General features: G+C 41.1%; 1 protein-coding gene and 1 pseudogene across 1 annotated transcript; both read left to right on the forward strand.

The window, feature by feature from the left end:
• Positions 1–51,774: 51,774 nt before the first annotated feature.
• LHX4 (LIM homeobox 4) lies at positions 51,775–114,967 on the forward strand. Its single transcript, XM_074220381.1, has 6 exons — positions 51,775–51,850; positions 74,057–74,228; positions 99,467–99,669; positions 105,988–106,142; positions 111,296–111,467; positions 114,573–114,967. The coding sequence occupies exons 1-6, from the start codon at positions 51,775–51,777 to the stop codon at positions 114,965–114,967; spliced, it is 1,173 nt and encodes a 390-aa protein (XP_074076482.1).
• LOC141511059 (HIG1 domain family member 1A, mitochondrial pseudogene) lies at positions 109,840–110,109 on the forward strand (annotated as a pseudogene).
• Positions 114,968–144,179: the final 29,212 nt, after the last annotated feature.

Genomic DNA, 144,179 nt, shown 5'->3' on the forward strand with positions numbered 1-144,179 from the left:
TCAGCCCCTAGAGGCTCATAACGTTATAGATTAAGAGCTAAAGGTGACTTTAAAAAAAAAATCATGTTTTACAATCCCTTCATTTTACAGATTAGGAAATTGAAACAGGGCGTCTAAATGACTTTCTCAGTGGCAAAGGCAGGATTTGAACCTGGGTTCCATTATTCCAATACCAATATTCTTTCAACTGCCTCATAGTCCAGTCCACTTCATTCTTGTTAATAAAATGGCCTCTGGATTTCATCATTTCTTACACTTCAATTTATTCTTTCCTATTGTCCCTGCAATGCCTGCCCTTTATTTCCATTTCTACTTGAGAACTAATTGTTCCTATATGCTTTTCCTCTCTTCTTCTCCTCCCCTCCTCTTTCCCCAACTCTCTTAGCCTCCTTGCTGATCATTAGGGAAAGACAGTGTTTTTGAGATCCATCCTGAGCCATCTGCTGTAGCCCTGGATGAATCAGCCTGGAACAGATTCTTTGGGACTAAGCAGCCTTTCTCTAATCCAGTCCTCCTCCAGCTTGGAGAGGATTTAAAGGGATCAGAGGCTGACTGATAATAAACTTTATTAAGGGGGAGGGAGTAGAGGCTGTCAATCGGATCAGGAGCCCCTTTTCTTGACATCTTCACTGGACTCATGGACCCATGGGATAGAGGTGGCAGTAGGGTCCAGGGCAGGACTGAACAGTATTGTCCTGAGTGATAGGGACCAGGAGAGGGAAAGAACCTCAAATTCCTGTTTGCCTAGGGAGGGGAGGGGAGGGTTAGGCATACACCTCTCTCACCATCATCAAAAAGACTAGCTTACCTTTCTTTGGCATCTTACAATATATAAAATACTTTCCTCGCAACTATCCAGTGATAGAAAGTAGGGCAATTATTATTATTTTGGATTAGATGAAGTTATGAAGGCTTAGGGAAAGAAGCGATCTGTCCACACTTAAAAAGTTATTAAGGGGACAACTAGATGACATAGTGGATTCTAGTGTTGGAATCAGGAAGACTCATCTTCCGAAATTCAAATCCACCTCAAACACTAGCAGTATGACCCTAGACAAGTCACTGTTTACCTCAGTTCTTCATCTGTGAAATGAGCTGGAGAAAAAAAAATGTCAAGTCAGTCCAGTATCTTTGTCATGAAAATCTCAGTGGGGACTCAAAGGATTGGAAATGATTGAAAAAGGACTTAACAGCACAAAGGTAGGAAATGTAAAAACGGGACTAGAGTCTAGGAATTAGAACTCAGGACTTGAACTCTATATTGCCTCTTGATAAATAAGCAGAAGTGGTTAAATCCCACTTCTGTGCCAGACAGTGTGCTGGACCTTTGGGGTTACACAAAGAATATATAGACAAGAGTGATATAGTCCCTGCCTTCAAGGAACTTTTGATCCGGGGACTCGCCATGTATATATTGAGTCCCTCATTCAACAAACCTTAATTAAGGGCTGATTTTGTGCTAAGCACTGGGGAGAAAGCAAAAACACTCCTTTCCCTCCAAGAGTTTATATTCTGAAGGGAGAGGGAGCCCATAAATAAATACAAAATAGACTTATTTGTAGAGACATAGCAGCTTGGGTAATCCGTAATTATTATGCTAAACAGAACTAGGAAATCCAGACAGGTGGAGGTGAGAAGGGAGTGTATTTTAGGTGTGGAGGACTGACTTTATGTGTGTGTGTGTATATGTTTGTATGCTCTGTTAGCATTATTTGTTTTTTTTTGTCGTTTTCATTCCTTACCTCAGCCTCTCTAGTGTAATTTGTCTTAAGTCTTCCCCCTACTGATCTGTCTCTCTCTCTGTTTCTCTCTGTCTCTGTCTCTGTCTCTGTCTGTCTCTCTGTCTCTCTCTCTCTCTCCCTCCTCTTTTTTCTCTGCCTCCTCCCTCCTCCCTCTTCCCCTCTCTTTCCTCTCTGTGCCTAGATCCTCTCTATTTATGGAATGGCACTGGGTTTCCTTCACTTAATCTTTGAAAAGGATTTGCAAACCCCAAGGTGTTTCCTTCAAGGTCACATTGTTTTTAGAGCATTTTGGTTCCTTTTTTGTGACCTCATCCCATCTTTCTCAGGGGTTTTTAACCTGAAATTTTTAAACTTGTTATGCATACATTGATAGATGGATGGATAGATAAATGATACATAGATAGATGGATAGATAATGGGTGAATAAATATGAATTGATAGATGATATGGAGATAGATTGGTGAATAGATAAATAAGAGATGTAAAGATAGATGATAGATGCATAGATGAATGGCTGGATAGAAAGATAGGTGAACGGATATATAGATGATAGACCAATGAATGGATAGTTGATAGATTGATGATGAATAGATTGATATTTGATTGAAAGATTAATGAATGAATGGATAGGTGATGGATGGATAGATTATGGATAGCTGGATAGATAAATAGATATTAGATGATGGATGGATAGATGGAAAGATAAGTGGATGTATAGATAGGTGATAGATGGATGAACAGATAATAGATAAATGAATAAATGATAGATGGATAGATGATGGATATTAGATGGATAGATGATGGATAGACAGATGAATGAATGGATGATAGGTGGATGGATAGATAGATGATAAATGGATAGATGGATAAGCTGTATTTCAATATAATTGATTTCCTTTGTAATCCTATATATTTATTTTATACATTTAAAACCATTATTCAGAGAAGGGGTCCCTGGGCTTCACCAGGATGCCAAAGAGGTCTGTGACACAAAAAATTGCAGCTCTTTTGGTCTGCTTTTTATCCTTTACCTGTGTTCATGGCGGTATCTGCCTCCTTCCCCTCCACACTCAATAGAACATTAACTTTGTAAGGACAGAAACTGTGTCATTTGGAAAAATCTTTGTGATGCTAGGATTTGAACCCTAGTTTCCCACACTTATTAGTTAATGTGGTAAAGCACTTTGCAAACCTTTAACATGTATAAATGCCAGTTATTAGTATTATTATTCTCATTGCCTTGAAAAGAATGAGGGCTTTAATGTTAAATGAATTGGGGGAGGGAGGCTAGATGGAGGGGAGGAGAAAACCTGCTTGGTGTGAAGGAGAATTCTGGATGGGAGGCGGGGCATGGGACCCTGGAAGCATGCCTTGGACTCCCCCCCACAATTGTCTCTACTCCCGCATCTTTCTTTGCTCCCTTGGCCCTCTGATTGATAAACAGGGGGTGGTTTCTCCTTGTTAGCCGGACTGCTGCCTTTCACCTTGATTTCCCCAGGGCTCTCCTGAACAATATCAATAAACACTAGGCTTCACCCCTACCAGCTGTTCCCTTCCCCCACGCAGTCTGCCAGTCCGGGGAGCTGGGAAGGGGGGGAGACAGGTTCTGATCTGGGAGCAGTTCCCAGGTGGTCCAACAGGCCCTCCCCCTCACCCCACTTACACACCAGGCTTGTCTTATTGTCTTGGGGAGTGTGGGAGAGCCAGGAATTCTGCTCTCTGGGAGCAGTTGGGTTTGGGTCAATGTGGGGGGGGGGGGAGATGGAGAGAGGAACCCTTCCCTCGGCTTGTCTAACTGGTTAGTATGTAGAGGACAGACCCCAGCCGTTCAGAAGATTCTGGGTCAGGAGGAGAAGTGGGGCAGAGCTGGGGAGGGAGGAGGTGAGCAAGGCCATAAGGGGGAGGCTTTTAATTTGCAAAGTCCACACACTAGTTGATGAGTCTGGGTTTGAGTCAGTGGGAATGGTGACTACCCTCTCCAACAATAGTTAAAAATTATTAAAACTAGGGCTCTCTCATAAACTTTGTCCTAATAATAATAGCTTGCATTTATCTAGCACTCATGTGTTAGGTGGTGCAGTGGATAGAGCACAGCTTTGAAGTAAGGAGGACGTGAGTTCAAATCTGACCTCAGATACTGACTAGCTCTGTGACTCTAGGAAAGTCACTTAATCCTGATTGCCTCCAAAAATAAATTATTGCAATTATTATCTCATTTGTTCCTCACAACAACCCTAGGAGATAGGTGCCCATTTTACAATTGAGAAAACTGAGGTATACGGGGTTGTGGCTTGCCCAGGATCACACAACTAATCAGTTTTTGAGGCTGGATTTGAACTCAACTCTTCCTGAGTCTGTGCCCAGCATTCTAGCCATGCAACACCCAACTGCCACAAGCACAGCTTGGGTTCCCACACTCAGCGTGTCATTCATTCATTCATTCATTCATTTTTGGGATCAATTGTACAGCATGGGAGACACTGGCACAGGACCCTCATCAGAGAAGGTGTTGTGCATTTTGAGTTAGGTAAAATTGAACAGCTCAAAGGAAACATGAGATGCTTAAGTTTAGAATATCCACCCCAGGTGTTCATATGGACTATTTGTGTCCAATTTGTGGTAGAGCCTTCTGTGCTCATATTGATCTGATCAGCCACAGTCGACCCAGTAACTTAGTGATACCACTTTGGTCTTCTTTGATAACAAAGGACAAGAAATCAACCAACCAACCAACCATCCATTCATTCATTCTTCCAAGCTTAAATTCCACCAGGGAAAAATTAATGGACTAAAGCTTACAATCACTCAAAAATGGAATACCCTGTTTAAGTGTATCCAAAATAAACACCAAGTTATTTTAAAGAGAAGTCAGCGGCAAGTGAGGGGCACCATATAAAAAACAAGTTTAACTTTGAAGGAAATGAGGCAGAGGTGAGGAGGGAGTGCATTCTAGATATGGGGGACAGATTATGCAAAGGTGTGGAGGTGGGAGATGGGATATCATATATGAGGAAAAAGAGGAATGCTACTCTATCAATTATCCATCCAACAAGCCTTAAAGTACCTACTCTACACCAGACATTATGCTAAGCATTGGGCATGGGAAGGACAAAAAAGGGAACATTTCTTGCTTAGGAGAATCTTACATTCTCATCAGAGTATATTCCTTAGGATGATAATAGAAGACAGAAAAGGAAGGAGAGGAGAGGGCAAGGGAGACTGAAGGATTGAAAGCTGAAATGAATCAAAGAATTCTTGTACTTTGGAGGGACCGGGAAAATAAGTTATCAGTCAGCTAAGTGACTCATTGAATAATGCACTGGGCTTGGATTCATTTTTATGAGTTAAAATCTGACCTTAGACCCTTACTAGCTGTGTGACCCTGAGCATGTAACCCCTTCTATTTCTACAAAATGAGCTGGAGAAGGTATTGGCAACTCCAGTAATCCTTACCAAGAAAACCCCAAATGAAGTCACAGAGTCACTGAAATGGCTGAACAACAAAGAAAGTAAGTTAGATCTCATGAAAATGATCTGGGGATTCTGGTGGGCTATCCCTAAAACAGTACCTATCCTTTTTTTTAGATGGTTGAGATCAAGGGATATTTCAAAGAAGAGCCTTAGTTTTCCTAATCTGTAAAATGGGAATCATATTTGCCTCCCTGATGTAGGGATCCAAGTGAAGCAGCAGTGTGATGTGGCATCCCTAAAACAGTTAATACAATCTTGGGCTGCTGTACGGAGAGTCAGGGATAATCCCCCCTGTACTCTGCCCTATCTGGATAGAAATAGTCTGGCTATTCTATCTGTGCATAATAGTCAGTTCTGGGCATCACAGTTTAAGAAGGTAAACTGGACTCTGTCCAGAAGAGGATAACGAGAATGGTAAAGATGTCCATGACATCTGAGGATCAATGGAAGGAAGAAGGCATATTTGGCATAGAGAAAAGAAGACTAAGGGGAAAAGGGGACAATGGTCTTTGTATTTGAAGAGCTGTCATGCCAAAAAGGGATCAGATTTGTTCTGTTTTAGCCTCATAGCTTATCACCAGGGCTTAAAATAGTTTTTGGCACACATAGTAAGCACTTAATAAAGACTTGTAACCTATCTACCCAGATGGCAGAATGAGGAGCAATGCATAGAAACTTCAAAGAAGCAAATTAGACTTGATATTAGGAAAAATTTCCCAACGTTTTGTCCAAAAGTAGAATGAGTCACTTGCAGAATTGTTGCAACTCCCCTTCCTTGAGAGTCTTCAAGCAAAAATTGGATGTATCACATCTTGGGTGAGTTATGGTAGGGATTCCCTTAATTCTATTCCATGATTTTGAGATAATACACCCCCCATCTCCCATGTAAATCTACACCAAAACCATTCTTTTAAAAATGCAGATCAACCTTACCTTTTAAGATTCTATCATATATACCTTGCCTCTGTAACTTAATTGCTTATTAAAAGCCACTCTGCTTCAGCCCTTTGAGTTTCTAAAATTTTGCACTTAGTGAAATCATCAAAGGAAACAGTCAGATGAGGATTAGGGTGGAGGACCTTCCAATGAGATTAGAGTCTAAAATAGCACCTTAGGCCTGTACAACCCCAAGAGCCCAGCCAGCAGACAGGATTGATCCACCTGAGGAAAGTTTGATAGATAATTAATTATACCCGTCCCTCTTTGTACCGAGGTGCTGTCCATGGTAGCCTTTCAGTTTTCATAGCAATATATTCTACTTGGCTTAACACAAAGTAAAAACCTACTCACCTATCTGGCAGTAGCATTTGCTAACATTATACATAGATATTCATAAATATAATATTTTAAAGTGTTCTTTTAACCTCTCCTTCCTATTTGTTTCCTAGACACCTCATGAATTGACCTATCCCTGATCCCAGCTCCACCTGCTGTGGGGTCTCTAAGTGAACTATGGAGGATGTAAAATTCTTGAATTGTAAAAGGGATAAGGAAGAACCCAAGCATCCCCTTATCTCCTTTATTTTTTTTCTCTTGCCAACCTGAAGTAAAAATTGTCCCTAAAACAGTGCCTTTAGTTATTTTAGGTGGGTGAGATCAAGAGAGGTTTTAAAAAAGATCTGAACCTTAGTTTCCGAATCTGTAAAATGGGAATTATATTTGCACTACTACCTTCAGAAGGCTGCTATAAAGATCAAAATGAAATTACCTCTATAAAAAAAAGTTCTTAGAAACTGAGATGGCAGAAAAGGGCCCATGCAGACTCATAACCTTCATTATGTAGATGAAACGTGAAGGTTGATTTTATGAGAATAAGAAGTTAGGTGGCCCAATGATTAGATCACTGGTCCAGAGTTAAGAAAGATCTAAGTTCAAATCCAACCTCAGACACTTACCAGTTGTGAGATCCTGGACAAGTCATTTTAACCTCTGTCTCAGTTTGCTCATCTGTAAAATGGGCATCATAATAGCACCTACCTCCCAGGTTTTTTGTGAGGATCAAATGAGATTATCATTGTGAAGTCCTTAACAGTGTTCACTGGGACACAGTAAACCTACATAAATGTTAGACATTACATCTTTTTTATTAATTTATTTTTTATTTTTGAATTTTACAATTTCCCCCCTAATTTTGCTTCCTTCCCCTAACCTCCCCACAGAAGGCAATCTGTTAGTCTTTACATTGTTTGCATGCTATACATTGATCTAAGTTGAATGTGTTGAGAGAGATATCATATCCTTAAGGGAAAAAATAAAATATAAGAGAGTAAAATTACCATAATAAGATAACTTTTTAAAATTAAAGGTAATAGTCATTGGTCTTTGTTCAAACTCCACAGTTGTTTCTTTGGATACAGATGGTATTCTCCATTGCAGATGCCCCAAATTGTCCCTGATTGTTGCACTGATGGAATGAGCAAGTCCATTGAGGTTGATCATTATCCCCATGTTGCTGTTAGGGTGTACAGTGTTTTTTCTGGTTCTGCTCATCTCAATTTATGCAAATCCTTCCAGGTTTCCAACCTTCCTGGTTTCTAATAGAACAATAGTGTTCCATGACATACATATACCACAGTTTATTAAGTCATTCCCCAATTGATGTACATTCAATCAGGTTCCAATTCCTTGCCACCACAAACAGGGCTGCTATGAATATTTTTGTACAAGTGATGTTTTTTACCCTTTTTCATGATCTCTTCAGGGTGTAGACCCAGTAGTAGTAGTATTGTTGGATCAAAGGGTATGCACATTTTTATTGCTGTTTGGGCATAATTCCAAATTGCTCTCCAGAAAGGTTGACTGAGTTGACAGCTCAACCAACAATGTTTCAGTGTCCTAGATTTCCCACATCACTTCTAACATTGATTATTGTCAGGGGCAGCTAGGTGGTGCAGTGGATGGAGCACCGGCCCTGGAGTCAGGAGTACCTGAGTTCAAATCCGGCCTCAGACACTTAATAATTACCTAGCTGTGTGGCCTTGGGCAAGTCACTTAACCCCATTGCTTTGAAAAAACTAAAAAACAAAAACAAAAACATTGATTATTGTCCTTTCTGGTCATATTGGCCAATCTGAGAGGTGTGAGGTGGTACCTCAGAGATGTTTTAATTTGCATTTCTCTAATAAGTAATGATTTAGAGCTTGATTTCCTCATCTGTAAATTGCCTTTGCTTATCCTTTCACCATTTGTCAATTGGGGAATGGCTTGTTTTTTAAAAAATTTGACTCAGATCATTGCATCTTTTAAAAAAAATCTGAATGCAGAGCCTTATTCTTTTGTGACCTCAATGTCTCCCTGAGCCAATTCCTGAGCCTCATATCCACCTGAGGCTCCCTACTCCCTAACCTAATCCAAGAGTGTGAGCCCTGTATTCAAACCCTATGGATATCATGGATTGTAAAGACAACTAGTGTATGGAGGACTGCATGTTGATCCAGGAAGACTTAAATTCATTATCCTGTCTCACACCCTTAATTGGCTGTGTAATCCTGGGTAAGTCACCTAACCTGCCTCAAACAACTCCCTATTTTATGACGAGAATGATAATGATAAAAATACCTACCTTACCAGGATGGCAGTCAGGATCAAAAGAGAAAACAGATTTAAAAGCTTTGGAAACTGTAAAATTAAATACTATCCTAGGTAACACTTTTTAGACTTTGTCTTCCTGCCGATACCTGGACAGAAGCCCTTCTTTGGAGCAGCATGACCTCCCCTCCTAGAGGCCATTCTAGATCTACTTTCTAACCCCCTTTGGGGCTGGATCAGAATCAGCCTTGGTTGGACTTTGTAGTGATCTCCTGCTCCCCCTTCCAATACCACCAGCCTTACTAACTGCAGGAGTCAGTTACTTAAGACTTGCACCAAGATCTTGTCAAGCCTGAAAATCTCATTTTCACACATCCCATCCCCTTCTTGCCTGAGGAGATGACTCTTAGGCTCTTGTCTTCCCAAAGCTTTATTCCCTCTCCCCCACCTCCCCACCCCCTTTTTCCCACCAGGTGCAAGCCATACAAGCTTCTTCCTTTATGTCTGAGATTGTTTTATGTCTGAGATAGAATATCCTCCATCTCAGACACCTGCTCTCTCCCCAGCCTCCTTTCTCCCTGGGGGACATTCCTGTCATCGTCCACACCCACTAGAGCCTAGCTGCCACCTGCCTTCTTCCCTCTTCAGCCCTGTCCCTCCCAACCCAGACTCCTTTACCTTTCTCCGCTCCCCTCTCTTCCTTTCTCTCCCTGCTTCTCAGCTACTCCTTGGAAAGCCAGGGAAGAGAGCCCAATTCCTCTTCCTTTCATCCCCAGTTCCCCAGAGTCTTAAATCTATCACAGTTATTTGGCTCTGAGGAATACATCTCCATTTCAAGCCCTGGATTCTGCCTTCAGCAAATCTGGAGAAGAGGGCCAGCCAGTGCCAAGATGGCTGAAGGCTGTTTCCAAGGGAAAGGGCAGGATTTCATCTCCCAGGTCTCCATCTCCATCTGACCCAGCCTCCAGTGAATGTTCTTCATTGGAAAGGTAGTGATGAAGATTTGATATGGGATCACAGCAGAGGTGGGAGCAGAATGCTCTGGCATCTTGGCAAAAATGGGACAAATAATCCAATTGCATTCCATAAAAATGTATTACTTATGAACTACCTTCAAGGGGGAAAAAGCACTATTGAAGCTGAAGGACATGAGTTCAAATCCCAGTTTGGTTACTTTTCTGTATGTCCTTGGTCAAATCAATTAAACTCTATGACTCAGCTTCCTCATCTGTTAAAAAAATGAGACTTGAACTATAAATGACCTCCCTTCTAGCTCTATCAAGATGTAGGACTACAATGGAAGTGATCCTGTGATTTCACTGGCAAGAGAAGCTTAGGACCACACTCCCTCTCTCCAGGCCTCTGAAGGGATTTGCACAGGGTCACTAAATGAGTATGCAGAACTTGGATCAGGCTTTCCTGACTCTTAGGCAAGTTTTCTACAATGCTTCTAAGCACTGCAGACAAAAAGATCCCCCCTCCCCACTCTGAAAAAACAGGGACCAAATGAACACTAGTGGAGGGCATTTCCCCTGATAGATTATATTCAATAAACATATATTAAGTCTTTAAGACTGGAAACTGGATACTTATTAACTTGTGACCTTGGGCAAGTCACTTAACCCTGATTGCCTGGCATCCAGAAACATCTCCAGTTGTGCTGATTCATATCTGGTCACTGGACTAAGATGGCTCTGGAGGAGAAAGTGAGGCTGGTGACTTAGCACAGCTTCCCCTAACTCAAATTCAATTCATGTGCTGTCATGGCATTACCTCTCTGATGTCATGGTCTTCTTTGAGAATGAAGGACAAAAACATCATCAAGGCTTTACTATTACATACAAGACCCTAGTGGGGTGTAGAAGATAAAAAGAGAAGGAAAATAGATAGTCCTTGCCCTCAAGAAGGTGCCATTCCATTATGTAGGAGTGATGAGCATAGCGGATACTGCACGTTCACAAATTAAAAGATAGGATGAGATGAGGACAAAGGTGAAATTCAAAGTATAGGAAAATTGGAGGAGTTGGGGGAAACATTTTAGGTAGGGGTGAATTAGGGAAGACTTTCCAGAGGAGGTCAAATATGATATGAGCCCTGAGGAAAGATGAGGGAGTGAATTCCAGAAATGGCGGATGACTTGCAGGAATGCACAGAGGCAAGAAACAGCATGCTGAGTCAGAGGGGGTAGCTTGTAATCTAGTTTGTCTGGAAGGAATAGGGCAGGAAAGGCAGTGATGTGAAATAAGGCTCAAAAGGTAGATTGTAGTCAGATTGAAAAGGATGTGAAATATCAAGCTGAGGATAGTGGAGAGGAAAACCTCGAGGTCACATCTGTTGGGCAGGTCCACTTAAATTTGCCTCCTTTCCTAGGAAGTTTGGGGAAGACTTGGCAAAGAAAGAGACTCATAGATACTTTCAAATGTGTCTCTCACTTTCTGCTCTTGGTTAGAGTCAATTTATCCTCATTGAAAAGTGATGGCCTGGGACAAGGTCAGAAATTTTCTAAGACTAAGAGGGGGCCACTATTAGTTGATAACTAATATCTACTTTTAATTTGTCTCTAAACCCTCCTTTTCCCTCTCATTGGCATTCCCCAAGAAGCAGCCTGGTTTGATGGAGAAATTGATGGAGAGGTGAAATACTTGGTTTTGAGAAATTATTAACCATGTGGTTTTGTCCAAGTCTATTAATCTCTTAAAATTAATCACAGTTTCTTCATCATAAAATAGGAATAACATTTGTGTGAGGCAGCACGATATAGCATATAAAGTCCATATTTGGAATCAGGAAGAAATGGACTCAAGAATTGCCTCAAACAACTATTGCTGGGGAGCAGTAATAATCCTGTTGTTGGTGGGACCCCATTTGGAGTTTTCTTGGCAGAGACACTGGAGTGGTTTACCATTTCTTTCCCCAGCTCATTTTATAGATGAAGAACACCCCGGGGTCACATGGCCAGTAAGTGTTGATTTGAACTTACATCCTTTCCGCTTACCACCTAGCTGCCTACTAGAATATCACAGGGAGCTAGTGGTGGGTGTTGTGTGACCATGGACAAAACCACTGATCTTCTGAAGTGTGAGCAACTTTCTAAGATGGTAATAAACTACTGATCTGAACTGGTAAAAGATGTTTCCTAGAATTAATAAAATCACAGATCTGAAACTGCAACAACAACAAAAGAAACTCCTTACTTCATAGAGTTGTTATGCAGGTGAAATAAAGTCATACACATCCAGGGGCTTTGTAAGTATATAAGCTTGGATCCCTCCCATCACCTACTGATCACTCTCCTATTGTATGATACTGAACAAAGTTGGAGATTATCACAAAACTGTTCTGAGTCCAGTACATATTTATGCCATGTAATTTCAACTGGTCACTTACTGCAACAAATCAATCTTTTTAACACTTCTCCCATCCATTCAGGATCCTTACCAGCACAGCAGTGTTTCCCAATGTCATCATCCTTCCTCAAGCCTTCCTCTCAGGAGAGAACTTTGCCTCATATTTCACTGAAAAAAAAATGGAGGTCATTCACTAAGAGCTCATCCTTCTCTCTTCATTTCACATCTCAGAAGCCTTCTTCCACTATCTCCTCCTTCACCCCGCCTCACATAAAGAAACAGACCACTCGTTTCCAAGCTCAAGACTTCTATACACATAAGTGATCCCATTCCATGCTGTCTTCTTCAGGCTACTGCCCCATCTATCATCTCCAATCTCCAACTAATCTTCATCATTTCCCTATGGCCTATACTCATGCCCATATCTCTTCCAGCCACAGAAACTTCTTCTTTCATCCAACCACACTTGATAGTTTCTCCAATATTTCTCCTCCCTTTTGTGACCATATCTAATGAATGCCTCCTCATACTTTTCCCTCACTCTTGTCTCTCTTCAATCTGACATTTGCCTGCATCTTTCAGTTTAAACTTCACTCTTCAAAGTTACTAATGCTATCTTAATTGGTAAACCCAGTGGCCTTTTCTCAATGTTAATTTTTCTTGACCTCTCTGTAGCCTTTGAGACTCTTGATAACCCTATTTTTCTTGATACACTCTCAACTCCTTAGGTTTTTCAGCCACTACTAACCTGGTTCTCCTCCTATACTCCTCATTTTCGAGCTGGATCTTTTTTTTGGGCATCCATTTTTTATCCCTAGGTATCCTCTGTTCTCAACCCTCTTCTCTTCTCCCTTTATTCTATTTCACTTGGTGATCACATTAGCTTGTAGAGATTCAATTATCATTTCTATGCAGATGATTTTCAGATTGACTTATCCTATCCTTATCTTTCTTTCTGATCTCCAGTCTTGCATTTCCAAGTATCTATTAGACATCTCAAACATTAAAAAAATTTTTTTAGTCCAGTGGCTAGATATAAATCTGGACAACTGGAAATGGCCCTGGATGCCAGGCAATTTATTTTATTTAATTTTATTAAGGGTTAAGTAACTTGCCCAAGGTCACCCAGCTAAAGTGTCTGAGCTGGATTTAAACTCAGGTCTTCCTGATTCCAGGGCTGGCGCTCTATCCATTGTGCAACCTAGCTGCCCCCATCTCAAACATTTTAAATTCCACATGTTCAAGACTGAATTCATTATATTTCTCCATAAACTGTTTTTTCTTCCTAACTTCTCTATTATTGTTAAGTATACCATCATCCCTCATTCACCCAGGCTACCAACATAGGTGTCATATTCAACTCAGAAGGGAAGTAATAGTCATATTCAAGTATATTAAATGATCTCACATAGACAGGTTAGACTGGGTTTGCAAAACACCAGAGGATAGGGCAAGGATCAGTGGATGAGCATTGAAAAAAGGAATTTGGGCTGATGTAAGGAAAGACTTTCTAACAATTAGAACTATTCATAAGTGCAATAGATTGCCTTGGGAGTTAGTAGGTTCTTCTTCATTAATAGGTTATCTTTTAGCAAATTTTAGAGGATCATTGGTTAAGTATTTTGTAGCCAGGATGCTTATTTGAGTATATGTTGGGCCAGGTAATTTTTGGGGGCCTCAAAAATGTAGTGACTTGATGAGAAGAAGGGATGTGTCTCCTAAGAACAATAGAAAACAGCTCCCAAAGCTGTCATATTTACGATCTGACCCATCTTCCTGTCCTTGACCATTATTTCATCAGCTGTTTGGGGGATCCTAGATTTCAGCTTTAGGATTTAAGGATTTCTTTTTTCTTTTTCAATTTTTTTTTGACCCAAGGATTTCTATTGTTGATTCAGACAGCTCTTCCCCTCAAAGCTCACAGCAGCTTTTGTTTTGTGCATCCTTACAACAGACACACCGCTGAAATAGGAATAGACTGGTTAATAGAGCGGGTTTTCCCAGCAACTCTATTTGTTAATAATGACGATATTAGCAGTAACAACTACTTAAGCCTCTTGATAAATATTCATGCTTGCAAGGGAAAACTTGGCAGCCCAGGATGGCTTCCCCCCAAATCTATACTTAGTGCAGAGACCCTATTGGATACCCATGTACTTGCTGTCTTTAGCAAAAGCAGTAGTGTGGAAGGAAATGACCTAGGACCTTCAGTTTAGAGGTCAGTAATAAGGTACCCCTGGCTGAGTAATGAGAAGAAGAGGGTGGTAAAGGTTGAAAATAGACCTTTTTTATTTATAAGTATTATAAATAAACAAAACCCTGCAGAACACTTGATCTTTGGAATCTTCTATCCAAAGGGAAGGGACCAAACCTAAGTCAATAAGTCATCATCTTGAGGTAGATAGAACCAAACGATGAGAGAGATGTCCTGTATCCCTGTTTCTCAGCCATTCCTGTCAGCTCAGCTTTGACAATGAATGGTAAGTTAGGAGTGAGACTAATGGAGAGCACAGGTCCATGATGCAAGGGAAGACTGATCTGAGGAGGAGCTGTACTGGAAGCCACACTGAGCCCAGAGAAAGGCGAGGATTTATGCCAAGAAAGTCACTTTGAAAACCAGTGAAAAGTAAATCTGGATTGATTCAGGCAGAGCAGCCAATATCACAAAGGTTGGAGAGACAGACAGACAGAGAAACAAAAACAGAGTCGAGGGACAGAGAGAAATGAAGAAAGCCTTACTCTCAAGGGGTTTGCACTCCATATCATTGAAATAGTGATGTAAAATGAAGGAAACAACAGGACTTGACAGCTGATTGGATTTGGGGAATGAGTGCAAATGAGAAATCAAGAATGACAAGAAGATTGTTAGCCTGGCTGACTAGGAGAATTGTGTAGGGAAGTTTTGGATTGGAGAAATAACTAATTCAATTTTGGACAAGTAGAGATTAAGATATCTATGGGATATCTAGTTCGAACTGCCGAATAGACAGGGAGGTAAGAAGAATGGTTCAGACTGGATAAATAGATCTAAGAATTATTAGCAGAGTCATTGAATTCATAATTGTTGATGATATCGCTAAGAGAAATGTTAAGAGGGAATAGAATAGAAGACACAGGACTTGAGGGACTTCCACAATTATTAGATACAACCTCCAACTAAGGTGACCAAGAAAAAACAGTCAGACAGATGGGAGGGGAACTAGGGGAGAACTATGAGAGATGTTAGGATTGAATAACAGCAGAACTAAGACTTATATGTAGAGAGATGATCTTTGAATTCAGAGAAGCTGATGGCGCTATTAGTGAAATGTTCTTGTTCTTGTTTGTCCTTTGTTTTTGAAGAGAACTAATGGTATGGAGATGCTTTCTTGACTACAGCATGAATTGGATTTAAGTGAGGCAAAGTTGCACAAAATCATCAACCTCACTCTCTTTTCCAGAGTTATCAAAGTCTAGTGGCAGCCTGAAATACAGTGCATGACTTTGATACCTAACCAAGCTCTAAGATTTCTACAGCACCTGTTTCAGCCACTTTTGTGCCATTGGAATAAATTGTTCTCATCTATCCAGTGTTCTGGGAGAAATCTTCACCTGCTTGGAGTAGACATCCCCTTAACTCACAGTACCCTCAACATAGTTTAGCTGGTCTGTTGAGATGGTTTTAACACTAAAAGTCATAGGTGAGAGTTGGTTGACCTCAGAGGTCATCTAAACCACTTTCCTTTTCCTTTTTTTTTTTTTTTGGTCAATTTAGCCAGTCTGGTAGCTGTGAGTTTGTACCCAAAATGCTACACTTTCCTGAATACCCAATACACCCATGAAATAGTATGGTCTTGGAGCATGAAAGTAAGGGAAGAAAAAAACTGGAAAGCCATTGAAGTGAGTGGAATAATAGATTAATTTGTTATTGATCAAGTCATTCAGTCATGTTTGGCTTTATCTGATCCAATGGACTTTTTGTCCATTGGATTTTCTTGGCAAAGATACTTCAGTTTGCCATTTCCTTCTCTAGTTCATTTTATTGATGAGAAACTGAGGCAAACTGGGATTAAGTGACTTGCCCAGGGTCATAAAGCTAGTAAGTATTTGAGGTGAGATTTGAATTAGGAAGGTGTAGAAGGTGAAAGAGAGAGTTGAGATTATGTAACATTAAAGTTGTAGTGAACTAACCAGCACAGTTGTATGATGTTCTCCAGCCTTATGATGTTCAGTAAAGCAGCAGCATGTGAATAAGAGTGAAGTTAATGAATGATGGAGACAATCCAAGGTTGGGACTTGGCAAAACTTGACCTTTGAAAGGATAAGGAGATAAGAGACTCAACTAGATAGAAAAGTATGTAGTCAATTTGCCAATTCAAGGGGTTAAGTTAGAGAAGGGAGGAAAGTGTAACAAGAGTGATAGCCTAAGAAAGAACTGAAAAGGTAGAGATTCAGTGGAGGTGCTAAAGAAGAAAAAGAATAAGTTTATGGAGTCATGAGGTAGAGGGGAACACAGAATGATATATGATTATGATTCGGAGGCATGAGCATGGAAGTAGTACACCACTGAATGATGATAAGATCAAGGGCATATCCATGTCTGTGTGCTGCTGAGGTGGAGAAGAAATGTAGGTCACAAGAGAAAGTGGTTCAGATTGTTTTCAGATGAAAAAATTGAAGTTCTGTAGAGATATATGAAAAAAGTGCTCCAAATCATTATTTTTTTTACTTTTCTGTGCATGTTATTTTTCTTTTTAAATTTTTACCCCAATTACATGTAAAAGCAAGTTTCACCATTTACTTCTAAAACCTTGAGTTTCAAATTTTCTTCCTTCCTTTCATCCCATTCCCCCTATTGAGGAAGCAAGTTACATAGTGTCGATTAAAAGTGTGTAATCATGAAACACATTACTACAATTGTTATGTTATAAAGTGGACATAATTCTCTCCCCTCACAAAGAAAGAGAAACATTAAGAAAAACAAAGTGAGGGGGAAAAAAACTGTGCTTTAGTCTGTATTCAGATACCATCAATTCTTTATTGTAAGTCCATCAGAGAAATTGCTTTAATATTTTTCCCTATTGCTAGCTGTATTTTCCTCCATCCTGTTCCCCTAACCCCCATTTACTCTTTTCTCTCTCTCTTTTCACCCTGTCCCTCCTCAAAAGTGTGTTGTATCTGACTACCCTTTCCCATGATCTTCCCTCTCTTCTATCACCTTCACCCTCTCTCCCAAACATTTTCCTCTCCTATTTTCCTTTAAGAGATTTTTAGACACAATTGAGTGTATATATATATTACTTCCTCTCTGAGCCACTTCCAATGAGAGTAAAGACTTACACACTCCCCCCTCACCTTTCCTCCTTACATGCCATTATAAAAGTTTTCCTTGCCTCTTTTTTGTGAAATAACCTATCTCATTCTACCTCTCCTTTCTTTCTCCCAGTACATTCCCTTCTCACCTATTAACTCTATCTTTTTAATATATTATACCTTTGTATTCAGCTCCCTCCTATGCCTTGTCTATATGTGCTCCTCTAATTGCTCCTGTAAATTAGAAAGTTCATATGAGTTATGAGTATCATCTTCTCATGCAGGGATACAAGCAATTCAACATCATTAAATAATTAGTCCTTCCCATCAACCTTCTCTATGCTTAACCTGAGTCCTGTACTTGAAGATCAAACTTGAAGATCAGCTTTGGTCATTTGATGAGAAAAAGTTTGAAAGTCCCCTATTTCACTCAATGTGCACCTTTTCCCCCGAAAGAGCATGTTAAGTTTTCTTGGGTTGTTGGTTTTTGGTTGTAATCCAAGTTTTTTTGCCTTCCAGAATAGCCTATTCCAAGCACAACAAGCCTTTAATATAGAAGCTGCTAAATTTTATGTAATCCTGACTATAACTTCATGCTGTTTGAATTTTTTTCTTTCTGGCTACTCGTAATATTTTATCCTTGACTTGGGAGTTCTGGAATTTGGTTATAATATTCCTGGCTGTTTTCATTTTGGGATCTCTTTCAGGAGGTGATAAATGATTCCCTCAATTTCTATTTTACCCTCTGCTTCTAGAATATCAGGGAAATTTTTCCTGGAAAATTTCTTGAAAAATGAAGTCTACGGTCTTTCTGTTCAAGACTTTCAGGAAGTTCAATAATTTTTAAATTATCTCTTCTGGATCTGTTTTCTAGGTTGGTTGTTTATCTAATGAGATATTTCACATTTTTTTCTAGTTTTTCATTCTTTTAGTTTTGGTTTATTGTTTCCCTATTTCTCACAAAATCATCCACTTCTCTTAACTTCTTTCTACATTTTAAGGAATTATTTTCTTCAGAGAGCTTTTGTATCTCTTTTACCATCTGGTCAGTTCTGCTTTTTAGGGCATTCTTCTTCTCATTGACTTTTTGGACTCTTTTCCCATTTGACCCAAAATGGTTTTATTTTTTGGTTTTTTTTTTAGGTTTTTGCAATGCAAATGGGGTTGAGTGGCTTGCCCAAGGCCACACAGCTAGGTAATTATTAGGTGTCTGAGACCGGATTTGAACCCAGGTACTCCTGACTCCAGGGCCGGTGCTTTATCCACTGTGCCACCTAGCTGTCCCTTGAAATGGTTTTTAAGATGTTATTTTCTTCAGGATTTTTTTGTAATTCCTTCACCAAGCTGCTGACTTGGTTTTTGTGATTTTCCCGCTTGCTCTCATTTCTCTTCCCAGTTTTTCCTCTACCTCCCTTACTTGATTCTCGAAATCTTTTTTGAGTTCTTTCATAGGTTGAGACCAATTCATGTTTTTCTTGGAGGCTTTGGATACAGAAACTTTGACCTTGTTATCTTCTGAGTATGTATTTTGATCTTCCATAGGACCAAAGTAATAGTCTATGGTCAGATTTTTTTCTTCTATTGTTTATTCATTTCCCAAGCCTAAGACAATTTTAACTCTTTGTTAAGGTGGGGCTCTGCTTCCAGGGTTGAGGGTGCTTTCTCTTTGAGGGTTTTTGCAGCTGTTTTCAGGGACACCCCCCCAGGGACCTCAAGTCTTCCAAGGCTCTGTCTGCTCTTCTGTCCTGTGCTCTGGTCTATGGATGACCACAAGCACCACCACCCCCTCTGCCCTAGAACTGTGAGGAGGGTCCCTGCTCTGCTATGGTAGTATGGGACCCCTAACTGTGACCTGGTTCTGAGTACTGGCAAAGCAACAGAGTCCTACCTCAGAGAGAGCATGGAGACCTCTGCAGTCTCCCTGATCCCCTTACCATTTGTGAGCTGAGTGCTCTGGAAGCAGTTCCCAGGGACTCTAGGCCAGGTGGCTCCCCAGGTCCACTCCTGGTTCCTAGGGCCAGGTCTGCGTTGAGGCCTGTGCTGGACAAACTCCACTCAGCTTTGTAATCCCTGGGTTGAGAGGTCTGGAAAGCAGTTCTCTCCAATGAGTACTGGCTGCTCCGCTGGCCCTTTCTAACCTATGTTTAACAGACTTTTCCTGTGGATCTTCCAAGTTGTCTAGGGCTGGAAAATTGTGAAATTCAGTCTTTTTGTGGGTTTTGCCCCTCTAGTTTGGCTAGGGTCATTATTTAAAGGTATTTGGAGTGATCTGGGAGAGAACTGGTGGGAATTCCTGTCTTTGCCATCTTGGCTCCTCCTCCCTCCAAATCACTATTGATTAGAGAAATGCAAATTAAAACAACTCTGAGGAACCATCTCACATTTATCAGATTGTCTAAAATAACAAAAAAAAGAAAAGGGAAGCAGTCTAGATGGCTTCTGGGGTGCCCTTTTAATTCTGAGGTTCTGTAGTAAAAATAGTAGGAGTAATAGTGGTAATACCAACACCCAGTCTTTGTTTAATGTTCTTTACAAAGGTCATTCAGATTCATTCCCTCATGTGACAGACAGGAATGTTGTTATTGTTGTTGTTGAATTGTCTCAACTTTACAAAGGAAGGTGAAAATGTAAAGAGATTAAATGAATTGCCCAAAGTCACAAAACAAGTGAATGTCAGAGCCATTCTAGTAATTTCATGAGGTTTTTTTCCTGCCAAAAGGCTATCTTGTCTAGGATAAGAGAATGATGATCTGATACCTGCTCCCTCCCTTCATCTCTCTCTCTCTCTCTCTCTCTCTCTCTCTCTCTCTCTCTCTCTCTCTCCCCCCCCCCCACCCACCCATAACCAGTTCTGAGACCTCGCTAGGATCTCTGACCTTGTCTTGGGGATGGAAAAACCACCAATTACCCTGAAGTGTTCCAATTTTCACGCTCTGGCTTCCAGAGCTGAAGACTGTGAAATGCATTCTCCATGGTAGATTACCAGTTCCCTGGAAGCTTTCTATTCAAGGCCTGGGGGTGGTACTATAAGGCTAATCCTACAACTTCTATTTTTCTCTGGAGGAATTCCTTTCTGTGTTCCCAATGCAACCTAAGCAACAACATCCTGGGAGTATTGTTCAGTTTTGGTGGTTTACTATTCTCATTAGTTCCTGTAAATTGCTGTAGATGTAGTCATATTCTGTGGAGGTTTTTCTGAAGTTTTAGGGTGGATTAATGGTGATTGAGGGCTCAAGAAGGGACAGGTTGGGGATTCTCTAAGTGATATTAGGAGGGAGAGACTGACCTAACAAAGGAGTGAGGATTTCCTGCTCATTTTTCTTGTGTGAGATTAGCCCTCAACCCCCAAACTTCCTAACTGAGAAGGATCAAGGAAAATGTATCATTCCATTCATCAATCAATCCACATACTTTTATTAAGGCCCTACCATGTGCCAGACACCAGGCTGATATCCTGAGATTAATGAGTCAAACTATATAATTGATTATTATTATTATTATTCTCTTTTTTTAAAAAAAGTCAAATCAAGTCAACAAATATTTCTCAAGAATTGAGCCTGGACAAGAAGTGTACAAGATAGGCAACTAGCTGTCAGGACAACCATATTAAGAGAGGTATGACAAAGTACACTCTTTAATGTTGTTTTTTTTTATAAAAACATTCACTCAATACCCGGATTCTTTGCTCTCCATGGCACAAGCATTTATTTGTACTAAATCAAGTGATATACCTTCCTTTGAAGAATATCATCATCATCATCATCATCATCATCATCAATTATTAGTATTACTCACAAATTTCTATTTTATATGACCATCAGACTCTGTCCTGAGAAAATTATTGAAATCTCCCCTTTAGAATCTGTCTTTGAGGATGCTATCAAGTTATTATCAGAAATAGAAAAGGCGGGGGCAGCTAGGTGGCGCAGTGGATGGAGCACCAGCCCTGGCGTCAGGAGGACCTGAGTTCACATCCAGTCTCAGACACTTAATAATTACCTAGCTGTGTGGCCTTGGGCAAGCCACTTAACCCCATTGCCTTGCAAAAACAGAAAAAAGAAAAAAGAAATAGAAAAGGCACTGATTGAACTTAGGAGTTAGGAAAGATGGATTCGAATGCCATCTGTGAACTTAATCTATCAGACCCTAGGCAAAAGCCTCCATTTCTGCATCTATAAAATGGGGTAGTTGATCTTACAGGGTTGATATGACAGAAGCTTAAAGTACTGTCAAGATGTGAGTCATTGCTTTGTCTAATTGTGGCCAAAATTCTAGGAAGAGGAGTCCTCACCTCCTTTTAACTTTTTCACTACTTTGCCCATACTTCCCAGGGCTGTTGTGAGAAACTTGAGAGTAGGTTTGAACTTGAGAGTGAAGTCAGAATGTACATATGTTAAAATGGCGATATGGGATGATTTATTTGAACCGATGCAAAATGAAATAGGCAGAATTAGAACAACCTGAATAATTACTGCAACAATTTAAATGAAAAGAGCTCTAAAAAAAGACTGAATGTAAGTGATTTAAAAAATCAGTAATGATTCTGGAAGACAGATAATAAAGCACAGTTCATTCTGGGTAACATTTTGCTAGCCTTCTCATTGATTTTGAGAAGGGCTGGAGGTAGGGAGACAATTTGGAACTCCAAATTTTAAAAACTGAATGTTGAAAATAAATAAACAACTAGATGAATAAATGAATAAATGGACAGGTAAGTGAATGAATAAATAAATGGACAAATAAATAAAGGAATAAATAACAGATACTTAAACAAATTAATGAAAGAAGAAATTTATCTTATTCTGACATAAATTATTCCTTATGTCGGAATACTAAATTGATGTACCAGTTTTCTTTTCCTTAATTTCTCTATTCAACCTAGAGTTGGGAAGGTACTATTCTAGAGTAGTGGTAGGGACTTGTGACATATAAAAAAAGATCATTTTTAAAACTTATTTTCAACAGACATGAACAGAAGATGGAAAAATATATATCAGTTGCATAGGAGCAGTAAATTAGTCAATCAACAAGCATTTGTTAGCTGCATACTATATCCCTAAGTTCTGTGAATACATAAACAAAAATGAAAAGTTCCTGCCCTCAAGAAACTTTTGTGGGATAAATGCAAAAATATGAGAGAGTTCTGTAAGACTAGTCTCAGGCATGCCAATGCTGGAAATGAGATGAGACTGGTTACTTTTTGGTCTTGTCTGACTCTTCATGACTCTATTTGGGTTTTCTTGGTAAAATTACAGAAGAAGTTTTGCCATTTCCTTAGTTTATCTTATAGATGAGGAAGAGAGGAAACAGGACTGACTTATGCAGAGTCACACAGCTAAATAAACATCAGAGGCCAGATTTGAATTCAGGAAGATGTATCTTCCTAATTTCAGATTGAGCCTAGCTGCCCATGAAGTTAATAAAAGAACCTAAAGGACAATAGCATTTGTTTTGCTTTAGTTGGGGAAAAGAGAAAGATCAAAGGAGAAATAAGAGGGCTATTTGGTTTATTATGAGACAATAATAATTGATAACAGAAGGAAGTTAGAGCCGAACAATTTTAATTTTTTTGGTTTTTTGTTCAGGAAATGATAGAAGAAAAATTGCTAAGAGGGAATCGATGTCCAAGAAGAGAAAGAAAGCACAAAGTTACCCTTAATGAGTTAAAATCAGAGGACCCAAATGAACACATTTTCTGGTATCAATACAGTTCTGACATCACTGGCAGGTAGGACTTATTGTAATAACTGGTGGATGTTACCAATGAGTCACAGTCAGTGACTTCTAAAAGACTACAGAGAAGAGGAAAAGTGGATCAGGTCTGGAAAAAGGCATTATCTCTCACGGTCATAAAAGGGGGGAGAATGGAGTCTGCCAACTTTAGGTTGAAAAACTTCAATTCCTAGAAAAAGTTCTAAAACACAGTATTAGAGTGATAGTTAATAAACATTCAGAAAAGAAAGTGATCACAAAGAACAGCCATGGTTTCATCAACAGTAGGTCCAGTCAGAGCAACCTTATTTCTTTTGTTGATAGGATTAATAATCATAGATGCTATAGGTATATATTTTAGACTAGACCTATAATTTTTAGATTGATAGTATAGATAAAAAAAATTTTAGACTAGATCTATAATTTCTTTAATATACAGGACTCTTGATGAGGATCTCCCTACCTCTACCAATGCAGATTGTTATCTGACTTGTAACTTAATATTGCCTAAGGACATTGAGGAATTAATTGACTTGCCCAGTCCTAATTTAGAATTAGAATTAGATGTTTGGGAGTCTTCCTGACTCCCAAGTCACCTCTACCATATAGACATGCTATGCTTCTTGTACAGTGTTTGGGATGTAGTAGGTGCTTAATAAATTTAGTGTTTTGATTGATTATGAATAACAACAATTAAATGAATATTGAAGATGTACTAAAGATTTTGTGGTTCTTAGTATATTTTTAGCCACTGGTTTTTTTTTGCAAGGCAAATGGGGTTAAGTGACTTGCCCAAGGCCACACAGCTAGGTAGTTATTAAGTGTCTGAGACCAGATTTGAACCCAGGTACTCCTGACTCCAGGGCTGGTGCTTTATCCACTGCGCCACCTAGCCATCCCTTTAGCCACTGTTACAGAAGAAATGGAAGGGAGTCCTATGAGGATTATTATTGCTCATCCTTCATTCTTGAAGAGGTTCAATAGCATCACTTTCATGTATTGGATTGTGAATGGATAGGATTTAAGAGAGTCAGAGCTTTTAAAAACAATCCAATTCTTACAGAGTCATTTGAGTCCAGTGGCAAGACATAAGTCCAGATGACTGGTAATCAAGCAGCCCCATGGGGCTGGGGACAGTTTGGCATACTTATTTATTTTATAGATCATCATGGATAAACTTCATCACCTAGTGGCCAATCTTTTATTAATATGCCTCTCTGTCTTTATCCTGTTTGATCTTCTAAGATGGAAACAGTTATCAGGACCATAGTTGGAGTGAAAGCCCTTTCCATGATGACAAAATGTTCCAAGGCTTATACTCCATGATCTCAACGTTCAAGAATCAGGTCATGTCCATGTCATGATATGGTATTCAAATATAACTTTTGTGAAGGCGTCTATATAGGTCATGGTATCTGAAAATATTTGTTGCCATCCCTGCTATTTCCTAGTCAACCCAAATTGCTTTGCTGCCAATCATGACCATGAGTTGGAAGCTCAAACTTGGCCATGTACTGCCAATGGCCATAGGCATATATATATATATATATATATATATATATATATATATATATATACTATAAATGTAGCACCAAGAATGTGTAACACTTATGTGTTCTATATACACATGTAATATGAATGTTTTGATGAGTGATTGATATTTCTTTGGCCAGTGATCATCTGTCTCTATCTGTCAAAGTTTTGTGGCATGTCTATCTTTATTGTAAAGCTTACTAAATTGATTCATTCAGTTACTATTTGCTGAAATATTGGCATTTCCGGGACATTTCAATAGTTTGTGGCAGGGGTTGGCAACCAGCCTTCGGGAGCTGTGAGCAGCTCTTAAAATCTATCCAGGATGCTCTTTTAGCTAAAATAAAAGAATAAGTCTATACCTGTATGATGACTCATCTCATTAACAGGCAAGCATGAATCCTTGGCCTCAGAGAAATATTGGAGAATTGTTGATTGTCTTTCATAAAAAAGCAGTTCAAGAAGTCTTTGGAAGGATGAAAGTCTTAAGTCATGCCTGGTAATGGATACTACCATGCATTCACTTAACTTTGAGAAACTCATCAAAGAGACTCAAGGACAGAAGCTGCACTAATTGAACAAATATCATATGATACTTGAATGGGTCAGAGATCTCGCCTATGATGGTTCTCTCATGGCAGTTTGATAAAGTCAAAAGCAAACTAGTTTGGGAACCAGAGAACCTGGACTCAAATCTTGCTTGGTTATTTATCTGTTCCTTAGCACTTCCATGAAGGAGTAAATTACTTGATTTCTAGTTTTTCCATCTGTAAAATGATGGGATGGACAATGTCCCTGCTTGCTATGAATGTGTGATCCTATGATTCTTCTAGCAGTACAAATGGCAACCTATCCATAACCTCTCTGCCTAGAGGGTGCTAGGTGACATAGTGACTAGAATACTAAACCTGGAGTCAGAAATACCTGAGTTCAAATTTAACTTTAGGTACTTACTAGCTGTGTAAGTCTGGGAAAGTCACTTAACCCTGTTTGCATCAGTTTCTTTCATCTCTATAATGGGAATTCTAGAAAATTCTAGAAAATTAACCAAGACCTCATAACCTGGATATGAGAATTAAATGGTAGAATATTTGTAAAGTGCTTAGCACATAGTTGTTTGTTGTTTGTTCTTGAAGAAGACCATGACACCTGGGAGGTGATAACATGACATGTACCCGGGGGTGGGGGGGTGGGGAATGCTGTGCTAAGTCACCAGCCTCACTTTCTCCTCCAGAACCATTGGGATCTAGTGACCAGACATGACTCAGGATGACTGGAGATGGTTCTGGGTATGAGATATTTGGAGTTAAATAATTTGCCCAATATCACACAGCTAGTAAGTGTCAAATGTCTGAGGTCACATTTGAACTCAGGTCCTCCTGGCTCCAGGGCTGGTGCTTTATTGATCGTCCTCTAGTGCACAATAGATTTTTTTTAAATAAATGTTTGTTTGTTTCCTTCCTTTTTAAGGATAATCAATGTTATGTTATGGAATTGCTTTGTTCCAGACCCTGGGAAAGATATTGGGGATACAGAGACAATAATAATAATAATAATAATAATAATAATAATAATAATAATAATAATAATAATAATTGCTAGTTTTAAAGTGCCTAAAACTTCTTATACATCTCATTGATTCTTTTTTTTAGGTTTTTGCAAGGCAATGGGGTTAAGTGACTTGCCCAAGGCCACACAACTAGGTAATTATTAAGTGTCTGAGACCGGATTTGAACTCAGGTCCTCTTGTCTCCAGGGCAGGTGCTTTATCCATTGAACCACCTAGTTGCCCCCATCTCACTGATTCTTACAACAGGCTTGAGACAGGCTTGAGAAAGTAATTAAGAGAAATGGGGCAATGGAAACACACCCAACCTCCACTCCAGAAGGGTCAATTCTTTAAGATAAAAACTATATAGCAGTTACTGCTAGAAGAAGTTTCCTATGGGAATTCCCTATGGCATAGTGGCACAGTAGATAGTCTGGAGTCAGGAAGACTTGGAGCTCATGTCAGCCTCACACTCTTCCTCTGTGATTCTGAGCAAGTCATATAACCTTGTTTGCCTCAGTTTCTTCACCTGCAAAATGAATAGGAGAAGGGAATGGACAACCACTCCAGTATCTTTGCTAAGAAAACTGCCAAATGGGGTCACACAGAGACAGCTACAACTGAACAAAAACAATGCCCCAAGGAAATCATAAGTCTGAGCTGACGTAAGGCAGTGTCCTAGGAATAGGGTAGGGCTTAGGCCTCAGTTTCCCTGGGGTTACTTGACCTGTTTCAACCTCTTTATCTGTAAATTGAAAATAATAATAATACCATTGGGTTTACAACATAGAGTTGTGAAGATCAGGATAGATAAATTTATGGGAAACTCCTTGAAAACTTTAGAACAAGAACATCGTGGATGGAAAGAAGGGCGAGTAGAGGGGAGTACAGTGGAAGAAGACAGAAAGACAAATTCTTGTTGAATTGTAAAGCCCACCTGCCCACTTCATCAATAGCTTACTTTAGGAATGTGAGACAAGTAGCCTTGTTAGGCATACTATCGTTAGATATTGCTTCATACTCATTGGTTGTCAGGTTTCTGGAGAGGATACAGCCATTGTTCCAAATTCCAGAATCACAGAATTTAGAACTTGAGAAGATCAGAGAAATCGCCTAATTAACCTCTCATTTTACAGATGAGGAATCTAAGTTCAGAATCTCATCCAAGGTTAAACACAAATATCAAGCACAACATCTATACCGTATCTTTCCTGACCGAATATCAGCTTTTTGAGGGCAGAGAACATTTCATTTTTGTGAAATTTTATTCTAGGCAACTAGGTAGCCCAGGACATAGAGTGCTAGACTTGAAACCTGCAAGACTTGCATTGGAATCTTAGACATTTACTAGCTGTGCGACCCTAAGTCACTTAAATCTATCTGTCTTAATTTCCTTATCTTGAAAATGGAGACAAGAATAATAGCACCTCCCCCCACTCCCTTACGTCAACTCAGACTTATGATTTCCTTGGGGCATTGTTTTTGTTCAGTTGTAGGTGTCTCTGTGTGACCCCATTTGGCAGTTTTCTTAGCAAAGATACTGGAGTGGTTGTCCATTCCCTTCTCCTGTTCATTTTGCAGGTGAAGAAACTGAGGCAAACAAGGTTATATGACTTGCTCAGAATCACAGAGGAAGAGTGTGAGGCTGACATGAGCTCCAAGTCTTCCTGACTCTAGACTATCTACTGTGCCACTATGCCATAGGAAATTCCCATAGGAAACTTCTTCTAGCAGTAACTGCTATATAGTTTTTATCTTAAAGAATTGACCCTTCTGGAGTGGAGGTTGGGCGTGTTTCCATTGCCCCATTTCTCTTAATTACTTTCTCAAGCCTGTCTCAAACCTCCCTAGCTTGCAGAGAGTCCTCCAGCAGGCTCATACTATAATGTTTGTAAAGGGCTTTGAGCTACCGAGAAAAGAGACACTACATTAAAAGCTTGGGATTATTATGGATATGAAATCAGCAGGGACACTGACAGACTTCATTATTATTAGAATCTAACCAGCTGACCGCACCAATAACATGTCAAGCAAGGTAACTAAGTCTGCCATAACGACGTTTGGCAGCATCACTGTCTCTGGAGAGCAGATGCTCACACAGTAAAACTGCTTCCTCCTTTTCCATTGGCAAGTGGTGAAATTTGCTTCCTTTCCTCTTTATTTATTTATTTACTTTTGACACTGGATCTTCCTATTTTGCTCAGACTAGAAATGCATCGGTCACTCACAGATTCAATCATTGGGCCCCGAAGTTTTAACCTGCTCCAGGGTTGGTTTCCCCTCCTCTTAGGCTGTTGGTGCCTCCCATTCTCAAGGGTTCACAAAATTGGTGCCCTGGAATTAATTTGGACATTCAATCATCTTCAGCCCTACAGTCAGCTCAAGACTCAAGTAGAACAAGCCACTGGCTTTAGCCTCCCCCAGTAGCAAGACTAACAAGTCCTGCCCTTCTGCTTTTTGATTGGAGGCAATGGACTTTACCTTGTTCATTCTCTGTCACAGTTTTCTCCAAAGAACTCCCTAGGATCTGCACTTTCAGTAAATGAACTTGGACTTTAAGCTACTTTAAGCTACTGCTTGGGCTTGGTCTGGCCCAAAGGATGAAGGGACATTTATTCACCAAGCATCTGGGTATCCTGGTGGCCAATGAGCTCTGAGGAAGATTCGCATCCATTACAGATGGATATTAGGATGTCAGAGGCAGGAGGGGATCTTTTTTGGTGGGATGCCCTACTCATCAGAGAACCTGGACCTTCAGGTTCTGGGGCTAGTACTCTACTACAAAGGAGATTCTCTTCTATAAAAGGTCTCTATAGAAAACCAAGGAATGAACAGTATCACCTGTAGTCCAAGGGATGTCTTACAAAGGGGCTCAAGTGGATTAGGTCAAGCTAAAAATAAAGGGCTCAGACTTGATCTTCACCCTTTCTGGTCTTTTATGTATGCTCTAGTACCTCCAGGGCTTTATATAAAGCTTAGGTTTGACTCAAGTTGGGTGTCCTCCAAAGGGTCCCTGCTAGAAAAGTTCCTTAATATACAAAGGAAGGGACAGTTATTAATTCTCTCCTCCTCAAAAGAACTGCTGAAAGCAAAGATTCAAAAATACATGTGATTTTATACATAAAAGGTAAATTATCTAGCATATCTATTATACTCTCTTAGGAGATAGGGTAGAGTCTATGAGACATGTGACTTTATTGATGAGGCCTTCTACTTGCCTCAAGGCTCTGCACTGTCCTACAACTCAAAGACCAAAGTTTCAGTATTCTGGCCAAAGCATGACTCATTCTCCCTCCGTGTGATGGTCATTTCCTCCGAGAAGGCTATATGTAGATGCAAGGAGCACCTCCCACTGGACAACTCCCAATTCAAGGATTCCAGTACTCTCAAACTCATGAGATTCCAGAACTTTTAGTGCTGCTTGATCCATCCACTAAAATTGCTAATTATAGATCTGAAGGGGATAGTGGGAAGGACTGTGTTTCTAGATACCAAATACTTGTGAAAGCAATGGAGTACATTCTGAGTAAACCTCATCTCCTATTACCTTAGGATGAAGCTGGAGGACTGGTGGCAAATACATGACTTTAGAACCCACTGAAAGACTAGAACCCAGATGCTTAGACAACTCCCTGCTGCCTCCCCATGTCAACAAAACCCCAAGTTCCCTAATATTGGGAATGCCCCAAAATGATCACTCACCAGAGTCCAGGAGGGCAGAGGCTCCAATGATTGACTCTTTTCCAAATAATAATGGACACCAAATTCATCATTGGAATCACTGAGTATGTTGTTTTCCTGGTTCTGTTTACTTGCATCAATTCACAAATATGCTGTTTTGAATTGGTCACGTTTATTGTCTGTTGCAGAACGGTAATGCTGTTACTGTCAGTAACATGATTTGATTCCCTAATCATCAAACTATCTACTTTGCTTGATAATGTGCAGTCATGAAAATTTTAAAAAATATATATATATATATATGTAACTTTTCTTTCTATCTTTGACCTCCTTGGGGTGCATTTCCACAAGTGAAGTATTTAGGTAAAAGGGTATGGATATTGTCTTATCTTCCACCCCCTTTTAAAAGCATAATTCCAAGTTGCTTCCCAGAATGGTTAGACCAATGGTTACTTATATTTCCCCAGCTTCTCCAATATTTTCATCTTGAGGATTTTTGTGAAAAACAAATGAGAAGGGGAAGCTACGTGGCATAGTGGATAGAGCACTGGCCCTGGAGTCAGGAGGACCTGAGGTCAAATGTGACCTCAGACACTTAATAATTACCTAGCTGTGTGACCACTGCCTTGCAAAAAACAAAACAAAAAAAATGAGACCATGTATATGGACTACTTTGTAAAGCATAAGTGCTAAAGAAGTGTAAGTTGTTAGAGGTTTTAGCTTCATCTTCTAGTTCCTTTTTCCTCCTACCTCAACATGCTCATGAATTTCACTGTAGCAGCAGCAACAACAACATATAGCAAAAACATTTCCAAAACCTAGATGTGTACTGTACAAACTGGACATGGAGGCAGGAAAGACTAAGTTCAAATCCTGCTTGTGACATTTGCCGTTACTAAACTTCTCTTTTTCTTTACGTATAAAACAGGTCTAGAAATCTGTAATTGGTATGTGCAGTACTTAGCCCACATAACTGTGAAGGCCAAGTGATCTAATGAATGTAAAGGGCTTAGCAAATCTTAAAGCATTATATACAGATCACTTATTATTATAAATAAAGTCAATATTTTATGAGTCCAAATTTTATTACAAACCAAGAGTTTGGCAAGTGCCATGAATACGACTCATAATAGTAAGGGAATACGTTCCATCAAAGCATAACTCACAGAGCCATGGTTGCTAAGAAACTTAGAGGTAAGATAGGGAAGCCACAGGAAGCCACAGCCTGAAACATTAATTTCAATGAAGAACAAATTCAAAAATCTTCCCGGAACCAAGCTCTTTAGCTGGATGCAGTGTGGCAAATTAGGAGGAGCCCCGAGCTACCGGGTAGGCATGAGATGCAATTAGGATAACACTCTAGTCATTGCCTATGAAGCGCTGCTGAATCCTTCCCCCTCTCCCCTCTACTTCACTGCTCCATGTTCCAAATGAGCTTTCAGGGTCTACCAGGAGAGAGTTTTAAGGACCCACATACTGACACTGTGACTACCTCATCCTGAGCCCTTATCCTCTGTACCAATTCAATATTCTAATCTAGTTTGTTTTTAAAGTAAAATTCTGAGATGAGCTAGTAATGTACTTTTCTCCCTCCCTTCTTTTATAGAGGTATAAGATCATGGAGGTACAACATTGTATTTATTGAGAGATTTGGTTGATTAGTTTTACTCAGCTGCTTTCTCCACCCCCCCCCCACCATTCTCTTTTGTTCTATGCTAACAACAGATGGTTTATGGGATTGGGAAGAGGGAGAAGATTCTAGCATCATAGATTTAGATCCAACAGGACCTTAGAAGTAAGCTAGTCAAACCTCCTCATTTTACAGACGAAAAAGGTGGGACCCAGGCAAAGGACTTCTAGAACTTTCCCAAGATCATCCATGAAATCAGTATTTGAATGGTTTTGAGATCCAGTATTCTTATATTTAGAAATAAAGGCAATATAAACATCAATTAGCTTAGTTAAAAACTAAGGGGATCAGACTGGGATCCCTAAGATGCTCTCCTGCTGTAGTTATATAATGGAAATGTGTCATGCTATGATGTTATTATTATAATACTCATCTTACAGATGGGGAAACTGAGGCAAGCAGAGGTTCAGTGACTTCCCTGAGGGTCACACAACTAGTATATGTCTAAGGTTGAATATGAACTCAAGTCTTTCTGACTCCAGGTCCAGGTCTGTATTTACTGTACCAGTTACCTGCCTGTGCTATAAAAACAAAAGACAATAATACGACTTTTAAAAAGAATTAACATTGCAGGTGATCTAAAAATTAAGGAAAAGGCAAATGTGCTTCACTGGATTGCATTATATTATCTATGGTGGCTTACCTCAGAAGCTCTACCTAGTTTAAACAAGTCATTTGACAGATGAGTTATCTGAGGCTCAGACAGGTTAAGCACTTGCCAAAACTCACACAGCCATCTCCAGTCATCCTGATTCCTATCTAACCACTGGACCCAGATGCTCTGGAGGAGAAAGTGAGGCTGGTGACTTAGCACAGCCCCCCCCCCCCCCATCCAATTCACATGCATGTCATGATATCATCTCCCTGATGTTATGGTCTTCTTTGAGAATGAAGGACAAACATAAATATCAACACCATCATCATTCTCCTCATCATGTTGACTTACCATTTTTATAAAAGACATAATTAAGGGACTATATGATCAGGATAGAAAGTGCTAACAACCTGTAACGAGAGAGAGGAGTGGCAGATGGCCAACTTGTCTGAGTAGATCTGGGGTATCCAAAAGTTTGGGGAATTCCAAAAGTCTTAGTAAAAATTTAATAATAATGATAATGAAAAATTCTAATAGCTTAAAGCTCCAGCTTGGGGGTAGATATCAGGCATATTCACATGTATATGAATTGGATTTGAGTGAAGGGAGTGCTGTGCTAAGTCATCAGCCACACTGTCTCCTCCAGAGCATCTGAGTTCAGTGGTCAGTCCTCTAAGAAGGATTTATGGAAGGACATGCACAAGATTTGTAAAAGATGAAGGGGTTTGTATGGGTAGGGATCTTCTCTGGTGAAGGACATACCTGGATAGATCAAAGGTAACCTCTTCTCTAAATGTTCAAGTCATGGAGTCTTGGGGAGAAGAAATGTTTTTGGTGTCAGGAGAGCATGGCATTCTATGGTATTTTCCTCCCCAAGACTCGATGACTTGTATCTCTACTTGCCTAAATTCATGTTTCATAGCCCTTCAATTAGAGCATGAACTTCTGAATTCAACTTACAAGCTGTGTGAGTTTTGGCAAGAACCTAATCTCTCTGGGTCTCATCTGTTAAAAGAAGTGTTTAGACTACAGAGAGCTTCTGAGGTCTCTAGCAGCTCGGAATCTATCATAATGGGATTCTTGGGGGGAGGGGCTGGTGTCCTATTTTATGTCCCTTTACTCCCCCTTCTGCCCTCCCCAGCGCCTAGACAATACACAGCACAGACAGTCCTCAATAAATATATTCCCATGACTTGCCTTTCCCTGGGCCAGAAGAGAACAGAGATGAGTCCAATAAGAAAGAAGGAGAAGACCTAAAGTCAATCGTGTCCAGAACTGAGAGTGAGATGGGAAGGAGGCAGAGTTGGCATCCAGGTCCACAAAGGTCAGCTCGGACTCTGACTTCCCTGCTCCCAGGCCCGGCTTAGGCCTCATTCAGCTCCTGGATGGAGATTCCTGTCCTGTAACTAATTACCTAAATGGACACAGGCTGTTGAGAGACAGTCACTATTCCCTAATAGAATTTGCCCTCAAGTGCAATTTAATTTTCTCTGAGGTTGTTTTCCAGCCCCTACCCCTCCCCTCCCCCTAGACACCAGTGTTTCCCCAGCTTCAGAGTGGGATCAAAGCACCTTCTCTTCAGGGGAACCTGCCACCCTCCTCTCCCCTTTCCCCTGCTCTCCTTCCTGCCTTTGTCCTCTCCCTGAGTGACCCCTTCTCCCTATGGCCCAGGCACTTGCCCTTGCCCCCCTTTCTCTTTTAGGTGACTCTCTGGCATCTTTCCTTGGAGGGAACTCAGTGTGGCCTGGATGCTGTTCCCTTATGAACATTTTGGCTTTATAACTAACTAAAGCTAGGCACAGTGTAAAGTAAAGCTTCCCAACCTCCAAATCTTCAAAATGAAGGTGAATTTGTCCTCCTGACCTCTGGTAAGTAGAGATCCTTCTGCATTTCCTTTATGCTGAATGTCCTGGACCACGGTGGGGGTGTGGGGAGGTGGGGGGTGATGGAAGGGGGGGGCGAGAAACTCCATAGTAGAATCTGGAGTGGGTGGGGGTGGAGGATTGTCTCCTGCACGTCTTGTTTAGTGGAGCTCCATAATGTCTTTTATGCTCTGTGAGCACAAATGGGGTCAGGGCAAAGCTCTGCGATTTTTAAGGAATAATCAGAATTCTTAGTAGTTCTGGCTCCCTTCTTTGTCAGAGGCCTTCAGATCCTGCTCTGATCCCCCCCCCCCCCAAAGTGTGGTTTGTGAAGCTTCTGAACTTGACTCTGGTGGATGGGAGGGACCAAGTTAACACTGGGGGCTTTATCCTTTTCTGATAGGGGGGTTGAAAAGGGCATGGATGGGGATGCTGGTGCTTTGAATCGTCTTTCTTCCTCCTCCTCCATGGATCCCCATGGGGATCTCCTGAGGAAGATGCTTTTTATTCCTTTCTCTGAGAATCCCCTAGGGCTGCCTGGTAGTAACCTTCTGACTAGCTACTGAATTCTAGGTGACTGGGACTATGGGAGTTCTGGATATGATCAAGTCTGGGGCTTGGGATACTTGCTTCATAGCATAAGGGGTGGAGCAAGGAAGAGAGGGTGTTAGGGTGGAGGCCAGACAGACAGAGAAGGGGGGGGACAGATAGAGAGACCGACAGACAGAACTAAGACAGAGACAGCGAGAGAGGCAGACAGAGAGACAAAGAGAGAGAGACACAGAGACAGAATCAGAGAGAGAGAGAGAGAGAGAGAGAGAGAGGGAGGGAGGGAGGAGAGATAGGGACAGGGGAGAAGAGAGATACAGAGGGAATATTAAATCTAAAGAATGAAAAGAGGAGTAAGACTTGGAAATAGCAAGACTTTAAGAGATTCAAGTGAGGTGAAGTGAGAGCAGGAAAGCTGCTGAAAGGTTGGGTATCATTCCCTCATGTATGGAGTGATTTGGTGCTAGGAAATGACCTGGCTTTCATACATCTCATACATCTGGGGCTCTCTTCTCTGGTGAGCACAGGGAAAGGGATTTTGGAAAGGGATTTTCTTTGTTCTCAAAGTCTTGAGATGGGAGGAAGCTCTAGAGGACCAGAGATAGATGTCAGAGGATGGACTGGTATCAAGTTGGTCAGATACAAAAAAGTTAAAGATGTCCATTCAGGACACCAGAGCCACTTTCTAGCCCTTTAGTGTATGAGTCAGTTTGCTTGTTGGATATGTAATGTTTGTCCTTCATTTTCAAAGAAAAGTACAACATCAGGGAGGTGATGCCATGACAAGCACATGAATTGGATTTGAGTGAGGGGGGCTGTGCTAAGTCACCAGCCTCATTTTCTCCTCCAGAGCTATCTGACTTTAGTGGCCAGATATGAATCAGGATGACTGGAGATGGCCCTGGATGCAAGGCAATCAGGGTTAAGTGACTTGTCCAAGGTCACACAGTTAATAAATGTCCGGTGTCTGAGGCTGGATTCAAACTCCCATCCTGACTCCAGGGCCAGTGCTCTGTCCACCTCACCACCTAACTACCCATTTGTTGGGTATGTGCGTTTGTATGGGTGTGGGCTTATCTAGGTCTCTCTATCAAAGCAGAACAATATAATGGAAGGAAGACTAGATTTAGAGTCAAGAGAGACTTGGATTCAAATCTTGTCTCTGCTACTTCTCAACTCTAAATGGAGGCTGATCACCTACCTAACTGATCCTTAGCTTCCATCTAAAAAATGGGGGTGATAATAATACTCACAAGGCTGTTAGGGATAGGGTATGGACCTGGGATTTTATCAGTATGGGAAATTCTCAGGATGAGGAAGCCAGGTTACCATTTTCTCTGCAGATTAAGTGATTTATCCAGTCACTTTTTGTCACAAAAGACGCTTGAATTCAGAAGTTTCCCACTCTGAGACCAGCTCTTGCATCATTACACCAAACTACCACTCTGTTATTATTAAGGCAACATGCAGATTATTATGTGATCCTTAGGGTACCACATGAAAACCAGTTGCTATTATTACTACTGTTCATTCATTCTCTTGTAGGATCATCAATCTTGGGCTGGAAGGGACCTCAAAGACCAGTTTGTCCACCCTTCCTCATTTTACAGCTGAGGCCCCAGGTAGTTAAGTGACTTGCCCAAGGTCAAATAAATAGTAAGCATCAGAATGGGATTTGAACCTATCAATAGATCTTTATTTTTTCACATTATTTTATTTTATTTTAAATATATGGAATGCAACATGAATTTCTATAACAGTATAATTAAAAGATGATTGTACATGAAATTATAAATTTTATTTGCAAGAATTGTATAGGAGAGGGAAATTAATAAGATACTATGCCCTCAAATGACTTCTACTCCATGTGTCTATTCTTGGTTGTATGGATATGGACTTAAATATATTCAGATACTTATGACTCAGGGAACTACTTCTCAAGAATATCTAATAGATGAGATAAAGAGACAGGCAGGGTAAAACTTAGAAGAGTCTTTACACTAAATAGTTTCCTTGGTGATGACTAGGATGTCCTCAGACCTAAGGACTGAGAATTTTTTCTCTACAGAAAAGTATCTTGAAGAGAAGACTTTTTATGCCCAAGTGCAAATACTCCTATGGTGACTCAAGACTGGAATGTAGAGGAAGGGAATTTTAAATTACAAATGGACTAGACTCTCTGGTCCCCTTAACCTAGCTGTTAAAAAACTTCCCACTGTCTACTTTTTAAAATATAAAATATAAATACTAGTCACTTTGTTTTGGGTTTTTTTTTGCAAGGCAATAGAGTTAAGTGACTTGCCCAAGGTCACACAGCTAGGTAATTATTAAGTGACTGAGGTCACATTTGAACTCAGTTCCTCCTGACCCCAGGGCCAGTGCTCTATCCACTGTGCCACCTAGGTGCCCCCTCATATTAGTCACTTTGTACAAGGAGACTTGAATAAAAGAAAAAGAATGAAAGAAAGAATGAAAAATAGCATTCTTCTATCTGCATTTGGACAATATCAATTCTTTCTCTGGAGGTGACTAGTATCCTTCATCATTAGAGCTCTGTCATTGTCTTGGATATTGATGAGAATAGCTGTCATTCACAGTTCTTCATTAAACAATATTGCTGTTACTGTGTACAACATTCTTCTGGGTCTATTCACTTCACTATGCATCAGTTCATATAAGTCTTTGCAGGTTTTTCTGAAATCATCCTGTTTGTTGTTTCTTTTAGAACAATAATATCTCATTACAATCCACAGCTTATTTAACCATTCCCCAATTGATGGACTTCCCTTTGAATTATGATCCTTAGCCACCACAAAATAACTTATATTATATATATATATATATATATATATATATATATATATATATATATGTGTGTGTGTGTGTGTGTGTGTGTGTGTGTGTCAAATAGGTCCTTTTCCTTTAGTTTTTTATATCTTTGGGATACCAGCAGTGTTACTGCTGGATCAAAAGGTACGTATGGTTTTATATTCCTTTGGGTTTCCATTCTCTACTTTTGATTCATATTTTCCCAATATTTAACTTTCATAAAAATTTTTATTCCTAGTGCCTGACATGAGTTCTTATGAGATTTAGTTTACCTCACTCAATACTCCAAAAGCCTCGAGATTTCATGATATGATTACTCTCTACCTTTTCCCCTCCTCCCCTAGTGGCTCAAACCCTCTAGTAACATAGTCTTGATCCTACTCCTAAAAGAGTAGACCCCCACCCTCCCCCCACCACTCTTTATGGCGGGTCCATATGGGGGAACCTGCTCGAGTTTATACTCCATTGATGTAATCTTCAAAAACACGGGGACACAAAAGAAGGACTTTAGAGGATCTAATTTAAGCTCTCCTCAAAGGGACTTGGCAAGAGGGTGATTGAATTCTGGTCTAGATTCAATTTGCCAAGTATTTATTAATCTCGTGATATAATAGCAACAGCATTTTAAATAGAGGTTTAAGATTTGCTAAGCACTTTTACATACATATTCTTATTTGATCCTTACTTAGTATCTTTACTGGGCATATTATCTCTATTAAAAAAACAAACAAACAACCCAACCCAAACAGGAGAGTCTGGCCTCAGATGCTTATTAGCTTGGACAAGTCACTTAACCCTAAATGTCTCCAAAAGAAGAGGAGGGGCAGTTCAGTGGTCCAGTAGATAGAGCACTGGTGCTGAAGTCAGGAGGAACTGAATGCAAACCCAGCCTCAGATACTTACTATGTGAGAATTAACCTCAAGATTATTAGATATTAAATAACCTCAAACACAACCTCAAATGCCTCCAGAAATAAAAATCTGGAGACTAAGACTTAACTGGAGTTAAGTGACTTGCCTAGGGTCACATAACAAGGAAGTATCAGAGACAGGATTTGAATATGAACCTCACCTGACTCCAAGTCCAATGTTTTTCACATTATATCCTACTGTCCAGATGTATTAGACTGGAGAAATAAAAAGATAGTTTGAAGAAGTCATGATTTCTGTGGCCCAGAGACAAAAAGCATAGAAGGCTTGACCTGGAGTCAAGAAGACCAGAGTTTACAACTGACTTTACTGTATGACCTGGCCAGGTAATTGTGCCTCAATTTTATCATCTGTAAAATGCAGATAATAATAGCATCTACCTCCAAGGTTATTTCGAAGATCAAATAAAAAACATATTTTGCAAATCTAAAAGTATTATATAAAAGGGAATGATGATGATGATAATGATGTTTGAAACTTAGTGGGTCACATACACACGGGTAATTATTATGGTTGACTCTTTATTTAGTCTGATGCTGATGATGTTTGTCCTTCATTTTTGAAGAAGACTATGATATCAGGGAGGTGATGCCATGACAAGCACATGAATTGGATTTGAGTGAGGGGTTGCTATGCTAAGTCTCACTTTCTCCTCCAGAGCCATCTGGGTATGGATCAGGTATGATCAGGATGATGGAGATGGGTGGTAATCAGGGTTAAGTGACTTGCCCAAGGTCATGCAGCTAGTAAGTGGTAAGTGTCTGAGGCTGGATTTGAACTCCCTTTCTCCTGACTTCGTGGTCAATGCTTTACCACTGCACCATCTAACTGCTCTAGTTTTAATCTGATTTTCATTCATCCCTTTATTTTTGTCTGTTTAATTTTTTTCTTAGGATATTAGCAGGTTAACAGAATAGCCCCTGGGTTGGAGCAAAGGCCTGAGTCAGGTATGAAAGATGAAGGAGGTTGCAGGGAGACAGGGTATTGGAGTTATAGAAAGGCTGGACAGGATCTTAGAGATTATAGAACAGAAGCTGGGATGAGGGAGGGGAGGCAGGGGAACAAAAGCAAGTCAAGATTTTGCTTGAACAGAAATATTCTCAGACATTAAAAACCATAGGCAGGGCATGTCCCTAGCCATGTGATAGGTCTTCCACAGATGTTTAACAGGAAAGGTCACTGTCTTCTAGGAACTCTACAACCTAAAACAAGACAACTTTTCCAAAACTTACTTCATATCCCATTTTGGATGTGGATACTATTCTCTGAGGACTAGACAAAGTCCAGAGAGTAGATCAGGGAAGGGCGATGTGATTCACTCTTTCCAATTAGTTGCTACAGTCACAAAATGTTTTCAGTGCTGATGTTTTGGTGCATTAACTTTCTGTGATCCCTTTTTAAGGTGTAATTGTGAGAAGGAGCAACAATTGATTGAGCAGAAAGCTAGCCATGATTCTGAAGGTCATCAAAAAGCTGAGTTCCTAACTCTGCAGAGTCCAAAACCTGGAGGGAGTTGTGGTGTCCATTCTGCAGGCAGCAAGGGGAAGGGAATGTTCTCATCTCATTTTCTGTACCCCAGACTCAGTCCCATGGCCTTGAATTGGAGCTCCTTAAACAGCGAGGGCACAGACACACATTATAGAAACTCATATACAAAGGAAAAGTAGTTTCAAGGTGTATGACCCCTGGCAGTGGAGAAGAGAGTCAACTGTGGACTCGAGAGACCCCACCTTAGCAACCTGCTGTTGTACCCAAGGGAAAACTTAAAGAAGATTTCATAAGGGGAGGAAGGACTCCCAGGCGCTTCAGGAACAGAGATGTGAATGACCTGGGCACGCTTTCATTTCATACATTTGTGCCTCATTGCCACTATTCTAATTTAAACTTGTGCCCACTTTTTCCAGAGGTGCTGTAGAGTAGGACACCAGGATTATGGAAAGGAATGTTTTACGGCTTCTGTTCTTTCATTGTTGTTCAGTTGTATCTGACCTTCAATGTCCCATTTGGGGTTTTGTTGGCAAAGACTCTAGAGTGGTTTGCCATTTCTTTCTCCTGCCCTTTTTACAGATGAAGAAATTGAGGCAAATAAAGTTAAGTGACTTGCCCAGTGTCACACAGCCACCAAGTGTCTGAGGTCAGATTTGAACTCAGGAAAAGGAGTCTCTCTGACTCCAGGCCCAGCACTCTATCTCCTATTGCACCACCTAGCTACCCTTACCTTTGTTATTATCTGATTCATCTGGGAGAGGCTTCGGAATGATTATTTTTAGGAGCAGTGACCCATAGTAAGAGAACTATGGGGATTATAGTTTTGTTCTCCTATTCAGCAAAGAAGTACTCAAATGGGCAGAAAACCTTAGGAATCTTATTTATTACATCATTTTCCTTTTGTCATACTATATTTTTCTTTGTTTTTGATCATAAAGTTTAAGAGAAGTTAAGAAACTCATTCAGGGGCGGCTAGGTGGCTCAGTGGATAGAGCACTGGCCCTGGAGTCAGGGAGTACCTGGGTTCAAATCTGGTCTAAGACACTTAATAATTACCTAGCCGTGTGGCCTTGGGCAAGCCACTTAACCCCATTGCCTTGCAAAAAATCTAAAAACAAAAAACAAAAAAAACCCCATGGGCATTTGAAAGGTAGCTTTTGTCAGAAGGTGAGTTTTGCCTCAGGGGACCCAAAGAAGAAAAACCAATGTCTTCCACAGTGATCCAAATTATGTTCTTCACCTCTTGCCTTAAGGCATTCATGCTTAGTTCCAGCTGAATATCCAGGGATCAAACATTTCCAAGTTTAAATTTCAGCTTTAAAAGAAAAAAAACTTCTTTCCCTTTGAATTGAATGAGTTTCTTTTTTTCCTTTTCCTTTTAGTTTTTATATGCAAGGCAATGGGGTTAAGTGGCTTGCCCAAGGCCATACAGCTAGTTCAAATCCAGTCTGAGACTGGATTTGAACTCAGGTACTCCCTGACTCCAGGGCCGGTGCTCTATCCACTGAGCCACCTAGCCGCCCCTGAATGAGTTTCTTAACTTCTCTTAAACTTTATGATCAAAAACAAAGAAATAATATAGTATGACAAAAGGAAAATGATGTAATAAATAAGATTCCTAAGGTTTTCTGCCCATTTGAGTACTTCTTTGCTGAATAGGAGAACAAAACTATAATCCCCATAGTTCTCTTACTATGGGTCACTGCTCCTAAAAATAATCATTCCGAAGCCTCTCCCAGATGAATCAGATAATAACAAAGGTAAGGGTAGCTAGGTGGTGCAATAGGAGATAGAGTGCTGGGCCTGGAGTCAGAGAGACTCCTTTTCCTGAGTTCAAATCTGACCTCAGACACTTGGTGGCTGTGTGACACTGGGCAAGTCACTTAACTTTATTTGCCTCAATTTCTTCATCTGTAAAAAGGGCAGGAGAAAGAAATGGCAAACCACTCTAGAGTCTTTGCCAACAAAACCCCAAATGGGACATTGAAGGTCAGATACAACTGAACAACAATGAAAGAACAGAAGCCGTAAAACATTCCTTTCCATAATCCTGGTGTCCTACTCTACAGCACCTCTGGAAAAAGTGGGCACAAGTTTAAATTAGAATAGTGGCAATGAGGCACAAATGTATGAAATGAAAGCGTGCCCAGGTCATTCACATCTCTGTTCCTGAAGCGCCTGGGAGTCCTTCCTCCCCTTATGAAATCTTCTTTAAGTTTTCCCTTGGGTACAACAGCAGGTTGCTAAGGTGGGGTCTCTCGAGTCCACAGTTGACTCTCTTCTCCACTGCCAGGGGTCATACACCTTGAAACTACTTTTCCTTTGTATATGAGTTTCTATAATGTGTGTCTGTGCCCTCGCTGTTTAAGGAGCTCCAATTCAAGGCCATGGGACTGAGTCTGGGGTACAGAAAATGAGATGAGAACATTCCCTTCCCCTTGCTGCCTGCAGAATGGACACCACAACTCCCTCCAGGTTTTGGACTCTGCAGAGTTAGGAACTCAGCTTTTTGATGACCTTCAGAATCATGGCTAGCTTTCTGCTCAATCAATTGTTGCTCCTTCTCACAATTACACCTTAAAAAGGGATCACAGAAAGTTAATGCACCAAAACATCAGCACTGAAAACATTTTGTGACTGTAGCAACTAATTGGAAAGAGTGAATCACATCGCCCTTCCCTGATCTACTCTCTGGACTTTGTCTAGTCCTCAGAGAATAGTATCCACATCCAAAATGGGATATGAAGTAAGTTTTGGAAAAGTTGTCTTGTTTTAGGTTGTAGAGTTCCTAGAAGACAGTGACCTTTCCTGTTAAACATCTGTGGAAGACCTATCACATGGCTAGGGACAGATGAGTTCCTAATAAGTGCTTTTCAAGGATAAAGTTGACAATGGTGTCTTCAAAACAGCAGTTTTAGATAAATTGATTAAATAAATTGACTAAAACAACCCTCTCCCTAATCAGAACCCATAAGTGATGTTCTCATGACTTATGTTTGTCCTTCATTCTTGAAGAAGACCATGAGACCAGGGAGGTGATACCATGACAAGTCCATAAATTAATTGGATTTGAGTGTGTGTGTGTGTGTGTGGGGGGGGTGCTAATGCTAAGCCACTACCAGCTTCACCTTCTCCTTCAGAGTCATCTGGGTCCAGGGGCCAGATATAATCAGGACAGCTGGAGATGGTCCTGGATGCAAGGCAATCAGGGTTAAATAATTTTGTCCAAGGTCACACAGCTACTGTCAGAGGCTGGATTAGAATTCTTATCCTCCTGAGTTATCCAGTAAGTCTATGCTGTCCTGAGAGACTTATGCCCAAGTCCATCACCATCTCTTTTCCATGCCTTCTCTGGATTCTTTTGCTAAGACAGAAAACTACGAGTTGTCATATGTCCCTGGGAACCCAGGCTGTAAATAGCCCTAGAACTGGGTCTTGGAAACACTATATAGCTCCTAATGCTTGACAAATTGTACCCTGGAAGGGAGAGAGGGCAAGTACCATTTTTACCCCTGTTTTATAGATGAAGGAAAAGTCTCCAAGAGGTTAGGAGATGTGCCCATGGTCATCGGGCTAACAGTGTTAGAGTCGAGAAGTCCAGTTCAGGTCTCCTGACTCTGAGTTCACCATGCTTTCCATTTCCCTCTGAAAACAGCCCCAGCAGCTACCCTCCCTTGATAAGCAGCCTAGGGAGAAGATTTCTCCTAGGAGGCTAGAGGAAGGAATGGAGACAAAAGACAGAGCTGGGAGGAGAGGAAGCCTATGACAGATTACTGGAAAGGCCTGGGTGGACAGATGGAAAAGAGCAAAGGATACTGTTCTTTTATTGGAAAACTCCTTGTGGCTCCCTGAAGCAAGACAGTGGCTCCCTAGGGGCTGTGCTGGGGATTGGTCTCCTTGGTTCTCTTTGCTGGGATGAGTAATATGGACCAGGGCAGAGGGTCTATATCAATCTAGCCCCACAGAAAAATGAATGAAAATTGAATTCCCCAAGGAGAGTGGGGGGGAGCTGTTATCCAGACAGAGATAAATCAAAGGATGCCTCAGAGGCAATAGCAGCAGAATAATTAAGGAAACAGTTTCAAAATGCAAATGCTGGAATAGGGTGGGGTGGGGTGAGCTGGACGGGTAGGGATGGAAGGATGATTAGAGCTGAGAAGGAGATGGGATGAGAAAAGCAGCGAGGGGGATGTATCCGCTGCTTCAGAGATGCGGTGTGGTTTAGCTCTCCCTGGGAACTCTGAGATCCTCCACTCCAGGAAGCTGATCGCTCCTAGAATTTATGGATTTGAACACACGAGTTTTTCCTAGATTGGGTTTCTGGAGATCTGCCCTCAGAATTCGATCTCTAGGCTTCTGGGGACTCTGGTTGGATTCCCAGGTGTGTGATTATTCATTGAAGTCTCCAGAGAGTGTTCGGCAGGGTGCCTGCTATAGAAAAGATGTGATCACTGCCCTCAATGAACTTTCTGGAGTATTAGACCAGTTCACAATGGAGGTCAGCCGTCAGGAAGATTGAAGCAAGAAATTTACACCCACATACACCTCAGTTAAGTCATCAGACAGGCAGAAAGAAGGCAGCTCTTCTTTTCCTTCCACACACACACACACTAAATGCAACACAAGACATGGTTCATAGAAATATTGGCTTGACCAAAGAACTCAATATTACTTTCCACTTCCCTGTTGTTTGCCCCTCCAATGTATAGCTTTACATGCAGTTCTTCTTCCCAAATAAGATCAAAACAGCCTGGAGAATGGGACTTTCCAGTATTCAACATACAGGTACTTGTGAATATTTTGAAATTTTATTTTTGAAAAACCAAAGAAAAAAAATTAAGTTAATGGAACCTTGTGTGATTAGAATGCTTAGTCTAAAAGAACTGGACAGGTGCACCTCCTTCCCTTCTTTGCAGATGTGTGGGACTATGGGTGTGGAATAGTTCTTTAATTAGTTTTGCTAAACCACTCCCCAATCCCACTTTTCTTTTTAAGCCTTCATTATAAGGCATAATTCTTTGGATAAGGCAGAGAGAAGGAGGCAGTATGGAAATGAACTGACATAAAAATAAAATTCTCAATTAAAATAAGATTAAAATAAAATGACATTTTACTTTACACTTTACTTTTACTTTATCCCTACCTTTAGCATCTCCTTTGACGGAAGGTCACTCACCAGATGCCACACCCTACAAGTCTCAATTCAACTCAACATAGATGTAATAAATGCTCTCTCTCTCTCTCTCTCTCTCTCTCTCTCTCTCTCTCTCTCTCTCTCTCTCGTGTGTGTGTGTGTGTGTGTGTGTGTGTGTGTGTGTGTGTGTGTGTGTCTGTGCTGTATCCAGGCAGTAGGCTCATAATGACAAGAAAGGAAAGGAAAGGAAAAAGGAGAGGAAATGAAAGGAAGGAAAAGGAAAGGGAAAAGGAAAGGAGAGGGAAGAGAGGAGAGGAGAGGAGAGAAGTAATCCCTGTCTAAAAAGAATTTACATTTTATTGAGAGAAAACAATTTAGGCACAGATAAATAAATTCCAAATATACATACAAAATACAGGTGTAACCTGGGGTCCTGGGACCTCCTGTGTTTATTTGAACCTCCTTCAAACATGGGGATGAGCCAAACTGCTACTTTTTTCTTGACTCCTGTCCTGTGAAATTTCTGAATAAAGCTTACATCTAGGATTCAAAAATATGAATATTGGGATTCCTAGCTAAGGAACAAGCATTCAGGTAACAACTGTACCTATTGTCTACTGAACAGCTTTTATTCACTCCACAGAAAAAGGAGATTCACCAGAAACCATAAACAAATGTTGATGATAAGGCACTCACATTAGCCTATAAATAGTCATTGCAATTTTCCTCCCTTTTACATGGGTCCCATTTTTCTATAAGGTTCTAAAGTCCCCTATATATAGCACAATTCATTCTTTGTCCTTCCCTTTGAAGGGAATTAAATTTGGGGGTCCATTTGACCTCACCATTCCATTTTTGTTCCTCTCCTACTCTACAGATACTCTATGAGACTTTGGATTTCCCAAGAAGGGAAGCATACTTGGGATAGGCTTATGCTGTCACTCTTTTCCAAAGTGGACAATGGATAATTCACTATTAATTGCAGAATGGAAAGTCTAGGTTCCTTGCTTCCCCTATATGTTGGTTTTGGCTTCCTCACTACTACATTGCCTTCATTGGGAACCATCTACACAATCAGATTCTCTCTAGAAGAGTTATAACATTAAGGAAATTTTCTTTTCCTGGGCAGAGCATCCTTGATCTTTTGCATATGAGGCTAATCATGAGACAATTTCCAAGACAAGGGTTTTCTAAGAAATCTTCCTTTTCTGACTAGAAGGCAACATTTTTCCATCCTGCTATTAACAGTTGTGTGAAGGAGTTGGGGGGGGGGGCGAGGGTGAACCAGCCCTCCTCCCCTTCCTGATCTTTCCAGTACCACATGGAAGTGGACTTGTAAAGAAATCCCAATTCAGAAACACACTGGTCCAGTGGGAATAGCTTTGGTTCCATAGTGAGAGGGAGGATTTCCGTGTGACTATGGACAAATGCTGATTCTCACTTTTCTCTTCCATAAAATTTAAAAGAGGCACCAGCTGATGTCCAAGATCCCTTCAAGTTCTAACTAAATATTATTTTACTAGGCAGTCAATGTCTTTCCACCTGAGTCCTGTGATTTTCTGACCAAAACAAGACATGTCTATAGGTTTCCCTATGCTTGGAATATTCTCACTTTTCACCTTTGCCTACTGTATATATTATTACTCTCTGATACTAGATGCAAATAGGCGAAAGCAGCCAAGTGACACAGTAGATTTAGAACTGAACCTGATGTCAGGAAAGACCTGACTGTGTGACCTGAGAGAGTCTTTTTGCCTCAATTTCCTACCAGAAAAATGGGAATAATAATGGCACCTATCTATCTCCAAAGAGATAAAATAAGGATAAAAGGAAATGATATCTTTAAAACACTTCCCAAAGATTAGAGTACTCTCTAAAGGCTGGTTATTATTAAAGGTGAGAACAATTGTGTCTTCTGAATTTACTGGGGATTGTTTACTTGCTGTAGGTTATGGAATCATTGATGTGAAAGCGTGAAACTTTAGAGATCATTCTAATCTAACTTCCTCCCTCCCCCCCATTTTACAGTTTAGTAAACTGAGGTCCACAGTAGTGAAATGATTTATCTAAGGTCATAGAAGTGGTAAAAAAAATCCCATTTAGCATTCTCAGAATGAGAAAGAATTTAGAAAAAGAAGATCATCATCTCTGTGATTGATTGCATAAAAATAGGGAATTCCTGGTGAGGATCCTCCCTCTACCAAATCACATAGACAAAGGCCAGGCAATTTATAATCTTGCTGCCTGAGACCCAGAAGTTAAATCACTTTGCCCAGGGCTAAACAGCCAGGATGACACAGAAGTCGATTGGAAGTTAAGTTCGTCTCAAGTGGAGGATGGACACAATTGTCTAAACCTGGGAGTCCCATACATTTTTTGGTGTCATGGATCCCTTTGGTAGTCTGGAGAAACTTTTGAACCTCTTCTCAGAATCATATTTTTAAATGAGAAGAATAAAATACATAGAATTCAAAAGGAGACTAATTATATTGAGACCATTATAAAATATTAAAATTAAAAAATTATAGTAAACCAAATTAGATCTTAAGATGCTTAAGATCAAATAGGAAAGGAATAGCATTTATTCACCACTTGCTATGCTGAGCACTGTGCTAAGTACTTTTCATAAATATAATCTCATTTGGTCTTCACAACATTGAGAGTTAGATGCTCTTATGACTTCCATTTTACAGTTGAAGAAACTGTAGGAAGAAGAGATTAAGTTACATGCCTAGGAACACACAGTAAGGGTCTGAACTCAGATCTGAGCTGAGGTCTTCCTGACTCCAGGTTCAGAGCTCTATCCATTTCACCACAGTTGCCTCTGGGAGGTTATATTTGCAAATTGTCTTGTTATTTCTTCCACTTATCTCATCCTCTTTCTTCTCCCCCCCCCACCGACAACCTTTAAGCACACACACACACACACACACACTGATTACAGTACTCCTGATTACAGTACACACCACCACTCCTGATTACAGTAATAATTTTTTGAGTAACTTTTTGCAGATAACTTTGAAATTTTTATATAAGAGGGGTGTTGATAGTTCCAATCATTCCTCCCTCTCTTGTCCCTTCCCATTTCAAGGTGTCATTGCCTTATACTGAATTAGAAAGGAGAGAACATTGAAGTCAGAGTCAGAAGAGTAAACCCAACATAGAGTATCTGATACTGACTGCCTTGGTTAAGTCACTGACCTCTATAAACCTCTGTAAAATGTTCACTAGGTTGTTGTGAGAAAGAAATAATATATGGGAGCCATATAAATGAAAGTTTGTAAGGAAATCAATTTCTATGAATATATATGGAGGTTGGATGTTAATGATCTGCTTATATTGTCCTCTAGCCCTGGATGGGTGTGGATAAATTGGGAGATAAAAATTAATAACCTAGTTCATGTGCTAAGAGAAAGGGTAGGTGTGAAAGGAGATAGACTTTTAATCTCAGAGTTGTCAAACTGGCTTCAATCATTTTCAGTCATTGTCTAATTCTTCATGACCCCATTTGAGCTTTTCTTGGTCAAGATACTGGGGTGGTTTGCCATTTCCTTCACCAACCCATTTTTACAGATGAGGAAACTGGGCAAACAGAGCTAAGTGATTGGTCCAGGGTCACACAGCTAGTAGGTATCTGAGATCAGATTTAAACCCACAAAAATGTGTCTTCCTGACTCAAGACCTGGCTTTCTATCCCTTGAGTCATGAAGTTCCACATTTTCCCCTCTGTATCATTGAAAGATGGGGATAGCAGGTGAAGAGTTAAAAAGAAACCGTTTCATGGAGTAGAACTGGACTTGGAATCTGGAAGACCTAGGTTTGAATTTTGTCCTTAGATTCTTACTAGCTGTGTGACACTGTGCAAGTCACTTGCCAGCTCCCTCACTGGATAAATATGAAGATGATGATGTTTGTCTTTTGTTGGGTGACATCAGGGAGGCGATGTCACGACAAGGACATAAATTGGATTTGAGTGAGGGGGTGCTAGGTCACCAACCTCACTTTCTCCTCCAGAGCCCTCTGGGTCCAGTGGTGAGATATGAATCCAGATGACTGGAGATGTTTTTGGGTGTCAGGCAATCAGGACTAAGGGATTTGCCCAAAGTCACACAGCTAGTTAGTGGCAAGTTGCCTCTGAGGCTTGATTCCAACTCGCATCCTCCTGACTCCAAGGTCAGTACTGTATTCACTGCCCCGGATTTATTTGATGCATATTTGATAAATAGTGTTCTCTGAGGTCACTTCCAGCTCTAAATCTATGGAAATCCCAAGCAGAGCAAAGACTGTAGAAATTAATGTAACAAAAACTGAAAATACAACTAATATTCTTTCTTAAAACTGATAACCACTAGTCAACCATCAGGTCCTTGAGACAATGACATAAGCAAAAGTTGAAGAAGGAATCCTAGACACATAAGAGATGTATATTTTATTTTTTACGTTCAAGTTGGTCCAGGGAAATCATTGAGGCTCTCTCGGAGTTTGAAAATATTGACAGAACCTGTCTGTAGGAGGCGCCATTCAAGTGTTGTCACCCTCCTTGGGAGGAAGACGAAAAAGAGAGCCAAGCTGGGGCATTCTTTGATAGGGAAGGACCAGGGATCAGATATGGTGATAAGTGCCGGTGTATGTTGACTCAGGTGAAATACCAGGTGAGGGGGTTGACCCGGGCAAACTCAGGCAAAATTAGAGGGTGTGGCCGGTTCCTGTCCACGCAGGTGAAGATTTTGCTTAGGGAGAAGGAAATTCATCTTGGATTCAAAAGGTGTTTAACCCCCCTCCCTACATCTCTGCTGCCACCCAGCCTGGAGAGAGGCAGGGGCAGAAGTTCATCATCTCGGACCCAGGGACTTGGTTTTGCTTTCTTAAAAAATGTCAATGGATTTGATTTCCTTTCTCAAGCTTTTCTGCAGTTAACAAATCATTCTGAGTAGGGATCCACAGGCTTCATTAGACTGTCCAAAAGGTTAAGAACCCCTACTTTAAGGGAGTAAAGATTTGGGGGGTCTGGACTGCAAATGAAGTGGGAGTTTCTCGCCTCCCTTTGGAGTTGGTCCCTTGGGGAAGGGACGAGCGGTCTGGATCGGCTTTAAGGGACTCCCCATTTGGACCCTTGGGCCACCGGCATATAGTGGGGCGGGCAGCTCTAGGGGAAAGCGCCGTCCTCCTCTAGCCAGGACTTTAGGGACCGATTCCCGAGCAGGCCAGAGGCTTTGGGGAGTGCTGCGTTCGAATCAAGCCCGGCCGAGTCACAGCGCATTCTACATCGACTGCAGGATACTAGATGAAGTATCTCGGATTATCTGGAAATGCTATTCGAGTAGAATTCATTAGGGCACGTCGCTTTCTCTCCTCTTTACTCTTCGAGGTGGCCTTCGGGAGAATTTGTTTGGAATGGGTTCGTGTCTATAGGAGGGAAATGAAGCTAGGGACCCCCTGCGCTTCGCCCAGGGCCATTTGCCCTTGCCGATTCGGGGGCCGCCTCCGTTCACACGGAGGTCCCTGTCCTGAGCAGGGCCGGCAGCGCCAGAAAGCAGACTCGTTTGCAAGCCCTTGTTCGATTTCCAGTGGACAACGGAAATCCTTGGATGCAAACGGGAAGGCGACGGAGGGATTCGGTCCGGTCCGGAGAAAGGAGGGGGACCGGGCTGGGAAAGGGGGGAGGGTCTGGTGGCCGGCCACCGGCCCCAGCCGCGGGCGGCAGGCCCGGAGCGAGTCACCTTTTAAATCGCGCGAGGGCTGTCTAGGGGGCCCGGGGGGGATGCTCTTCCCACCCGGGCCCCAAGCCCGGGCCCTCGGCACCCTCCGCCGGCTCCCTGGGCCGAGCCGCAGCCAGACCCAGGACGGGGAGGAAGAAGCGGCGAGAGCCCGGGAGAGCTAGGGCTGGGGAGAGGGTCCGGGAGGACAAGCCGGAGAAGAGGCTGAAAGCAATGGGCCAAACTGGTGACTCCGGAGCCAGGCTTCCCAGTGGGCTCATCCCCACGGCTGGGTCTCCCAAGGGGTCCCTTACGGCCCTCGCCTCCTGGCCCCCTCCACCCTCCGCGACCCCAAATCTCCCTCCCCCCAGTCCACCGAGCTCAAAGCCCTCTTCCAGGGCTGAAACACCTGCTGCCGCAGCGGCCCGGGCTGCACCGCCGGTAGAGCGGGGCTTGGGCCGGGACCCCAGGCCGGACCCGGGGGGCGGGCTTCCCGGGGAGCATTCCAGAGGAGCCCTCCGAGGCCCCACCCCTCCGGGGCCGCGAGGCCCCGCCCTAGCCCGGGCCCCGGCTGGGGCCTGCTTTACCTGGGTCCCCTCGGACGCTCCATCCCGGCCTCAGGTTGCCCACATGATGTAAGGGGATTGGCCGAAGGGCGGGGCCTCCCTGCGGAAATCTACGTCACGCCGGCTCCTGCAGTGTGAATGAATCAAAACTGCCTCTAGGGACCGGCCGGGCTGGGGGGGGGGGGAGATGGAGGGAGTGGAGGAGAAGGAGGAGGGGGAGGGAGAGAGGAAGGGGGAAGAAGGAGGGGGGAGGGAAGAAGGAGGAGGGGGAGGGAAAAGAGAGCCAGAGCTGCAGCAACAGCGTCGCCTGAACCCGGGATGCTCACTAACCCGGGAGAGCAGGATCAAAGGGATCGGAAAGAGGCTGAGGGCTGGCAGGGGGCAGGGGGGCAGGACCAGCCCGCAAGTCCTCCCGGAGGGGTGACGAGGCCGGCTGGCGAGTGTGACTTTGCTTATTTCGTTTGGGGTTTATCTTTTTTTTTTCTAAATTTGATATTTCCGAATCGAGTCAGAGAGAAAAGAGTGAGTGAGCGAGGGGAGGGAGATTTCCACAGAAAGCTATTGCCCACCTCTGCCCAAGATGATGCAGAGCTCCACCGTCACCACGGAAGGGTCTGTCAAGGGGCTCCCGGACATCCTCGGTGTACCGATGCAACGTAAGACAACCCCCCTTCCTCCTTTTCTCCCCTCCTTGATTTAATAATAAAGAAAGCTGGCAGCCTCGGAGGCTGCATGGTGCAGGGAGGGGAACCACCAGGCACGGCGAGCAGCGGAGCTTGGGATGGAGGCATTGGGGGGGGGGGGAGCTAAGGCTTGCGGAAGGTTGGGGCAGAACGAGAGAGGGAGGAGTCGGGGGCTGATCGGATGGGGGGAAAGTGGCAGAGAGGGGAAACTGGGCTGCGGGCTCCTTCCCTCGGGCTTTGGGAGTTAGAGGCCAAGCCAAAGGGCTCTGTCCTTGGTCTGAGCTGGGGGGCAGGCGGTGGAAGCCCAGCCAGACCGCAGCTGTCAGAGGCCAGCCCAGAGGGGGCCAGCCCAGAGGGGGCCAGCGGGGGAGACCTGGGGAGGGAGAGCCAGACCAGGCCGAGGGGGAGGGGGAGAAGAGGGCCTTGGCCTTGGGTCTGGCCCCCCTCCCCCAAGAGGCGAGATGCGGAGCTCCTAGTCCCCAGTTTGTGCAACTTCACCCCGACTGGCGAGAAGTTGGAAGACTTCCTTCTTCCCCTCCTCCTAGCGGAACTCCCAAGAGGTTCCCGCGACCCTCTGGGGAGGCTGGGGGCTGTGTCCGAAAAGGGTCCCGGGCGAGGGGGCGGGATGGGAGAGGGCGATCTCTCTCGAGCTGTCTGGCTGCTCTGCCTGCAGCCGGGGAGGCTGGAAACTCCTCAGCGTTAGGGAATCTGTCTGTCACATTCCTGCCCACTGAGGAATGCGGGGGAGGGAGAGTCTGAAGCTCGAAGTGGCGGGCACAGGCAGGCTGGGCAGCCCGGAGCTCCCGGGATCGAGGTCGGAAGGGTCGTGGACACCATCTAGTCCAACCTCCCCGTTTTACGGAAGAAGAAACTGAGGCCCAGCGAGGCGGAGGTTTTGCCCAAGGTCACCCGAGTCCTAAGTGGCCGAGCCACACTTCGGGTCTAGGTCTCCGGACTCTGTCCAGATCTCCTGCTGAACCAAGCTTGGAGAGAGAGGGAAGGACAGACGGACTTGTTCTGAGAGAGCGGATCCGTATATCTGTGTCCGCACTCAGAAGTGGTCACACAATGAGGTTCCCGGGGGGCTGACACGCCGACGTGGAAGTTGCCTGGCCGGCTCGCTGGGGGTCGGGAGCTGGGCGTCCGGCAGAAGCCAACTTCCCTCCCGCACGTTTTGTGGATGCACTAGAAACGTTCTCTAGGTGAGGTTCACACACAGGTCGCTTACATGTCTGTGCAGGGAGACAAATGGCTTCTCTCGCTACAGAACTGTGCTCATGCCCGCGAGATAGCGATTCATCACTGTCGGCGGCTCTCTCGCGGTTTCCTTTAGCTAAGGACCAGCCCTGCCAACCGACCTGTCTACCCGTCTCTCAGGACTTGCACCTGCCACGTGTAACCTCTCTGACTTGGGGGCTGCGCCGAGGAGAGTTAGTTTGTGGGTACACCCTGCCAGTGAGGGCATCTGATCCCCCTCCCTCCCCGGAGTTTTTGAAGAGTAGGGGCTAAAGGATCATGGTGGGGAGAGACAGACAGACAGACAGACAGAGAGAGACACAGAGAGACAGAAACAGAGTCAGAGACAGAGACAGCGAGTCAGAGACAAACACACGAGAGAGAGAGAGAGAGAGAGAGAGAGAGAGAGAGAGGAGACAGCCAGAGAGACAGAGAGAAGAGGAGAGAGAAAAGAGGAGAATGGAGGGAGAGGAAGAGAGAGAGAGAGAGAGAGAGAGAGAGAGAGAGAGAGAGAGAGAGAGAGAGAGAGAGAGAGAGAGAGAGAAATGACTATTCCTTTACCCTATCAAGCAATTATTGGTCTTCCTTCTAGTAGACATCTGCAAGCATCTCTTCTGTCTCACTTTGCTTTTGACTAGAAGTGTATGTGAAGAAATTGTCCTGCTTTTTCTTCTCACTCCCCACTCCCATCTCTCCGCTTCTTTCTTAGTCACCCCCCCCCCCCCAAACCCAAGCATTCCCTGTCCGCTTCTCTCTTTCCAAGTATCTGGAGTTCTGATTCTCTTGATTTCTCGGCTTGAGGATGGGTTTGGGGAGGGGATTGTTTATCCGTTCTGTGATGTAGTATGTTGTCGGCTAAAGTGTGTGTGTTTGTGTGTGTATGGTGTGTGTGTGTGCATGAATGTGTCTAGATTTCTCCTCTTTTCAGACACTCCTAGGTTCCCTCTCAGCCCACAGTCTCGGTCCCAGTTGTAATGGGCTTCTGGCCACCCAAAGCTCCCAGAACGCACTGTGAGGTCCCAGCTCTGACTCCCCGGCTACCTGAAAGGTGGGAAGTCGGGGTGGGTGGGCGGAGGTGGTCAGGAACTAGAGAGAAGGGACTTCTGTCTGCACACTTCGAGGCCCAATACATGTATAGCCCGGAGCTCCGGGGCCAAGCAAGAGTGATCTGCTGTCGGTCAGTCTGTCTTTCTCTTGGTCCACCTGTGCCGCTTTTACTGTTGGTCCTTAATTTCTGGGAGGGAGCCCGGGTTGTTTCCTTTCAGCCCCCCCCCCCCCCCAGTCCCCAGCCCATCCCAAGCTCTCGGGTTTTCCTCTAGTCTTTCATTCCAGTTTTGTGACCCTCAGAAGGGGGGGGGCGACGGGAAGGGGCAAGGAAGACCACGTCCTGTCTAAATGGATGATTTAGGACTTCGAATGTGGGGCTGTCCTTTGTATTGGGGGAATGGCGGGAGGGACCGGAACACATCCCCACACCTCGGTGCCGACAGCTACCGTTTCAGCAGTGTCATCTTACCTTGGGCGGTTGGCGTATTGACCCCTAACCTTCTTTAAATCTTGGTCTGCAGTGAGCCTTTTTACATGGGGTGAAGTTAGGGGAACCTTATTCTCAGCAGGAGAAAAATCGCTGTGGGACAGCGGGGTTCTCAAACCCTAGGAAATAAATGAATCCCAAAAGAAACAACTGGCATCTCCTCTGGCGGTGGACGAGGCGCATCCTCTTAGGTCCGCCGCTGACATTGTCCTGAACTTCCCCTTCCTTCTGCACCCCTAGCCACACATTTGCTTTCCCGTTGGTGGCACCGCTAGCTCGTTGTGAAGGGTGTAAGGTGGGGAGGGGGAAGGGGCGAGTTGTGTTCCATCACGTCTGACAGTTTGCATATAGCCTTAAAACAGCTCCCCATTATTTGAGGGTTTTGGAAGATAAACGAGGATGGATAGGGAAAGGTGAGGGACGTTCCCTCCCAGCACCCAAGGGAGATAGGTTCCTTTTGCCAGATGCAAGGAGGATGATATTTAGGGAACACCAGAGGCTCGGGGTGGGGGTGGAGAGAGAACCAAATTGATACTGAACCTATCAGGGGACTGGAAAGGGCTGGTTAAGCAAGGTTGTTTCCCCAAGAATGAGGAGTTCATCTGTTCTCCTTTTGGAAAAGTTTTTTGAGTTCAGGGAATAATAATGTATTTTCCCCCATCTTTCCCCCATCTCTCTTATTTGTTCATATGTCCCCCCCCCCCCTTTTCTCCTGCCTGAAGTGCAGAGACCTGATCAGTTCTTCAGTGAAGAAAAGAGCCTTCACAAAAGGCCAGTTTCCTGTGCTTGCAAAGCTCGGCATCTTCACAGTCCCCTTGTAGGTTTTGCACAGGGAAAGTGGTCTCAGTTTCCCCCTTTTCCCACTAGCTTTTAGTCCTGGTACTCTTTGCCATCCTCTAGGGTCCCTGCTATCCTCAGCCACTCACCTAAGCTCCAGTCTGTGCTCCCTAACCCCAAGGTAGGACACAATGAGGAGGAGCTCCTCTCCCACGGAACCCAGTGGTTAGATCCGTCCGGTTCCGATTTCAGCATTATGGTTGGGAGCTTATTTTGGGGGAGTGGGTTGGGTGACTAAACATCCGGCTAGCAGCTGAGGTTCCTTTGGGAAAGGTGGCTCTGTTCTCACTATCTCCCCTGCATCCCGTATCTGCACGGTCCAGTAGGTAAACACGTTAGAAATCAACTGGGAGACAGGCAAAGCTCTCTGTGACTTCCTCGGTCCCTGACCTGCCCCACTGTCCCTCATTCCCCGTCACATCCACCCCTAGCGCCTGGACTCGGAGATTATCAGAGGGCCTGAAAAGTTCAGTCGCTGGGCCAGCGTGTCCTTGGGATGAGCAAGATTTTCGGTGGGGCGGATGAACTCCCCTTTCCCCAATTATTCCCACCTGCCTTTTTACTCCCTTAATCTAGGGCTAAACTCCCCCAAGGTCCCAGTTCAACGTCTTTTAATCTTTTAAACAGTGTTTTGTATGAATTGATGTAAGCAGCAAGTTACCTTTGGAGTTTCCATCTAACGTCCTTTTCAGCTCTCTGTCTTTGACTCTTTGATTTGAGGAAACCCACGATCTGCCCATCTCGAAAACAACCTAAATCGAAAGACAAGAGGTTTGCCATTCTTAGGTATGAGACTTTTTGTGCAGCCTTCTTTTGTAGGACCGAAGGTCTGCTTTTTAGAGAAAAAGGACGGCTGGGATCTTGCCTAGAATGATGGAACCCGAAGTTACTCCGACTTGTAGTAACAAAGGATGCGGGAGCGTTTGACTCTCTCTTGTCCGTATGTGGGGGATCGCAGGTTACTTTTCTTTGTGTCTAATTGTTACCCGTCTTCTCCAACACTTATTCACAATGAATTCTTTGTTGCTTGCTGAGAGGATTGTTTGCCCATCCATTTCTGGCTCTGCAAGCTCACACATCCGGGTCCTCTGAGACTGGGGGTCTTTCTTTTGGGGACACGAATGAGCGGGATGTGGAGCTGGCAAGTAAGTCATCCTCTTTTCTCACACTTGGGAAGCAGATAAGCAACATCTTTTCCGTATTCTTACCTCACTAACTTCCCAGGATCCCACTAAAGTTCAGCTCTCTGGTTCTCACCAATACATCCTCATATACCAATATATCCACACAAGTATATTCTTCCTCCCATAGGGCCCCCAAAGTCTACAGAGAATGGAAGGAACATGATTTATCGACTTTCTTCTATCCAATACCACTCTGGAGAGGGGAAACTTGGGTCCTTTCTCTGCTCTTCCAGTTACAACGGAAAATAAAGGGACATAAGAAAGCATATCAAGGGGGGTTCTTTTCAAGGATTTTTCATTTCTGCATTCCGATGCTCCTGTGTGTGTTGGGAAGGGAAGGGGGAGAGGTTGGGGATAATCATAGGGGTGAATGGATGCTCCTTCTGCTATATCTCACTTCGCCTTTTCTTGTTGGAACCTCCTCCCTGCTGCCCAATCTCCTTGGAGAATCGAAGCTGTTCTAAAAATTAACATCATGTGGAAAGCATAAATTTGATTTGATTTTTAATCGGATCTGGGTCGCAGGAGGTGGGGGGGGGGAGGGAAGGATTTCATGGCCTCCTCCACCGAGAAACTATTCTCTGCCCCAGGTCTTTGCATCTTGGCCCCATTTAAGGCAACTCCCCTTCTATCCCTCAAGGGCATTGTTGCTATAAATCTTTGTCTCTTCTCTACCCCCCTTCCCTGAACTGTTGATGAATGGACATCATTTACTATCTCCCCTGAATCATTTCTTATGTGTTTAGAGGGAAAATAGTCTCTAGGGTCTGCCCTTTCTCTTTTCCTTCTTCTGGAGGTTGGGAAGGTGGAGGACTGAAATAGATGTTTGAGTTTCTACCAGATTCCCTTTCTGTGAAAATCAAACCAAACCCTAAACTTATAGGCATCCCTAACCCCCAAATCAAAGAAACTCGAGGGCTGCATCCCTACTTGCCAACCAGGCAAGTTCTGGTATGTATGTATGTATGTGTTGTATGTATGAAGCTCTTTCTAAACCAACCTCTTCCCTCCCCCTTCCTCCGGCCAATATAAAAATGGCTCGAACCACTACCTGGGTCTGTCTGACCTGGAAAATCTAACTGTATTCGCGCCATCCGGGGTCAGGACTTAGATTCTGACTTTTCTGAAGCCTAGGCTTTTGGTCTCCGGGGCGGAATCTTTTCTAGAAACTTAAGCAGCGCCGGCTGGTTCTGGATCGCAGATAACCACAGGCAGAGGGGGAACTCAGGGGTGAGGAGAGCGGTGTACTCAGGGACCTTGGGGGACTGGGAAGGAGTGACCCCGGGTGCCTATAGGAGGACCTGGGACTCTGGCCCTTGAAAATCCTAGCTAGCCGATGCAGCGCAGAGTTGAACGCTTCAAATCTACACGAGTAGATGACCGGGTGGGGTGAGTTGCTTTGGTGGTGTCTGTGGAAGATTCCCGGTTTAGGGAGACTTTTAGCAGCAGGGACCTACAGGCACAGGTGCAGAGTTGATCCCTAGCTTGGCCTCAGTCCTAGTCCGGACTTTGAGGGCGAGGGGGGCCTGCTCAGGAGAAATCTGAAGCTTGCCGGTAACTATCGGGTGAGGCGGTCTGGTGCCCTTTGGCCTCCGAGGCCAAGCCCCCTGCCGCCTCCCGGTGACCCCAGGGACGAAGGTCGATGTTTAGGTGGAGAGTGGAGGAGGCGGGGCAAGGCGTCCTCCGGGGCTGACTGGGTGACTGGACAGTGCGGGGTGAAGAGGAAGAGGAAGCACTTTTCGAGCACTCGGTGCTCTCCCCAGCTCTAATTCGGAGTGGATCTGTCCTTGGTGCTTCCTTACAGCAAGGGGGAGAGTGATGGAGCGCAGATGACCACCGGCCCCCCTCCAGAAATTCTATTGGTACCCTTGTTCCCAAATTCCGCAGCGGGGCTGGGGGCGGCCCTGGGAGTGGGGCGCGGGGTAAAGAGGTGAGGGATGCGTTAACAAAATCTCGAATGTTGTGGTTCCTCCTTCCCTCTCTCCTCAACGACGCTGAAAAAAGACTTAGCGCTTTGGAGAGACTTTATCGCTGTGTTGTGGATACTGCCAGCAGGGGCACAGGTTGCAGGTGACGGGCAGACGGGCCAAGTGTCTTCCCCGCGCCCACCGCATCCCTGTCCCTCCGAGCCCCCCCCCCCCAGGCAATGAGGATATTTCACTCCAGACCATCAATTGCTCTCACCTGCAACCCCCCAGTCCCCCATCTCCAACCTCCGCCGAGGCTCCCCAGATCGAGGACAAACCGAAACCTGGCCCGCGACGGTAGTGGCTCGGGCATTCCCAGCCTTGGAAGCGTTTACAGGGGGTTCCCTCCCTCCGCTCCCGTCCACCCCCGTGTCCCCCCGTCTCTTCCCTAGCAGACCCAAGAGGCGAGTCAGTCTGGTTCTCTAGAGCCAACTGCACTCTATGCCATCATCATCGTATTGACTAACCGCTCCATTAAACGGTGGTTATGCGATTATCGTCGTTATTATTCAGACCTTCCCGGGAGAGCGAATAACGGGGCCGTTTTAGGACAGAATGAGACAAGGTCCCTATCCAGGGTGCTGATGAGGGAAATTAGACAGGCAGCACATAAAGGTGGGCTAGGGAAAGAAACGACACAATGCGGGTCGTTTTGTCCACGGAAGATGGCTGGAGTAACGATATTAAGCTTAATATGTGAACTTTATTCTGACGCAATGATCCATTGACTCTCTCCAGGACGGGAGAATCGTAAAGAGGCTGGGACAGCTTTCTAAAAGGGTCTAAATGGGGAGACTCGCCAGAAAGGAGAGGAATGACTTAGCAGAGCTCAGCAGGCTACTCCTAGAAGCAATGAGGAAGGCTATAAAGAAAAGCACACCAGAGATGAGGAGGGCTACTCTTGAAAGCCTCAAAAATCAAGGAAGATGGGATGGAAACACTAGGAAATATAGGACTAGAGCAAGACACCAATCCTAAAGGCATTTGAATTCTGAATTCTTTCTAAAGTACTGCAAAAACATCCGGTCAATTCAGCCCCCCCCACCCCCAATCCAGTCAATGCTGGAGTTAAAAAAAAAAAATCCCAAGCTGTTGTTTTGCCACCGTGAAGATGGTGATGGCAAAGCAACTACTCGTCTAGATCTTTTCTATTTTGAACCAACTTGAACCAAACTGCCTGTATTTTTTCTTGTCTTCAACCTTATTTGACCCACAGGGTGTTAAGTATCAAAATATCTTTGCTACCTTCCCTATTTGTAACACATTTCTATGCTAATCATTGTCTGATGATCGTTTAGCATCCATGATAACTAAAGGGTTCTTCTTTTGATGCAAGGAACAGAAACAGGAGAAATGAAAATTCAAAGTTAAATAACCTTTTTAAAAAAATTAAGGAAATCTTTAGAGGCTTCTGATGGGGAGAATGGACAACTGAGCCATCAAAGCCACCTTGTGCGAATTGTAGCATGCTGGGGGGGGGGTGCTGGAACAAGAAGGGCAGGTTATTATCTATTTCCTTTCATTGCTGAGAATTTCTCAGTATCCAGACTGGCAGGTGACTAGGAATCCCTCAAGTTGAAATGGATGGTCTCCTTTTTGTATCTAACATTTGAAAGCCCTTCATTTTCCCCTCCACCATCCTGGCTTAAAATGTTTTGCAGATTCCAGCACCTGAGAGGTGCTGACCGAACTGGATTAGGAGACTGTGTCAGACTTTCAGAAAATTCTAGAATGTACTTGTATTAGAATGAGTCAGTGTTCTCATTACAATAAAAGATTCATTCTCTCCCTGCCTCCTTTGAGGCATAAAAACAACCAAAAATGTGCACACGGACTTTCTTGGACTAAAACTTCTGGATTTAGTAAATGAAGATATGAGCAGACTTCAATTTATGTAGCATGAATGTCTTCAGTATATTAAAATTTGCACTTTGTCATTTTCAGTCTATGAAATCTCTGCTAGGAAGGAAAATTGGTTTGTTCTTAAATTTTTTTTTCATTCTAATAGGATTTCATTATGGGTGACCATGTATGTGAGGATGCTTTATGAGTTTCCTAGACTATATAATATACTCTTTAGATTTTGCTTTTAGAAGCCTTGAGAATAAGGACAGGTGATTGGTTAATGCCATCAGTATCCTCCTTGGAGAGAGAAACTCCTTGAAGGTTATTGTTTTTAATACTGGGAATAGCTAAAAAGATACTCAAATTTAAAGTTGTGCTTTCACTTCAGCACATTTATAAGTGCCCTGATCAGACTAGAAATGCAAAAAGATATTTTATGAAATGTTCTTTTAGGAGGGGGAGGGGATGGAGATGCATTGACTGGTCAATAATGAAATTGATTGCAGATTGCCTATTGAAATTGAAAAATGCTCTTTGAGCTAACTACACTAGAGATTGGGTTTATGAAGTGATTCTAACTCTCTAGTTATTTTTGGTATATTTTTGTTCAAATCTCTTTCTTTTGTTGCTTAGTCACTATAGATCCATAAAGTCCGGTTCAATTTAATCTTGACTTGAGGGAATTCTAAGGGAATTGGTTTTGAAGATAAACTAAGAGAGACTTTGCCACTTGCCACCATCTTAACTAAAAGTTTTATCTTTGTGAGGTACAGATAGACAAATATGTGGATTATTACTTTAGAAATTGAAGATAGAAAAATAGACTGAAGTCCAAGGTTGACAACTAGGAAAGAACAGGGGAAATTTAAAAAGCTCCTTTCCCTGAAGAGGTGGAAGTTTCTAGATGAGGAATACTGCATGGATTGTCATTTTATGTTCAAATATTGATTAGTTTAGTTCAACTACTTTTTTTCCCTCTTTATGTTTAAATCTCTTGTTGTAAGGGATGATTTGAAGGTTGAGAAAAAGAGGAAAATAAATGTAATATAAAAACAAAAGACATTTAAAAATAAAAATATCAAAAATTAACTTTAGTAATTAATATTGTGTAGTATTAGTAGAGCAGAAATTGAGAATTGTCCCAAAGCATTTGAAGAGCTACGTTTTAGTTTCATTTAATGTGATTTTTATTTGTTTTTACTGAGAACATCCATGTTCCACTGGAGAATATTGATACAATATTTTAAAAATGGACCTTTGGAGAGATAACTCACACAATGAATTTTTATGGCCAGGGAAACCCTTTTAAGTCATAATCCAACTATCATATTAAAGAAACTCTTTTGAGGCATGCCTCTGAATTTGATATTTTCAAAAGTGTTTTTTCCAAAGCAGTACAAACCACTGTATGGTCAACAGAGATCAACATTAGAAAGAGTGATGGTATGAAGAAATATAGCAGAAAGAGAGTGCAGGGGTTTGTACTAGATGGTGGTTGACCATGATAAAAGAAGACAACACATTGTTTGTTTTTTCCCCTGTAGTCATTGTTTCCAAGAAAAAAAAAGTACCGAAATTAGGCAACATATTGTGTATATAAAATAAAATATTCTGCTCTTAAAAATAAATGTATGCCAATTTTGGGTTGAAATGATTTTTTACTTTATTATTCTTCCAGGAAATGGTATCTTGCCCTTTCTGAAACAAGACAATCAGCTTATTATGAGCCAATGGAAAAGTTTTGTTACTGCTTCTTCAAGACAGACTACCTTAAAATGGGCAGGGGGGTGGCAAGGAAGGAAGAGTATGAGATGGAGAGGAGAGAAAACCAAATTCTGGATATTGGAGAATAAGTAATATCGCTGATAGGGGAACACATGTATCAACTCCTTTTAAACATGGTTTCTTATGTGAAGTGAAATGCACCTTAAAGGAATGCAGAAACTGTAGTGATTTGTGACCATTACTTATCCCAAATACACAGAAAATATTTAAAGCAAGGAAGTTTAGTGGTATTAGGAAACATTATATGTGTCTAATTGGTGATGAGAGGCTGCAACACAGAATTTGAAAACTGAATTTTTGAAATTCCTGTCCCTTAATGGAAATAAAAGTATATAATTTGAGATAATTGTAATGACAAAATTTTGTTTTGTTTTTGTTCCCTCCCCCACCTCCCCCCCACCAAACTTTAAGTCATCTTACGGCCAGATGTATCCTGGTCACTTTTCATCTTAGAATATAATTCTCATTGTGAATGTTGCAGAATATCCTCATTCACAGGATGATAACCTACCCAGAAATATCCTCTGGGAGGTCATAGATACAGTTTAGAATTCATTCCATTCTCTCTCCCCACCCCAACATGAATCTATGTATTTACCACCAATAATATTTTCCTCACCTGCTTCTTGAAATCACAAATTTTATTTTCCCCTATTTCTCAGTGGACTAAAACAATGATTTCTTTCTTTCTTTGTATGAAATAGACACTGAAATTTAAGAAAAAATAAAAATAAAGATTTTCCTTATGAACATAAAAAAAGAGTAAAGGGGAATGAGAATTTTATTCTTGTGTGTACATTTCCAAATACACTTCAAAAGGGTCTGTGAAGTTTCTCCTTATATTTAGTGGCAAGGTAAAAGGATCAGCTTTACCTAGGCAGATACTACCAAGATTTAACTAAGGTTGATCAGACAAAGGAACACTTATTTCTGTAGAATTAAATTGAAGTGAATTATCAGGAAGTGACCAATAATGAATTGTATCGCTAAGGTAGAGAACAATGCTTCCAAGATGCTTTTACAAGGAAAGTAGACATAGGGGACTTCTCAGGTATGTGTTCAGAGTCTTATAGTCACTGAAATTTAAGGAAAAAAATGTAGAATTTTCCTTTTGTGCATAAAAAGAATAAGCGTTCTCTTGGGGACAAGAAAGGAATGTGGTAAGAAAGAACACAGAGCAATTGGAAGGTATTTAAAGTCTTGGTTGTGCCACTAACTACCTTGGTGAACCTTAAACCTCTTAACTCCTATGCCTCAGTTTTTTCTTCTGTCAACAAGAATATTATCTGCCTCACTGGGGTTGTCAAAAGGATAAAATGAGATTGAGGAAGGGAAAAACATGTGGAGTGAGTTAAAAGATGTAAACAAAGAGAAGGTAGTATGGGACATAATGATTATTATTCTGTTTTTTTTTCCCTGAGTGGAAAACAAAGAAATAAACTAATGCTCCTCAGTTTTGATGAAGGCAGAATCTTGAGGTATTTGGTTATGCTTTGATGAGGGAGGATCTGAGTTTGGCAGATAGAAGGGGGACAGCTTGTCCACTTGTTCAGGGATTAGGCATTTATGGAGAATTATTGGTATAATGTTGAGTATTTAGAATTGTAAGATTTTTTTCCCCTTAAATAAGGGATCCACATTATAAGAGACTACCCCACTAAGATAGAATATTCTCCCTTAATTTAATTTAGTGGAATTCATCATAATTTTTGAATTCAACATTTGCTGAATGCCTAATATTTATAGAACATTGTTTTTAAGTATCAGAAACAGACAAAATTTAGATAAAATAGGGTCCCCGTCCTCATGGGGTTTACAGTTTATAGGATATATCATATTCAAATAATTAAAGCACACAGTACTATTGTATAAGGGCATAAGAAGGAATAAACAAGAGAAGATCTATTTGAGATTCAGGCAGAAAAGGTCCCTTTCAGTGAAGGCTTCATTGAGGTGGTAGCATTTGATTTGAACTTTAAAGTAAGGGATAGTAGAAGTCCCTAGATGCTGAGATGGCAGCATGCAAGGCTTATCTGACAATTGTGAAAACAGTACAGGTTGGCTTCAGGATAGAATGTACATGGGACTTAGCATAAAGATTGGAAAAGTAGGGTGGAAAAGCAGGGCTTATATAGGGTTTTGAATGCCAGGCAAAAGAATCTGAGTCTTGCTTCATAGGCAAGAGGGAGCCATTGAAGAATTTTGAGCAGAAGTGTGACACGACCAAATCTATGAAAGGGGGGCAGCCTGACTCTCAGAGGCTGTGGTTGTTGCTTTTGTTTGTCCTTTGTTCTTAAAGAAGATCATGTTATCATGGAGATGATGCCATGATATGCAAGTGAATTGGCTGTACCTGAGCGGGGCTGTGCAAAATCCCCAGCCTCACTTGCACCTCTGGAGCTAGCTGGGACTAGTGGACAGATATGAATCAGGACTATGAAGGAAGGGTTTGAGGGGGTGGAAATGGTACCATCTGGTAAGAGGCTTTGACAATAGTTCAGGCTGGTGAAAATAAGAGCTTCTCCAGAGTAATGGGAGCAGGGATTGAGAAGAAAGATGAACCTGAAAGGTGTTGCAAATGTGGTAGGTGAGGGAGAGTCAAAGACAACCCTAACTTTCCAAAATGGGAGATGAGATGGAAAGGAAAGAAGAAAACAAATATTTTTTAAGTATCTCCTATGTGCAAAGTCACAGTGATAGTTTGAGTTCCCTTTACAGACCTAAGGTCACTTTAGGGGTTCAAAAATTTATTTTGTATAACCTGGTTTGCTCACAAAAATAAGACATTTAGAGATGTGAAAGCCTGAAATAAACTGAAAAAATCAAAGAGAAAAGAATAAAATAAAGATAGATACATTTATTCAGGCAGTTAGGTGGCACCATGGATAGAGTACTGGTTCTGACCTGAGTTTAAATAAAGTTTGAGATGTTTACTAGCTGTGTGACACTGGGCAAGTCATGTAATCCTGTTTGCCTCAGTTTCCTCATCTGTAAAATGAACTGGAGAAGGAAATGGCAAACTACTCCAGTATCTTTGCTAAGAAAATCCTAAATGGGGAACACAAAGAGTCAGAAATAACTTAACAACAACACATATGCACAGATATAATGTATATATTATTAATATGATATATAAATACATATATATGAATATATATATATATATAATATTGCTAATAATAAACCCCCAAAAAAGTTCTCTGGAGAAAAGCATGTTCTTTCCCCAAATTTTTCTGTTTCCTCCCTTGTACTATTCCCCAACTTCATCTCTTCAGGATTTCAATATATTTCCCTCTGAAATGGCCTTTAATAGACTGATTGAGACCTTACTGCCTCTTTGGAACGTATATCATAATTAGAAGGAGGGAACCTTCTCCTTGAGTGATTCACAATGCCAATCCATACTGACGGAGGCTGGTGGCCTTTTGGACATTATGTTTGGTAAAACATGGAATTTTATATCTGTTTCTAGAGAGAACAATCCATAGGATATTCAAAAGGTTTTCATCACTGCCCAGCTTTTAAAAGTCATTATTAATTTAAGTAAAATGACCAGCACCCCACATCCCAATAATTAAATAGGCCATCCAGGTGCTTCATAGAGAGTCCCACAGGGCTGCTTATGCTATCCAACCTCCTCTAATCCAATTTGATCTAACAAGCATTTATTAAGAGCCTAATATGTGCAAGGTAGCATGGCCTAGTAGAGAGCCAGTCAGGAAGATTAGGTTTAAGCTCACACTTGCATTGGCTCTATTACTCTAGGCAAGGCAATTTAATTTCTTGAGGCATCTGTCTAAGGTCCTGAATTGCAGAACCAATGCCATAATGTTTCAGTAAAAGGGAATCTTCCTCTGGGGGTTCCTACCATCGATGACATTGTAACTCCAATAAGAAGCAGAGGAAGTTAAGTGACATCAAAGATAGAGCTGGGAACCATAGACAAGAAGACCTGATTTCAAATTCGGCTCCTGTGACCCTGGACAAGTCACTTAATTTCTGTCTGCCTTAGTTCTTCAACTGTAAATTGAAAATAATAATAGCACCTACTTTTTGGGTTGGTGGTAAGGGTTGAATGAGATAATATTTGTAAAAAAATTTGTAAAAATGTGCTTAGGACAGAGTTTGGCCCATAGTAGCACTCAATGAATATGTTACCTTCCCTTCCATCCATACTGGGAGCTTTGGATATAAAGACAAAATGGAAAACACTTCCTGTCTTCAAGGATCATATATCTCCTAGAGAGATGTGACATGGAAAAATTTAGGAAAGGATAGTCTTCCTATAGATGATGACCCCTGACTTGAGTCTTAAAGGAAGCTAAGGGTTCTAACAGTCAGGCAGGAGAACAGAGGCCATTCTAGGCCCTAGAGAACAGTCCTACAAAGACCTACTTTCCTTTGCTCTACTGTCATTGTGAGGTACCAAAGGTCAAGTGGATCAAGAAAAGCAGGAAAGGTTATGGGAAGCCATCAGTGATTCAGTTCACCCTCCTGGACTATACATTGCAAAATAGAGATGATTTCTAATTGGACAATCTCTACACCCATGAAATAATGAGTCCATTATGAAAAAAAAAGCCAAACAAAAAATAATACATGTGTTACTGACTGGGATTTGGTAATATTCTTGTCACATAGAAATTGCATAATATTTATGGTGATGGGCCTTCATTTGAGCCCTGTCCAGTTCAAAGCTATGCCCATTAAAAAATAAGAAATTCATTATAGGTCTACAATTAAGGACTGTGTTCTGCATTGAGAATTTAACGGATTATATAATACAATAAATGATCACATAACTAGGGTTTTACCTCCAGAAGCATATAAAGGCTTGACAAGTTATATCAGTTGCCTACACAGATATACATAGCAAGGGTAGATGAAAGAGGCAGGCTGGGGTAGCAGTTAGAGCATAATTCAGACCTTAGATCCAGGATTGCTGTATAATCCTGGGCAATCACAACTTCTCTTGGTTTCAGTTTCCTCATCTGTAAAGTGATGGGCCGTCCCATCTCTTCTAGCTCCAAAGCTGATGTGAAAATTTCCCCCCTGATTCTTAACCATGGGATGGAGGAGAATGAGTGGATGGGGTTTGATCTGCTGAGCTTTCCCAAGGCAGCTTGAGTCTTAGCTCCTGCACCTAGAGAATTTTCTGCTTCAAAACCTAGCCTTCTGAGTTTTTAGAGACCTGTAGATGGACAGCAAGCAAAATAACATTAAGGGAAAGACAATCTGGAACTGGTCTGTTGGTAGCATTGACTTGCCCTGAGGCAATGTTGTCCCCTTGGCACAGTAAATGTGACATCGCCTCATTTGCTTTGCCAACAGGAGGAATCTAGCACTAGGTCCTCCATCTTTTTCATCTGCAGATCACTTCAGGGAGAGTAAAAGGTCCCTTAGATCACTTAAACTACAGGTTCACAATACTGTTGAGTGCCATGGGAACCAGATCAAAATGTAATTGGGAAATATTTAACAAAAGAAATAAAAATAGTTTTATTGATAATTTTACCTTTTAAAACTAAGTCCATTTGCAGCTCCCAGGAATCCTTATGTAGGTACCTGTTTCTATTTGAATTTGACACGACAGACTTAAACCATTTGACCTGCTTCTTGCTTTGAAGAAATTATGCATTCTAAATGGAGTCCCTGAAATCTTAGTGCAGAAAGCTTAAGACTCTGAGGACATCTTGGGGCTATAAAGTGTTTTGCTTTTTTTTTGATTTGCCATGTCATTGGTGGTGGGCATTCCCAGTGAGACAACTCCCTCCAATGGTGCAGGTTGGCACCTGCTCTGCAGTCTATCATCTCAAGGAGCTGCCTGAAGAACAGAGTAGTTATGGGAGTTGCTAAGAATCCCACAGCTAGTCTATATGTATATGTGGGGTAGGAGTGGCTCAAACTCAGGTCTTCTTGATTCCAAGGCCAGCTCTCTATCTCAGATACCAGACTGTTTCTCAGTAGTTTTCAGGTTTACAAAGTTCCTTTTCTACAACAGCATTGTGATGTCAATAATGAAACAACCAGTAGTGTCTTGACCCACTGCATTGATCCAACAAGTATTTAAGGTGTGCTATATGTTAGGCATAGTGCTGAGAACTGGGATAAAACAAAAAAAATTCCCTTTTCTCAAAGGTTAACCTTCTATATGGGGTTGGGGGTAAGGTAATGGTGCAATGGAGAGTGCCAGACATCTTCCTGTGTTCAAATCTGACCTCAGACACTTACTAGTTGTGTGATCCTAGGCATGCCACTTCACCCTATTTGCTTTGGTTTCCTCACTGATAAAAGGAGCTGGTGAAGGAAATGGCAAACCATTGCATTATCTTTGCCAAGAAAACCCCAAATGAGGTCACAAAGAGTCAAAAATGATTGAAAAATGACTAAAAAACCAGGAACAAGTACAATATCTAGATTGATAGGGTAGATGATAGATAGAGGGATGGACAGATGGATGGAAATACATATATATAATATATATGTATATATAAAACACATACATATAAATGTCATCATTTAAGGAGAGATCACAAACATCTAAGGAGATCAGAAAAAAATTCCCATAGGAAAATAATGACTTCTCCCTAAATAATGCACTTTTAAAATTTCATTTCAAATCTTTAGTGGGAAATATAGTTTCCTCCAATGAGGGATTGTTTTGACCATTTGTATCATAGCCTAGCACAATCCTTATTAACTAAGCTTGTTGATGAATAGATTTACTGATTAAAATATGCTTTAAAAAGCCCTCACCCAAACACACATTTGGTTTAAACTTGTATTTTGGATCACTCTAAGAATGACTTGCAGGGCTAGGGGTGAGATCTAAAGACCTATTTTGAGAACCACTGATTCCAGCAAACCATCCTGGGAGGGACCATCCCCCTTCTCCATCTGGATAGAGCCACAGCTTGTCTGCTTTTGTGTCTCTCCCTTAATGTTATGTTGCTCTCCATGTACAGGCCTCTAAAAACTCCCCCGACGGGAACATTCTCTGCATACATTAGCACTAATGTATTCTCTCTTGAATACTCATCATATTAAGACTCCTGGTAGATACCTTCCTTGAAATAAATTTTATGTGCATACATCCTAGGTACTAACCTCCATGCATTTGTATATGCGAAAAGGAATATCACTAAATCTTTCCCTTGGAGAAGCAACAAAATAGCAACAATTATATATGTATATATGCTAGATTCTAGTATTCCCTTGTCAGAAAGTTATGTTGGGAGAGTGGCCCTGTTCCCCTGGTGAACCAGGGTGGGTAATTAACTCTTCCAGGGCGCCCAGGGGCCATTTAGAAAATTACCCTTTCCAGGGCATTCAGGGATGCCCCGAAAGAGTTAATTCATCTTTCTGGGGGAAGGGCTGTGCTCATAGGAAGACTTTTTGTTACCCCCATCTCATCCACAGGTTCAAGCTTATTATGGATATCAAGTCAGCTTTTGCACTTCTGCTCCAGCAGATTCTAATGTCTCTAGTGTATGCATCTGGCTGTCTGGGTGGGGGTGGGGTGGTGATGGTGGGAGAAGGTTTCAAGCGCTATAGGAGTATCTACTTCTTCTGTTAAAGTGCCCCTGTAGGAAAGTTAAGAAAATATATTTCCCTCCCATCTTTGTAGAAATGGAGGACTATGGATCTGGTCTATTTGCATATGTTACTTTTCACAGGTTTTGCTGAGTTCTTTCATTTCTCTTTTTTATTTTATGATGATAGTTTGCAAAGCAGGGAGAAATGGAGGGGGATGCTTAGAAATGAGGAAGGTGTGAAAGCAGAAGAGTTTTTAAAAATTAGATTTCTCAGGAAAAAATACACATGCATGTAAGAATATGTGCATTCAATATCTGTATGTGTATATATATATATATATATATATATATATATATATATATAGGCATTGTGTGTGTATCTGTTTAATATCATGGAGGAACTCTGTGTTCTGCTTGAGATTTCAGGACTAGAGATACTATTAGCAGATTTGGAAAGCAAAATGCCTAAGAGGTCTTCAGATAATAGAAGATTAAAGCTGGAAGGTGTCAGAGATCATTTAGTCTAGCCATGTTATTTGGCCCTTATTGGGCTCCTTCAACTTTTTTCTCTTCAAACCTTGTTTCCCCTCCCCCACCCCCCAAAAGCAGGGTTCCACAACTGGGCATACTCTTATTGTGACCTTGGTTCACCATGAGCCTGTTGCCCACAATACCTATTTCTGTTGCTGTACCCACTCAGAACACCACTGCCAAAACAATCTCTCTCTCTCTCTCTCTCTCTCTCTCTCTCTCTCTCTCTCTCTCTCTTTTTCTTTCAGTCAGTCTCTCTCTCTCTCTCTCTCTCTCTCTCTCTCTCTCTCTCTCTCTCTCTCCCTCTCTCTCCCTCTGTCTCCCCCTACCCCAACCTACTCCTCTCATCTCTCTCATTTTTCACTAGAAGTCCCTAGAGCTCAGCTCTCTGATTCCTATTACTGGTATCTTGCTTCTACTACTCATGCCGAGTTGGATTCCTTGCTATTCTGGCCAGATCCCTAAAACTATCATATTAACTATATTTGGATTTTAATCAAAATAGGGATTTAAAAGAACAAAGGGAAGATTTAAAAAGAACAGATGTTTTCAAAGTTAACCTTTTTCCTTCCAGGCAAACATACAGGTGACCAGTCTTCTTAGCTGCTCCTCCTTCAGCTGACCAACCCCCCTTTTTTCTACATCTTTTCTCCATAGTTAACTAATTTAATTCTGTGTGACCTGGATCCTGGATCAAACACTCAGTATTCCAGTTCCACTGGAAATACTTCCAGTGAAATATTTTATTTGGAAAAAATACCAAGACATAGGGTTAGAGGGCTTAGAATTATGTTCTTCTAGAATCTTCTTCCTGACCATCTGTGGGAGTTCTGGTCTTGGAAAGCACATCTCTGAGTCTTCCTTTGAGTTTTAGGATATAAGGACATTTAAATCATCTCCTTTATCCTCTGTCTAAGGACTCTGAGTTCATTTGAGGCTTTTTTTTCCTTTATTCACATATCAAAATGTACATTCCTCAAAGACTCAAGTACTGCATCCTCCATTAAGCCTTCACATATCATGTTAGCCCACAGCATAATCAAAGCTTTAACTAGGGCTAAGTGATCAGGATTTTGTACTAGGACATAAATATTTAGGCAGTGCTGTAGCACCTGCAATCCTTTGGCAGTACAGAAACAATCGAGCTTAGAACTTAGCAAGAATAATGAATTAAAAAAGAAGCATGAGTTTCCTTCCCCAGTAGCCACAACACTTTTATGTTGTTTGTTCTTTCCCATTGTGATCTCCCCACTAAGTGTCCTTGAGGTATCCCTGTATCTATGTCACCACTTTCTCATTTTAACTGGATTCATTTTAGCCTACGTATTGTGCCTTATATTCAGTACTCCATTTCCCATCGCTATATCTTTGCACTAGCTGTCCCTCAAGTCTAGAGCATCCTCACTCCTTAGTGTCTTGTCTTGGTTTTTCTGGTTTCCTTCAAGATTCAGTTCAAGTGCCATCATCTTCAACAAACCTTTACTGGTCTCCTGGGCTTCTTGTGCCTTCTTTCCTAAGGTTGTCTTCCATTTGCAATGCATGTATATAACTTATGATGTATATGGGATCACCCTCATTAGAATGTAAGAAGATAGGGACTATTTTTCTTTTTCTCTGTATACTCAGTATAAAGCCATTACCTGATAAATAGTAAGTAGTAAGTACCTTCTAAATGCTTTTGGAGTGGTTGATCCTGTACAAAAAATGACCAGTTATGACTGACTAGAATGTAAAGAATATTGGCTGGTTAGTCTTGGCTTGGTCAAGTGATCTTAATTCAACCTTTGTTTCCCAGAGTCCTAGAGCTGAAAAGAACTTCTGAGGCCATGGAGTTAAACCTCCACCCCACCCCACCCCTCAACACCATGTTGAGGGGAGTGGTCTTCTTGAAAGATCTCATACTGAGGCTGGTTCTCAGATGATGGGCCATCAACAAGACTTGCCAGAGTGGTCAGACCTGAAAGAGTTTGCAGGCATAATGTCTTCTGAGACCCCACATCCATAGCTGAGACAGGATGAGACATTGAACTAATACTAAGGGATTGTTCTGTTGATTAATATAATGGGGGCAATAAGAATGTGTTTCATATGAGGGTTAAGGTGAACTTTAAGGCTTTCACTGGTATCATGGAGTCATGTGACAGAGGCAGTCAAAATGAGTAAAGCTTTAAAATGAATTCATAGGAGTCAAAGGCCCATAGAAGCAATTAGTTCTATCAAGACCTAGTATCCAGTAGGTGCTTCATACACATTTAGTGAATTGAATTAGGTCCTGGCTGTGTTAGGGGGAATATTGTCAGTTGGCAAATCTTTTATCTTTGTCGGGTTGACTTTCAGATCTGATGACTTTCTTATGGGGACACAGGAATAAGAGAATGGAAGTGTCAGTGATTTTTCTTCCTTTTTTCCCTCACAACCATTGAAAGCTGATTATTTTTGTATGATACCAGCCAAATTCAGTAGCTTGTTATTCTTGAATCAGAAAACATATCTAGATAAGCTTGCAGAAAGACAGACCTTGAATTAGGGGCAATGGCAAAGAGAACCATGATGTTTTTTTTCCTCTACTCAAGGGCTCCAGAGATACCAAAACCTTCTCCTAGATATATGTCCCATAGAAAACATCCCTTTTTTTGTTTAGGTTTTTGCAAGGCAAACGGGGTTAAGTGGCTTGCCCAAGGCCACACAGCTAGGTAATTATTAAGTATCTGAGACCAGATTTGAACCCAGGTACACCTGACTCCAGGGCTGGTGCTTTATCCACTACACCACCTAGCTGCCCCCAAACATCCCTTTTCTTTATTGTTCATATAGCTTTTGCTATGACCCTAATTTGGCTTCTGTCATTTTAGGACATGGTAATCTATTGCAGGGAATAATTCTGGCTAATGATGGAAATGATAGGCAAGTAAGGTGGAATACATACATACATACATATATATATGTATATATATATATATGGAGAGAGAGATATGGATAGATAGATAGATAGATAGATAGATAGATAGATAGATAGATAGTCAATCAGTCTTGGGACTTCTTGAACACACTGTCAAATACCAACCAGGAATTGTACAATAAGGGGAAAATTCAGTTGAACTTTGTGGGTGGAGGGAAACACATCTTGTAAGGAACAGTTAATTGTATGGGCAGAGAGGCAGTGCACACACTAGAGAATCTAACCTGAGCCCATGAAATAATGCATCATCTTTGATCCCCAACAGACCAAGAAGACCAAAAGCGGAGGAGTTAGGGTTGTAGGGGAGAGCTGGGGAAAGCCCTGGGGAAGGAATGTGCTGCTGATAGAACCTTTGTGGGGAGAATGACCTGGACACAAATAAAGGACCTAGTATGATTATTCCACATCACACAGAATCACTGAATTTAGAGAGATGGTGGATCAGAGGAACACACCAGAGAAAAACCATGTGCCCACCCTGACCCCTACCCCACTCCTTCCATCCTTTCTAGCTTCCCTGTCATATTCCCTGTCTACTTCATTGTAATGAAAATGCACAAACTATATAAATATTCCCTGTAGCATAATATGGGACATTTTCATTGCTACCTTAGTTCTCTCCCTAGAAGAGCAGAGTAGAATAGAACCCAAAGTCAGACAAGTGTTGTTTGGCTGCTGAGTGGTCATTGCAAATGGTGCCATCTACAAAGCTGACACTGCTCTTTATTCTCTCTCTCCTCCTCTCTGCCACCTCCTGCCTCCTCAGAGATCCCTCAGTGTGCCGGCTGCAATCAGCACATCTTGGACAAGTTCATCCTCAAAGTCTTAGACAGGCATTGGCACGGCTCCTGTCTTAAGTGTGCAGACTGCCAGATGCAGTTGGCTGACAGGTGCTTCTCCAGAGCGGGGAGTGTCTACTGCAAGGAAGACTTCTTCAAGTAAGTCAAAAATGAAATACAAAACCAGTATCTCTCTTTGCTCATCCCAGAGGACTACTCACCCAATGACTCTAGGGCAATTTGCCCAACAGTAATATATCAGCAAGAGAAATCCCTGGTGGATGTAGCAGCAAAATAACTAACACCAGGGCACAGTCACTGAGCCTCAGTATCACCATCATCATCATCATGACCATCACAGTTGCCTTCTTCATCAACATCACCATCATGGGAATTGTTTTTCAGACAAATTGGCTTGAGGGAAATTGTCTTACCCCTCTAGTTTACTCTCAGGGCTTTAGGCATAATATTTGTGTTTCCTTAAAGATGTCAGGATAGAAAAAAAGATGGTCCCTCAAGGTCAGTCTTAATTCAGTTTTAAGCGATTAAGACCTAGTACCCAGTAGGTACTTAATATACATTTATTTAATTGAATAAGGTCCTGGCTGCATCATCCTGATATTATTTGCTGGCAAATCATTTAGCTTTGTTGGTTTAATTTTTAGGTCAACTGAAGACTTTTTTGGGACACCCTGTACAATGCTTTAAAGATGAAAAGTGCTTTTTGACCTTCACAATTCTCTGAATTAGAGAAAACTGATATTCTGGTCCTACTTTTACAGATGAGGAAAGTGAGGCATAAAAAATGATGGACTATGTTTAATCAGGGAAAGCTTCTTGAAGGAGAAAAGGCGTTTACTTAATATATTCAGACATGAGATGTTTCTGACCAGGATGTTGACAAGACATCTTAATGACTGATTGCATTTTTCAGCTTTCATTCAGATGTTTGGCATTGTGGAGGAATATCTTTTAACAAGTTCAACATCTGAATACAGACCAAAACATACTATTTTCACTTTTAAAAATTGGTTTCTCATGGTTTTTCCTCTTTTGTTCTGATTTTTCCTTTCACATGACTAATATGGAAATATGTTAAACAGATTACGTGCTCTCATGGGGAGTGGGGAAGAGAAGGGAGAGAAGCAGAAAAATGTGGAACTCAAAATTTTACAAAAAAACAATGTTGAAAACTATCTTAAGATGTATTGGAAAAAATAAAATAAAATATAAAACAAACAAGCTCAGCTCAAGATAGAATGACCTGTACATGAGATGATGGGGGTGGGGGTGGGGGAAGACACTGGAAGATACAATTTTTTTTACAGCTCTTTTTCTTCTAGAACTTCTCTTTTTAAATCCAAGTATTTTATTTTATTTTATTTTATTCTATTTTAAGGGTTTTTTTATAAGGCAAACGGGGTTAAATGGCTTGCCCAAGGCCACACAGCTAGGTAATTATTATGTGTCTGAGACCAGATTTGAACCCAGGTACTCCTGACTCCAGGGCTGGTGCTTTATCCACTATGCCACCTAGCCGCCCCCAAGTATTTTATTAAGGTGAATTTTGCAAGATGTTGAGCATTTGGCCTTTTTTTAAAGTCTCAGATTTCTCCAGGTCAATTTGAGTTTTCAGAGATCATTGAAGATTTGTATGGTTATTTACCCAGGCCAGACGAAAGCCAGAGGGTGAAGTATGATGTAGGATTGTGTCACCTAATCAGATGTCCCTTGTTCCTTTCTGATCATTTCCTGTGAGGGAATCTTGCCTCCCCAGAAGGATCAGAGTCTTGCCTGAGACTGGAGACTTAGTCTTCTGCCTTCTTTGGAATCTCTCCTAGCCCTAGGAATTGTTTGTAGAGGGAAATTAGAAGATGGATTTTTGGCTTCTTCCTTTCCTTTTTGTAGTTTTATTGGCTCCCTCTTCTCATTTTTCTTTTCCCTCTTCTCACCTATCTCCTCTTTCCCTTTTTTCCTATTCCTGGTATTCACCTAGATGCTGTTAATTGACCCTTTTCACATCATACTTTTGTCTAGTCATTTTCCCTTACCCCAAGTCAGCAGACCCCTGCTCCATACCAAAATGGGTTTCTTGAATGGGGCAAATATCACTGATTCTATTAGCTGAATTTAGGTCAAATGGACAAAGGTTTGAGGAGGACAAAGTCAACTCTGTGTGTATGCACATTTTTTGGGGGGGAGAAATAGAGACAAAGATAGACAGACACATAGAGAGATGGATAGATAGAGATGGATAGATATAAAGACAAGGAAAGGAAGAAGAGGATAGAGGAGGGAAAAAAGAAAGAAAGGGAAAGAAAGAGGAAGGAAGAGGAGAGATCAGAAGGGAGAAAGAAAGAGACAGTGAAGGGGCAAAGGTAAGAGAAAGAAAGAGGGGGAGAGAGAAGGAAAAAGAAAGGAAGGAGAGAAAGAAGGAAGAGATGGAGAGACAGAGGGAGGGAGGGAAAGAAGGGAGGAAGGAAGGGAGGGAAAGAGAGAGAAAAAGAAAGATGTGAAGCAGGAGAAGGCAGAGGGGCAGAAAGAGATGGAGACAGATGGCATGGTGATGTATTGAAGTTGCTTTTAAGAAAAAGGTCAAGGTGATTTGTTCCTGAAGAGGCACCCCACTCCTCAATTTATAACTTCTCTGCTGAAAGGCTTCCAGGAGTTGAAGTGAGAGAGGAAGACACATTTCCTTATTAATAACCATTTGGGTAGAGAGAGTAAGAAGCAAAGAAAGGGCAGCCAGAACCTTTCTGAAACCAGCTCTTTGTCCACAGTCCCAGACACTATTCACCATACATTCCACAACCAGTCAAACTGGACCTCTTCTAGCTCTCAGGACACACCTTTGCTTACCTGACTGTGGCTATTTTGAGTTGTTTATTCCTGGACTCTCTTCAATCAACTGAATGTCCAGGCTTTAAAGTCCACTTCAAATATTGCCTTCTCCATTAATACCATGGATTGTCTTCTCTTTGACAGCACATCATACTTCATTCTGTAATTCTTCAATGAATGTACCAACATCACCTTTTATGGTTATCTTTGTTTTTATTTTATGCCATTGCTCAATCCAGACTCCTTTGAAGGCTGAGACAGATGTCTTATCTAAGCATTGTATCTCTTAGCCCCTAATGCAGTGCTTTGTATACAGTTGTTGCTTAATAAACATTTTCTGAATGAATGACTCACTCAACAAACTAGGAATCTTAGGAAGAGGAGATGGGAAGGGAATATATGCCACGTATAGGGATGAATGAATTCACAGGAAATTATGGATCATTCAGCAACCCCACTGATTTAGATGAGGGTGAGGATGGGTGGGTGGGAGACACAATGCATATAGAAGGAAAAGTAGGAAGGCAGAATAGGGCAAGGGAAGTCTAAGAGATAGTTCCTGAGAAGAAACGTTCCTCTTTACCCAATTGTGAGTAGGATTCAGAACCAATCCTTGCTGGGTACTCCTTTCTAATTTCTGAATTTTAATTGTCAAATCCCCCTTCACTCAAGGTATGGGGATTAAGGAGGTTAAATAATGAGACTGTGGTCAAGGTGGCATACTTCAGATTTAGATAGGTAGTAAAAAAAAGTGTAAGAGGAAAAGATAAAAGATATTCTACAGGAATAGAATTAGTGAAAGGAGATAGAAGGATTTAAAGTAGAGTCTGAAAACCACTAGAAAGACTATCACAATAAGAGGCATGTTGGATAAAAATTGTACTTGTTTATTGAATATTCATTATTATCATTTTCTTCAGCATTGTCTTAAGTTTAGATAACCAACAAAACATATCAAACCCCAATTTGTAGCACTGGTCAATTTCTGAGATGTAAATACTTATATTGAAAATTTAACAATCGGTTAAAGCCAGTATAAGCTGACTCCAGCACACCTGATCCTTGTGGATAATTAAAATAATACTATCTCACATGTATATAATGCTTCATAATTTATAGAAAAATGGCATATTATTATTAATATGCAGCCTTCACAATTCCTTTTTTCTATCATTAGGTATGATATAGATTCTTCCACTGATATGTGGTAGCATCTCTTCCTTATTTTCCATTTTATCTGCTAGCACCCTAGTTTAGTCTCATATGATTTTTAAATGGTTTTATTCATCTATTTTTTAACATCACAATTATTTATGAAATTCCCCTTCCTCCTCCCCTCAATTGAATCTTCTCTTGTAACAAAGAAAAGTAGTCTTAAAAAAACACCCAATACTGTGACTTTATCTGTCAACATATGTCTCATTCTGCCCCAGTGGTCCTTATTCTTTCTGCCAAGAGGAGAGAGGTATTTTTTCATTGTCTGTTTTCCCAGACTATCACTGGTTTTTCCATTGCTCAGATCTTGACTTTCTTCTAGTGACCTTTTTATTTACATTGTTGCAGTTTGCTCTAATTTTCTTTTGGTTCTGCTTTTTCCACTCAGAATCCATTGAAATCTATCTTCTATTGTTTCTCTGAATTCCCCACATCCATCACAATAATCTTTCATCTAAAGGTTTGCCCAAGCATTCTTCAATTGATGAGTGCCCCACTTTTCAGTTCTTTTCTACCAAACACTGTTACTATAAAACTATATTGGTATATATTGAATTTGGATTTCTTTCTTTGACCTCCTTGATGAATACTGCAAGTATTGGTTTTTGTTACTCTTTGCCAGACTACTACAGTAACCTCTGATCTTGTATAGAACAAAATACAACTGTATCCTTGTATCTAGATGAGAAAGCTCAGTCTTTCTCAGGAAGTGGAGCAAATTGCTGCTTGCTCATGGTCAAGGTGTCTTGAGATTTCATTGCTTGGAGTTGCCAGTTTGTGGTTTGTCCCACCAAGCCACACAGGCTTGAAACTGCTATCTGGTCCAAGCTTACCACCTCTGGTTAGTTGTCCTCATGCTGCCGACTTTTGATGAGGTAGATCAGGGAGAGGTGTAGTTTGACATCAGTGGCCAGTGGAGGTGGGAGAGAATGGTGGGGGGGAAGGATGGAGCAGCTTCTGGTCTTCATCCTAATATCAGTCAAGGGCATGAAATCTTCATGAGTGCTTTAGAAAAGCTGAGAGCCTAATACTGGAATTTATCTATGGAAAATGGAATTCTTGATTCTCTAAGCAAATTGTTTAATCTTTTTTTACCATGAATATGTGAATTGTTATTACTATTATAAATAATAATAATTAATAAAATGCTCAGTTAGAATGAGACAGAATCTTTCCTGTTTCCACTGGAGAAAACAGTAAAATCCTTGTCCAGGGAAATACGATAATTGTTTATTTTAAACAATTTAATTTAATAAATTAATTTAATATTAAGAAAGGGCAGAATGGCATAGAGGAGAGAGAGCCTTAGAATCAGCATGACCCAGACTGTTGTATGACTGTGAGCAAGTTACTGACCTTTCTGTAACCCTGGGTAACTCTTTTTTTTTTGCAAGGCAATGGGGTTAAGTGACTTGCTCGAGATTACACAACTAATTAAGTGTCTGAGGTCACATTTGAACTCAGGTCCTCTTGACTCCAGGGCTGGTGCTCTATTCACTGAGCCACCTAGCCACCCCCAATAATTCTTTAAGACTAAACTGTTGAACAGTTATTGATCTGTATTGCCAGGAGTTCCCTATACCATGAGTGTATTTGTATCCTTGGGTCATATATAAACTTAGAAAACCACACATTGATGTTATCTGTGTTGTATCTTTATTTTGTTAAACATTTTCAACTTCCATCTTAATCTGGCTTGGGCTACATTTGGGAGTTTTGCTTGCACCTCTGCCAAACAGTGAAACCAGAGGTCTGGACTCCTAAACATAAATGTTTACTCCATCTGGGGCACTAGGCTCCACAGGCATGCACAGATGGAGCCCTTGTCTTCAAAGCTCCACTTTGGAGGAGGGGTGGGGATGGGAGAATAAAATGCATACCAGTACAAGTTCAACTAGAATTGGTGCACTGAAGTCAAATGAAAGAGGATGAAATATCTAAGGAGGAAAGAATGAATCCCTTCCAGCTGGGAAAGGTTTAATGTAATGGATGGGGTTTGAAGGAAAGATTTCATAGGGGTGGGAGCCCAATCCTTAAAGATGGTGTGCAGAGAAGGAGGAGAAGACAGTTATCCAGTATATTTGGAACAGAGATAGTCTGAAATGGAGAAATATGATGTATCTGGAAAGTTAGGTTGGAGCCAGAAGGGCCTTGATGCCAAAACTAAATTTCCTGAAGGCAAAAGGGAGTCATTGAAGGTTGAGGGAAGCAGTGAAGAGCAGTATTAAGTAAACTAAATCTCTGCTTTCCTCACTATGTCTCACTGCCCATATTCAATCTACTTCCCAAGGTTGACTTATTTCCCCTTTGCAAAATTTCTCAAATATTCCCCCTTCTTTCTTGGATACTAACATTGCTCTAATGCAGGTCCTTATCACTTCATGCTTGGACTATTACAACAGCATGATGGGGAGCCTACCTGCTCCAAGTCTCTTCACATTTCAATTCATCCTCCATTCAACTTCCAAAGAGATTTTCCTAAAGCTTAGATCCAATTATGTCTCTTCCATATTCAATAAACCCGGGGTGGCTAGGTGGCGCAGTGGATAAAGCACCAGCCCTGGAATCAGGAGTACCTGGGTTCAAATCCGGTCTCAGACACTTAATAATTACCTTGCTGTCTGGCCGTGGGCAAGGCACTTAACCCTATTTGCCTTGCAAAAAAACCTAAAAAAACCCAAAAACCATATTCAATAAACCCCATTGACTCCTTGCTGCTTCCAGGATCAAACAAAAAAATACTCTATCATTCAAAGCCCTTCATAACCAAGTCCTCTTTACCCTTTCCAGTCTTCTTATGCCTTATTCCTTGAAACATACTCTTCAATACACATGATGTCCCAAGAGCAAGATGTTCTGGGCATTTTCTCTGCCTGGAATGCTCTCCCTCTTCATTTTCGCCTACTGATCTCACTGGCTTCCTTTAAGTGCAACTAAAACTCTCTTCTGTTGAAAGTCTTTCTTAAATCTCTTAATTATTTCTCATTTATCCCTTGTATAAAATCATTTCCATATATTTTGTTTACAGGTCATCTCTCTCATTAGATTGCAAGCTCCTTGAGGACAGGGACTGTCTTTTGCCTCTTTTTCTATCTTTTGCCTTTAACAGGACCTGGCACCTAGAAGGCATTTAATAAGTATTTATTGTTGGTTTTACTCACAGTGTGGTGGGAAAGAGGAAAGGTTTTCAGGTCAGGATTTCCCAATATTGGAGAGTCAAGGGCAGTAATTCTAATAATAGGCAGCAGAGGGCAGTATTGGTATGTGTGTGGGGCAGTAGGCGTCTCACTGCAGGGAGGGCTGCAGAAGAGGCTCTGATCTACCGCAGGAGGTGCTTTTGTTTATTCTATTTCTTCTATTCTTCGTCTTCCTTCCTACCTTCCTGTCTTCCTTTCTACCTTCCTTCCTTCCTTTTTCTTTCCTCTTTCCTTGCTCCCTTCCTTGCTTCCTTCCTTCCTTCCTTCCTATTCCTTCCTTCCTTCTTTTCTTCCTATTTTCCCTTTTTTCTTTCTTCCTTTCTTTCTCTTTCTTCCTTGCTTCCTCCCTCCTCCATTCTTTCCTGCTTCCCTTTTATTTTTCTTTCTCTCCCTGCCCAATTTCCTTCCTCCCTATTTCTTCTTCCCTTTCTTTTTCTTGTTTCCTTCCCTCCGTCCCTCCCTTTCTAGTTCTTTCTTCTGTCCTTTCTTTCTTTTGTTCTTTTTTCTTTTTCTTGCTTCCTCCCTTCCTCCTTCCCCTTCTCTTTCTCTTCCTTTCCTCCTTTCTTCTCTCTCTCCCCTCCTTCCTTCCTTTCCATTTCTTTCTTCTGTCCTTCCTTTCTTTTGTTCTTTTTTCTTGCTTCCTCTCTCCCTTCCTTTTCCCCCCATCTCTTTCTTTCTCCCTTCCCTCCTCTCTCTCTCTCTCTCTCTCTCTCTCTCTCTCTCTCTCTCTCTCTCTCTCTCTCTCTCTCTCCTCTTTCCTTTCTTATGTACTTCCTTGGCTTCCATTTCTCAACAGGAGATAAATAAGAGGCAGAGGACCGAAGGAATAAGCAGCTTATGTGCCTAATGCAGCATAATGGGGATGTGATTTGTTCTAATAACAGCCAATGTTTAAGCATTCTGGAGCACACTCAAAGCTTAGGGAACCTTCCAAGGCACATCCCAATTTGAATTGTAAGCTGAGAGAATAACAAGATCTTTCAGGGAGTGCATTTGTTAAATGAAGATGGCACCCTTTATGGACCCCCCATAACCTCTGACATAGCCCAGGTCTCTCTGGTCATTCCTAGGGACCTAGGGTTTGGGGGTGGGGGAGACTGAGCAACCTGCTCCTATCCCAGACGTGGGGGATGCCTTGGACCAGTCTCTCAGTCTCACTGTCAGCCTCTGACAAATGACCCTCTTTCTATTTCCCTTGAGGCCATTGTGCTCTTAAGGCAGCAGTTATTTGTCCAGGCCTTAACCACCTGTGTTTTAAGTGTCATTGTACACACAATGGATGGCACATGCTAGAAACCAATCTCCAGCCGGAAGCCTCTGGCAGCCAGCCACCATCTGGGGCTCCCCTGCTTATCCCCGGCCTCCAGGGAGGACAGCTTCAGAAGCCCAGCCGTCCTTCCTGCACCTCTCCCTGGAGAGCTGTTTCTTGTTTGAGGGGTTTTACGGGGTAGGTCGTTGGGATCAAGCCTCTGCTGTTTGCAGAGTGGGCCTCTGACCCTGGCTAGCTTTGAACGGAGGCACCTAAGGTCGGGGCCCTGTCCATCTGCTGCTGCCGTCCAGCCATGACCTTGTGCTCCGGGCTGAGTTCTCAGAGTAGATTCCCATTGAGCAGCCACCCTCCAGAAGTATGGGGCATCTGCTTCTCCCCATCAAGCCAGTTTGGTGGCCCAGAGTTGGGGCCACCAACATTAAGGCCCCAGATGTCAGGCACTGTGCCAAGGTCTATCATAACTGTTAGCATAGGCTTTAGAGCTAGAAGGAGCTGTTTGGTCCAACCCACCCCCTCCTCTTTCAGAGAAGGAAACTGAGTCACTAGGATGCCAAATGGTCTGCCAAAGGTGGCAGGGGGGAGGAAGGAGCTGAATAGGCTTCAAAGCCAGGCCCTCCCAGCGCAGGGTCTTTCCACCACATCACTGCTTCTCTGGCTCCCTCTCATCACCCCTGCAATTGCAGAGAGAGGGGAGACTGGGTATGAACGGGAGCCAAGGCTGAGCCTGCTTTGGAATCCTCTATATAACAATCATTGGGCAAGTGCAACCCAGGATGCTGGAGGAGCAGCTTGGGTGCTGGGGAGTGCCAGCTGGGACCTGGGCCAGGTGTCCAACCACTTTCCGTCTTTCCTCCTCCAATCAGTGGGCATTGAGGCAGCCAGCAGGGCTGTCAGCAAAGGGTAGGGGCTGGTGTGCTGGGGAGCCCAGTAGATCCTGACTGGTCTTTGTGTTCCTCAGGGCTCCTTAAGAACTCGGGACAAGGGGTTAGTCTTGCCCCAGAATGCTCTGAATTCAGTCTGGGCTAGGGAATGGTCTCTTGGCTCTGGCCACGATCTGCGTCTCTCCCAGAGGGAAGGAAGATTTCTTCACTGGATGACTCTGATACTCAGTGCCTCAGTTACCTGCTCTATGATATGGGGCACATATCATCAGCTTTTGTGAGCGCAAAGGGAAGTTTTCTTCCTCACTTCCCTTAGAGCAGGGGTTCTTAATGAGGGGGTCCAGAGGTCTGGGGAGAGGCCACACAGCTAGGTAATTATTAAGTGTTTGAGACAGGATTTGAACCCAGGTACTCCTGACTCCAGGGCCAGTGTTTTATCCACTGCGCCACCTAGCTGCCCCCATCATCATTGGTTTTTTAAAGTCATGAATGATCATCTTATTGATCTTAGTTCTTAGAGGCTTCAAAGATGTTTTCATATTTATATTTTTTATTTATATTTTATATAAATTGTTCTCTTGCTTCTGTTCATTTCATTCTTCATCAGATTCATTTTTAAGGTAATATTTCATGTTCACTTCTCCAAAGTAATTTGAGTGCTATTTGCTTAGTTAATTCTGTGATGGTGCTGACCACTTGCATTGCCTTGGCCCCTGGAGTGCTTAAGTGGGGGGTGAAGAGCCTTTGGCTGATCACAACCATAGTTGCATTGGTTTGGAAAGCACTTTGGCAGCCAAAGTATAAGAGGAAAGGAAGCTGTACCACAAGTTTGGCAAGATGAAAAGAGCAGGGATGGATATGGGACTATATTGGAGGATCTTTTCCACAAGAATTCATAAGGATCCTGCAACAGACTGACCCTTTTTGCTTTATCATTGTGATCCCGGTGGGTTTGCAGTAGAAACTGGTGGCATCTGGCTACAAAGCTGCATAATGCCCATTCCAAAGAGGAAAAAAAACTAGAGGTAAACAGGCTACCCAGTTCATTAGTGACAGAGAAAACAGGAATCCTTGGCTGCCAGGTTTTTTAGGTTGATGCTTCCTGCAATCAGTCCTCCTCTTGCTGTAGATATGAAGAATTTGTCTTTTCTGATAATCATTTGATCGATCAGTGAATAGGTACTTTATGGTACTTCTAATATGCGTTTAGAACAATGAGCTGCCTCTCCTTAGTTTTGTAGCATTAGAGCTGGAAGGGACCCTGGAGATCTAACCTCATTTTATAGATGAAGAAATGGATGTCAGAGAGGTTAAGTGATTTGTCTAAGGTCGTACAAGCAGCAAATGGCAAAAACAGATTTTGAACCCAGGTCATTTGGCTCCAAAGCCAGCAATTCTTTTCTACCTTCCCCAACTGCCTTTTAAGTGGAAATGACAAACAGGGGAGATGGAGGAAGAGAGGTGAAAATAGAAGGGGGTCCTGAGAAGATAATGAATGAGTTGGCATGAATGGGAAGGGGCTTCTAAGGGAGTTACAAGTGTTTCTTGGGTGGGAGTGAGCTTGACTTGGCAAAACCCAATTCAGTTTAGCTTTTCCAAGTCAGCATAAGAAAATCAAGATTAGGTGATTTAGAGGAATATATAGATGCCCGCTGTCAATGCCCCATCACTGAATGTTTGAGTTGGTAGGAAAACTAACACTCAAAGAGGAAAAGAAATTTGTCTCTGATCCCATCTCTACTTTTTTTTTTCAAGTCAGCAACCAGTCATTAAGCTCTTCTGGGTGCCAGGCATTGTGGGATAAAAAGAAAGACAAATGTCATCCCTGCCCTCAAGGAGTTCCCACTCTAAAGACAGAGACAACATGGAAATAACTATATACAAATGAGCCATTTGGGTGCAGCTCAGGTGTCCTGGTGCTTATATTTTTACAATTTCAAATTCTTCCTACAGACTGCTCTAGGGTGGCACAGTGCTTGTTTTAAGTCCAATTGGGGGGGGGTAGCTAGGTGGTACAGTGGATAGAGCACTGGCCCTAGAGTCAGGAGTACCTGAGTTCAAGTTGGGTCTCAGACACTTAAGAATTACCTGTGTGGCCTTGGGCAAAGTCACTTAACCCCATTGCCTTGCCAAAAAAAAAAAAAAACCCAACCACTTAAGTCCAATTGGCCCCCTCAGCCTTCCAATTAACTCACCTGTTGGGACCTCAACTGCTTGGTGAAATTTTAGAGAAAGCTAATTGGCCACACCATCCCCAGGCAGCTCCCAGGTCTGCCACTAAAAGAGGGAAAGAGATAGATAGATAGATAGATAGATAGATAGATAGATAGATAGATAGATAGATAGATAGATAGATGATAGATAGATGAGACAGACAAGTATAAGCAAGAAAGGCAGTTCCTACCCTTGAGGGTAGGAACCTGGAAAAGTCCTGAGCTGGGAGTGGAGCCTTGAGGGACAGGATTATGGAAGATCTGGCTTCTTTATGAAATAGGAGGGGTGATGATAGGGGAGGAGGCATCTTCAGGGTGAGAATGTATCTATTGGCTCAGTGGAGAAAAGTCCAGAGAAATTTCATGATTGGAACTCAATCTACTCTTTGAGAAGGTCTGTTTTGTTCTCTGGTCTCACCTTCAAGGAGAGAGATACAGGTAGGCTGCTTTTCACCAGGTGATGAGTTTTTTGATGAAGGCCAGTTTTTAATTATCACAAACATGGCAAATGATGGATTGGTACACTTTAGAGTCATTCAGTCATAGGCTTAAGGATCTAGGACTGGAAAGAACCTTATGAGTCGTCTACTGCCACCTCCCCATGTTACACATGCAAAAACTGAGTCCCAGAGAAGTTAAGCAACTTGCCCAAGGTGGTACAGTGGATAGAGCAAGAAGACCCTTCTTTGCTGTGTGACTCTGGAGAAGTCACTTAACCTCTTTCTGCAAAATTTCCTCATCTATAAAATAGGGATAGTAATAGTACCTACCTCCCAAGATTGTTGTGAGGATCAAATGAAATATTCTTTATAAAAGTGCTTTGCACAGTGACTGGTATGTAATATTGTTGCTGTTCAGTGGTTTCAGTTGTGTTTACTCTGAACTCTAATTCCATTTGGGGTTTTCTTGGAAGAGATACTGGAGTGGTTTGTCATTTTCTTCTCTAATTCTTTTTACAAGTGAGGAAACTGAGGCAAACTGGATTAAGTGACTTGGCCAGGGTCACACAGCTAGAACGTGTCTGGGATCAGATTTGAACTCAGGAAGATGACTGTTCCTGACTCCAAGACCAGCACTTTTTTGACTATGCCACCCAGCTGAATCAATAATTTCTTGGTATTTTATATTCTAATTGCCACATTAAGAAAAAATGGAAAAGCAATTTTACCTCCTCCAACAGAGATGGTCTAGATCAATGGTCCACGGCCTTTTGAAGTAGAGGGGTTTCCTCTCCCCCCAGTTTTTCAAAAGCAAATTTTATTGATCTATTTTGGTTTTGTATTATAACCATTTCTGGATTTGGCATACTTTCCCTTCACTCTCCTCCACTTCAGCATTGAATATACCTTTATAACAACAATTAGTTGAAACCTCATTTGACAACCTTCACAACATTCTGCTTCCATTGTCCCTTGCCTCTCATCATCTCTTCTCAGCAACCAGGAATACTTTTTACAGTCACTCAGAGGTTGACTTCCTTTTACTATTCCTTTTATTTCTGTCACTATGTATATTTTCAGACCCCCCCCCCTTTTTTAGATTTTTCAAGGCAATGGGGTTAAGTGGCTTGCCCAAGGCCACACAGCTAGGTCATTATTAAGTATCTGAGACCAGATTTGAACTTAAGTACTCCTGTCTCCAGGGTTGATGCTCTATTCACTGCACCACCCAGCTGCCCCAGACCTCTTTTTAATGCTGACATTTCATGGACTCTCACATTACTATTAAGATCCATTGGTTGAGTATTTCAACACCCAAAGGGATCCAGGAACACCTTCAAATGAATGTATCTCTTCCTCATCACAATAGCATCTACACAGTGGAAGGAGTATTGGCTCTGGACTCAGAGACCCTGGATTCAAATGCCACCTCAAAATTACCTGAATAACCTAGAGGCAGCTTGGTGATGCAGGAGATACAGCATTGGACTTGAAGTTAGAAATCTTGCCTCAGACAATTGCTAGTTGTAGGAGCCTGGGCAAAACCTCTCTGGCTTCCTTCATTTTCCTTAAAATGAGAGGATCAGATTTGATGACTTCGAAGGTCCCTTCCAGCTCTAAATCTGTGATCCTATCATCTATGTGACTTAATTTCCTGTTTCCTATCTTTAAAATGAGAGGGTTTGACTACTGTTATTTTCTAAGTCATCTAACAGTCAAATTTTCTTATTTATAATCCTTTGAAAAAAGGTAACCCGTGTATTGTAAGATCTTTTACCAATTCAGACGATGGAAATGATGAATACTTATTTACCTATGAACTGGCAATCCTTTGGATAAACTCCTAATATTCCTAGGTCCCCAGGTTGGGAACTACTGATTTTAATGGTTTTAGAATCTACAAGGCTATGTGAATATATATTTGAGTCCCTGTATCACACCTTTCCCCTTCTGGTTAGAAAATGAAGGGAAAAAAGACAAGAATAAGAAAATCTGTTTATAACAATGCAAGACTTGTAATGTTCAACATGCTTGTGGAATGCAGATACATTTTCATTTACTAAAGCTTATAAACAAGGCAGAGACTATTACTTGTGTGGTTCCCCATGGGAATAGAAAGTTAAATATAAGAAAGTTAAATACAATTAGTGCATTTGTAAATCATTCTCTTTAAATACCAGAGAGTATTGATGTAACTGCTGATCTCCATATTGGCTAGTCTTTTGGGACCAGTGGCTCTGGATGAAGATGCTCTGTTGTCTAATCTCATTGGAGTTTCTGACTTCGATCATATGTGATTTAGAAGTGGTTACTGGGGCAGCTAGGCAGTGCAGTGGATAAGGAGTGCTGGACTTGGAGTCAGGAAGACCTGAGTTCAAATCTAACCTCAACATTTAGCTGTGGTACCCTGGGCAAGTCACTTAACCTTGCTTATCTCACTTTCCTCATCTGCATAATGAACTGGAGAGGGAAATAGCAAACTACTCCAGACGTTTTGCCAAGAAAACCCCAAATGGGGTCATGAAGCGTCAGACACCACTGAAATGACTGAACAACAACAATGGAAATCTAGGACAATAGAAATCTTGGAACAAAGTGTGATTGGCAGAGAATCCCTGTTGATTAGCAGAGAGAATTGTTGCTGAGTTAAATAAATAGACAAGGTTGTACAGGGGAAGATTTAGGCTTCATTGGTAAGGGATGCACAGTTCTTTTTTTGATTTAAAGAGAGCAAAGTTATGAAAGCCCTCACGTGTTTCTATTAATGGTAGAAATTTAGGGATTATCTTTAACTCTTTCTCTCACTTCCAACATCCAATGAAAAGTACATTCTTGTCATCCAATATATTTCTCTTCCATTCCATTCCATGTTATTTAGAGCAGCTGGGTGACAATGTCTCAGAGCCAGGAAGATCTATGTTCTAATGTGGCTTCACATATTTCCTTACTGTGCGACCCTGGACCAGTCATTTAATCTCTGTCTAGCTCAGTTTCCTTGACTGTCAAATGGGAATAATAATAGCATCTACTTCTCATGATTGTTGTGAGGATCAAAGCATTTAGTCATCACATAATAGGCACTAAATAAATACTTATTTTCTTCCTTCCAATCCAGTGGTAACCTCTCTATATTTGTTTGTTTGATTTCCGATTGGTTGCCCACCTCCAAGCTATTTATTCTCTAATTTATCACAGACATGCCTACAAGATTAATCTTTATCCCAAATCTAACTCTGACCATGTCATGCTCTTGTTCAAAAATTTTAGGGGTTCTTCATCCCCTCCCAAATAAAGCCTCACCTTCTTGATCTGGCATTCAAGGCCCTCCATGATTGAATCAGGCTTATCTCATATTCCTTCCCTTCAGGCTTACCATGCTGTTTTCACATTGAAATATTACTGGTTGTCTTAGCACACTGCTGCAATTTACTGCCTCTCTGACTGTTTATGCCCTTCCCCCACTTTCCCATTTCCACTTGTCAAAGTCCTGCTGGTGGTTCAAGGACCAGGTTGGATGCCACCAACTCCAGGAAGCTTTTCCTGATCCTGTCCCCCCAAAGTGCTCATTCTTCTGCATTCACAGACTGCTTTGTACCTCTCTTGGGCATTTATTCATTCCATACTGACTGGTAGTCTAGTTATTTGTATATGTGGCTTATTTCCCCAGCAAGATTTAGGGAAGAAATCCTGTCATTTATTCTGGTATTCTTTGTAGCACCTATTACACCTATTCCTTTGTTAAAGGAGGTCAGGGAGGTAGGGAAGGAAAAGGAAGAGAGAAAGGGAAGGAAAGAAAAGAGAAAGAGAAAGAGGAAGAAGAAAGGAAAAAAGAACTGGATGAGAAAGGGGAGGAGAGGGGAGGGAAGGAAGGAAGGAAGGAAGGAAGGGATGGTTGGTTTCCATCCACATACAGAGGAAAGTATCACCTGGTAGCTATTCCTCAGCCACTTTCAGAATCAGCAGCTCATTCCAATTTCCACAGCTATCAATAGAAAAATCACATACATAGATCACTGGGGTTAAATTATAGTAACTTGCATTTACATCAACCTGAAGTTGATCATATAAAAATACTGCAATGCACTCTTACTCATTTGGACATTACAACACCATGTGAGGTTGGTAGAGCAGTATTATTGCCCCCATTTTATAGATGAAGAAAGAAATTGAGCCTCAGAGAAGGTATGACTTGCTGAAGATGATACTTCTGGTAAATTATCAGAGCTGGGACTTGAACCAAGTCATCTGTACCCAATTCCAGTGAGGGTAAATATGGAATAGAAGAACAAGAGTGGGAAGAAGAGAACTGGAAAGGGAGAGAAGAGAGCGCCAAAGACTACCTTGGGCTTTTTCATAGGACTAGGAAAATAGTGCTTATAAGTAAGGTTCTGGACAGAATAATCTTTTAAAGTTCTCCGCTCATTCTGAATCCTATGATATTGATGGAGTTGGGTCTACCATGCATTCTTTTGACTCCTGGGGTATGTGTTTACCTTCAGCCTGTGTCCTGCATCAAGAGATGCTTTTTCTTGATGAGAAAAGGCTGACTTTTGCCAGAGAATGGTTTACACTGCTTTGACGTTACTGTGGACAAACTTAACTCATTAAACCGCCTTTGAGCCGGAGATGATATATGGAGGAAGTATTGGTACATACAGTAACAGTAAATATCAGCAACTTATCTGTCAAGTGTGGTGATAGATAAAAGAAATACATGGAGGGAAGTGTCAGCTGAGGAAAAAATATATAGCTTGCAGTAAATCACCACCAAGCAATTAAAACATAAAATCAAGTTAAGCAGTATTTTGTTTCCAAAGGATGGGAGAGGGCAGCTAGGTGGCACAGTGGATAAAGCACCGGCCCTGGAGTCAGGAGTACCTGGATTCAAATCTGGTCTCAGACACTTAATAATTACCTAGCTGTGTGGTCTTGGGCAAGCCACTTAACCCCACTTGCCTTGCAAAAAAAAAAAGACTGAGTCTGGGCAAAGGATAGGAGAGCAGTGGCAAGAGAGAGGTGATGTTGGTGAACAGGAAAGCTTGAAGGTTGGAACCCTAGTCAAAACTGTATTCCCATTGGCTCAGGAGGATTCCAAGTCATTGATTGTCTTTCATCAATGATGGGATTCCCCTCAAAAACTTGGGATTAGACCCATAATTCAAGAAAGGAATTAGTTTCTTCCTCTCAGCTGAGAAGGGACCCTTTCTATTAAATCTGGATTCCTTCCTGAAGGTCTTCCCCTGCTTATCTTCCCATTCCAATGCCCAGTGATCCAAAACTATTTAGTCCTGTTTATTAAAGTGAAGGCATGATAAAGGATTGGAAAAAATACACAATCTCACTTCTCTAAGGACCCTATTTATCTGTTCAGGCAAAATTTATTAAAAGTCTACTATAATATGCAATTCTATTCACTGTGGGAATACAAAAAAGATACAGGTCTTCATGCAGCTTAATGATGATGATGATGGTAAACTTTATTCTTCATTTTTGAAGAAGACCATGACATCAGGGAGGTAATACCATATCATGCATATGAATTGGATTCTCCTCCAGAGCCATCTGGGTCCAAAACAATTGGAGATGGCCCATGTGAGGCAATCAGGGTTAAGTGACTTGCCCAAGATTACACAGCTAGTAAATATCAAATGTCTGAGGAAGGATTTGATCTCAGGTCCTACTGACTTCAAGGCTGGTGCTCTATCCACTGTGCCACCTACCTGCCCCCTCAGATCTGTTTTTAAGAAAAATCCCTTTGGCAGCTTGTGTAGATAATAAATTGGAGAAGAGGAGAAACTTGAGACAGGGAGTTCTCAATCAAGCTATTGCAAGAGTTATCATGAGAGGTGATGAAGGACTGAACTAAGGTGGTGAGGACTGAGGAGGGGCTAGATGTGAGACAGATTGTGGAAGTAAGAACAATAAGTTTAGCAACCAACTGGATAGATGGCATGAGGGAGAGGAGGAATTGAAGACAGAGATCATGAGGTTGGGAGACTGGAATGATTATTTTGCTCTTGATAGAAATGGGGGAATTCAGAAGAAAGGTTGAATTTGTGGGGGGGATGGGGAAGAGAATTAGGTATGTTTTGTACATGGTGCATTTCAGATGCTTCTGATCAATGGGAAATAAGCATGTAAATACCTAGATAGATAAATACCTATGATAGGCATTGGGCAAAGTGATGGGGATGCAAAGAAAGGCAGTTCATGGTCTAATGGAGGAAACAGCATGAACACAAACAATATTTGTGAAGGAGAAATTGGAAATAATCAATAGAGGGAAAGGTTTCCTTTAGAAAGTGAGTATTCAGGTTGGATTGAAAGAAAGCTAGGGAGGCCAGGAGACAGACTTGAAGAGGAAGAACATTCCAGGGAAGGAGGACGTCCTGCAAAAATGCCTAGAATTGGGAGATTGTTGGAGGATGGACAAGAAGGCCAGGGTCACAGGATTGCTGAAGGTATATGATCTAAGAAGACCAGAGAGGAAGGGGACCCCAGATTGTGAAAGGCTTTGAATGCCAAACAGAGGTTTTGATACTTGATCCTAGGAGTGATAGGTAGTCTCTGTAGTTTACTGAGGAGGGAGGTGAGCAGGGGGTGGTCACATGGTCAAGCTTGTGCTGCCCCAATAAGTGGAAGCCAGCCTGAGAGAGGTTTCCATTTTTCCATTTTGAAATGCCCAATAGGTAGTTGGTAAAGTGGGTTCTGAGGTTAGGGGAGAGGCTGGATATATAGGTCTGGGAATATTCTGCATAGGGGTGATAATTAAGGGGATAGGAGCTAAAGAGGTCATTGAGAGAATATAGAGAGAGAGAGAAGAAAAAAGGACCCCAGGCCTTGGAGTACACACCTAACTAGGGAATGTGATAGATGAGCCAGCTGAGAAGACTGTTCAGACGGGTAGGAGGAGAACCAAAGAGAGCACCGGACTCTGTCCTTTCTACTGCATTTCCCATAAGATTTTCCCAGTGGTTGTCCAGACCTTTTTAACATTCCCAGAGTCATAAATGCCCTCAGATGCCTTGTCAATGGAATGTGATGAGTTAGGGTGAGAATCCATAGTTATTGTATAGTATCATGTGTGTGTGTGCACTGTGTGTCTTGTACTTTGATAGACTGTAAACTCAACGAGGACAGCAGTTGTCTTCATTATTTTGTATTTTTCATTTTGTCTAGAACAGTGGACCATGCATGCTTAATAAATGGATAAATGAACAGATAAAAAATGAATAAGATGTTATCTCAAGAAACTTGTATGAGACTATCATCTGATCAGCTCTTGGGGTCCTATAGGGAGGCTCCAAAACCCTATAATGACCTCTCCATTGAATCTAAGATAAATTGCACAGACCTGGGGCTATGTACTTCTCAGAGATGAAAAACACCATATGGAGGGTAGGGGTTCTCAGGGACCTGGACTTCCAATTCTCTGCTAATGAGTGTCAAGGATGCTGGAAAATACAAGTCAGGCTTCATCCCAGGAGCTCATTTCAGCCGGTCAGTCTGACTTCCAAACAGAACTCATTTTTTTAAAATACAATTTTCTATTTTCCTTAAAAAAAACTTTATTGGCCCTTTTTGTTTTTTTATATCCTAAGTTTTTTCCTGAAATACTCTACCACAACCCCCAGGAAACTTTTTCTTGCAAAAAAAGAAAAAATAATAATTAAGAAGAGAAAGAATGCTTACACAAAGCCAACAGACACAATGCTCACAACATTTTATTAAGATGGGGGGGGGGTCTAATCCACAGGTTTTAGAGTTAGTGTAAAGAACAAATGAGATAACACATATAAAGCCTTCAGGAAAACTGCTACTGTTGAAAGCTTATTCACCCTTGTTGGAGAAATGCATATGTGTGGATGAGTGTGGAGTTTTGAGAAGTAAATTCACAGGGAGAAATGTTGCTGAAACCAAGATCATTTGTGGATTTGGGGGGCTGCAATCAATTCCTCCAAGTTGAGTCCTTTGGGCCTTGGTTAGGGAGCAGTACCAGCTCCAAAAAAAAAAAAAAAAAACCAAACCAATGACTTCTGTCCCCATTGAGATCAATTGATCAGCACTCATTTATTAAATGCCTATCCTGTGGTATATGGTGTGCCAAGTCCTGGGAATACCAGTATCAATACAAAAAAAATAGTCCCTGTTCTAAATGAGTTTACATTCTGGAGGGAGCAGGAGACACCATATACATATATGATCCCCCAAGTAAACATAAGGTAGTTGTAATCCATGGGCTCATAGTGCCTGTGACTATGGGTACTTCTTTAATGAAGCCCTATCACAGAACAAGCAATTTTTTTCCTTTGGGTCTCAGTTTACCTGATTGAATGGTTGTGAGGACCCTGATCTTCAACCTCTTCCCATTACTGGAAAAGCAACTCAAAATGCATGTCTTGTGATGAGTATGTCATTAGCTTCATCTTCTCAATGCTCCATAATCCTGAAAGCACTATACACGTCAGTTTGTATTATTAATTATTATTATTAATAGTGTGATCACACAAAGGCCAGCACAGCATCAATCCCCAAGCTTTGACTCCAAGGAGGGATAGATATACTCCCAAGCTGGGCAGCTGAGCTGTGTGTGTGTGGATGCCCTCAGGATGAGCTTTGGACAGCAGCAGGGCTCCAGCTTAGAGCTGGGTGCCCTTGGGTACCCAGAAGAAAGGTAATATGGGAAGACTTTCACTTATCAACCAAAGGTCCACCTCCCACAATCAGGAAAATTGCTTCAATTGCTAAAAAACGCTGGTGGGAAAGTCCATTTATTTTTCATTTTTCTCGTGCACTTGCCACCCCTATGCATGAATCACTGTCGGGAGGTGGATTAAATTTATGCCCCCCCATTATCTTTCATGTCTCCTGTGCTTACGGGGCAGTTGGACTTCCTGCGACTGGAATGCAGTGTCTTCTTTTTTCATGAGTAAGGAAGATAATTCAATGGTTCCTGCCCTTTTGTGGTCATCAGCAAGGGCAGCAAAAGGGGCCATTTCTCTGCTCAAGAGAATACTGTCCTTCTTCTTCCTCTCTGTTCTTCCTTTCCTTTGTTTTTTGCCATTACTGTACAGCAGAGACTCAAAAGGAATTATTTCCATGAAGACCTAAGCTAGGACCTGGGCTCTGACAGCCCAAATTTAGAAAGGGACAGGATTAGTCTCTTGGATGCTTATGGGGTGTGTGTGTGTGTGTGTGTGGTATGTGTGCATGTGTTGTGTTTCTCTGTGTGTGTGTGTGTGTGTGTTAGGTAAAATAATGATTTAGTTTCTAGTAAATTTTTTACTTGATATTATTAACAAACCACTTACACATAAATGTGTAAAAACAGATCCACCTCATACCTTTCTGTTTTGATCTTTCTCTCCTGCACAAACATTCACTCTTAGAGCTCACCCCCAATAGACCCTATTTTCCCTGTTTCAATGGAGGTTAGATGTACTGGATCCAACACTTGTCTCCATAGGACAGCCAATCTCCAGAATTATCTATTTAGCAGAAACCTAATGACTAGCAGCTAACTTTCCTCTGCACTGAAGAGTTCTGGTTTCTTCTTACGCATCTATGGACACTGCTTTTCTAGAGATGTACATCATTCCACAGTCATCTTTTTAACATTCTTATTTTTATTGATCTACTTTGATTTCCTTAGTTTCCAAATAGACCCTTTCCCTGACCAGAAAGACTTCCTGGAAACAAGGAAGAATAAAAAATAAAGAGAGAACAAAGAAAGACAAGTTCTGCACTGAGCCTCCCCAAAGCTGAGTCAGCCAGGCAGTTCAGTGTTCCACTCTCATATCGCCTTACGTCTGCTTTTGCAAGCCAGGGTAATGTTTTTTATACTCTCTTCTCCAAGGTAGAGCTTAATCATTACAATCAGACATAATTTGAGTCTCATTTCTTACATTTTGTTGTTTTTTTTTTGTTGCTCTTTCCATTTAAATAGCTGAAGTCACAGCAGATGTCCCTTTCTTGGTCCTCTTTACTTCTCTCTATCCATTCATATAAGACTTCTATGCTTGTCTGTATGCTTTGAATACATTTCTTACTGTTCAGTAATTACATCCACTATCCCAGTTTCTTCAGCCATTCCTCACAATGGGCGTATGTATGATTCTAGTTCTATGTTTACTACAAAAAGTGCTACTACAAATAAATTTGGTGCAATATGCGTCTTTTCATTCTACCCTTGACCTCTTTGGGGTAGTGCCTAGCAGTGGGATTTTTGAGTCAAGGATAAAGATCTTTTTTTTGTCACTTTCTAAATATAATTACAAATTGCTTACCAGAAGGCTTAGACCAATTCACAACTCCACCATGTGGAGTATGTGTAGAGTCTGTTTTTTCACAATCCCTCCAGTATCAACTATTCCTGGCTTTTGTTATCTTTTCCAGTTTGCCACAAATAAGGTAAAACCTTAGAGTTATTTTGATTTGTACTTTGTTCATGTGACACTGACTACTCTGGTCCTCACTTCCTAGAAGGCCAGACGTGTTAGTTTATATCTCTCCCTTAGGGTTCTCTGTTAGCCTGAATAGGATGAGGAGCAGAGAGATTTTCTGCAAACAGCTGCAGTGCCTACCAATAATGTTCTTTCAGGTATAAGATAGTCTCTTAAACCCCAGTTTAATTTAACCACTAACAACTGGATTAGCTTTTATAAATAAGTATTTTCTTCAAATGACATGATACCAAATATATAAACAAGACTCTCCAAGATGTGGGAGCCATAATCCTCCTCCTTTCCCCTTTTACAGCCTCAATTTCTGGGAAGGGAATGAGACTAAGTTCAGTTTAGTTGCATTCTCTAGAACACATAGGCTAGTTTCAAGTCAAACTCCCCATGAGCTTGGGCTTGAGTCCTGGTCACCTTGTTTTCTCTGGTTAAGCCATGGCTCAGACCCCAGTTGGGAACTGCAACACCAGTGCCTGAATCAGAATCAAAGCAGAACTGAAACCTGTGGTTCTTCTGCCCATTTCTCTGAGCCTGGAAAAAGGAGATAGGGAGAGCAGGGGAAGGAAGACTTCATCTCCTCGCTTCAGTTCTTGGTGCCTGCTTTGGGTGGATGGTGACCTTCGCCTTCTGGAAAGAGCATGAAGGAGTGCCAGACACATAGAGAGCCCTTGTCTAGGCTTTGAGAGTTTTAAAGATGTGGCCTCTTCCTCTTAGGCAGTAATTCATAGGAGGCTCCCCTGGGCTAAGGGACTCAGAGGGCCTCCAACATAGGAGATCTGGCTGTTCTCACAGAAGCCTTCTTAGGGATTCCTCCAGGTGAGGCTCCAAAGGCAAGTCCTGTTAAATTTATCATCAGCCCAAACTCTAGTGTCCCTGATGGTTAATAGTTTGGAATTCTTCTTCTGAGAACTTTATTCAAGTCTTCTGACAGAGTGGTCCTTGGTCTTCTGCATTTTCACAGTTAATTGAGGTAGCACAGTAGACCTGGAGATTTACATTTCCTAGCCTCTGATAATATGTGACTGGACAAGTCATTTAACCTCAGTGTCCTCATCTGTTAAATGGCAATACTAATAGCCTCTACTTTCTAAGAATTGTTCTGAGGATAAAGTGGAAAAATATGTGTAATGGACTATGTAAATGCTAGTTACTAAAAAGATCTATTTTAAAAAAAATACACAAGCAAGTTTGAACCCTCTTGGGAAGCAAAACAAACCAAAACTCAAACCAGGAGACAGTCTGGAAGTCTGGCAGCTTGAGATCCCCAATCTAAGTGATCTTAGCAGAAAGTCTGCTTCCTACACTTCTCTTGCGCTTCATCGGAGCTTTCTTTTTGCTAGCATAGAAGAGGACTGGGCAGAAGAGTGGATCAGTCTAGCTTCTCCTTCATTGCTAGGTGTGCACCCCTCCTCACCCCCTTCTTTGGGTGGCTGATGTTAAGTAGGCTATCTGGCCCTGGATGCCAGGACTCATCCAGACACAGACCCTCCACAGCCCACACCCTGGCCTTTCAGCCCTCCAGTAGGTATCATTACAGCATAAGAGTCCTATCATTCTGAGTTAATCTGGGATTCATCATGATAGCTGTGATCATAATTAATTTATTTGGTATTAATGTGGATGAAATATGTACTGTCCTTTCAGGGGAAATCATACTGCCTATAAGCATTAGTTAAAAGGACCATTAAAATCAAACCTTCCTCAGATCCATTAGGCGAAGTCTTTCATCTTGAAGAAGATAAAGTTCTGTCGTGTGAAATGTCATGAATAATTAGGTTGATTGCTGTTTTCAACTCTGCCCCTGCCTCCTCTACCCCTCCCATATCCTCCTATCTCCTCCTGGAAGCTGGGTAAGCTCACCTAATGCTGTTCAGTAATCTCCCCTGGCATTGACTAGATTTATACTTGGCCAACTAGCCAATTCTGGGTGCCTCAAGTCACTTGCCTGCCTCTATTTTCTATCTAGTCTAAAGGGCCTTATCTCTGCAATGAGTGACCTTCTCTTCCTTTCATTCTGAGTCTGAATGGTTTGGGAAAATGCCCCTGAGCCCAGTATTCCCATACCACCTGGGCAGGAGCAAGACCAGCTCTGATGCCCACAACTTCGCTTTGAATCATGAAAATATTTCTTGGGGAGGGGAGCAAGGAGCTGATTTCCCCCTTACACAGACCCACCTAAGCACCACAGAACCAAGGAGTTAGAGCTGGTGGCCATTTCATTCAGCCATTTTTTTTAGATCAGGGAATCCTAACATTTTGTGTGTAGAGGACCCTTTTGGCAGTATGGTCAAACCTATGGAAGTCTTCCTCAAAAAATGTTTTTAAATACATAAAATAAAACAGTTTACAAAGGAAACCGATTTTATTGAAATAAAGATATCAAGATTAAAAAAAACTAACAAGGTCTGAGAACCCCTGAACCAGTCTAATTCCCTAATTTTACAAATGAGGAAACAAGCCCACAGAGATTGTTCCTTCCTAAGGTCATAGTAAATAGCACAGTGGAGATTATTTTTTTATTTAAGGGTGTTGGAAGTGACTTAGAAATGTCCTCAAATGCCCACATAGCTTGGCACAGCCTGGTGGCATTATTTTTCTACTTTGCTGATGTCAACATGATTGTTTTGGCTACTCTGGCTTGGGCCAGAGCACCAGATCTGAGAGCAGATGGCTACAAAGTGGCCTTGGATCAGTAGCATTACTGAAATAATATTTGTTAAAGGGTTGTGGACAATGCTGGCACATAGTAGACATTGTGCAAACACTTATTCCCTTTCCTTCTCCTTTTCTTCTTAGTGGAGATCCTGCCTGAGGGTGCTAGTGTTGGAGGCATAGCCCCATCCATTCCTGTAATTCTTCTCTCTCTCTCTGGTTTTCCCACAGGCGCTTTGGAACAAAATGCACAGCTTGCCAACAGGGCATCCCTCCTACCCAGGTGGTACGGAAGGCCCAAGACTTTGTTTACCACCTCCATTGCTTTGCCTGTATCATCTGCAACCGCCAATTAGCCACGGGGGATGAGTTCTACCTCATGGAGGATGGACGGCTGGTGTGTAAAGAGGACTATGAGACAGCCAAGCAAAATGGTAGGTTCTCTGGTCTCCTGGCTGCACAATAGGAGACTGGCTCATAGTCAAGGACTAATACTCACTTGATGAAGACTTACGTGAGCATTAACCATCCCTACTTCTCCCTCCAAAACAACAACAACCCAGCAATAATAAGAGGACACATGAGAAAGAGGAACCTCCACTTTTATGTTAAAATCCTGGCCAGGCTGGTCCGATCCCTCCAGATGGCTGGTAATCCCTCCTCCCTTCCATCTGTGGAAGTCTACCGCCACAGGTCTCTCCTGTCTTATGCTTTGCATTAGTTGAATCACACAACCATGTCAGATTTTATGAGTAATCTTCATTCTCCTTTCATCATCATCACGACCTGTATTTCTTTGCTCTCATCTGTCACTCTGCATTATTACCCCCAACTTTATGAGACATCGGATCACAGGGACACAGGGGATTCTGTAGCTCACCTGAGTTATGCAGCCACTTCCAGGGGAGTGGTTAGTCCAGGAAAGGAAGGAGAATTCTGGAATCACTGAAGGGGGGGTAGATATTCTACTTACCCCACCCCAAAACGGAGGATAGATGTTGGCCAAGTTTGTTCCCTTGTATGAAAAGTTCCAGGGTGGGATTTCTGAAGTGTCAAAGAGGGAACTGAATATTACTTTGGTGTTTCATTTTTAATGTAAATTTTCTTTTTTTATTGGGAACTTAATAATAATCAATAAGCACAGGCATTTCAATATACAAGGAAAAACAAAAATAGATGAATGAATGGGCAAATTAAATAATATCTTGAGAAAGATTTGTATAAGAAACTAAACATGGGGGCGGCTAGGTGGCACAACAGATAGAGCACCAGCCCTGGAGTCAGGAGGACATGAGTTCAAATCCGGTCTCAGACACTTCATAATTACCTAGCTGTGTGGTCTTGGGCAAGCCACTTAACCCCATTGCCTTGCAAAAACCGAAAGAAAGAAAGAAAGAAAGAAAGAAAGAAAGAAAGAAAGAAACCAAACATAAATGTAAATGTACACACATATGTAATGAGATTTATATGTAATAACAATAATAATGCTAAGAGTGCCTACTATTTTCCAGGTATCATACTAAGAGATTTACAAATGTTATCTCATTTGGTCCTCACAACAACCATGTGGCTGCTATTATCCATAGTTTACAGATGAGGAAAATGAGGCAAACAGGTCAAGTGACTTGCCCAGGAATACATAACTAGTAAGTCTGAGGTAGACTTTGAATTCAAGGCTTCCAAATGCAATGAACTATCCTTTATGGTGCCACCTACATACCCATACATAAATTGAACAAAGTAGTAAAAACAAAATTCTAATGGATATGAATCTCTTTCTGTCATTTTCCTTTTCTTCTGTACATTTAGGAAATGTCTTACTATGGGGTTTTTTTTTTTTGTATATCTATCATATGCTCTATGAAGAACTGTGTCATTGGGGATCATCTGAGGGATCCCTTTTAAGCTTAGGTCCATTCCTTAGACCCAGAGTAGGATTTCTGCTCACACCCTCCCAAAGCTACCTCTCCTCTGGGGGAAGATTCTTCAGACAAGGGCATTTCTAGATCAACAAAGACCTTTTCAGTTTGAATCGGTTCTCATGTATGGCCCCACCTGGGCGCACCCTAATATACTGTTCTTCTGGAGGTGATTATGACATAATAGAAGATTAGACCCTTCTGTGGGAGATAAATGATAAAAGTACACGAATTCCAAGGAGAAAAATTAACATCCTTTTGCCATTCTGATGTGTCTATATGCCCTTTTGTAGTTATGGGGGGGGAACGTACAACAAAGAGGAATCATCATTTTTATCAGTATGTTGGAATATTTCCATGATCACTGCCCTTAGCTACAATGCATCAATGGCCCTTTTGTTCCTTCTAATCCTTCTGACCCTTTTTGTCTTCCTGGTTCCAATATGCACTTGGCTAGGGGGAATACAGAGAGAGAGAGAGAGAGAGAGAGAGAGAGAGAGAGAGAGAGAGAGAGAGAGAGAGAGAGAAAGGTATATGTATAATTATGTTCACATATGCCTCCATCTCTAGTTCTTTATCTTCTTATAGTAGAACAAGAGGGAGCATTGGCCCTAAAGTCAGAAGAGAGAGTTCACATCTTTTCTGACACTTTCTGTGTGATCTTGGTCAAGTCATTTAACCCCCATGCCTCATCTATAAAATGAGGAAGCTCCAGAATTCACTTTTCTTAAAGCTCCAGATGAGAGCAAGTCTTAGGTGAGAACGCTGAGTGAAGGAATGCTTGGGATAGATGTGAGGCCCACCTATTCTCTCTGCAAACACTGCTTCTGGGGTGTTGGGACACCTCTTCTTTGACGAGATAAGTCTTGGGCTCAATCTTTAAGGCACTGAGTGATGAGCATGAATGAATGGTGAACAGTTTGGGCTCGTAGCACTGCAAGAGAAAAGCCTAGAGTGGGAGTCAAAGACCAATAAAACTTTCACCTTCCTCCTAAGTCTCCTTAGTCCCACTCTGAGACACTTTAAGGTCCTGGGGACATGACCACAGTTTGTATTTCTGAAATATTTCTTTTGTTCTGGCTTTTAGAAAAGAATTTTGTTATTAATGATTAATCAGGATTAACATTATTAATCAAGATGGACTTTAGACAAAACTTGAAGTAAGGATGTCCATCTTCTGGGCTGCAGGACCCAACTTCTCCTAGGATGCTTCTGATCATTCTGATTTTCCTACACCTCTTGTTTTTGGTAAAGGTCCTGAAATCGGCCATTTATATTTTAGTTTGAATGAATTTGTAGATGTCTTTTCATTTTAAATAATTTCCAACTAAGGAAGGAAAATTTTGGCTTTTATAAACAGAATTTAAATGACCAGCTAGCAGGTGAGGTGTATAGGATTTTTTTATGTAAGGGGAGCACCTTTTTAATGTTAGGTCACACATCATGTGGTGCCTTCCTCTCTAAGGCATGTAGGGCCAATCTTGATTATTATTATTATTATTATCATTTTTAGGTTTTTTTTGCAGTTTAGATTAAGGGCCCACCTTGAGGGAGTAGTCTATAGGGAAAAGACCAGGAAGAATATAGAGATTCTAGATTTAGAGGTAGAAGGAACATTAAAAAATCACCTTGTCTGATCCCCTCATTTTACAGATGAGAGAACTAAAATCCAGAGAATAATAATGTTTTTGTCCATGATATCAGGGACATGATTTGGATTTGAGTGAGGGGGCAGTGCTAAGTCACGAGCCAGCCTCACTTTCTCCTCCAAGCCATCTGGGTCCAGTGACCAGATATGGATCAGGATGCCTGGAGATGGTCCTAGATGCGGAGGGAATCAGAGTTAAATGACATGCTCAGGGTCACACAGCTCCTAAAAGTCAAGTGTCTGATGCTTGATTCGTACTCCCATCCTCCTGACTCCAAGGCACTAGCCATCCACTGAACCATCTGGCTTCTTTAGAGAAAGAGATTTGTTCAAAGTCCCCCAGGGATGATAGAAGGCAGACTTGGGATTCAAATCCAGCACACTGTCAGAGAGAATAGAAGGAGGGGAGGCTGTCAGGGACACAGAGTTCTCAGCACAGCCTTGAAAGTTGTAGGCATGTACTATTTGTTCAGATAAATGGCATTGAATAAGATTGCCTACAAATGGTGTTTCTGATGAAATGTGACAGCCACCAAGCCACGATGTATAGAATATCTAGTCGGTTGTCAAAAATTTCAGGGTAATCATAGACATTGATCATTTTAGTTCAAAATTACTTCCTCTCTCCTTCAAACAAAAAACACAGAAATGTTATAACTCACTTTAGTCAGCTTCATCTCCTCTGTCTAGCTCTGTCCCTCTATCTCTGTCTTTGAGTTTCTGACTGTTTCTTTGTCTCTGTTTTTCAGTCTCTGTCTTTCTCTTTTCTGTCTGTCTCTGAGTCTGTCTCTCTGTGTCTCAGTCTCTCTCTGTATTAAACTGGGGCTGTTATTAAGTAACTAAAAAGGGAAAGACCTGATCTGATGGGAATCAGAGAAAAGGAGCCAGGAGCTAAGTGTTGGCACCTTCCTTCAAAGGTGACTTTGAGCAAATCCTCTAGGTTTTCCCATCTGAAAAATAAGGGTTTTGACCTAGATGGCCTCTGGGGACCCTCTGGGTTTTCCTCCTCTTTCCCTTGTCTGTCTCTTGGGTGAAGATGCAAATGAGCAAACAGCCAGTGGGACCAAAATGCAGCAGTGAGGAAACAAATTAATTAATAAACTGGAAAATCAACCCTGAAATGATTGATTACTGACTGTAAATGAGATGGTCCCTGTCCTCTGAGAAACTTGCATCCTGAAGACACCAGACAAAGTGTTCCTGTTCTCTAAATATGTCAGTGGCTTGAGGGAACAGTAGTGCTTGTTTGCCTTAGTTAGGGACAGATTCATGACTCCCAAGGCGCTCTCGCTCTCTCTCTCTCTCTCTCTCTCTCTCTCTCTCTCTCTCTCTCTTCTCTTTCTGCCTAGGTGAAGATAATCTGTGATAAACCTTCAGGAAGCTGAGGACTGAATGAAAGGGAGAAACAACCGGTTAAGAAACAGAAAGGACAAGGGTAGGATTGGAAAGATGGTAGGATGGATAAAGGAACAGATAACTTTTTTCTTGACTAGAAAGAAGGTAGAAGAGAGAGGTGAAGCAGGAAGGGATTGACAGGCAGAGAGGTTTGAGATACCTGCTTATCTGAGGCATAAGAAGACAGAAAAGGTAGGGGCAGAAATGCCAGATACAGAGAAAGACAAACTAGAATCATAGAAAGGAGAATGTTAGATCTTAGAAGTCATCCAACCAACCCAATTTCCCTCTGTTTAGAGGGGTTTTTTTTTTGTTTTCGTCTTTTGGCAAGGCAATGGGGTTAAATGACTTGCCCAAGGTCATACAGCTAGGTGTGGGAGGCTGGATTTGAACTCAGCTCCTTCTGACTCCAGGGCTGGTGCTCTATGCACTGTACCACCTAGTTGCTCCCTATTTAGATTTTTAAGTGAATTTTCATTTTTATTTTGCCCTTAACAAACACTAAATAGAATAGATATTTGCCTATACATTGATGATGATGATGATGCTTTGTCCTTCATTCTCTAAGAAGATCATGACATCAGGGAGGTGATGCCATGACAAGATTACGAATTGGATTTGAGTGAGGCGGGGTGCTAAGTCACCCGCCTCACTCTCTCCTCCAGAGCCATCTGGGTCCAGTGGCCAGATATGGATCAGGATGACTGGAGATGACCCTAGATGCGGGACGATCAGGGTTAAGTGACTTGATGAAGATTCCATAGTTAGTGTCAAGTGTCTGAAACTGGATTTGAACTCAATTCCTCCTGACTCTGGGGCTGGTGCTCTTCCTACTGTACCTCCTAATTGCCCCTATATTTCTAACTATAAACATAGACTAGAAAAGGGACACGACACTGCTGGGCTCCAGCATGGGTGGCTCACTTTCCTTTTTAGTAAATAATATCAACTTGCAGCTTTCAAAACTATGCTACTTGCCTGACTTCCTTTGTTTCTCTTTTAAAAAGATGTCCCAATGATCCCCTCGTTTGTACAATTGAAGACACTGAGGCACAGGGAAGTTGCTAAAGGTTAGCCACAGAGTAATACACGTAGTAAGTGGCATAAGGTGGGATTTGAATGTTGGCTCACTGATTCCACCACCCCAGGCCTCTTGCTAAAGTCAAGGAACATGTTTATATCCCAGGGATGGTTGGTATTTGTTTAGTCCTTTAAAGCTTTCAAAGTGCTTTCTGTAGATCTCAATTGATCCTGATCCCTGGAAAGACACTTATGAGCTGTGTGACCCTGGACAAGTCACTGAGTCCTGTCTGCTTGTCTGTAAAATGAGGATAGAATTAACAGCTACTTCCAAAGGTGGCTGCTCAGATCAAATCAATGAATAGTTTTACAGCATTGAGCACAGTGTCAGACACACAATAGGTTCTCCATAATTGTTAGTTATCACAGAGACAAATGCTATATTAGGTAAAAAATGAGCTTCTACCCAGGCTATGTTGATGTTCAGTCGTGTCTGACTCTTTGTGACTCCTTTTCAGGTCTTCTTGGCAAACATACTAGAATGGTTTGGTCATTTCCTTCTCTAGTTCATTTTATAGATGAGGAAACTGAGGCAAAGAGGTGAAGTGACTTGCCCAGGGTCTCCCAGCTTCTGTCTGAGGCCAGATTTGGACTCAGGAAGAAGAGTCTTCCTGACTGGTGATGCACACTCTCTCCACTGCCCGCCTAGCTGTCCACATGTTGCGTGTACAGCCTTCTACTCAGCTCAAGGAATTTTTTTTCAATTGCAGATGACTCAGAAGCTGGAGCCAAGCGGCCTCGGACCACCATCACAGCCAAACAGCTGGAAACTCTGAAGAATGCCTACAAGAATTCTCCCAAACCAGCCCGGCACGTGAGGGAGCAGCTGTCCTCTGAGACAGGACTGGACATGAGGGTGGTACAGGTGAGGCAGCTGTTCCTCTTATCATTTACCTCCAACAACAGATCAATCATGGTCAGAGGCCCTGTGGTGGACAAGAAGGTTGTCTGTAATATGGAACAATGCAGGCAAAGAGAAAAATCTTCCTTCATACAAGGAGACTAGGATACTCAGGGAAAACCTCGTTTCTCACTTTGGCCATTAGCTTGATTTTTAAGGCTATCCAGATAAATGGAAGGGTCTTGAGCACAGACTGACAAAGTCCAGGGGATGGCCTGGTATTTGCCTGGAGGTTAATGCCACAATCTGTACAGAATCTCTTAGGAAATCAAAGGGAGGGCTTCCCATGCGCATGAGACTCCCCTCCACAGTGCCCCTGACTAGTGCTCATTCATTTTTGGCTTGAAGACTTCCACTGATGAAAGAACAAAATCTCCTAGAGAAGCTGCTTATTCTGTGTTGGGACAACTAGAATTATGACCAAGTCTTTCCTTAAATCAAGCTACAAATCAGTCTTTCTTCAACTCAGGGGTAACAAACAAACAAACAAATGAGTCCAATTCTGCTTCACAGGACATCCTTTCAAATGACTGAGGATGCCAATCATGTAAGTTATCTATTCCAGGGCTGGTGCTCTTTCCACTGCACCACCTAAATGCCCCTATATTTATATCTATAAACATAAAATAGAAAAGGATCAGGGGATCTATGAGATCAAAATTATTTTCATAACCATACTAAGATGCTTAATTTCTTATAAGGTAAACATCTATATATAGATGTAACCCACACAAAAACATTCTATGAGGTTTATGAGGTCCTCAATAATTTTTGTGGAATCAGTGCTTGGAGTATAATTAATGCTTAATAATTTTTTCATTCATCTATACCTTTATCCAAATCACTGGAGAATGCTGGGAAATCACATCCAAATGCTGGGGGAAAAATAGGTCAAGAAAAAATCTTGATGACTCTCTACTCAAGATGTTACATGACTGCTAGGTTAATCACTACTCATTAGGTTGGGATGTTCATCCAACTTCAAACTCATCTAAGTGTCCTAACACCTATTCTACACTTCCTCATCTTATCCAAAGAGATCTTAGAGTTCAGTTCTTTGATGAAATTCTGGTACATTATATCTGTGGCACTGTCTTCATCTGTAGGTCTTATAGGGATAGGTACTAGACCTCATCGCTATAGGGAATTCTCAGGTGAGGAAGCTCCCTCTACCAACTCAGACTGGCACCTTCTCGGTAAATAATAGTTTTAGAAAGTAGAGCACTAAGAAGTAAATGACTTTCCAAAAGTTACAGAAGCAATATGAGTCAGAGACAGCACCTGAAAGCAAGTCTTCCAGATTCTGTGATCCCCATATTCTTTCCTATCCTTCCCTTTCTTTTCCTTCTCCGTCATTTGAGGAACTGTCAAACACTGAGTCAATATGGCACATGAATGTCACTTCTCTTTCTAAATATTTACAAATCATCCACTAATGATGTATTCTAGAATTTTGCTAGGAAATTATTTCAGGCTCACTAGTTTCTGGTTTGAATGCTTATCTTCTCCTGAGAAAACAAAAAGGAACATTTCTCTCTTGTCCTCCATGATCTCTCAAAGATCCTCAATAATGGTTCAGCAATCACCTTCTTTCAGGATCCTGATGTACAATTGGTCTATGCCAGCTAATTGAACTTCAGTAAAGATAGTCAAATGACCTCTTACAAGTTCTACACTTATCTTACATCTTCCCCTACCCCATTACTATTCTCATTTTGAAGATCATTCTCCTTGGGGGAGAAAATAGAAGCAAAAAGTTGAGCTTTCCCCATCATTCATGGCACTCATCTTTCCATCAATTTTCCATAGACTTTTCTCATTCCTTCCCATTCAATGGTGAAGGTCGTAGCATCCATATCTTTCTTTTCTGTAATTCCCATAAATCTTCCCAAAAGAATTTGCTCAACATACTAAATGTTTTTTTATAGGTCTGTTCACATTCCTTGGGTACCAGGGCAACATTTGTCCATCCCTAGTTCTCCCCAGCCACTTCTATTTTGCAGGATAGGGAATCAGGAAAACCTGAATTCAAATCTTGTCTCAGGTACCTAATAGTTGTGTGACCCTGGGCAAATCTCTTAGCCTCTGTTTGTCTCAGTTTACTCATTAATAAAAAGAGCTAATAATAGCGCCAGTTACTGTGAAAATCAAGGGGGATAATATTTGCAAACCCAAAGTGATGTAGAAATGCTAGTTATTTTTACACAACTTCTTGCACACCAGGGATACTTATATGTTGCAGCATTTCCACCTTCACTGTTGTCCATTGGAGAACCTGCCATTTTGATGTATCTGAGAATGGGGTGTCTTGGGATAATAATAGGAACTTAATATTTGTTGAATTCAATTGTTTTTCTCTCACTTGCTTCTCTTCTGACTACATCCTCAGACACCTCAACACTTCTTCCAAGTATATCTTTTTTTAAAATCTGAGTTTGTCAGTGAGTTACCCCTGTGCATATTGTGATCATTTTCAGCTGTATTGCCAGAATTTCATCCTTGAGAGCCTCCCACTCCTGCTGAGCCGACTTCCTTGGTAGTGCCTCAGATCAGTGGGTTCTTCTCTGAAATCTTTGAAATTTCTTCTCTCAAAGTTTAAGATGCTTCCATCGGTCTCTACTCACTAAGACTTCATGACCTTTATCTAATATGCTATGATCTCTTCCTCTTAGGGTCTCTTTGTTTTCACTCCGTTAAATTTCTCATTATGGGTCAGAAGCAGGTCAACAATAGTAGCCCCCTTGATTGCTTCCTCTACTGTATGACAGATGAAAGTCAGTGCATGTGAAGAATTTGTCCTCTGTGCTGCTGTTAAGAGAAGGCCCTCCAGCATGTGTCAGAATGGGTAAGCCCCTCACCTATGGGATCGGGGAGAGAACAGAGAGAGAAGGACTTTATTAAAGCATTTCCTATATGTCAGATGTTGTGAGGAATTCATTAGCCCCTGTTTCTTTGTGATTTGTCTGCAGTGTTTTCCCATTATAACTCTGCTTTTGGTTTTCCCTATTCTGGACTTTATCCAGTTATTCTCAATCATGTTTCACCACTCAGTTCACACATATTTTATATACCCTTCCAGAAGGTGGAGTGATGAAATTAGTGAGTCCTCAGGTGAAAGCTATCTCATTCCCTGTCATCAAATCCAATGTCTCTTGGTAGGCATGGCCCCCCTAAATCCTGCAATGGGTGACCTGTTCTGGGACTTTATTGAACTTGTACAATTGGAGAGAGGTGACTAAGTCCAAGAAACTCTGCTTCATTCCAGGCTCTTAGTTACTTTCAAATCCTCCTTTTCTTTATTCTCTTAAAGTTTTATTTTTTTATGTTATCCTGTTTTTACATCACCTGGATTTCTCTCTATATCCTGTCCCTTCCCCCACCAGAGAAGCCACCTCTTATAACAAGAAAAAAAAAAAGGAAGAGAAAAAATGGGAAAATGAATCAATACAGTGAAATGCTATACTTAATGTTCCATTATCTGTGGATCCTGGCCTCCACAAAGGATGGGGAGTGGGAGTGTCTTCTTAGGGGGCCAAATTTGTTCTTTAGAATCTTCTGGGCCAGCGAGGTTGGTGGCAAAGCAGAAGCCGGCGCCTGCCTATGCTGCCCAGTGGGGTGTTTTCTCTCCATCCTGCTCTGAAAGCTTTTCCAACCAGCTATCATGTCAACAGACAGTGATGTTTCCCTTTCCTCTTATGATGAGACTTCAGGATCAAAACTTGCCCGAAAAGCCAAAGAGGCACCATTTGTCCCAATTGGAATAGCAGGCTTTGCATATGGATTATACAGACTGAAGAGCAGAGGGAATACTAAAATGTCTGTCCACCTGATTCACATGCGTGTGGGAGCCCAAGGCTTTATAGTAGGAGCAATGAATGTTGGTATGTTGTACTCCATGTACTGGGAACACTGGGCAAAACCCAAACCTTAAGAGGAAAGATGCTGTCTTCGTGCTGATGATGTTTTATAGAGCTAGATACCTCACACTGAGGTTATGTTTAAAAAAAATCATCTAGAGGTACACAGTTCTAAAAAGCAGCACGTATCAGACATAATCATGATATTTAAGACTGGATTTTTTTCAAGGAAGCTTTAGTTTCCCAGGTGATTCCAGGTATACTGATTGGTATCCAAAAGTTAATTAGGGGAGCAGAGTTAATACAAAAGAACTGGTCATTGAAATTTACTTAGGTGAAAAATTACTGATATTTCTCAAATCTTAAACATTAATGACTAAAAAATTAGAGACCCGAGACTCAATTTACTCCTTTTGGTTTAAGATGGGGTATATTTTGGGATATAATATGGGAATCTGCTTTAAAATAATTCAGGAAGCATTTACCTCCTTTTCTTGTAAATGTCTAGGTCTGCCTGGCTTTGACTAGGGCCAAAAGAACATTTGTAAGAAAAATATGAAACAAAATATTATGGCAAGTTTCCCTCTCTACTTTCATCATAGAAAACTTGTTTATATTTAAGATGAGCCTTGAACAGTTGTTAACCAGGCTACTTAACATAGTAAAGTTAGTAAAAGATGAGACTACTACTATTTTTTAAATGCCATCTGTTTTATATATATTTGAAGTGCTTGTTCAGCAGTAAAGATAGAAATTTAAAATGTGTGCAATATTGTTTTCTAGAAGAGTCATGTCCACCTGAAAAATATATTTTAAGAATTGATGGTTCAGGGGTGGCTAGGTGGCGTAGTGGATAAAGCACCGGCCCTGGAGTCAGGAGTACCTGGGTTCAAATCCGGTCTCAGACACTTAATAATTACCAAGCTGTGTGGCCTTGGGCAAGCCATTTAACCCCATTTGCCTTGCAAAAAAAAAAAGAATTGATGGTTTATCACAGTATGAGAAGACTAATGTGAGCATTCTTCTTACACAAATGTTGACCTATTTAATTCTTTGTTAAATTTGTGGAATTGTGATATTTAAGATGAATTTACATTCCATGGTAATAACATGGTACTGATATTAAGTAAAATGAACATCAAAAAAAAAAAAAAGAATCTTCTTTGCTTCTCAGTATCTTTGCTTTACAATTTCTTCTAAAACCCTTAGGGATAGTGGAGTCAACAAGTAATCTTTGTGTCCTCTGATCTTGCATTCCAGGTCTGGTTTCAGAACCGGAGGGCCAAAGAGAAGCGGCTGAAGAAGGACGCTGGACGTCACCGCTGGGGTCAATTCTACAAGAGTGTCAAGAGGAGCCGGGGAGGCAGTAAGCATGAGAAAGAGAGTTCTGCAGAGGACTGTGGGGTCAGTGACAGTGAGCTGAGTTTCCGAGGTGAGCAGGGCCACCATGGCAAGGTCCATGGGGTTAGGGAGGCCTCCTGGTACAACAGGAGTAGCCCCACTGGCCTGGGAGTCAAGAGACCGGAGTGCTAGTCTTCATTCTGTCCATAGCTAGCTAGAGGAAGTTCAGACATTCAATGATTCAGCTTGGGTTGGGGGAGGGGAGGAAGACTTAGTTTTTTGTAAAGAAGGGACATAATGACATCCCTACCTACCTCTCAGGGTTGTGATCAGGATCCGATAAGACAACAGAGGTGAATTTGCTTTGAAATTGTTCGAAGCATCCTCACATGGAAGATATGTCTTCTGTGATGGTAAAGTCCCTGCTTTCAGGTTGAGTCCCAGCCAAATTGAAGGTCACACAGAATAAAACAAGATCCAATCCATTCTCAGCAGAGATGAGGCTGCAGATTCTCGCTTCCTTTTAAGAAGCATGCATTCACTGTTTAGCTTGGCAGAATAGTAGGCACAGTCAGAAGATGAATTAGGAGGGAGAAGGAGGTGGGGGCAGTCGAAGGATGGTGTCTTGCATGTTCAGAAATGATGGAAGAAGGAATAAAAGTGGAAAAGGGTGGACATGATCATGTGGTCTTGCCGTTGAAAGGGAAATATAGCTTAGGTGTGGTGCTAGTGGTGGTAGGAGTGCTGGGAGCCCTTGTTCATTCCCTACTCTGCACCCCATGACTCTCAGGGACTTAGGGAAAGTCACTTTGAAAACAGACCCTGAGAACAAGAGACTTGATGACTTTGCTTTGTGTCTCACCTCTGTATGATGCAAAAGGGGCCCCTAGATAGGGACATCAATATTCCTTCTGGGGAATAAGTCAACCCTCATAAGGAAACCTCAGTTTAATGAGGTAGTCTGTTTTCTGGGATCAAAACTGTTAATTCCACTGAGATGAATGATCTTTTACAGGAACAAGGGTGCCCTTTAGCTTACCAGATGGGGTCACTTAAGGAACAAGAGGATGACTTTCCTTAGTCAAGTTTATGCTTCATTCCAAGAAAGTAGCCTATATACCTAGAGGAGAAAACCCATTGTCAACAGGAGGCTCCTCTCTCAGATCTAAGTGATGCTATTGTTTTCTCTGTCTTGTGACTTTATTGATTCTCTTATCATCTTTATTAGACCCAGATCCATTTGTTCAGTCTCAGTTTCCCTCCTGAACTTATGTCTCACCAAGTGCCTATTGGACATTTTGGAACTAGATGTCTCAGAGGCACCTCAAACTCACCACCGCCAAAGCAGAACTCATTATCTTTCTGCTGAAACACTTCCCTTCCTAACTTCCATATTATTCTTTTTATTTTTTTGTTGTTGAGGATACATCCACCTTTCTAGTCAGGCAGGTTCACCATTCCAGAGTTATCCTCAACTCATTTGCTCTACACTCTCTCCTCTCCCATGTGTGGTCGGCTGCTAAGTTTTGTTGACTCTATATCCACATCTCTCCCACCCATCACCTCTGTTCCTACAGCCATCATCATCCATGAGACCCCTTCTCACCTAGACTCCTATAAGAGCATCCTTGTTGGTCTCCCTTTATCCTGTTCTTTTCCATGCTGCTCCCAAAGTGACATTCCTAAAATCCAGTTCACTCCCCCCACTCAATAACCTCCAGTGGCTCCTTGTTCCCTCTAGGATGGCCAGACTGCCTAGGATTTCCCATCCTTCACTCCTTGGACTTTGCAGCTGTATCATACCCTGCTCTCCTTCACCTACTTTTCAGTCTGATCAGATCAGTCTTCTTGCTTTTGTTTACATAGAACTTTCCATCTCCTGTCTCTGCCTGGGCACCAGCCATCTCTTTCCTCCTCACCTCTCCCCTAATTTTCTTCAAAATTCCCCTGGAGGCCTACACACAAAGCCTTTTTGCTCCCCCCCCCCCCATTCCCTTGTATCGAGCATGTATATATTTTGAATTTACTTCTATGTATCTATTGTCTCTCTGTGTAGAATGTACGCTCCTGAGAGTAAAGACTGCTTCATCGATGTCTTTTTATTCCTAGTGCCTGGACCTGTGCTTGGCAAACAGCAGGCACTTAATAAATGCTTGTGGACTAAGATCTAATAATGTCCTGGATTGTTTTTACTAACACCTAAATGGTGTTTTCTCCCCTTTGCCTAACCAGCCCAGACCAAGAAACCAAAGCACTCCCTTACTTGGAAGTGGTGCCAGCATTAAGGGCAGGCTAGGAAGGCTCCCCTGGGGCTTAGCACCTGGAGGGGGTGGACACCATGAGGGAGAATTTTGAATGTGATGTTTTATAAAAGCACCAAGAAATTTTGCTCTTAGTGACACCGAGCTATTGATTTTGTAGTAACATGCTTAATTAAAATGAAAAGTCCATTTGCATGTGTGACAATAAAGGCTCCAAACCGAGTATGGAGGGTAAGACTGAATTGAGGCCATGCACGCAGGCCGGGGGACTGTCTCAGCCGAGGGGCTGTCTCTGGTTTAGCACTTGGATGTTTTCCTGGTAAATTGTGTCAGCTTCCAACTGAATTCAATAAACATTTATTAAGTGCTTGCTACATGAAACCCTCTGTGTTAGACCTGGGCATACAGTGAAAAAATTTATGAACAGTTCTTGTCCTCAAAAAACGTATATTCTATTGGGGGATTCAGTCAAAGGACATAAATTGTTTTCAGCTATTCTGTACTAGTCTAGGACAGCGTACTGCCACTGCGAGGTCAACTCTCCAGTGGCCTTTTATCTCCTAAGGCCTCTTAGGGCTGTGCTTCATGGTGGACCAGGCTGGCAGGGGCACACTCCTTTTGTTCTTTGGAGCCTCTAGGGCCTCAAACAAGGACGGGCACGGAGTAGGGCTCAACAAATGTTTAAATTGGTGAGAATCAGATGGGTTTGCCATGGCCTCTGGGATGAGTCTCATGCAGGTATTTTAATTTTCTTCTCCTGAATTATCTGCTGTAGAGTGGTGGACCATTGCCAATGACTGCCGGTTGGTGGTTGGCAGTGTGGCAGCCGGCGTCCTTGCTCTTCTCTTTCTGTAGTGTGCTCTCCTATCTTGTGAAGAGCCAGGAGCTACAGGTGACTGGTGTCCATCATTAAATCTCCCTTCTTTTGTCCACAGAAGATCAGATTCTCTCAGATCTCGGCCACACCAATAGAATGTATGGCAACGTGGGGGACGTTGCAGGCGGACAATTAATGAATGGGACCTTCTCCATGGATGGGACAGGACAATCCTATCAGGACTTGAGGGATGGGAGTCCTTATGGAATTCCCCAGTCTCCGTCTTCCGTATCATCCTTGCCATCTCACACTCCATTACTCAATGGGCTGGATTACACGATGGACAATCATTTGGGAATCATTGCACATGGAGGGCAGGGAGTGACCCAGACACTGAGAGTGATGGCTGGGGGGCCTACCTCGGATATCTCTACTGGAAGCAGTGTTGGCTACCCAGACTTCCCAACCAGTCCAGCTTCCTGGTTGGATGAAATGGATCATCCTCCTTTTTAAAATGACTCTGCCTCCCACCCTGCTTATTCTTTTGTCCTGAGAGTCCATTCAAGTATCAAGAGACAAATACACTTTCCATGGATAACATGTACCAATAAGAATTTCCATTATTTTCAATGGAAGTCCTCCACTGATTCGTGGAAGGTTGTAATGGGATAATCTTAGGGTATTATTCTATGGGGGAATTGGTGGGAGCAGAGGATTCCTACTGGAACAGCATGGGAAATGGATAAAGTATGGCTCCATGTCTAGGGCCATGAGGAATGCTGACTTCTTGGTTCTTCTCACCCCCCAACTTATAGGCTTTGGCTGTTCATTATTCTGGAAGCACCCGTGACGGACCACTTTGGGAACTCTACTTCAGCTGGTGTGTTTTCACTGAATGCTTCCCAAATCATTGCCTTTACAAGGAAATGAGCTTCTTGTAGCAGAAGTAGCGGACTCAGTGCTCCCTTGAAATAAAAATGCTTTATGGGCCAACTTCACTAAAAACCCAAGTTTGGAAGTTCAGTCATCTGTTCTTAGAGTCCCTGGAAACAATGACTTTTATTTAATACCAAAATACTTTTCAGATTTTTGGTGTGAAAAGATGACTTCTCCCCTCCACTTAATGATGTCAGTATAACCTTGATTTTATTTAGACAAACCAACCCACAAACAATGACCTTAGACTTGTCTTTTGGAGATGGGAAATGACTATCCAACTGATTGAAAACTGGAAATTTTTTGTCCCTGATTGTGATAATTTTATTCACTAAGATCACTCTGTCAGGCCTCAAATTAGAAAGATGATGAAATGCTAAACTATGGTGTCAACAATGTAGAAAGACAATCAGAGAAAATAAATGTTGGTGAAGATGCAAATTTCAAACATGTGGACAGTTCAGCCCTATTGACTAGCATAAGGTTTGCTTGGTGGGATAGTCATTCAAAGAGGCAGTGAGGCAGAGTGCTATATTTAGAGTGTATTTTGGTTTGAGTTTTTAGGGTAGCCTTGTGGGTAGCCCCCATTTAAAACAAGAGCCTTTTATAACACTAAAGAGCCATCCTGGACCTTTCACATAGATGTACATTTGTTCAATACTTTACAATTGGACTGATAGCCTGAAAGTCACAGAATGTAAACTATCTGTTAAATCTCACATTTCTGGGGGGAAGGTGTTGGGGTAACATGCAACTACAACTAAAAGACCTGAAGAAGCCTACTGATCATTGCACTTATTTCTTTTGAAATGACTGACTGTTGCACCAGTTCAGGATATCATCAGGATTATACCTTGGGTCTATCCTAGATAATGTTCCTTTTCCAGGTAAAGAAGTAAAAACATCTCTAAGGTTACCAGATCTTGCAACAGCATAGCATAAGTTAGGAGAAATGATCCTGCTTTGCAAGGATTCCACTGTGGGGAAATGGCAACCTGACTTGTTTATTGAAGATAAAGCTTCATGATCAAGCTGAAATTCTTCCAAATGGTTTCCTACCTCTTGCCATGGGAAGTAAGGGACAACTGCCCATCCCCACCCCTTGTCTCTGTATCATGTGGGTGTTTCTGTCTGCTTCATCCCTAATATATACTCTAGACATAAGAAACCAATAAGGCATAGTTTGCCAAATGTTAATCCAGGGACCAAGGATAGTGAGAGCTCTTCTGTAAACGGCTATTCTGCTTTCTAGGATATACTGAGGACTTTGGGAGGCAAGGGAGTACTATGGAAAGTGTCCTGAATGTGGAGTTCCAGGACCTAGATTTGAATCCTGACCCTGCCACTTGCTACCTGTTTGACCTCGGGCAAATCAGTTAACTTCTCTGGCCTTCAGTTTCCTCAACTGCAAAATGAGGGGGGTTGGAATAAATGATCTAATAGGCCCCTCCCAGCTCTATATCTATGATCCTGCACCTGGGAAAGAAAATACAGACATAGGGAGGGAGGCATAGGTCTGAATCCTTTTTTGTGTCATGGCTCCTTCGGCAGCCTGAAGCCTCTGAACCCTTCCTTAGAATGATGTTTTCTAAATGCTTAAAATAAAATACTTAATATTTATAAAGGTAACCAATTATCTTAAATACAATTATCAAAATGCTAAAAAAAAAAAAACCCAAACCCAAGCCCAATTTCCTGGACTCATGTTAAGAATCCCTAGTTTAAAAGGGCGAAATCAAATTTATCCTTTGCTGCTGTATTCTTTACAAACTCCTCTTCCAGCTCTTCTGAGGAGTACAATGATCAAAGATAATTCTAAAGGAGTTGTGATGGAAAAGAACTTTCACATCTTGAGAAAAAAACTATGGAATCTGAATGCAGATCAAAACATACTATCTATCCTCAATTTAAAAAATGTGTTTTATGCTTCCCCCCCCTCATCTTTTTTCCCCCTTTTGATCTGATTCTTCTTTCACAATATGACTAGTATGGAAATATGAAAAAAACAAACTCCTCTTACCAGGACTGGTTAACTGCTGAGAGAAGGTCCTATCCATAACCCATGGCTAGCTGGTTCATTGCTTTGTATGAAGACTTGTTCTCCAAGATCAGGGGTTAAATGTGCTTTTGTCTCAATGTTGCTTTTTTTTGAGGGGGGGGATTCAGGAAATACAAAGGGGTTGCAAATGAAGACTTCATTCCTGAGTTTCCATGTGCTTCGATGATGTATATTACCCTGGGAATTTCTAAGCAATGTGGACATCTAGTCTTTATTTTTTCTCCTTTCTGTAAAACAGAATTTTGCCCACCATCTTGTGAGGAGATTATAGCAAAAGGGGAAACCCTAAATGCCCGGAATGGTCCTTAGCATGTTGCAAAGGTTGTGCAAGCTGAAAACATAGTCCCTTAAGACCACAGGGATACCATAAGGAGGCAATGCAAGTTAAGGGGGCACAGATGGGGCAGCCTGCTGCTGTCTTGATTTGTGATCCTTCCTAGAAGACTAATATGTCCTTCCTTTGTTCACAAATTCCCATGGAGTAGCAGGGAAAATGAATAAGTTGGTATAGTTTTATTAGGGTTGCATGGGTCTGTCTTTCAAGAAATCTCCAAAGCACATGTTGGTGGCCCAACAAAAAAAGGATACCCAAAGTTGCTTTTGTGTTTTAAATAGATTGCTTTTTTGGTGAGCTATCCTTGTAAATAGATAGGAAGAGGTCACTTTAAGTCCATCCAAATGCTCTTCCCTCCTTTTCTCAGTTATTCTAGGATAGGGGTTCATGGACCCTTTCAGCTGTCTGATGGAGCCCTTGGACCCCTTGTCAGAAAGATGTCTTTAAATGCATAAATGCATTGAATTACAAAGGAAACCAATTATGTCTAGTTATCAAAATATTTTTTAAAAGTTCATGGGTCCCAGGTTAAGAGCTCCTATACTTAAGGGAAAAAGTTGAGGGAAGGATTCTGGCAGAACTCTATGGCTTGGCAGCTTTAAGATGCTGCACTGTTGCAATCCCCCCACCCTGCTTGCTTACACGATAGGATTATTTTAAAAAGGAAAGGGATACCATCCAAAGGTACTGACAGTATTTGGCTCTGTTCTTTGCTCCAAGGGAGCAATTAATTAGTGCCCATCATTTTCAGCGCTTAGCTAATGGTCTCTCTAGATGGAAAGTTTGGACCAAGCTGATTAAAACTCCAAGAGTTTCCACTGGTAGGTATTTTTTAAAAAAGGGAGGACAACAAACTAAGGGACAGGAAAGGTATCTAGGCCTATTTGCCAAAAATATATCAAATCATAGAGGAAGAAAATAATCTAAGGGATAATTTGGTCTAGGGGATCACTGTGAATGACTATTAAAGGGATATGTAGGAAAGAAAAGGCCATCCATCCCAATTCTCAGGCTCAAGCTATTCTCACATTTCTATGAATATCTGCTGCCTTGTTAGATTTCAGATTTTTAGCAAAAGCTGTTAATGTCATCTTTTGGGCCGATACCTGGTCCCTGCAATTCTTTGATCAAGAATTCTGAAATGCATTTGATCACGTGTCTTGCCAGACACCCCAGTTCTCACTGTGGATATTGCTGACACCCCTAAGTCAGCCAGCACAGGCTGGAAGAGCTGTGGAGGCTCATTTTGAAGCATTGCACTTTAAAAGTTGGAATCTGTGAGATGAAGACGAATTCAATTAAGCGGAAATGAGTTTTGTTTTATTGCCTACTGCTGAAGGGCTCTGGGCATGCTGAAAGCTAAATAAAAAGCACATCACTGGCACATGCTCACTCTCTCTCAGATTGGTCGATTGGCTCTTTTATCCCCCAACTGTTGTTCCATTGGCACTGAGACTAAAGAAAAGAGAGAGCTCAGCAAAGCCACCCACCCAATCCATACCCATCCCACTTGGTAGGACCAAACTGAAAGCACATGATCGTAGAACTGGTGAAGGAGACAGCTGGCAGTTAGCCGAGGCATCACCCCCCACCCCCATTCACTCAGCTGCGCTGGGCAGGTTCCAGAGTGTGGGCTGTTTGCTGGGTCCCAGGTGGACGAGAGAGAGAGACCCCTGTGCTCCTGCAGTGCTGCCCACATGGACAGAGATCCCATCAGTACTTCCCACTTGAGAGCAGCCTCCAGCCGCAGCTTCAGGGCTGCAGGATCCCAGATGCCAGATTGCTCTGAGCTGGCCTCCCAAGCTCCCCTATCCCTAAGCCCTTGACTTACCCCTTGCAGTGTAAATTTTGTACAGTTCAAAAGAAATGAAGTCTTGTTTCCTGGGGAGGGAAAAATGAATGAAAGAAAAAAAAAGACCCTGCCTATCCTTATTTATTTATTCCCATGTGTCTTTGGATAACAGAAGCCAGTGAGTTTGTTTGTATCTGCCTCCTGTGCGTTGGCATGAGATGTGTATGGTAACACTCTATGTAAAATAAATATGGAAAGTTCTTAAGAACCTCATTTGTCTGGCTTTTTATTCACTGTTGAAATAAAGAGATTAAAACATCAAAATTGAAAACATCCTTTTGTCACCAGGATAATTCCCACATGCTCATGCTTCAAGGTAAATCATAAAATGCTAGGACTACTTAGTAATAAAATTAATAATAATAAATAATAATTATTAATACTTTTTATATCCAGGAACCTGTAGTTTACAAAGCACTTCCCCCCCCAAATCTCTGTGGTATAGAAATTTCAAATATGCTCATTCCTATTAGATACAACAAGGTAAAATAGATTCAGTATTGTATCTATTCTACCTTGCTGCTTCTAATAGGAATGAGCCTGGACAGGAAGACTAAAATTCCAGTCGCAGATTCTAGTGGACCAATTTCCTCACTGTAAAATGGATCAAACAGCGCTGACTTCACAGAATTGTTGTAAGGATCAAATATTTGTAAAGCTCTTAACAGAGAGCCTGGCACCTGTGTAAATCCTGATTTCCTCCCTCTCTAGTTTACAGAGGAAGAAACTGAGGTTCAGGAAGTTTCAGGGCTTTACGCCTCTAGGTTTTTCCTCTCCTCTCCTCTAGCAGGCCTTGAGTTCCATCTTGTCACACTGAAAGACTGACTATGGGGTAGAGTTGTCCTTCTGTGCTCTCTCCCAGGACAGTGAGAATGGTCAGAAACTTGATAAATCCCAAAGACTTTAATAAGTGGCTCTCAGTGGAATAGTTAGTCTTTCAAGCTTATACATTTCTCCCTTTGAGAGAATATATTTGACTGAGGCAGGAGAGGATGGAGAAAGATCTCACCAAGTCACAGGGCTCTTCAAGAGGCTGTTTGGTAAGTGAGATTCCCCTTCTCATCTCCTCTCTTGGATAAGCTTTCCTAGAAGCCTCCAGGGGCTGAGGTTTCCTCCTCTAAGGCAGCTTTATTAGTATGCAGGACTTGCAGTTTAGCTGGAAATAAGAGCAGCCCAGACACTTTCATCAATAAAATCTTTTTTGATTAAAGTCAGAACATTTCTCTAGAGTTGGGCTCCATTCTGGGAAAAATAAGTGGGTGCTTTTTCCCTCTTTTAATTGCAGTTTTGTCCTGGTCTGAGACAAGGTTCAGAGAAAAAGGTGATTACCTTGTGTCCACTAGGAGGGAAGCCTTCAGCATCTGGCTAAGTAGTTGGTGCCCTTCAAATTTCTAAGAGGTGGCTAAGCAAGAGACAGAATTGTAGGGCCACACAATTCTAATTCTAGTTCTGCCACTGGATTATGGCATGACTATGAGCAGGTCTGGTATGACTTCCCACCTCTCTCCCAATCTTTTAAAAAAAAGAGAACAATGCAGACTGATGACCTGAACTTTTTTGGGAAGGATGCTTATGAAGTCCTTTGATTTTGCTTCTTTAGGGACAGGATTATAAATCCTTTGACAAATATTCTGTTCATATCTCCAGCACTTCATCTAGTATAGTGCCTGGATAGAGGAGACTATTAATAAAAAAAAAAGTTGAATTGAACAGAACCTTTAATGAAAACCTATGTGCCAGACAGTGTGCTGGGTACTGGAGATACAAAGGCACTGGAGGCAAAATCGTACGTAAGTAAATACCTACAATGAAGAGGACACAAAATAGATACATCTTTCTAGACGGAAGACAACTCCAAAATGAAGGGTTGTTTGTTAACAATATTATTGGGGTTCCAGAGTCAGTGAGGGCCAGGAGGGCTAGGCAGGAAAGAGAGGTAGCCAGGACTCAGCATCAGGTGGGGTATTGGGCTCTGAAATCATAGACCCCTGGCTGCAGGAATTCTGATCAATCTTTAGAGTAGCAATGTAATATTGATTTGATCCTGAGGAAAAGATGAGCCACAGGACAGATGACAAGTCCTTGGTCCAAGATCTCAGAGAATTTTTGGATGATTCAGGAGGCCAGTAGACAGCAGTGCTGGGGCTGAGAGAATGGCAAGCTGAGTAGGGAGGGGAAGCAGCAATTTGATGGCTACAGCTAGCTTTGCTCCCAGGGTAGTGATGAAGAAGACAATACAGACATTTTTATTAACAAGTGTTGCACAAATTTTAACTGTTGGTAATGGTTTTATTCAATTTTCTGATCCTGACACTAAAGACTGCTATGGGATTTCCCTTTCAGGTAACCTAGGGATTTCTGACTTGGTCTATAACTAAGCACTGTTATATTAGACTGATTGTCTAATTTTGGTGGCTGTCTCCTTCCTCCTTCCTGGCATCCTTGAAGTATCAGCTAAAATCTGGCCTTCTCCAAGGCTTTCCCCATACCCCTTGATGCTGGGACCATCTCTATAAGCTAGCTTGCATGTTATCTCTCCCAGTAGACTGTGAGCTCCTTGAGGGCAGAATGGCTTTTGGGGGAGGGGACAGGGGGAAACTTTATATGCTCAGAATTTGGTAGTGTTTTGGCAGATAACAGAGCTTTTTATAAATGTTTGTAGATGACTTATCATGTGATCCACTATCCCAAGGAGGAACAGCTCACAGAATAGCAACTTCACTTTATAGGGTGATTATCTTCCATATATGGGAACAGTTATTTACTCCAGGAACCTTTTAGTCTGGGATTTTATGTCCTCAGTTAACATAAAGAAGGTGATCTCTTGGTGATCTCTCTGAATAGTGCATAACAAGTGGGTTGCTCTTGGAGGTGGAAGGCTTGGTTCCCATCTTGACCCTACCACTCATTAGCTATGTGACCTTTCACAAATAACACCGGCACTACTTTGTGTTACCTTTTTCCTTTGTCTTTTAAAGATTTGTTCTTTGATTTTCAAGCTGAAGGCATCTCAAAAAAAAAAGTTACTAGAGGAGGAAGAGAAGAAATAACTGGATGGAGAAAATTACATCAGTTTGGATGTACAGATCCCAGAAGGACTGAGATGGAGAGTTCATTTGTTAATTTTCCTGTTTCTTTGAAGTCCTTCATTTTCTGTCTCAGAGTTTTACTGAGTCAAAAGCAGGAGGAAAAACAGCCTAGAAAAGTAGATAAAAAGGATAGCCTTGGAGTCATGAAGCTCTGGAAACAATTACTATGAGCAAGCTTTCTCAGTGCTTTAGGTAACTAAGAGGATACAAATTAAAAGGTAAATTATCAATATGCATTGAAGGGAAGTTGACACTGAAGCTCCTTAGACCAAGGAATCTAGATTAGGTTGGTGAGTAGAGAATCCAGGCCTAAGACAGACCATAAGCAATTTAAAGTAATTGACGGATCTTCTTGCCATGGTCTGCTCTTTTTTTGTGATGGTGATGATTTCTGCATTAAAATAGACATTACTCTTGTTCTAATAGAAGCCCAGCACAGCATCTGGCCACAGTAGGTATTTAAACTGATTGGAAAACAGACCTGTCCGAATAATTGCCACTGGAAGCCCAATTTGAGCCTAGCAGTCCCCATCAGTGGAGATTTTTAAGGAGACAGTTGAATGTTGTGGATGTCATAGTTTAGATTGTGTTGGTTGAGATCTCTGAAGTTCCTTTAAGTTCTGAGATTGTTTGATTTAATAAGCCTCTTCTTTTGCACTGGAATAAAAATTATTAGAAATAAAGACTCTTGCTGTTGAATTCAGTTTTGAACCTATGTAAAAAAAACACCCCAAAACAACCCATCATCCTTAATCTAAATAACTTTAATTCCTCCCTTCTTTGAAGAATGTAATTTTGGTTCCATTTTAGCATGCAAAATTCACTATCATTCCCCCCATAAAGTCTCTAAGATGGCAGAAAGAGTGAACATCTAAATTCAGTTTTGTGAATTTCTTCTATTGCTGAACGTGTGATTGAAAAGTAAACATCTGAGTGCCATTTTGCCCTTTGTACAGTAGAAATATGATGGGTGAGAGAGGAGGAAGGAAAAATCAATGCTTATAAAATGGGACCAAAATCATTAAGAAGAGGGAAATTTTTATCATCATGCTTCTAAGAGGGGTAATAAAAATATACCACTAGAACTATTAAATAAAGGTCTTTTAAATGATCCGCTCTTGCCCTAGAAAGAGTATATCACATGCTTGTAGGAAAACCAGGTCCAGCAGATTTTGTGCCTATTCCTTCCCAGATATTTTAAAATAAGGAATCTCATAGCATTTCTTACATTTGGTGCCTTTCTTGCTTACTACCTGAGCCCTATTTAAAAGAGGAATCAGACCGGTTTATACCTTGAATAATTCTGGAGTGATTTCAGACAGGAAGGACCTATCTACTTCATTTCTGCTCATGAATCTCCTGACTTTATCTACCATGCCACAGTAGCCTTCTCACTCCCGAAGTTCTCTCCACCTCTGTAACTCCTTTGTTGTGCTTGGGTTCTTCCCAGAAACTCAATTTTAATTACAGTGCACAGGCTCTAGCCCTCTCCATTCCTTGCCAGGTCCACTCCTGATGCTTTGAACATTCTACTGTATATCTTCCTCCCCAACCCTTTTCAGTTTTTAAAAATTTTTAGTGTGGTCTTCCTCCTTTAGGATTCAAGCTCTTCTGGCTTGTATTCCCACAACTTACCATAGAGTATGTAAACACTTGATAAAAGATTTGGTTTTTTTTAAGTATCACCTTATTTCACTTGGTTCAGGTTTGCAAAATTCCTAGGAAGCTTCTAGGATGGAATTAAGATTGAACAACAAGAATATATACTTGCTCTATATCAATACATGCAATTACATCAGACCACAAGCCCACTGAATCTTCTGAAATAGTCAGCAAAGGGAATTTTTTCAACCCTCCCCTAACGGGTTTTCCATTTCTGAATCAGGAATTTTCTCCTGAAAACTGAGCACAATAATGGGTTTTGGCCTATGCCCAGAGAAACCATAGGCATGGCTAAACCAAGCTACCAAGGCATATACAGGTTTTGGCAGCCATGATGATTTGGGCGTTCAATCTGTCGCATACATCAGGCACCTGGGTCATCATAATTCGTTCTATGGTGTGATCTCCAAGGTATTCCTTCTGGCTATTGTTTGCTTAGTGACCTCCGAAGGCCAAGTCTGGCTTTGTAGCAGATACCTGCAAACGGCTAGGGCTCATCTAAGCTGGGGGGAATGCTATAAAAAGGAACCATATGACTGGTGAACCAGGGCCCTTTATACTCAGCATGCGTTGGCTTTATATTTTTTAATCATTTTAACATTTAATGCTTCTCAATTAAAGTGATTTCCTAGAGTGGATGCCAAGCTTCATTTAGAATGCGCATTAACCACTTTCACCATCGGTAGTTAAAGGCACTGAGGGATTTAAACAGCAATCCACAAGTCTGTTCAGTAAAGGTTTGGTGGAATAAAGCAGATTATAAACAATAATATATGTCTCTCTTTTCTTTTTTTGGAAGGGCTCCAAACTCACAAACAGGGCTAAAGTGCTATAAACATATCCAGGACTAAGCTTTGAGCTCCACAAATGTACTTCATGAAAGCTGTGGGCACCGGTCAGGCCACTTTTCATCCGTGTATGTGTATGTGGGTGTGTATTTTAAAAGAATATTTTATTACGCAAAGTGTCTATCAGGCTGAACTTACCTTCCAAATATTAAAATGCAAGCCAGGATTGCCACGTAAGTGAGAGAAATAAATCCTGGTCTGGCGCAAAGGATGAATGTGGTGTTGCTGCTCGGGCTGGCCTGAAGGTCACCTCCCTTCCCGACATCTTTCCAGTTCACTGCCACTCTACAGGTTCATTTTAAGTGTATGTTAGGTCATCACACCAAGACTAGGAGGTACAAAAGCACATGAGATTCGGGCTGGGAAGGAGTTCTCAGCATTCTGGGTGCCCATACTGCCGGCACTATTTAATTTTTTTGAGGTAGCTTATAGTGTTGTTTTCAGCTTATACTATCTTTTTAACTTCACTGTTTTCTTGGTGGTCCCAGAACTTAGCAGCTACCCCCAATTATTATCCCCTTGAGGGAAGTTAGGAAGAAAGGTAGCAGGGTACAACAAAGTGCCCCAGATGGGAATTAGGGTCATAGGTTTGCTACTGATCTTGGCAAGTCATTTATTTCACTGAGCATAAAGTTGGTGTGGTAAATATTGGAGTTAGGAGCCATCTGGACTGAATTATTATCTGACAATAAATAATCATTGAGTAACCTAGGACAAATCATTTTTGCTTTTTTAAGTCCCAGTTTTCTCCCCTGGGGAAAAAAAAATGGATCACAGGGTTGTTGTGAAGAAAGCACTAGGTCAACTCTAACGTGCTTCACTTGTTCCTAGTTGTGTGTGACTGGCAGTGTAGTATGGTGAACAGAGCACTGACTAAAGTCAGAGGACCTGGGTTCACATCCCACTTTTGGAGCTGTGAGTGATCTTGGGCAATCTGGATGTATCCTCTTCCTGGGTGTCTGTTTGCAAAATGAGTGTGGAAGGGTGACAGATAGCCTTGAAGGACAATCATAATCTGAGTTGAGTCTGTTTCCTTTTCTATAAATTGTGGATATTTGCATTACAACTCAGTTTTGTTGTGAAGTTTAAATAAAATAATATACAAGAAGGCACACACATGTAAAATACTACACCAATAAATTTAAGTATGGTGAGAATCATAGTAACAGTAATTCTTATTGCACTGGCCATGAAGTATACATCTAAATTACATAAACCAACACAAAACCTGGAGATAGTCATGCCCATTACTTTATCCTAATATGGTCTTTTAGTTACAGTAGGCCTTGAAATGTATTGGTTAGCTGTCTTCAGAAATGTCAGATTTTTTTAATTAAAGAAGGGGCATTCAGATAGCTTAAAAGGTTACATACAAAACAGTGAAAACAAAAATCCTGACATCTACTTGATTAATAAAATAAATTACAAATAGGGAAATTTTGAAATATCAGTTTTTCCTTATAACAATCAGGCCCCAAGGTGGCTAGGTGGTGCAGTGGATAGAACACCAGCCTTGAATCAGGAGTACCTGGGTTCAAATTTGGCCTCAGACACTTTTAATTACCTAGCTGTGTGACCTTGGGCAAGCCACTTAACACCATTTGCCTTGCAAAACCTAAAAAACAAAAAAAAAAAAGAATCAGGCCCTTATTGTGATGATTTGGAACTTTCTCTGTCTAGGAGCTAACAGAAATATTTCAAGATGTGATGACCAAGGACTAGGTCTAACTGATTTCTCCTTGCTTAATGTCAATTAAAAGATCATTTTAAGATTTATCATTCTTTGTGTATATTAAATTGTAACAGGGTTATAGTCACAACCAATAGATTCAGAATATTCTTAAGACTGTTATTCCAGAAAGGGATTGTTTTTCTTCATTTAAATCCTATGCTTGATAATTACTTTCTCCTTCAGCTCTCAATATGTTAACTGGGTTTTCACATTATGGATGAAAATCTATAGAACAGCCATTATGAAATGGTACTGAAAGAATTAAAAGATAGCTAAGTCAATGCTTCAAATAATTATGAATCATTCACATCACAATATTGTATAACTGATCAAACTCTAAATTGATGATCTTTTAATTCTCATTAAAAAAAATATTAAAATCTTCCATTACTGGAAGAACAACTGAAGAAGGGGGCTCCAGTTCTGAAGAGGAAAGCAGTACTTTCCTGTTTTCTCACTTTGTACTTGGGGACATGATCTCATCCACAGCATGATGGCATCCATTGTAATACCCTGCTAATATGGACAGGTGTAGGTACTTTAAATTGCTTCATGAAAGCTTGAGGGCTTTCCCTGACCTGCCATAATGAACTTTTGCTATATAAAATCTAAGTCAGGTTAAAAACTAGACAAAATTGTCTTTTTTTTGTGTGTGAGCAAGGAGCAAAGCAGCTGGTGGATTTGGGATCTGCTTCTTTTTATTTTGATCAATATTTTAATAATTCAAACAATAACAGATCACTATAGGAAAAAGAATTCAATATGTAGTGGTATGTAACTGGAGTGGGGGGCTTCATTTTCCTTTGAAGAATGCACTCTGGTTGACTGAGGGGACTTTGAAAGCTTGAAATTTAACAAAGATATTGGGCAAGTAAGATATCACATTTTAGGAAAAAAACATCCAAAAATCTCTATATGCAATTGAAACAGCTATTTAATGAGGTCTATTACTTAACCCTCCAGTAAACAAAGCTCAGCTCTGCTGCTATCCTAGACCTGGTACATTAATCCTCAAAGATGCTGCAATGTCCAGGACATGGAACAATAACCCACAGCCAAGTAGTTAAAGCTGGCAGGAAGCAAAGAAATACCTATTTAATAAAAAGGTTCACTGGATAATAGCAACCTTTTAGCTAGAAAATGCTGAAACATTAAAAAAAAAACTAACAGATGATTCCAGATCTCCCTTTCCACTGCTATACTTCTGGCTTAAAGAGATTCAGACAGAATTATGTGGTGTTTCATATAAAATATGTGGGAAATGGTCTATAATTCTCACATCTTCATTAGAGACATGGTTATACTATGAGCTAAACTCTGAATTATGTCCTGATATTCATGTTTTGTGGAAAGACTGCCATTTAAGAGACCTAATGAAACATTCTGAGACAACAATACAGAACCAATTCTCAATTAACTATGGTACTGATAGTGGAGTATTCGTACTCTGCATCCTCTGTCTGGAGTATTCTCCTGCCTTTCAGTACTTTAAATCCTAGGCATCCTTTAATATTCAACTAAATGCTATCTTCCTCAATCTCCCTTTTTCTACTTGTTTGTAAAAGTAGTGTACTTTTCATATAATACTATGAAGATTTTTTTTTTTTGGTCCTTTTCTCTTGATGAAAACCATGACGGGGCAGCAGCTAGGTGGTGCAGTGGATAGATCACTGGCTTTGGAGTCAGGAGTACCTGAGTTCAAATCTGACCTCAGACACTTAATAATTACCTAGACGTGTGGCCTTGGGTAAGCCACTTAACCCCTTTGCTTTAAAAAATCTTAAAAAAAAAAAGAAAAAAGAAAAGAAAACCATGACATCAGGGAGGTGATGCCATGATAAGCCCATGAATTAGATTGGGGGGGTGGCTGTGCTAGGTTTCCAGTTTCACTTTTTCCTCCAGAGCCATCTGGGTCCAGTTGTCAGATATGAAATCAGGATGACTGGAGCTGGCCCTGGATGGGAGAAAATCAGAGTTAAGTGACTTGCCCAAGGTCACACAACTAAGTAAGGGTCAAATATCTGAGGCCAATTTCAAACTCCCATCCTTCTGACTCCAAGGCCAGTGCTCTAACTGCTGTACCACCTAGCTGCTCCATGTAATACCATATGTTAACAATTATGTCAAAGACAACTAGGTGGTGCAGTAGATAGTGTACTGGACCCGGAGTCAGGAGGACCTGAGTTCAAATCTAGCCTCAGACATTTTCCAGCTGTGAGACCCTGGGCAAGTCACTTGGCCCTGTTTGCCTCAGTTTCCTCATCTGTAAAAGGAGATAGAGAAGGAAATGGCAAACTATTCCTTTGCCAAGATATTCCTAAATGGGGTCACAGAGCTGGACAAGACTGAAAAGGCACAACAGAGCTGTATCTATTATTTCTTAATCTGTGCTAAAATGGTAATCTCCCTGAGAGCAAGGGATGTTGTCTTATTTATATCTCCACCAGCAACTTGCATAGTGGTCTAAATACAGTATGTACTTACTATTTATTGCATTGTATTTCAGAGTTTGAAGGTGACCTTGGTGACCCAATTAATCTAACCTGAAATTGCAAGGAACACTCACTAGAACATCTGATAACAAGCCATCACCTCTTCTCTGCTTTAAGACTTCCAGTGAGGGGGAAAGAACCACCTTCTAAGGCAATTCAGGGCATCTTGGGGTAGTTTTGATTTCCCTTGAAATCAAGTTTGAATTTATTTCTCAGAAACTTCTATTCACTGATCCTGGTTCTACCCTTGGGCCAACAAAACATGGCAGATTCTTCTTCCACATGACAGTCTTTTAAATATGTATTATTAACATTTCTCCCTTTGAATTTTCTATTTTCTAGGCCAACATTACCCCATCTTTATATGACATTGAGTCAAAACTGTTTTGGTTGCCTTAACATTCTCTAGTGTATCCAAGAACTGAACATAGTACTAAAGCTATGGTCTGCCTAGAACACAGTAGAGAAGGGCTATCACTTCGTGATTCTCACAAATTATCTAACTCAGATCAAGATGTCATTAGGTTTTTTTTGGCTGCCACATCACACTGCTACCTTAGATTGAGGTTACAATCCATGAAAATCCCCACATCTTTTTCATACCAACTGCTATCTATCATACTCCCCCCTACCAACTTAAATACTTATGAAGTTGATTTACATAGTAGGTGCTTAATAAATGTCTGTTGGATGTATTAACCTAATGAAGTCTTGCAATGAACATTGCAATGAACAGAGTAGGGGGTTGGTTGTCAAGACAGCTCCACTCCAGTCTGGAGTAGACTAACACTAAGGCTGGAGTTGGGGGCTGGTACAACAGAGTCATAAGGGCCTCTTATCATTAAGGAGTCATTATTTATGCTTCAATTTTCCATGCCAAATGAGGCTTTGGGGAATTATCAAACTTAAAAAAAAAAGATGGGCATCTGTCCCCTCTTTGTCATCTTGTCAACCTACTTCTAACAGTGATGCTGCTGCTAAGTAGTTGGGTCACTTTGGTTAAGTGACTGAATCTTGACATATCCCTAATTTCCTCATGTTAAACAGTGATAACAGCACCCACAGGATTATTGTGAAGGAAAAAAGTAATAATGCATGGTAAAGCATTTTGAAAAGTTGAACGATAGCTAGTCGGTGTGTGGCTTTTTTCCTACCATGAAGTGATTTTAGAGATTAAACTGTGGGACACAGCACTTTTTCCTCCATGAATTCAAGGGGCTCAGCTCTACCCTTTTAAAGGTTTCTCTAAGATTTTTTTTTAAGGGATTATAGTATTTAGAGTTGTAAGGGATCTCAGAGATGATCTAGTCCAACTTCTTCTCTGTAAAGTGATACTGCTGCTGGAATGACTCTGGGATCTGGATCCATTCATAACAACCCATCCAAATGTTCTCAATCAGATCCTCTAGTCAATGTTCCCAAAGGGGAAGTCCTAGAAGTTGCCAATCTCAGCTCTTAGAGTATACATTTGTTATCCTCAACTTCTGCTCCTCGGCCAGCTCCAAATACACTATTTGGTGTTATCTTTTATCCTTTGTGCTTCTAATTCGTTGTTGGTAATGTGCCACAATCAATCCCATAAAGCAGCTTGCTGTGTGTACCCTGATGCTCTAATTCTTTATATTTCATAATTCATAGTCATAGATTACTAGCATTAAAAAGAACATTTTTGTTTTTTGCTTTATTTTGTTTCAAGAAGCAGTTTGAGATCATTAAAAATGCTGCACAATTTTCCAAATGCAACCCAGCACATTCTTGCTCCTATTTGATTCTATACCCAATTTATTATCTGAAATGTCTGTCTGAAAAAAAGCCACACACCGACTAGCTATCGTTCAACTTTTCAAAATGCTTTACCATGCATTATTACTTTTTTCCTTCACAATAATCCTGTGGGTGCTGTTATCACTGTTTAACATGAGGAAACTAGGGATATGTCAAGATAAATAAGTTTTGGTAAACACTTTTCAAGACATTTGCCTGAAGATGTCTTGTGTGCTATCTAAACCCTAGGAGGTAGCTTTGGCTGCTCTATCTAGGAAACAATAGGACTAGATTAGATAGCTATGAGATTCTATATCCAGGTTTAGAAGGTTGATCTTGGTAAGAGACTAGAAATTATTTACAGAGTAGATATTTTTCTTGACAAGCCATTTGGATTGTGACTCTAAAAAGTATTAAAAGTGTCACTATTCCTCAAAAACTTACCAACTAGAAAGAGGTGGGAAAGGCAAAGAAATAAGCTTCAGGAGAATTTGGATGATTCATTGAGATATTTTTGTTTTGTCTCCACTTGATACTTTAAATGATCTCTTTCAATTCTTAATATTTAGAGTTGGAAGAAACCTGAAAGATGATCTTGATGGTAAGCCATTTCTTTCTTTATATTGATGAGTAAGCTGAGACCAAATGAAGTTAAGTATCATGTATGGAACTAGTAAGTAGCATATCTTTGTGAGGATACAGAAAGGAAGTTTTTTTGAGAAGCGTCAATCAGAATAATGTACTTGGTCATGGGACTGGTTGGGAAGAAAAGAGAAAATCTGGATTATTAAGATTTGACTACTTTTCTTTTAAGGTATAATCCAGTTTTAAAAATAGAGACCAAAAGAGTAAGAAGATCTCTGAACTTAAGAGCTAATAATACTTAACAAAAATTAGGCAATTTGGATTATTAGAAAAGTTTATTACATATGTGTAATGGAGTAAAAGAAATCAAAAATGGTATTTTGATGGTATATCTTCAGTAAGAAAGGAATTCCTATTAAGTACTTTTGTTGGGAAATGGGAAATGGAAAAAAGTGGTCAGTTGTGCTTTTATCTGTTTGGCACTTAAAACAAGATTTTAGTGTAGATAGAATACAGAACTGAGAATGTTATCAGAATGAAAAAGAGAAAAGTGATAAAAACCAAAGAGTAAGGATACAAAGGATAATTTCAAACAGGTTTTGAGAACTTTTTAGTTACATCACTCACAGATGATTTATTCTTCTAACTCAAAGACATTCTAATCCCACAGAAACTGATTGTAGTACAAATTTTACAATGCTCTGCTGCATTAGAAATATCAGACAAGAAAGATCTGGAATTAGATATCCAAGCCAATAAAAACTCAAACCATTCTTCCCTTCCCTTCCAAAACAGTAATATCCAAAAAGTGATTTTTAACATTTTTTGTTGTTCTTACAGTAAAACCAGAAATAACTTTCAAAATATTTCACATTATATTTTTGAATATGATTAATATATCCAGTATTCACAGTTGAACCCACAGTAAAACATTTCTTCTATCCAATTAGTTTGTTCACAGGATTTAGAGCTGAAAGGGGGTCTGAACAATTATCTAATCCAATCCCCTCATTTGATATAGGAAACTGAGGCCTAGAGAGGTAAAGAGACTTGCTCTGAGTCACAAAGATTATGAGGGTCAGAATCTGAACCTACATTTCCTGGTGCTTTCTAGGCCAAACTACTTGGAAAATCCAATTAAGAGTATGGAAACAGTAGTTCATCATGTATTCACTGAGAAGGTTCTCAAATGATTAGGTGACCTTTTGCCTCAAAACACATTTTTTTCCTTGGGAGTAGTTCCTCCACTTTCAGCAAAGAAACTCAAGGAATTCTAATCTAAAATGCTCAAGGTAGGAGCATAATCATTTCTATAATCACTCAGTAAGAGTTAAAGGGAAATCAAGACCAGCTGTCCAACTGGTATAATGGATAATGCCAACACAGCCCTCATGATACAGAGTTAATTCGCTGTGTTATGATAATATTAACTGCTTCTGGAAAACATCTTGGTAACTTAATGAAGAAAGAGTTAAATATCTTGAGACTGGCTTTAGAATGCATTTGATATTTCTAAGGTGATGGTAATATTCAGTGAATGATCTAAAGTTGTAAAGGTGAACTCAAAAATTCTTAAAGTGAAATAAATAAAAAATTATATCTCCCACTAAGTCCCATTGATTTTGGTTTGATATGAAAATAGAAAAAACAAAGGTCAAATCGCCAAATGTTGACAAAAGACAACAGTGTTTTACACGGAGCAGGTGCTTAATATTTGCCGAATTAGATGAATGATTGCTCAAGCACCTGCCCTTTAAGCCTGTATAGAACAAAAACTTTACTAAATTTGCTCTTTTACTAATATGCACAAAATAACAATAATTTTAAAAGGACATGCAATAATTTTGCATCTTGTCTGCAATTAGGAGAGATGGATTCTCACACACACACAAGGGTACACAGTGGAATAAAGCCAAAGTAAGCTAAGATGTAGCTTGAATGCTAAGAAAGGAGCTCTAAGATATTGAAAAAATTCTCTAAGAATGCTAGTGAAATTTCAAGAGCTTCTATATATATGCGTGCCAGATTTTCAAACATTTAAAAAACTGAATACTGGTGAAAGATGCTGGTCAATATCCTAGAAGATCTAGGTCTTCAAGAAAGCTTGAGAGCAATCCAACAAGAGAAGCCCTCATCAACATGTCTGACTGCCGCCAGAGAAGCCCTCCTGGGGGAGGGGGTACAAGCTGATGGAAAATTTTGCCAACAACCAAAGTTCTAGGCCTGCTAGTATTTTGATGAGTTCAATTATTACCTCAAACTAACTTCCTACTTGATTTGTACAATAATAGCTTTCAAAAATTTCCTGGATTAGGTTGAGCCAGGATAAAAAGGCAATCTTAGAGCCCAAGATGGATACTGGCAAAATGCTTAAAAAAGCATCCATACCCATTTATAGAAGTTACCTGGGTGTCCACTCTACTCTCAAAAGCACTGGGTAATAGTGCATCAATTCACATTAGACTTTAAACGACTCTCATTTTAACATAATGCTGCAATCCTTCTGACACAAACATTTTATCTTAAGGGAGAAGTTTGGCTACTAAGAAAAATTCCCCTCTCTTCTTCCAAGTTGTTTAGGAGAATACTGGTTTAACTAGTGCTTTGTCCATTTTCAACATTTCTTCCTCTGAGTTTACTGAATTCTATTCTAAAATACACAAGATCTGAAGGTTTCCATAAAACAGTTGGTTTTCCTTATGTCTTCCACATCCCTCAAAGATTACAAATTTTTTCCTTACTGTTTTTGACCATTATCTCTTCTTCTCTTCTCAAATTTGTTTGTAAACTGAGAAGTATACTTGGAATGTACTTGGTCCAGTTGTATTAGTGCCACTGACAATCTGGGTACCATCAAATCAGTTATTTCTTGAATAGATGACCTCATTTTCTATGTAACAGTCATTTTTTGCTCATATCTATATTTTAAAGAGTAACCATATTTAATGTTGTGCAAGATGCTCTGCTACCTTCCTATGCCCTCTTGAGTAGTGATAAGTATCAGAGCATGTTCAAAGAACGAGATCATATTATGTTCTGTACATAAGTTTATCTAATCTCCCCAATGTGTGCAGATACAAGGAACTGCTGAAGCTTTGAACCCCCAGTCACCATCTCTGAGTGTCCTAGTCTTCATTAGCCAATGCATACAAAAAAGAGTGGCAGAGAAAGGCTACTATTGCAGTTTTCTTTCATTATTGAAGCCCTGGGCTAGAAGAGGCTGCAGCTTCCCAGTTGCAGAGTTAAGCTTTGCCAGCCGTGTGTTGCTGTAGGACTAAAGAGACAGCCTTGCAGCCAGTCACCTCCTCCGGCAGACAGCCCTCCTGGTCTCGCAGGGTGGGGTCAGCTCCACACTTCAGCAGCAGCTCCACAATGTCTAAGAACTCACAGGCAGAGGCTAAAGAGAAAAAAAGATGAGTATGAAACAATATCTCATTGGCAGTGATAATCAAAAAGCCATGCTCTATTACAAACAAAATTTAATACCAGGCTGCAAGATTAGGCTGTCATCGTTTTGAGAATACATCTGAACACTCAAGAGTTACAAAAATTTTGTTTGTTTGGTGCCTTGAAAGGCATATATAAATATTTGGCATATTTCAGAGAATTCTAGACACTCAATTGTAGGAGATGTCAGAAGTATCCTGTATCCAAACAGGAATGAGAAAGATATTTAATGGTGAATATGTAAAATTTAACTTAATGGTTAAGTATATGTAATACCTTTACTCCAGGGATCCACTTTGTGGCACCCATGCTACAGACTGTCTATATTATCTAGAAGGTTTCATGTTATTTTGTTCTGTATCTAAACAGTTCAGATTTGCTAATGAATTCTGATTATCTATTTCATCAAAGTGGTCATCTGGGTGAAAGCAGTATTTCAGGAAGGTTCTTTCCAAGAAAGGAAAATGAGTACAGAAGGACCATGTGGATTGTAGAAATTTCCCACCTGTGCCCTTTAGAAGATGTATTTATGAGGCTGAACCCCCCTCCCCCCAAAACCCTCAATAGGCACAAACTATTAATATCAGTCATTCAACCTTCCTCTTACATTTCTGGCTACAGTTTGTATTTATCCACTCTGGATTTTCTCTCTTGGCATATAATGGTAGGACTTTTACTTTAACTGACATTTGGAAAAGACACTTTCCTTTTTCCCTTTGCTGATGCACTCTCTCTCCTTAGATAAGGAGCAAAATAATTTCCTTGACCATTTAGATTTCTTCCCAAAGGTCCTAGAATCTTCATACTTTTTTCTGGTTGTACGGCCTGATGGCTACTTAACAGGGGCACCTCTTTTTCAAAGCCACATTTTAGAGTTATCTTCCATGTGCTTGTGTGTGCATGTGCATTGTGTATGTGTGTGTATATATGTGTGTGTGTCTTTCTCTCTCCCCTGTCCACCATAGTTATATAAATGCTAATTTAAAGAAGTTCTCATTGTTACAGGGAAGACAATATGCAATAAGCTACAGACATACAAGGTATATGCAGAGTAAATGCAAGGTTATCTCAACATGGAAGTATTAGTAAGTGATGGTGGTAATGGGAACCAATGTCATAAGTCAAGTCCTAAACAAAAAAATACCATTTGAAGTGCAAAAGAAAAAAGTTAAAGCTACATTGCCTGAGGATCACTATAAGAAGAAAAAGCAACTAATTTATTTTTCATATAAATAGCCATGTGAATCTAAATCACGAGCACTAATCATTAACCTTTCTGTTGTTACTATAATGAAAATGTTTCTGGCTATCAGTCTTGACTTACTTCAATGAAACATCTGGATGTGCTGCAATAAAATTAGGTCCTTTCATCAACAGTGAAGGAGGACTATGTCTATAGTACTAATCTGTAAACCAAATAATAACCAAGACATTTTGGATCAAATTTAGTTTACTTCTACTCTAAGCCTAGACAAGATCTGTTCTTGCAGATCTGACAAATATGTGTTGCTAATGAAAAAAACCCCTTTAATTTAGCTTCCCAAAGATGAGGGGTAAGTAGCATGATGGAAATTACTTTATGGGAGGTGGGATGTGATTTTTGTGCATTTTTGCTTAGGTGAAATTTCAACTTCTAAAATACTGTGCCTATTGGCAGGAATAAATTAAGATTTAAAATCAAATCTATCAAATCCAATTTAAACTAAACATTTAAATATAGAATTTAAGGTTTAAATAAATATTTCAGTATGACTTCAGTCGAGATACAGTAAAATCAAGGGGAATACCTATTTTGGGTCACCTTTATTAAAATGTTGTTTGTGTTTATAAGAAAGAGGAAATTGGTGATATAGGAAAAAGCAATAAATTGTAGAGATGAGATAAAAGAAATGAATAGAAAGTCAAGATTCTTTAACCTAGTACTCTGAAAAGATGAAGAACCAATATATGGGAATATTTCAATAGAAAATGGCAAAATAGTGAGTGAAAGAATTCAAAAGCTAATACCTTGAATCTTTGAAGCAGAATACTTCAAATGGATTCTCCTATATATTGGTTTTCATTGTACATAATTTTTTCAATTTAGACTATAAGATCCTTGAGGGAAGTGGTCATGTCTTATGCTTTTTCTATCTCCCCACAAAGCTTAGCATAGTCATGGACATTTTAGCAGGTGATCCTCAAATACTGATTGACTAATATCTACATCTTCAGTTAAACATAGGGTACAAACTATTTCTATATTTGACTTATGAACTTCTCATTCTCTAAAAATAGACACACAAAAAAAGGGCAAGATGAAGATGGAAGAAGTATACTAAGAGGGAAAATGGGCTGAATTTTGTATGAAATTAATGAGGAAATGTGTTGGTACTCACACTGTGATGGGAAATCCAAAAAATGGTCATCAACCCATCTTGGAAAAGCATGAAAAAGTCTCTAGGGATTAGAACAGCTGCTGAATTTATGGTACCCTGGGAACCTCTATTTGTCAAGTGCCAGAGAGGCAGCCCTGACACTGGCACAGGTGAAGATGAATTTTCATTCAGCACAGTTCGCCTTCTGACTCCATTAATCCTCAGGGTTTTGATGATGAATTTCTTTCTTTCTTTTAAAAAATTTTTTATTTATTTTCACTCTAATGTCTCCTCCCACTGCCCTGCAACAGCATGGAAGGAGCAGAACAGATGGTGCTTTACAAGGAAGATAGAGAGCCCAGGAGGATACAGAGCCAGCCCCCTCTAAAATCACATGACTACATGTGCAAGGAAAAGCCTTGATTTCCTCTGGGAGACATAGAATCAATGATGTTAGTATTCCCAGTGGAGAGAGGGGAGGGGGGAAAGACTAACAGGCCATTTATGACGAAGACCACATTCATACTGATCAACTCTTCAACAAGGACCATATTTAATCATAAAATAACAGAAGCACCAATTCCTGAAAGCCAGTGACCACTAAAGTACAATGGAGGCAAATAGGTGCAGTAGCAGGTTGCTCTCCAAAGTCCAGGTGGCATGGACTGGTAAGGCCATGTGCTAGCAGAACACTGGCCTCTATTTAACCTGCTATTGGCTCTGACCCCAGCTCTAATCGGAAGGGGCCAGTATTTACAACCCATCTAAGGATGGAGTTTGACACCTGCTGTAATCACAAAAACTGTCATCACAAGGACAGCTGTCAGGCCAAACTGTAATTAATAAAAAAGAATGGGTAGACGTTAAAGAAACCCTCAACATCTCACTGTTCTCACTTACTGGACTGAACTGTATTTATAGTTATAATGAAGTTCCTAAAATAGATAGGTATCCTGAAATAAAATTAAATCAGGAAACAAATATTGAATAAACTAAAAAAGGGCCTGGGGTAGGTGTAGTAAAGATTGATAATAAAATAAAGATCATTTTGTTTTAGTTTAACTTAATGGAAAAATTAATTACTTTTAAAGTGATTATTATATAATCTGTATAAATTTCATTTTATGAGGAATTCTTTTAAATGAATACTTTCTTTAGAAAGTTATTTTATTTTTAAATAGCTGTTATGTTACTAACCATTCAACACATTATATTGTTTTTAAGTGTTTACTTATCTTAAATATTAGTGTTATCACATTTGTTTTCTTTACAATGATTAATAAAATTGCTTTGAAAGACAAGGACTGAGGTTGTATCTATCAATGATTTCCTTGGGTTGATAAGATTCCTGAAATGAAATAATTTTTTTTTACAAAGACAACACATTTAGTGCACAGGAAACAGAATGCAATTAAATATACAAGCATGGAGATATAGGTATGATATACACACACTAAGTATCAATAGCCTTGAAAAACAGCCATTACTTGCCCAAGGTGATCAATGAGTAGAAAAGAATTTGGATTTGCATCTAATTTTACTATTGTACCTATGTGCCACTCACAGGGAGAATGTAATGTTTAAAACCTGGTGAGTTTTCTGTATTACTTATGAGATTATCTACCGTGGGGATTATCTGGCAAATATTTAATCCTGAGCTGACTTCCTCTTACTACTCAGAGTTGCTTTCCCTCACTGTCCAGCTGGTATATTTCCAGGGAATTCAAACTAATTTTAATATCCATCCAAACAAAATATAATTAAGAAGGTAGGTCATATGTGTAAAAATTGTATAATGCGTTTCAAAAATCAAACAGAAAAGACATTTGAATTATCCACTGTTTTGAATTATCCCTACCACTGCTTACTTCCATTTATATAGGCTATATATGTTAAATTGTAGGACCCAGGATTAAATAGAAATTTTTTTGGAAAAGAAAATATAAGCATACTCTGAAAAATTCTATGAAAATGACTATTACAACCATTACAACATGACTCAAAATGCATTTACGTTTCTTTTATTTCAAATAAAGATTCTTATTCATTCTTATTAACACTGTTTTTGTCTGTCATTATTGTTATCTTCTTAAGAGTAGCTAGCATGGGGCAGCTAGGTGGCACAGTGGATAAAACACTGGCTCTGGAGTCAGGTAAACCTGAGTTCAAATCCTGTCTCAGACTCTTAATAATTACCCAGATGAGTGACCTTAGGCAAGTCACATAATCTTGTTGTCTTGTAAAAACAAAAAAAGTAGCTAGCGTTTTTATAGTACTTTAAAGATTTCTAAGTGCTTTATATATGTTTATCTTAATTAATCTTCACAAACACTTGTCAGGTAAGTTATTTTATTATCTCCATTTTACAGATGAAGCCATTGAGGCTGTGGGGTTAAGTGACTTACTTGGTCAGTCACACATAGCTTAAGAGTGAGGCAAGATGTGATCCAACACTCTAGCCTGATTTATTAAAAGCACAGTGTTACTTGACCCTTCATTCCCACTGGCCCTTGCTATCTAGGCAGAAGGCGTTCTCTGGGAAGCGCATCTGCAAGTTCAGGACCTAGTGTCTTCTGAAGAGGACAATGCCCCACTCCTAGTCAATCAGCTGTCAAATCTCTTGGAGTCCACCAGGGCATCTTGGCCTCCCACCAACATGGCCACATCCTCATCAACATGTGGAATGAAGAATGATGATAAGTGCAATGGTTGGATTTATATAACACCTCCTATGTACCAGGCCTGTGCTAAGCACTGAGAGCCTCACAGCAGCTGATTGCTATTATTATCATCCACTTTTAACAGAGGCAAGTGAGGCAAACAGAGAGGAAGGGATCTTCCCAAGGCCACTGAGTTGATAAGTGTATGGCTGGACCTGAACTGTCTTCTTGACTTGTACTATCCAGCTACCTCAATTTGTTTGAATTATTTTAGAAAACCTAATCAAGGGGCGGATAGGTGACGTAGTGGATAAAGCACCGGCCCTGGAGTCAGGAGTACCTGGGTTCAAATCCAGTCTCAGACACTTAATAATTACCTAGCTGTGTGGCCTTGGGCAAGCCACTTAACCCCGTTTGCCTTGCAAAAACCTAAAAAAAACCCCACAAAAAACAAAACCCTAATCAGCTTCCTTATTCTCATCCCTTCCAGCTGTCCATGTCACCTTACTATACAATAAACTTCAGTGGCTTTCTCATCTCCAGGATCAAATATGAAGTCCTCCCCTTTACGTTTAAAGCTCTTTGAAACTTGACCCTTTCTTACCTTTCCAGGTTCCTTAAACCTTACTCCCTCCTGCACTCGGGGATCTAGTGACACTGGCATTCTTGCTTCCCCCACCTTCTGTCTCAATCCATTCTTTGGGGCTAATACCTTTTCCTCTGAGATTATCTTTCATCTATTCCATATTTCTCATACTCTTCCCTATTACCTACTGTTTTCCCCCACTAAATTAGGAACCTCTCTGAGGGAGGGGCTATTTTTAACCTTTCTTTATATGCCTGTCTGTGCTTTAAAAAAAATACTTATTAACAGATTCTGAAATTGTCCAAATAATATTCCTGAGGAACTGGTGAAGCTCCCCTACCCAAACTGTTCATTGTGTTTCTATGAAGACTAAGAGAAAAATGCAAACTCCCAAGATCAAGCACTTAAAGGACTTCCAAATCTGGCTCCCATCGGCCTTTCCAGATTGATTTAGAGAACCAACATTCCAGGCAACCTGAGGCCCAGGATTGTCCTGGAACTTGACAAGGGAATTTCTGATTTCACTCACGGCTCAGAGAATAGGAGCCTTTGCTGCTTCTTCCCTCTCTCTCTCTGGCTCTCTCTTGATCTCTCCTTTCTCTCTCTGCCTTCAGGGATCACCTCAAGTGCCAGTTCCCAGATCCTCTCCTATTTCCTCAAATAATTTTGCATTCACCTCTCTGTAGGCTTCCTGTATCCTTCCATGGACTAGTAGCTCCTTGAAGGTAAGGGCTATTTCATATTGTCTTTGTGATCTCTGGGACCTGACACAAAGACAGTGTTAATCAATGTTTTTTCATTCACTTTGTATTCCTGGCATCAATACAGTGCCTTTAATGCCCAGAAGTCACTTTGAAAACATTTGAGATACTCAAAAACTATCTGAATTGCCTCAGTGGGATCTTCTTCCCTCCAGAGGTGCTTTATTATATTCCTTAGATGAAAATCAGAGGTAGTTTCTTATGAACAGCGAGTAAGAAAAAGCATCCATTATCCTCTGGCAGATGAAACCGTAATATTAAAATTTGTGTTCCTGAATATGTGAGATTTGGAGGCAACGTTAACCCTGAAGAGTTGTTCATTTTCCTTCTTTCTGATTTTCTGAAATGATGAAACTGCTGTTTTATCATTCTGAGGCCCTTGGCCATCATCAACATGAGAAACCAGTGGTGCTCATCTATCCCTGCAGTAATTTGGGCAGTTACCATTTTTCCCCCAGGCAGGGCTCTGGTTGGCCTGTGATCCTTCTCCTTTTTAGGGTCTTCGCTCTGAGGCTGTTGTGACTGGTTGCTAAGATTCTAGGAATCTTGTAGGTTAGAAGTTCTCAAAATCTTCTCTGGACTTTTCTGGCTGACTCTAGGTTTAGGCACTATCAGACAGAATATAAGTCTGAGTTTCAGAATCTGGATATAAATGTAGAATGAAATCCAAGCCAATTGAGAGAAAGGGTGCAAAAAGAATACAATGGGAAGGAAATGCTGTTTTTTTTTTTTTGCAAGGCAAATGGGGTTAAGTGTCTTGCCCAAGGCCACACAGCTAGATAATTATTAAGTGTTTGAGGCCGGATTTGAACCTAGCTGCCCCAATAGATGGGAAGGAAATGTTAATGGAATTGGATGGTTTTGTGTTTTCTAAATTATGAATTTTGTGAAATGTTATGGTTAGGTTATGTTAAAACTAACCACCATTTGGAAACTGGAAGTATTTTTTATTCCATAGTGACCGTCCCTTAGAGACTATTCTCTTTTATGCTGTCTTCTGTCCACAGCCTTCTCTAATTAGACTTGTAAACTCTTTGAGAGTAGGGACTATTTTGGCTTTCTTTCTATCCCAGCGTTCAGAACAGTTCTGGCCCATAGAAGGTGCCTTATAAATGTTTTCTGACTTGACAGCTGTGTAGATGATCATTTTGGGGCATGCTCACAAATCCATTCAGGGTGTGTCTACAGGGAGGATATATGAGAACCATATTCTTTTCTCCCTCCAAGTGAACCTGTGGAGAGACTTCCTTGAAAGGTTTACAGAAGTCTGCTTTTTAAAATTAAGGTAGGAGAGTGGGATCCAAAGATAAACACTAAAGACTTATCCCTATGCCTCATGACTTGATGGTAATTCCCAAGTTGGACAGGCTTTATGTGTGATTCTGGTAAGATTCAGGATGTCTGTCATTGAGGACCAATTCAGTTAAATGAAGAGAGGTTCTCATTAGAAGTGGTTAATTTGTTGGCTTTATCTATTCATGAAGATCATTTTCTAAGGCACTGGGGATGATCTACATCAGGGCTGTCCAAAATATGGCCCTCAGTGTGATTTTATGTGGCCTGCCTGTGGGTTTCAATTTTCACGAGTGAAAAAATAAAATTATAATCTGCATGGAGTGCGTATTAGATTTTTTAATTTCCTCACCAATAAATAATCTTGTTGATGTTAATTTTCTTTGATATTTTTAAGAAGTATTACAGATGGAACACATCACATGGAATTTTCAATCAATCTGTGGGATGTGTTCTGCCTGAACGATACAGACTAGTCAGTATGCACCTACCTTCATATTGTTGTGTTGTTGCTTGTTTTGTGTTTGCTTTTGTGCTTTGCGCCTTCACCTGTTGTATTGATGACATGTGTTCCCCCACTTCTTATTTAAGAAGTTATGAGATTACATTTTATATCTAAGAACCTTGGCCCTGGAATCCTCACAGAGAGCTATGTCTGCTGAATGGGGACTGTATTTTTTATTCTGGGTGCTGTCCTCGAATAATTATTTTATTTTAATGTGGCTCTGAGATAACCTAAGGTTGGATAGCCCTGATCTACACTGTTGGAACAAGTAACTACCCTGATGAAAACAAGAAACCTTGCAAGAGTGAAATATAATATATACATGCTGGTTCATCACTCAGAAGTATGAGGAATATTGCTTAGTGACATTTAAACTTGGTTTTTCCTGTCATACATTAGCCGAGGTACACAGATGGGATAAGTCAGACAAAGAAAAGACACTTGGGGACTTTGTGATAACTGCAGAACAGCAACACAGGACTTAGAATGGCATGTGAGACTCTTCTCCTAGACTTGGTAATTTTTAGTCCAGAGGTTTTAGTATTGGTGGTCCTACATCGTTCCTAGTCACACCTAAATGGAATCTTCTAATGACAGCACACAGAACTAAAATACAAAAACAATGTTAAAGGAAGATCCTTTCTACATCATTTCTACCTGTTATGGGGAGGAGGACTTTAGGAGCCCTTATACCTATTTCTTAGAGTTCTAAGCTTTCCTGGAATATCTAGTGAACTCTAGATTTCATTCCTGTTATTTATTT

Source organism: Macrotis lagotis, chromosome 2 (assembly GCF_037893015.1).
Source record: "Macrotis lagotis isolate mMagLag1 chromosome 2, bilby.v1.9.chrom.fasta, whole genome shotgun sequence".
Taxonomy (NCBI): Eukaryota; Metazoa; Chordata; class Mammalia; order Peramelemorphia; family Peramelidae; genus Macrotis; species Macrotis lagotis.

Bases quoted from the DNA above. Each gene is read 5' to 3' on its own strand.
- LHX4 (XM_074220381.1), top strand. From the start codon at position 51,775: ATGATGCAGAGCTCCACCGTCACCACGGAAGGGTCTGTCAAGGGGCTC. The intron at 74,229-99,466 runs GTAAGTCAAAAA...GTTTTCCCACAG, and splicing joins TGCAAGGAAGACTTCTTCAA to GCGCTTTGGAACAAAATGCA. The intron at 99,670-105,987 runs GTAGGTTCTCTG...TTTCAATTGCAG, and splicing joins TGAGACAGCCAAGCAAAATG to ATGACTCAGAAGCTGGAGCC.